General features: G+C 39.1%; 2 protein-coding genes across 10 annotated transcripts; both read right to left on the bottom strand.

Moving 5' to 3' along the window:
- Window positions 1–203: 203 nt before the first annotated feature.
- Window positions 204–15,089, bottom strand: timm21 (translocase of inner mitochondrial membrane 21). Its single transcript, XM_044176522.1, has 10 exons — window positions 14,480–15,089; window positions 13,919–13,981; window positions 13,700–13,797; window positions 13,355–13,428; window positions 12,980–13,085; window positions 10,858–12,733; window positions 10,546–10,626; window positions 10,248–10,407; window positions 5,470–5,602; window positions 204–2,609 (listed from the first exon to the last, which is right to left on the bottom strand). The coding sequence occupies exons 1-6, from the start codon at window positions 14,808–14,810 to the stop codon at window positions 12,641–12,643; spliced, it is 765 nt and encodes a 254-aa protein (XP_044032457.1). The 5' UTR covers window positions 14,811–15,089; the 3' UTR covers window positions 204–2,609; window positions 5,470–5,602; window positions 10,248–10,407; window positions 10,546–10,626; window positions 10,858–12,640.
- Window positions 15,090–17,438: 2,349 nt separating this feature from the next.
- neto1l (neuropilin (NRP) and tolloid (TLL)-like 1, like) lies at window positions 17,439–87,653 on the bottom strand. Of its 9 annotated transcripts, none has more exons than XM_044177259.1 (13): window positions 87,090–87,626; window positions 86,831–86,917; window positions 85,918–85,974; window positions 85,681–85,815; window positions 85,024–85,272; window positions 42,660–42,701; window positions 42,259–42,386; window positions 35,884–35,966; window positions 34,542–34,687; window positions 26,354–26,467; window positions 22,572–23,199; window positions 21,581–21,655; window positions 17,439–20,303 (listed from the first exon to the last, which is right to left on the bottom strand). In XM_044177259.1, exons 2-12 carry the CDS (start codon window positions 86,856–86,858, stop codon window positions 21,595–21,597), a joined length of 1,671 nt encoding a protein of 556 aa, XP_044033194.1. In that variant the 5' UTR covers window positions 86,859–86,917; window positions 87,090–87,626; the 3' UTR covers window positions 17,439–20,303; window positions 21,581–21,594. The 9 variants fall into 9 exon arrangements, 6 of the variants coding, with proteins under 6 accessions (XP_044033194.1, XP_044033193.1, XP_044033192.1 ...); XM_044177258.1 differs by having other exon boundaries at window positions 87,011–87,626; XM_044177257.1 differs by having other exon boundaries at window positions 17,439–18,219; window positions 86,831–87,626.
- Between the last annotated feature and the right edge of the window lie 56,526 nt (window positions 87,654–144,179).

Consider the following 144,179-nt stretch of genomic DNA (forward strand, 5'->3'; position numbering starts at 1 on the left):
TTGGCTTCTGGTGCAATACTAAATTGACCTTAAACCTTTTAAAGGCATCATTAGGAATGACTGTCTATTAGTGAAAAAATAAGTAAATAAGGTCTATTTTGGAACCCGAGCGTAGCTATTGCTCCTTTACAGTGCAGGGAAATTGTTTAGAAGTGACTTCATACACAAGGTAAAGCAAAAAAAAAAAAAAATAACACTAGCAAGACTATAAACAACAGTTTAATACAGAAGACGTATTCCCCCCAAAATAGGAAAAACATTTTTTTTTTTTTTTTTATAAAATTCCCCTCAACTCACAAAGCTACTGACTGGAGAGATCTGATATGTCAATCACCATGGGAATGAACATGAAGTTAACAAACAGGACGTACATTACAGCAGAAGCCTGTAACACTCTGGTTTAGCTAGTCAATCATCATCATGCTGCTGCTGTTAGTGAGTTCAAAGTTCAGATCTGTACCTTGCAGCTTCTCTGTTGCATCCTTCAGAATGTAAAACCACAGGAAAGATTCTTTTAAAAAAGGCATCAGTGACAGATGCTCCACGATTTGTCATCACAATACGAGGGATTATCATTAAAACATCAACATTACATTTTAAATTCCGATCCTCTATGAAGATCCCCTTTTATACACTTTACCCAAAAGCCCAAAATACATTTATACAGCGTTCATTTCGATTTATTTTCTCTTTTTTTATAATGTTGAGAAACTGTACACAGATTACATTGTTGCTGAAACAAACACAAGAGGTGGATCATTTGGGAGCATCTTCTAACAGTGTTATTACCGGATTATCTGAAATGCAGTGATTCAAAAAGCAAAAAGCACAGCAAAGACCTTTCCCAAAGCAATACTGCACCAGAAAATAAGAAGAAAGAGAAGAAATACACATACAGTTTGCTGACCTCTACCAGCCCGTGGTAGATTAACATGAAGATTACAGGAAACAAAAGCTGTTGTTAAAAACATTTTTTGGTTAGTCTTGATTGCAACAATAATAATAATAATAATAATGATAACAACTGAGTTTTGTTGGTGAATTTTTAGCAACTGCGTAAAATGCAGCATTTAGCTCCAAAAATGTTTTGAGCCTTAGCTCTAAGCCTTGTGTGTATTTTTTTTCCCCCAGGATTGTTACACATTTTTCTTTTGATGACATTATTTTCCTCAATTCAAGCCTTCAGCTCAACATTACAATTCATAACATCAAACCTGATTATTTTACAGATGGATCTACAACTACAGAAAAATATGTTTTTCATGCGTGTTAAGGGACTAAGCAACAATTTACCCCTCACACTTCTGAAGATTTTTTCTCCACAATTCCACAACTCACAGAAATAAGAAAATTCATGTTCATACTGTTCGGACCGAACATTGCTTTCTGGCATATAGGTGCAAATGTAAAGCAGCAACAGAAAGAATCCAGCGGCAGAGATGATAATCAACAGAGAACAACCTCTTGTCTACTGTCAAAAAGTGTTAATTTATTTTATCAGCACGTCCGTGCTCACTTCCATTCACAGATCTAATAGGCACTTGAATTGCCTGATGTGCCAGTATAATCACCATGATATATTAACCAGAACCAGTTATGTTAATGAGGTCATTACTTAACAATTAGTGTGTGCATTCATTATCAAATAGTTCTCAGTCAACATACTTTGTCTTCAAATAACACATGCAGTATTAATGAAGCATTGAGTTATAACAGTTTGAAGACGTTGAAACAATTTATTCAATATGCACATATATGCAGCAAATAGCCAGAAATCTAATTAGACTGTCTACACCATGAATTTTCTATCACACACTGTTATTGAGCTACTGTTTTCAGAACAATATCTATAGACAGACACACACACAGTAATGTGACAAGTAATGTCCCACATATTGTGTATCACAGTAGCAGGAACTAAAACCAAGCATCTACTCATTTCCCCAATCATGCTTTTGGAATGAGTCAATTGTATTAGATCTGTGAAAGGAAATGGCCTCGGACATACAGCAGGAAACAACTTTATAAGCACACTTGAAAGTATGTGTCTCTCTGCTTATCTGTATCTCACTGATTCCCTTTGAGCTTAGAGGTCAAGGGTATTATCCTCATCCTAGCTGGGAGGCAGGTTCTGTGGTCCTGACTGAGGCACACAGGCTTGCTGATGTCATCTGTTATTGCCAAACTCATCAGATGACCACTTAAAAAAAATAAAAATACAAAGTAGAAAAACAACTTCTAAAAACCACCAAACACACACGCATACACACAAACTAGCATCCAAATAAACATCTGTTCTCATGTGACGAGAGTTAGGCTGGCAGCGATCACTGAGGTTGAATGTAGGAAGGCAGTGCATGGAAAAGGCAAATTTGCATCAGGGATTGATTAGGTGGACCTGCTCTCTGACTGGGACTCACTGTGACTTACAGGGCCATCTAGTTGACTGACTTGTGTAGGGGCAGACGGTGTGTAGGGTGGTGGGGCTTCATTTATGCTAATGGTGTCTCCTCCCTCAGAAATGAGGGGAGCGTGATGGAAGGGACGAAGAACATCGGCCTCAGCGGCATGAGCACACTGGCTGTAGGGAGGGGGCTTCAGATCATCCTCTGAAAGGAAAGGAGAAAACAGGTCAACCAGTCGATCTGCTGTCTAAAAAAAAAAAAAAAAAAAAATGTAAGTATTAGGTCAAATAAGCTTCAACATTAGCTGCAAAATTAATCAAAATAAGATCTCGATTCATGCCTGAGATCTCATTTTTATGTGACAATGATTCTGCCATGTTTGCAGTTGCATCAAAAACGCTCCCAATTTCTCCCTAAGCTGCATCAACAAATGACAAGTGTGTGTTACTCCACGTGACAAACTGTGCACAGGAAGAGAGGGGCAGTGTGAGAGACACAGATGATGCAAAATGTGGTGAAAGAAAAAGTTTTTTTTAGGAACAACAAAAATGTGTCAGAATCTCAGAAACCCAGTGATGTTGAGGAATAACAGAAAAAACCTTTTGCAGAGAAAACCCCGGAGCACTTCTTGTGAAGTTGTTACTTTAGTCTCCTTACTCTTGGTTCAACCATTTTCCTTGTTTGCCGTATTCTTATTACAAAATTCACTCTCTTTTCACTTGCCTATTACCACCTTCGCAACTCCGGTACACTCGCCTCTCCCTCACTCTCTTGTCTGATTTGATGAGCTGAAAATATGGCTACTCACAATCAATCTATAAATGAGATCTACACTGAAGCCACTGGCTTATATAGTGACCTGGCCTATCCAAATGACTTATAACTACATTAATGTAATATTTAGAAGTTATGCACGAGCATTTGACCGGGATATATTTTTTTTACTATTTGTCAAATGGTCAGAGAATTACAATTTGGAGTCCCGGCTGAGTACTGGCTTTTATTTGAGGAAATACGGTAGTAGTAGTTCTGTCCAAACTAAATCTAAATTAAATTCATAATGAAATGAAACATTCTACTATTGACAGCCATTATCAAAGGCAAACTCAGAGGGACAGGGCTGGCAGTAGCAGCACTGCGACAGCAACACTGTCTGTGTGGACACATTTGTGCAAGTTGCAGCAGTTCAGTGAGGTAGCTGTCACGTGCAGGGAGAGGTAGGTGGTGTGGCCCGGGGTTATACCTTCATGCATTAGCACAATTAAAATATTTCTATTACAGCAAGCCTTAAGACACCTTCTGGTATTTTTGAAAAAAGATTACATGTGGGGGCGAAAATGAGGCTGCAACAGTAATTGACTTAGTGCTGAAATGTCACCACTTCCACCCTCTATAACCACATCCTGCTGTCAGACTGAATGAGCACTTCAGATCAAATGAGATGTTATTTGCAAAAGAGAAGACTCTGAAACTCGATACAAAGATGGCCTGGTTAGCTTGTGCCATATTCATGAACTCACACTGACATGTGGTTGTAGTTAGCCATGTGAAAGACAAAAGTTTGGTTATAATTAGAGTACTATTACTGGCTTTTTTCTCCTTTAAATATTACTGTGAAGAAAGGAAAACATCACTGGGGAAGCAAATAACATTTAAAAAATAAAAATGAATAGGACTGGCGTAGGGGGAACATAGAAGAAAGAAACTCAACAAGTGGTAAAGATCTGATTGCTCCCACAGCACCAGTAGTGTGCAGAATACATGAACCTTTTAGTGGAAAGAGTAAGACTACAGTTTTCCCCCCTCACTATCTTTGCTTCTGCCAGCACAGTTTCAAAGACAAGAAATTAGTTACATCTCGACTTAACTGACACATGAGCAGCACACATCAAGGCACTGGTATGGTCTGGTATACAAAAACCTTGAAGCTGTTGGTTTCATAATGATCAAGTTACACACACACTACACACAACAGTATACTGTTCTTTTTAAAGCAGGCAAAATATTCTGCATGTGCATACATGTGTGAGCTCATTTTAAATTAGAAGAGACTAGTTTACCAATATACTGTAAGTAATATTTCTTGGGTTTTGTCACGAGTAGTTCCAACCTGTGCACAACAAATGCAGGCAACTGGATTAATAAACTGTACTCTGATCAGTGATTGGGTTTTGTGTGGGTTAAGGTGAAGGAGGAGTAATTTTAGGCTTAAATTGGATTGATACTTCTGTGTTAAGGAGTCACGCTGTGCCCATGGTGGCAATGTGCGTAGGCTCCGTTATGTTGTAGGCTGACGTGTGCCTCCTAAAAAATTTAACTACATATGTCGGGGCTACAGAGATACCACATGGGGACCATAAGAACTGTGATTGGTCAGCTTGGGCTGCTCGTGTTTCTAATGCCACTAGAGAGTGAATACAGCATGAAGCATGTTAAAAAAAGGCTCAGTTATCTTCTCCTTTTCAGTGACACACACCTAGCAAAGCCATCTTCATTGCAAACCTTCTTCTCACAGTGACTTCTGCTCTCTATCCCAGTAAATCAAACTATGTAAATATGACGACCAAACGGAATATTCAGTAATGAAACAGGCAGGCAGACTCATAACACAAAGTGAATGAAACAATGTAAACACAGTTACTGTGGGTAATGTAATTAAAAAAACGATCTACCCTGATCATGTATGATATACCCGTTTTAGTGTTGCGGTGGTGCCATCAACTGGTGAAATCCGACGCTGAACAATTAATCAAAACCAGCATTGTAGGTTTCCACGACGGGATTCCTGTTAACCCCTTGCATCAAGCAAAAATCTGGCTTTACTTTACTGGGTGCAGTGAACCAGGAAGGAATTACTTTTTACAGTTTAAAGTTGCATCTAAGAGAAAACATGTGAGTGAATGACAGCCAAGAGCTGTCGCTTACAGGAAGTAATGAATGAAGAAGTATGAGGAAAAAAAAAAAAAGAACGAAGCAGTCTTCCTGGCTCAACTTTTGATCAGCTGGTGAATGAGGAAGTAGCAGATGCATGGTATAGTACTGTGTTAAAGAGTGTGTGTGCTACCTCCAGAGACTGCCTCATAGGGTGGTGGCATGTCCAAGTGGGAAAAGGACGCAGCTGGTGGCAGGGCTGTGGAGGGCTCCTCTATCGACAGGTCATCCTGAACACCATACAGACTAGGCCAGACAGAGGTTTGCTACAGAGGGAAGGAAACAGAGAGTTAATGATACACACAGAAAAGCAGAAACACAAACACTTGTACACACATAAACAGCAAAAAGATGCAGCTTAGACCGTTACAAACCTATAAGCTAAAGCCAACAACACAAATGCCAACACTGCTAACACTATCAGGTAGCTTTCGAGTTCGACCTTCAATCTGCAATTCTCTCAGAATTTTTTTCTCTCTCCAACCCCACCTATTTGCGCACTTCCGCAGAAAAAAATACAAATAAAAATAAAATAAAAAAAGAACACTTCAAAGATGACATAGCGTAGCTTTCCGGTAGCCTGCAGCTGCACTATGAGACACCATGGCCACTGCCAGAGTCGGAGATGATGGAGAAACAACAGAACTGGAAAATCCTCCTGCTTCCCTGAAGTCACCGTTGTGGCAACATTTTGCCTTCCCCGAGAGTTATGTCAACAACAAACGCGGAGTCGGAGATGATGGAGAAACAACAGAACTGGAAAATCCTCCTGCTTCCCTGAAGTCACCGTTGTGGCAACATTTTGCCTTCCCCGAGAGTTATGTCAACAACGAACATGTCATTGACAGAAAAACTACAGTGGTGAGAAAGAAATTCTAATCCTGGTGGCATTTTGCAGGTGAAATGAATGGTGAAATAAGTTATTGTTATTGCATTTTAAATAAATTATTTAAAATTTGACCAAATGTAGTGTGGTACATTCCCACCCAAAAACCAATGATCTGTTGATCTTTACGAATCAAGACTCGGTAAACTAACAATGGCAGAAAAAAAAAAAAAAAAAAGAAGTTTCAATCGAAAGTGGATTTGGAGAATCATGACACCCCTACTATCTTTATACTTACACGGCTGGTTTTACTGTACACATCTCTAGAGAGGACAATGCTGCTGGTTATGTTAATATTGATTTATGTATTTGCTCCTCCAATGAGCCTTCCTTTAAACGCTTTGCCTCAGGCCGATTGACAAGCATGTCTATACACACTAAAGTACAAATATCACTAAACAGACAGCGAGACAATATTCTTGGAGAGGAATGAGACACTGTAGGTGTGATGGGCTACCTCTTTTCTGTGTTTAAACATGTGTTTTCCAACATTGGGCTGACCAGCATGGAAAGTTCTTACACCAAACCTGATGAACCACATTAACTCCCCATATAGCTGTTTACACAAAACGCAGGAGCAAGACATCTGCCAGTGAAAGTCTGAAATTATAGCTTACTGAATTAAAATCACACACAAATTGAAACAGGGGTGATTATTTTGATGACAAAAGATGTCAAGGAGGCGCAAGTAGCTACAGTAATAGTCAATTTTATCAGCTGACCAGTTAAGAGTGGTTAGGCTCTAAAAAGGTCTATGGTGTGAGTATTATAACACACGTTAGCTCGTATATCACTACTACTCCCTCTGAAGAAGCAAGCTCCCAATGCTTTTTACTCATGTTAGCTAGCTGACTGCAACAATAACAGGAACATGCAGCTCGAGCAGATAAGTCAGTGATGATGGACTGATGCCCTTGCAGACTGATGTCTTAATTAGCCCAAATTGCCATCCTGTTGTTGTGGGCGTGATAGAGAGTGATGATGAGGAAAGATGCAGCACAGACAGACCACGCCAAGTTCAAGGTATTTACCGCACTAATAACCTATAATAGTCTATAAAGCTACATAATTATTGTGATCAAATCAAATTGGATCCTCAAATGTTCCGTGGCCAGGTACCGGTCACATCTCTGCACCACTATTTCTGTAGACCTAAAGAACTGGACCAAAACCAATTAAGATGAAGCCTAATAATCTATAAACTCTTCCATCTCTCTCCAGGGCCTACATGTATCAAAAGTTTTCCTCATAGCTCTTCTGGATTCACTTTTCAGGTAGCTGTGAATAAGATTGTCCAGGAGGCTTAGTGAATGATACTACATCAAGACTTTCCCCCCCACTATGTTTGATTCATTTAAGGCCAAGACTCGAGACGTATTGGCGTCTCTCCAGAAAACTTTCAGGGTGCCGGGTTATGGATGACCGTGGGGCCTCCCTGCTGCACACAGGGGGAGAGGAAGAAAGAAAGAGGAGCAGAAAAAAAGGAGGAGAAAAGAAAAGGATGTAGGAGAGGAAGCAGAGCAAACACAAGAGTTATGGCACAAGGACAGATTAGGGACTGGAGTAAGAAGTAGAAGAAGCAAAAAGAATAAGATGAGTGCGAGGAGGAGGTAGGAGGGCTTCTGGGGTGGTTACTAGACATGTAATTAGCCAGTATACACATGTCTGATAAGACATGAAAAATGGCAATCTAGACTGGATTGGACTCTCTCTAAAAATCAGACAAACATTTCAGATAGCACACAGGATAACTGGTCTGGGAAAACTCAAGGCCAAAAGTCCAGGCATATCTCAGTTTCAACTGCATCATTTATTTATTTATTTGGAACAGGGGCATTTCCTGTTCCAAACAATGCTAAAAATATCAGAGTCTGTGCCTCTTAGATGGAACTACCACAATGAAAAATAACTCATAAGAGGGGGCAGTGTCGAGATTAACAGGAAATGACTAAATTGACTTTTTTTGCCGACTTCCATTTAAATGAATCATTTCTTAGAAAAATGTGTTGACACCTTTGTCATTCATGCAGCATCTTTTGCAGTACCTACTAAAAAGAGGACAAACTGGGCAAGAGTTGGAAATGAGTTAGAAAAACGTCAGAGAAACCTGTTTTATATGATTCACAGAGCATATTTTTGGAAGGTTCTGAATCACGGAGATTGCTTCCAGGTGTTTTAGAGAGGCAGTAAAGCAGAAAGGCCTTGGGGGAAACACAATCATGATGACTGTCTAAACCTATGGCATAGCCCACAGAAAAGACTCCAGACTCCTGATATTGAGGAAAGGGATTACTATTCTAAACACATCACTGAAAACATCAACACAAATAAAACTACATTCAACTTGCACTTTAAGGGAACAATAAAAGGGAAGCTTACATTTTGTAGCCAATTTCAAAATATTTATAAAAAGCATGCATTGATGCAATGTAAGAAGTTACAAAACAAACAGAAAGACAACTATGAAGGTTATCCCAGTGATGAAACAACTCTTAAAGGGAAGCCTAAACAAACCACAGTAACAGTAAGATTTCAAGGAGAAAAAAAAAAAAGACAAAAAACAGAAGTGACTGAAAATTGGACTTTTTCAAATGCAGGGGAATACCAAGACCTTCGAAGGGACATACATTGCTGTCTGTAAGTCAGTCTACTCCTGTCTTGCTGTGTGTCTCTTTACTGTTGATATTTGCACAAAAAAATCTCACATGCATGGTTTGAAATTTGACAAACTTGTAAAAAAAAAAGAAAAAAAAGAAAAAAGAAAACAAAAGGGCCCAGTCACACCCTCACTAGCATTACTTTCTAACTGAAGAAATGTCAAAGCTGTGACCTGCCCTTCCAGACCTCTGACGTCAACAAGGTCAAACAAACATAACAGAAAAATGTAAGCATACAAGTACAAGCAAAGCAGAAGTTTGTATCTACTAATGCACATCCACAAACTCACTCAGTGGCATGTCAATGAAAGTGAAATGTAGCCTGTCTTGTCATTCTATTCAAAGTGAAAGTGACTGACTGAAAACCACATGCCCTCTTGAGAGAACAAACTTTAACACCTTATTTGACTTTCTCTTACTGCAGGCCTGCAAATTCCAGTGGGATGAAAAAGTTGACAGTTCCGAGAATAGGGCCGAACTTTGCTTCTTGTTGGCATTTGATGTTAATACAGGTGATTTTAGCAACAAAATTCATATTGTGTGTAAAACAAATGCTTTTTCTGCTTAAAATTAGCTTGGATTTGAAAGTTTGAAAGACATTTAGGGCCTACCAACACTAATGTTAACTGCAATAGTGTTACACACATGGGAGAGCCTCTCCTAGTAGAGCCACTGCTACAACACAGGTACCCACAGAGTAACTCTCTCAAAAGGGCCTTAAATGTGCTTCTATTGACTGTCAAAGCTCAACCAGACTCCCTGTCTTTCCAGCGGAGAAATGGAGAGTCTGACAGTAGCTTCTCAAGGCTGGCTAGCTCTGACTACCAGCTCTACATCACTATCCATGCTACACTGAGCAGTGGTCAGTCAGTGTCCCCCGTGTCTCCTGACCCTCCACATCACATACTACGTAGTTACAGTCGTTGCTCCCTCACTCCTCTGTTGCATTTTTTTAAATATGCTGGGAGAGAGAATTCTAGCAGAATTTGAGGATGTGGTTACCCTCAAGCTCACTTGACAAGGTGACATTACAGAAGCTCAGCTCAACAGCAACATTTCAAGTTACAGCAAGCAAAGACAGTTTCATCACAAACACGAGGTCAAGCAGGGTCTGGCCTTTAGTGCAATGTGTCTGCACATACTGAGCCACTCACTCTTTTTACTCTGTGTACCATACTAAAGCCTCTCAGCCTACATAAAGAGATTCTCTATATTGCCAAAACCCTTGAACCTGTGTCATACTTAGCCTCAGCCATAATAAAGGTCTCCTGGAGGCACAAAACCACTCTAGTAGTTGACAGCTAGATTATGAGTTTCAAATGTAGGACGAGTTAGCGTTTGAGTGTATATGGGGGGGTCTGCACTTACACTCTGTCTCTCACACATCTGATGAAGGTAGGCCCTTCCTCCAACAATGACGATCTGAGCATTTCGTGGGTTGCTCAGGTATGCCGCCAGCTGCCTCTGTCTTGATCGGTACCAGCACACATAGAAGAATATTTTGATGATGATGAATATGATAACAACTCTGTAAAGGAGAGAGGAAAGGGAAGGGAGAGGGGGCATTGGGACAGGGATGGGCTGCTTTAAGCATACGTTTTAAACTCCACTTTTATTTAAAAAAATAAAATAAAATTACAAACAGAAGTACATAAGTTATACTCACATATACCAGTACAGCTCCATTTTTGTGAGATGTCAATCACTGAGTACAGGCTCTCATAGCTGGGGAACAACTTGCTGATCCCTGGCCAAAACCACAAATTATAAAAACATAGATTATAATTACCACTAACTCACTTTTATAAACCCAGAAGCTCAGAGCATCTGCCCACTTAAGCTAACGTTAGGTTGAGTTAAATGTTCAAGCACTTTCTGTAACTTAAAACAGATGGTAAGTTTAGCACGACAGCTCCTCCTTTAACTTAGCTGCCTAACTTAGCAAAACGCAAACACAAGAACAAGATTTTTAACTTACTTTATAGCGACAACTACTCGGCCTTCTGAGTTAGCTGGGAAGGTGTGCCATTTCCCTTGTCGTTTCGGGATGTGATGCGAGTAGAGCTCCAGGAACCAGCTGAGGCTACAGCTAGTTCAGCTAGGCTATCGTGTAGCAGGCCACAACAACAACAGCCGCTACACTATTTACCCACGCCGCGAACAAAACAATAACTAAAGCTGTCCTGCTTTATGAACATACCTTCTTAGTATTATATACAAGGTTACTAGCTAGTTACTCGGCAAGCTACTCGTTAACTTAATATTAAGGAAACAACTAAACTAGTGCTTTAGAGTTTTAGCTAGCGTTAAGGGACTTATCACATCCTTGTGCGTTCATTGCTGCCTTTGGTTTCACAGTGGGCGGGGTTAATACAACTGTTGCCTTCAGTGCTTCCCGTAAACTGCTCCCCTGGCCTGAACACAGACGTAATAATTGCAATTAATCGGTTAGTTTTTACGTTCAAGTGCTGTTGTTCCTGTCAGAAATTGCATCTCCAAATGCCGTTGTATTAGTCAAGCAGTATGGAGCTACTTTGGTTTTCCACAGAATAATGGAAATAAGAACGCCCATCTCAGGTGGGTTCATAGTTTGTTTTAATGGTAAAAGGAAAAAAAACCCGCTAACAGTACAGTTATCAAAGAATTCAAATTAGTAATAACACATTCTCTGTCTCCCCGGAGATCGCATCTCGGCAGCAGATGTTACAAAAAAGTGATTTAAAAAAGTGATATTTCCCGGGTTATTGCTTGGGAATTTAATTGTGTTCCACTATAAATGTCAACATTTCCGACGGTCATGGAAGGTAGCATAGGATTGTCTGACATAAGGGTAAAATGGGACCAAATCCATAATATTTTCAATAACCAATGTCATTATATTACACATGTATATCAACGTATCAGAATATACATTTCTTAAGAGGCGAAATTATTCCAAGAGTAACCTGGCTGTTCATTGTTTAAAATCAGATGTTCAGTTAATGTCGAGTCTTCAAAGTCTGTTTCCCCGTGATACCTCCCAAAATATGTTAAACTATTAAAAATACCCATTCAAATACATAGAAAGTCGTAAATGAATGAGAAATTATATTAAAAAAAAGGTCATATCAGGGTGTTCCTATCTGATTGATTGATTCTTTGCCTCCATCTAGTGGTCACTGTTTTATAATGCAACATACCATTTCGAAAAGACAATCAAATACAGAATTATACATTAAACTAAACTCTAAAATACATATGTAAATTGAAAAGAAAAGCAGACCTATCAGAATATATGGTGTATATGACTGAGCTAATTTCAGAACACAAGGAATTTGCAACATTTTCAAGATCTCTAAAATGACAGACCACTTATTTTTTTGTTGTCTGATCCTGTTTGTCCTCACACATTTCTTATTACAATTTAAGAGCATCTTTGATTTTGAAGTTATTTCAAAAAGTCATCCTGTTGTCTTTCAGTAAAAAACAACAAAAAACTACTTGTAGCACATGTGTATGATTTATAGAACAATAACAAATAAGAGTCAATGATAATTTTCTGTGAATGAGACTGCTTTACAAAGCTCTCCACCAAATCCTGACCAGTACATTGTTGTAGCAAAGTTTCAATCAGCCAAAACAGTTGATGTTCAACATAACAGCTTTTAATAGTAAAGTTAAATTTTCAGTGCACCTTTAGCTATTTGTCCAATAACACAAACCTGCCTTTTCACATTTTCACAATGCTTTCACAGCGAAGTGACACTTCTGAGTTTATTATCTTATCGGTTATCTTCCACAATGATGGTCCTTCTTGGGTAGGTGTCTATGTCCACAAATATGTAGCGAAACTCATATTTTCCGGTTTCAGGATTCTGTAAAATAACAACATGTTAAAGCAGTATCTCAACTTGGCGGAAATCTGTAAAATCATTTCAAAATAACTGTCTAATTATCACCTCTGTACATTTAGTCTCTGGTGTCACATGTGAAATTACTTTTTTGGCGTATACTTCAAATGTAGAATTCTTAAATATTGGGATAGCTAAACATGAACAGTACTGCTTTGGCATGTCACATCCATTTCATAAACTGCATTTTAACAAAAGGAAAATACCAACCTCTTTTGACTCTGAATGTACAGTTCCTTTGAGGCCAGGTTCAGAGCCTTCGATGTAAAACGTAAGTCTCATATGCTTCAGTCCATCCTTCAGATACTCCAGGTGACTACGGTGGAAACACACACACACACACACACACACACACACACACACACACACACACACACACAGGATAAAATACTGTAATACCTCAGCACTACCATCACACAGATGCTTACTTATGTACTGTTTTATATTATCATCTCACCGACAGATTGATCCAAGAAATAAAAGCATATGACAAAGTGTCAAAACTGGACAGAAATGTGCAACTTATTCATTACCTCATGTGCTAATCATCAACAGATTATTTTGACAGAGTAACAAAATTCCCACCTGACTTGCTGCCTCCTTCCTCGACGGGTAGTCTCCCCATAACACTTGATTGGCTCGCCAAATGCACCAATCACCTAGATTTTCAATAAACCAAAGTGTTTTATTGCACTTTACTTTTCAACAGGATACTACTTCAAGAATTGCATGATATAACTTCACAGTCAGAATATGTATCTAGATAATATACAATACAATAAGTGTCACAATGCAGTCATGCATTCAGAGTAACACTGCATAATATACAGTATAGGTGTGTACTGTTGGAGGGGATGTTGTCTTTAGGTTGTTCAGCTGTTAACAAGAGAGATACTGTTTGGCTTCAGCAACCTGTGATTTCATTCTTACCTCTGGGTGTAACCTGACTTTGTTGAAGGCTTTCCCATAGATTTTATTTGGACTTGAGGAAGAAAACAGCTCCTGGAACACCACATATAACAGCGCACCTGAAACACACACACACACACAACCACATATCAGTGCTCATATCCGTTATTTGACTTGAAATCAGATGACAAATCTGCTTGTTTGTGATGGCAACTCTTGAAATCTGGAGGTTGTAGTCACCCGTCACTCCAAGCCCGATGAGGACAACTATCAGGTAGGTGAAGTCTCTGCCAGCTTCTTTCACTGGAAGATATTGAGGGTGGGAGTTGTTGGACAATCAGTAAACTGACAGTTTGGTACTTTATCATGTAAAATTACCAAACATTTGCTGTTTACAGTCTCACAAATGCAAACAGGTGACCCAGATGGACAATAGCATTGGACTCTGGTCACTTGTGATGATGATTTGTCAAGATACAGATGGTATTTATAGACTCAATCATTATAGCTATTGAGTCCATAAATAAAAAAAATAGATTATAATCTATTAGTCCATAAAATATTGGAATCATCAATAATGAAAACTGCTTGCTACCTCAAATATTTTACCCTACTGTGCATTTGAAAAAAGTCCACCTGGTTTATAATTTTAATGTAAACCTGTTGTCTACATTATTTTTTTGTATATATACTGTAATTGCTTTGACAGTGTGGAAAATATCTTATCATGCAAGTTGACGTACTGAAATGAGAGTACACCAGAGAGGACACAACTCATATATATGTCAGAGCCTTGCTTACCTTTTTGTGCAGCTGAAGGCTTTGGGCTCCCACTCTGATACCTGTACACTGACTTGTCTCTCTCTTCTGGGCTGCTTTTATTTCTGGCTGTAGAGTCGAGGGAAATAGCCCGCCGTCTCTCTAACGTTACATGAATGAAGCAGCTCAGTGCTGGCTGAACAGAAGGAGCCCCGACTCTTCTGTGAAAGGTCAGTCTTGATACTGTCGACACAGTCCTGTGTGTTTGGATGAGCGAGCTGACCTGTGTGAGTTTGCATTTCTGCACGGAGTACTGTCTCGATGTCTGTTGTAGATTCCGGTGCAGGGCTTTCAATATCTGCGTATAAGCCATGGTTGTGTCCTCTGTGAGTTAGCTTAAACTCTAGTTACCTGCACAGCCAGCTAGCAAGCCGAGTTAGTATGTTCTCTAGCACGGTCAACAGCTAGCTAGCTAAAGCTGTGAAAACTACATTAACCTACTGCAGGCTATAATAATATAAAAGTGTCTTATTAACGTTATACGACATGAATGCACAACTTACAACGCTAACTAACCTACTCGAACATACTGCAGGGGTAGTCTCTGTCAAAGCAATCGTGGTATTTGTATTCCCGAGGCGCATAATTTTGTCGTCACGCACCGTTCATAGGATTCATGGGAGACTGATTTTTAATGTATAGACATATTTGCAAAAAACAGTCTACATCATACAGTCTATGGTCTAACTTCAGAGACTAGTAAGAATACATTCGTGTTATTATTAATAGTTGTTAGTAACATTAAAATGGTGACAGGTATATAAACACAGTTTTTTTTAATAAACAAACATAAACATTTAGTTCAGATTTGAAAACTAATTTTTCTTAAAGGGACAGTTCACCCCAAAATCAAAAAAACATATTATATACAGACCTTGTCGTTATCGGTAAAAAGAAAATAGTTCCTACATGAAACTGCCCACAACAAATCTGTGGATTATCTTGAGTAACCGGGTCATGATTTCTGGAAAGAGACACTGCTGTTGAGTTTTTCAAATGTATTTTTTTTTTCTTTAAGCACCACAAGCCATATAGTTCCATTATATAAAAAAAAATGCAGACATCTCTATGGCCGATATCTCCAAAACTCTGCAACTCCCACCAAAACAATCAAGATGGAAAATGGCACTACAGGTAAGAGGAAAAATATATAGTTTTGATTTTGAGGTGAACTGTCCCTTTAAGGCTGTTGTTCTTTCACTGTGTTTTTTCTGATTATGATAGTATTAGAATCAGGGCCGTAGCCAGGATTTTAGATGAGTCCAAATCCACCTGACACACCCGCCAACAACCCTCCCAGAGAATACTGCCACTTGGGGGCAATGGGAAGACAACACCTAAATATTATCACATTTTAAGTTGATATGAAACTCTGTTAGCATATAATTGCCTATTTTCACAACCACCAGAAACAGAGCAACATTAGCATTCATTTGAAGCCATGTACTGTATGTTCACCTGATGAATGTAAATTCAACATCCACTGTCCTCTTAACTCTGTTTTTGGTCTCCACCAGCTCTTTAGGGAAATATCTGGCTCTTTAGCAGCTAAATGCTCCACTGTGTTCACAAGCTAGTTGCTAACTTTGTCTGTTAGGTTGGGTTGGGTACAGAACTCTGTACTTTTAACGGTATCGACCGAATTACGTCGGTACTACAAGTACCGATTCACGTTAAATCAGTGCTAAATTTCAGTACCTGAGAGCGCATCTGGGTGAGAGAGCAAGACTACGTCACCCCTGCAGCTTGTTCAAGTCCCAGTGAATCAGTGCAATGACGAGCCAAAAGTGGTCGTAAGTGTGGTTTACTATACACTTTTCAAAACTCGACACAGACAACACTTGCTGTAATGCGGCATGCAATCCAGCCAGGGCAACACGTCTAACCTGAGAAAACACCTGGTCAAACACAAAATATATCTAAAAGCTGAACAGTGTACCATGTTTGATAGCCTGAAAGCCAAGTCACCCGTAGCAGCCGTGTTAGCACACCTGCAGCCAGCGTCGAAGAAGTCGAACCCTCCATGGAATATGAAACTTAAAGTGAGGCATTGACAACTTCATCGACATCTTCGGATAATTAATTAGCTAGTTGCATAAGTTGTTGTTGGAGATAACTGGGCTTTTTTCGCTATCTTGGTTGAGTTAGTTTAGCATTTTTACTAGCATTAGCCACAGGACTGTCAACTATCACACACTGACAGTGAGACTCACTCAGTTGACACTTTTCACAGGCTCTCAAACTATACTTCCATTTTCTCACACAGTGAAAAACAAATGTATAACTGATAACGGCACGAAAAGAGTACACTGACAGTGCACAGGCAGACAAGAGTCAGTGGCTCTTCTGGCACAGTGTCTCTCCCTCTCCTCTGGCACCGTGCGCAGGCTGGCAGGAGTGACAGTGAGTTACTATGGTTACAGGCACGCTCTGTCTGAAAGTTTTTACAGGGAAATATTACAGTATGCAAGCACTGCGGTATCAAGAGAAGTTTGGTCTTATTTTTTACAAATGAAATAATATTTTTGTTATTAGAGAGAGAGAGTAAAGCACCGAAAAAAGGTACCGTACCCAACCCTACTGCCGGCAAGTAGGTATAGAGCTTATCAGAGCTTTTTTGCTGAAAACAGCTGTCTGCTGTGGCCGAAAATGACACTATGAGAGCAATGAGAATGAACCAAAACAGTTACATATTTTACATTTGATGTATTCTGTTAAATGTTCACTTATATTTTCTATAAGTTTTATTTCCCAACATAAATGTCTACATTTTGAATTGTTAAAATTGTTTAAATATAAACTCTCCCAGGTTGTTAAAACCCACAAATTCCCAGAAAAAACATTGAAGACATGACCTCAGTATCCACAATGGTGGGTATGGCCCTGAACAGAACAGAATAGAAAATGAGATGTTACTGACAAATTAATTCATCACAATAAAATCAGTAAACATTAGTTTATTGAAAACATCCTGTCCAGCATTTTCTTAATGTTATCAAATAAATATGCAAATGGTTTAAAAAAATCACCACAATGCAATGAAGTTTGACAAAGAAAGACAGAAAAAACAAAAAAAAAAGTTCAGACATCAGTGAAAGTGGGAATAAATAAAGGTTAGTTGATGGGTCAGGATAATCATGTATATGCACCTATTTATGAAATTTAACGTCACTTTATTTCAAACATTCAGTTTTTTTGTCTTCTCAACAAGGCTTTCTGTAATTGTTTAGATATAAAATCAACCTGATACTCTACTGTAAAGACATGACATCAAAATAAGAAATATAATGTGAAATCAGCAGCTGAAATATGCAATTTCATATTTTGATGGTTACATGAAAAGGATTTTAAAAAACCTGATTGTTTTTTTTTCCTCTCCATGAACAACTTTACATTAAAGGTACTCTATTTTTCAAAAAAACAAAAACAAAGTTTCAGTCCTGTATCTGAAATTATCAGTGTTCCATGGCTCGTCAATCCTAGCCAGTTGTGGAGCACCGGTAGGGAAAATGCACCTCTGCGGTCCAAAGCAAGGAAGAAAAACTTGATGCATACACCACAAACCTTTTTTTTCTCTTTTCTTTTTTTCTCATCACAACACTCTACATTGGTAAAGTTGCTCAGGGCAACAGTTCACTCAAGATGCAAGGGAAAGAAACCTTAGTTCCGAATGCTGTCAGACTTGGCAAGATGCAGAGGAATGATGCATCTGTCTGATGTATCTGCAGAGAAATGAAAACACTATTACTTAAAGTCTGTTCTGGGCCCTCCACTTTTCTCATCTGCTGCCTGGGCTGCTTGTGATCGAATTGGTTCAGACTTCGTTAATTACTAAGGTGTCTGCCTCTATCTATATCCTGACAGATGAGTTTGTGACTTTGTGGGTTTGTGTGTGAGTGTGTGTGTTCAAGAGAGAGAGAGTAAAGAAGAGAGAGACACAGAGAGAGAGATAGGTGTGACCTGTATGTGTGAACACTTTTTTGATATCTTTAACATAAGTTTTGGCACAGTTGTAAAACAGAGAAACAACAGACAGACATCAGCACAATGTATGTATAGAAAAGAGAAATATTTTATTCAGTTTCTGCAGAAATATGGGTCTGTGTATGATTGCGTATATATGGAGGAAAACGAGTGGAGGGCATGGATGTAAATAATACATACATGACATTGAATACAGAAAATAATGTACACATAGATGGCAAATACCATAAAAATTGACACAGTAAGAAGAAAATAGGTACTCGGACAATGACACAGCGTAAGAAACAAGATGTCAAATGCAAGTGTGTGTGAATTGTATGTGTTTATCTCATTGTGCTGACAGCTGATCTACTCTTACTACATGATGCAGGTTATTTTTCAGTGTTTCCTACAAAACCAGCCTGCCAACAGTGAGTCTTATTAGAGTGTAAGGCTGATCCGTCCCTTCTGCAGTATATATGGGGTTAATCTCATCAGAACAAACACAAAAAGTCAATTAACTTGTCTGTCAGATACCTGTGATTACCTGTGATTATTTGAACCGTTATAAGACCCGTTTTATTGTCCTGTTTGGTGAAACAAATCCTTTGGTTTGGGTCTGGTCTTCCTCTAAAGCAAATCAGCCACAACAAATAAACCAACATCTAAAAACACATGATTGCAAGACATGGATAACATGCGCTGACAGTTTGAGGACACACTAAAGGGACAGAGGAATTACTGATCAAAAGCCAATAAAACAAAGAAAAAAGGTCAAGCTTTATTGTTATTTATTTTACAAAGCATCAGTAAAATCAGCCCTGAAAGATAATTTGAATAACTGTAAAAACTGTCATCCTTTCAATTTGCCCTAGTATAAAAGTCTGTTTCAATACAAAGATATTAAGCTCCTACAGTAGAAGAGAGTTAGAAGACAAACAGACTTGAAGTAAATATGTTTGCCAAAAAACAAAACAAGTACTCTTTGTCAAAATAAAAATGCCTGTCAAAAAGTTAGTCAACATATTTAAAAGGTAGTTAGTGTTAAAATGAAAATGGTGAAATTTGTTTTACGCAATTCTCTTTACCTAATGATTTAGCTAAGCAACAACATGCAATGCAATTAATTAATTTCTGAAGATGCTTTTTCTTATGTCCATATGACTTATGTATTAGTAGACTGGGGCATTTATTTTAATGTTTGTATGATAATGCTTTAATGGCTAAAAAAGAAGCATGCACAAGCCACACTACTCAGCCTTGAATCGTTACCCAAATGAAACTGCTTCTGGTTATTCCAACAGTATTAGATTTAATTAGGTTAGTAATCAATTGAGTTTAATTCTAATTTTCACTAATAAATTAAATCTTCCTAGATTTGACATACTTCAAGCATCTATAATTTGCTATTAAAATCATAATATGTGTGCTACTAATTTGAAAAATACATGCTTAAAAATCAACTTGAAGATGTCTGATCACATTCATTTTGTTATCAATGAGGACTCTATGACAATGGCAGATATGTGTCTGACTAACATCCCCAATTTAAAGTTCAACAATGAATAATCAGTAACGTTCATTCTAAAGGTCCATTTCTTTCCAGTGAGACAAAAAATCTGGAGTGACTACAGTACGCACAGAGCTGCAGCTGGAGTGTTTTCATCTAGTCCTTTGAGTTCATCTTTGCACATGAATTCACATTACACATGTTCAATATCCTTTCGTCAAAGTGTCCCTTCATCATCATCAGCATCATGCTGGTGTAAATCCCCGCTCCGCTTTTTCATATGTCAGTGACGCCCGTTCGTACTGATCCAGGATTGCACTATTCTCAAGAAGTCTACATGACGGAGACAATGCAACATAATGTAGAACATAAGCAGACACACACACACACACACACACACACACACACACACACACACACACACACACACACACACACACACACACACATAACAGGACAGCACATTTTTCACACTAAAAGACAAAACAATGGGTAGCACTTTATGTGACTGCTCCATTATATGCAAGCATAAAGCTGTAAGCATGAACTTCTATAGCTCTCTGTTGAATTTCTACTACATTTAACTTTTTAATGAATAAGTTCCTCTCATCAGTTATTTACATCTCAAATGTATTCATCCAACTTATATCACTGTATCATATTGTGGTTATTGCAACCTCATGAAAGCACAGTCGTGGAGCATACACATGAACTGTTACACACAGGCATAAATATTATGCTTCACAGTTAACCAAACACAAAATCAAATACTACAAGTGACATAATCATGCAAAACAGAGGAATTCTGTATAAGTGTGTGTGATCAGTAAAGATTTAAATTACGTAAATTACAAAGAGATTAATAAGATATTTAAATTATCTCAATGTGCTTTCTTTAGTGTGTGCAAAAATATCCCACTTATGTAATTTAATGAAAACATGTGGATTGTGTCTACTTTCAAATTTGTGCTTTTATGAGGACTTAACAAGTGTCTTTACACAACTATCGTAGAAAAGCTTTCAGTCGTAGTCATCTGGACACTGTTTTCAGAATCAAGGCGTTTGGCTCCCATCCGGAAGTCATTCTCAATTGTGAATGACTTCCGGATGGGAGCCGAAACGTCTTGATTCTGAAAACAGTGTCCAGATGACTACGACTGAAACCTTTTCTATGATAGAACACTCCTGGACGATTGAGGGACTACACCGTCTCTTTACACAACTGATATAAATTATTTGCTGTAGGTCTACTGGGAGAAAAGTGCAGAGGTTAGACATATTTGATAACAGCTTCAACTAAAGATGAATGAAAAAGTCCATGCTAATGAATATCCACTTAGCGACATAATGTATGTCCTCGGGAGGACATACAGTAAACTTGAGCATCACAAAGACTTCAAACAAACTCACTAGGAGGGCAAGATGGCTGCAAGCAAGAAAACCATCTTGGTGAAAATGAACAATTAAAAAACATAAAGAAAGTAAAATATAAACCCGCGCAAAAATCACAGAAAAGGAAAAATAACTTACATAAAAGTATATACTGACTGGGCAAATGATGACTACAGAACAACATATAAAGATGTTGATTGTTGGATAAGGGTGCTTACCTTGATATTGTCTCTTAGACCCTAGTTGTGTTGTACTCTGATTCATGTTTGCTCAAAGAGCCAATGAGGCAGAACCTGAAATGTCATGGCTCTTTCATTTAATATCAAACTCCTTTTGCATAGAGAGGTCAGAATGCATAATGTGCTACATAACAAGAATAAACTTCATTAGTGCTTTGCTAGTCTGTGGGAGCCTTGCATGCAGACTTGTATGTATAAAATGTATAAACAGTCAAGAACACTCTGGAAAGAGCACATAGAAAGTGCATGCAGGAGAAGGTTGCACGTTCAAGTATTTTCTCCAAAAATGTACACTGATACCTTAACATAGTGTTTTTGTAAACATATACAGTTACTTTTCAAGCAGTCAAGGTGCAAGTACACAGTAAAATACTTCATTTTTTATATAAAATCTTGTTCATGCCAAAATGTTGAGCTATATAGAATATAAGTCATATATTTTCAGTATCACAGTTAGGAATAGAAATGCATATTTTATAATTTGCATTCATGTCAATGAAGTTAGTCATCTCTATGGGGCATAGATTCAAGCCCTTGTGTTAAAAGTCAAAATTGGACTGATTACAGAATTAATATCTTCTAAAATAAGGCCTGTATTTGCTTAAAGAGCTCTGACAAACCTCAAAAAGTACAGTGGAGTTTTTAGATGTAAGCTATAAATCACCATTTGAGGAAAACTACATGTTCAAGGATGGGCATGCAAGAGGGGGCAAATGTTTCTATCATAATTTAGCCCTTTGGGAAAAATTTTAAAAAGTTTTTAATGATAGAAAGGGGGAGAAAGAACAAGGATCAATGCAACAAAAAAAAGAAGCTTATCGTAACCTTAATAAATAATGAGAGGAAGAACAAAGCTAAAATAAGAGGGAAAACAAAAATAAATGGAAGTATCCCACACACATTTCAAACATCCCCATAGTTAACTCTAGGGTTGTTGTTCTTTCCTCATCAGAAATCTATGGATACTGACCGCTGTACTGCCTTTTCGTGGCGTGAAAGCCGGTGGCTGGTGGTGGGAACTTCTTCCAGGTCGTCGTCCAGGTCACATCCATTGTCTGCTGCCTCTTGCGAGTAGCTGTGCTTCATGACCAAGATGCTCCTGCGGTTTCCAGTGGCTGGCAGCAAGGGCCGCACTGCCATTGGCGGCTGTGGAAGGTCTGTGAGCAGAGTGGCGGCCGCTGCGTCTCGAGCACTCAAGTTTCCGCGACTTCCTCGTCCACTGAGTGACAGCTGGGATATGTGGGCGGAGCCGGGGTTGGAGGAGGAACCACAGTGGTGATCGTGGACGCAGCGTGAGGAGGCACGACGAAGGGTGTGGTAGTTCTCAAAGTCTTCCGCCAGGTCGACTAAGTCTGCCGAGGCCGCTGTGGCTGTGGTGGCACTCCGTAAAGTACACAGCTCATAGTGAGGCGGCTCAAAGACCTCTTGGAACATGGTGGGGTCAAAGTCCTCACGCCGCAGGATGTACTTTTTACGTGGCTGCTTGATCTGGACGATGACGGAGACGATTAGGAGGATGAGGACGATGCAACAGGTGACACCTATTATGGTCCCGTTTGTGTTGTTCAGGTTGTCCAGGATGTTGGCTTTCCTCTTCTCTGTACAGTGGCAGAGAGACAGCACAACAGAAAGGGAATGTTTATGAGAATATAAACTATATAGCCCTGTAAGATGTCTTGCAAAACGTGTGACGATAACTATCATAATGAGAAATCTATGATTACCAACTCTATTCCTAGTTAGTTGACCTGTTTGCTAAACCCCTTGTGCAAACGTTGACTGAATCACAGCTTAGCAACTAGGCACGGCAGGCCTGTCAAGTTTACACTAAGTCCAGCCAAACTTGTTATCCAAGATAGCATTGCATTCAACAAATGTTAGTCCTCATCCTGAAAGCCTTTTCTTTTGTAATGTTAAAAGTGAAACATACTGAAAATATTGACAACTAAGCATCGAACCTCTGTCTTACTTGTCCGAGTATGTAAGCTAAGCAGCCAAACAGGGTTATGTTAATATGAAATAACATCATTCTTAAAATATGAGAACTAGTTCTACACTGCAATACAAGAACAATGCAGGTGGATTATCAGCTTGTGAGGATGCTGACTTTTTGCCAGGGACCCGTTAGCTTTAGTCTCAGTTTTAGCACAATATCATGTAAGGAGCCTTTCAGTGCATATTTAAGAACTCTTTTCAGGTTTCTTGTTTTAAAATGAGTCAGCATGAAACATTAAAAAGTCAGCTGGAGACCGCGTTTTTAGCCAACTTATGAAGCTAATGTGAGCTTAATTAGCTTGCTAGCTACAGCTGATAAAATCTGCTAGTGACAGTTGTCATTTCTGCTGACAAAATTAACGGTAGAAATGAAAAGCCTGCTTTTGTCTACTTCTGTCTGAAATCAAGGTCCCATTATTTAAAATATTACTAAAAATTTCGACAGGTAATCTGCCACTGTTTTCATTGTAAACTGCATAATGTGCTATGTGAGAATGGAAAGCTTGCCAAGCATAGCAACAGTAACTAATGGGGATGGCTTAGCAAATGCACATGTAAAGACATCTTCTAACAAATAGACCTTATCATGTACAAGAGTAACGCCATGACTTTCATGAGATATCAAAAAGGTCATATTGGGTCATCATAGCCATAGTCTATTTATCACAAGGGAAACCACAAAGAGTAGCACAGACTAACAGTGTGTAGCGAGGCAATCTGTGGGGAGATCTGTGACATTTAAATGCTGGATGAACATGTAGCACAGCACACTGCACTTCAATGACAGCAAATGGTTACATTCAGAAGCGTAAAGGAATAAAATTTGACATTTTACCACTAATGAGAACAAATGTGGGCACTGCGGTGGCCATGTGCATTACTAGAGCGGAGAGAAGGTGGAAGACTGGCTGAGAAACATGGCCTCTTCTTGCTGAGTTCTGCACAATTTCAAACTCAGACTGTAGGGTTGAAAGGTATCTTAGTCTGAGTGACAAATAGGCCATGCAGGATTTACTTAACTGATGCAGTTTGTCATTGGCTCTGCTTAAAGTGTCAGAGAGTTACAGTACTGTACATACAGAATACACAGACATCTCTGTGTGCAGCTTTTCTATCAGATCTAGAGGAAGGAGGGTAACTGTGGGGCTGGAAGTTCACGGCAAAAAAAAAAGAGGAATTTAAGAGAAATTGTACCAGGTGAGAGAGAGCTTGTGTGTATGTGTACATATATGTTTGAAGAAAAAAGGTTGTGTGTTTATTTTGATTTGCAATTTTACTGTTATTTCTTATTTTCGTATTAGTTTTATTACATTATATTTTAATTTCATTAATTTAAATGCTTTTTATTTAAACGTATGTTCTTTTTAACTCTTTTTATGTCCAGCACTTGGAGTTGCATTTGATGTATGACTTATAAATATAGTTGAATTGACTGATTGGAAACAAACTAGAATCAAAAACACATTGTATTTATCGACCTGGGAGTTTCAATGGTAGATGGCTCATATTATGTACTTAAATACAGTGTTGTGTCATGAAAGGTCAAGGAACAGAAGAGTAATTAATTGGAAATACAATGCAGAGAAAAACTAGCTTTTCCCTTCACAGTCTTCACACATCTCAGCTAATTATTGGAATGGCATCATATATGAAGACGCTGCAATAAGGGAATCTCAGTTAGAAGTGTAGGTCAAGTACGGACCTGCCAGTAGCGAGACATTGGAGATCAATGTATAGATCCAGTGGCTACAGAGGAAATTAGGAAATTGACAGTATCACAACGTCAGAGAATACACAGGACCTTGCTTGCTTTGAGGCATGGAAACAGGGTAAAATAAGGGCACCTTCAAAGAACGAAACCAAATACAGTGGAGCAAGACATTTCCAGTTCTTGTGTCCAGTTCTTGTGCATTGATTGACCTGGACCCAGGCTTTAAATCTTAGGTATTTCTCTAACACTGTATGACTAAATCATCAACAGTCAAAGTACAAAAAGGTATTATATATTCAAAGTATACCACTCAAAAACTCAACTCAAAAACAGTAACCAAACCTGCTAACTGTCATCAGATTCTGATTGTATCTAAATCCTGATTGGTGCACAGACATACGTGACATTCCTTTTTTTCCAACTAAGCCCCACCTCCTTCAAACCAGTGAGAAGCGCTAGAGGAAAAAATAAGTAAAGAAATCTTGAGATGAAATAACCAAAACTGTTCTAACCTTGGCAGAAAATAGTGCGATCATATAGGATCCCATCACTCCTAGTAAGAAGCTGAGTGAAAAAAAATAATAATTTCCGTGCCTTAAATAAAAAAGTTTTGCTAAAAATGGTACAAAAACAATAAAAGGAACTAGGAATAACATGTTATGTAAAAAATAGACTCATGATTAATGCCTGATCAAAATTCAAGTGGACCATATTTAACTATGGTGTTTGGTTGCTAGGGTGCAATATGTGTTTGTAGTGATACAGATGAGACCAGTAGTGACACTGGAAATACTAAAAGTACCTCTGTGTCATAGCACTAGATAGCTACTGCTACTGCTCTCCAGTACTATTAGTAGCAGTAGCAGTAGCAGTAGTGACTAGTAGTAGTAGGAGTGTATCAGGCCCATACTAAAGTACAGCCATTCAGTTCAAATCCACTCTGTTTTCCTGTCGCTCTCCATGGAGCTAAAACATTCAGCCGTAGTCTCTCCTCGTGTCTGTCTTCTTGGTGCTAAAAACATTTCAGCTCAAATGTAACATCTCACCTTTACATTGGTTCTCATCCCAGGGGTAGACACAGTTCTGCATGCCATTGCACACCAGCGTGTTGTTTATGCACATGTTACTGTGACAGAAGAAGGCATCTGCATCACATGGAGCTGGAACAGGATAGAGCAAATTAACACAATAGTTATTGCATTGAGAGCTTTTCAGACTAAAAGTAAAGAGATTGCAAAAATCTACTGTAGTACTATCTTCACTTAACTGAAACTTGATCCTGTACTTACAATAGAAACAGTTGAGTAAAAAGTTAAACTACATTTTGGTGAGTTTACCATCATTAACAACAGCAAATGTGTAAGACACTTAGATATGCTGCAGCACAAATCAGTATTTGAAGTACAGCTGAAGAGAATTTCCAGTGTGCCAGATTTTGAGGAAATAAATCTGGACGGGCATTACTCAAATCAGACCTCTTCCCCCTCGAACCCATCTGTTCTTCATGAATTTTCATCCTCCTCTTCAAACATTTGCAAAGACAACTTGTGGATATGAATGAATTTCTTGAAAGGTGTGTGTATGTGTGGTGTCTGGAGAGATAGCCATGACATTTCACAATCATCTGCACCCATAACAAACAAATTCTGTCTATTTATGCAAGAAGTTGTTTATTTGTCCTCGGTGCACAGCCCTTGTCAACACAAATCTAAACAAGAGCATCCTCAAATACATGATCATCATCATGACACCTGCCCTCCCAGTGTGGCATTTCTGAGACACAACACTGCCGTCACGTCTCCACCTTTCTATGACGACAGCATAAGGGGTAGAGCCACCAAACATGGTTGTAAAACCAGCGTGATAATGTGACAGGCTCCATCGTCATATATAGCTACATAATTTAAAGCCAAGGTGCCCTTGCTCTCAACAACCAATCATACTAATGCATAAGCGAGCTGATTGGCCAATTCACTGCTTCCCATTATCAATCTCAGACAGTGCCATGTCAAGCTAACCACAGGATGAAATAGTTTGTCCTATTTACTCTACAGTGTATAATGTCATTTCACTGCCACCTGGTAGAGATTTTATTATAGGATTTATACAGCTGTAGTTATCTCTTTAATATCCCTGGTTGTATGCCATTGCAGGCAACAGAAACATATGGCAAAATTGGATTTAGAGGATTTATGCATCAATGTTATGTGATGTGTTTTACTGGGTTTGCCAAAAACACAATTTCCCATCTGTTTGTATTTATCTATAAAGTTTCTAAAATGATTTTCCAGAAAATCTACTGTATCAAGATACACTCACTGGCCACTTTATTAGGTACACCTGTTCAACTGCTTGTTGATGCAAATATATAACCAGCCAATCACGTGGCAGCAACTCAATGCATTTAGGCATGTAGACATGGTCAAGATGATCTGCTGAATTTCAAAACAAGCATCAGAAAGCATCAGAATGGGGAAGAAAGGTGATTTAAGTAATTTGAATGTGGCATTGTTGTTGGTGCCAGACGAGCTGGTTTGAGTATTTGAGAAAGTGCGGATCTACTGGGATTTTCATGCACAACCATCTCTGTGCAAAAATGCAAAAAAAGGCCAGACTGGTTTGAGCTGATAGAAGCTGACCACTCGTGACAACCGAGGTATGCAGAAGAACATCTCTGAATGCACAACACGCTGAACCTTGAAGCAGATGGGCTACAGCAGCAAAAGACCACACCGGGTGCCACTCCTGTCAGCTAACGACAGGAAACTGAGGCTGCAATTGGGACGGGCTCACCACAAGTGGACAACAGAAGATTGGAAAAACGTTGCCTAGTGTGATGAGACTCAATTTCTGCTGCGGCATTCAGAAGGTAGGGTCAGAATTTGGTGTAAACAACATGAAAGCATGGATCCATCCTGCCTTGTATCAACGGTTCAGGCTAGTGGTGGTGGTGTAATGGTGTAGTGGATATTTTCTTGGCACACTTTGGGCCCCTTAGTACCAATTGAGCATCATTTAAATGCCACAGCCTACCTGAATATTGTTGCTGACCATGTCCATCTCTTTATGACCACAGTGTACCCATCTTCTAATGGCTTCTTCCACATTGCGCCATGTCACAAAGCTCAAATCATCTCTAACTGCTTTCTTAAACATGACAATGAGTTCACTATACTCAAATGGCCTCCACAGTCACCAGATCTCAATCCAATAGAGCACCTTTGGGATGTGGTGGTACGGGAGATTTGCATCATGGATGTGCAGCCAACAAATCTGCAGCAACTGCGTGATGCTATCATGTCAATATGGAGCAAAATCTCTGAGGAATGTTTCCAGCACCTTGTTGAATCTATGCCACGAAGAGTTAAGGCAGTTCTGAAGGCAAGAGGGGTTCCAACGTGGTACTAGCATATATTAGCCATATTGTCCACCCTAGGGCAAAAATATACATACACAATGTCAGATCCTTTACTTAAGAAAAAGTAGCGATACAAATGGTAAAAATACTCCATTACAAGTAAAAGTCCTAGATTCAAAATGTTACTAAAGTAAAAGTACCCAAGTATTATCAGCAAAATGCAGTTAAAATACTAAAAATATATTTAAAAGTATGATGTTGTATTATTATAACTGATGCATTAAAGTACAAGCAACATTTTAAAGTTATAGCTGGTTGAGGTGGCGGTAATTGTAGCTATTTTACATACTGTTGGGTTGTTAATTCTATAAAAAGGTCACATCATTTTACAAGCTCATTATAGTTTTTTTTTTATGTAAAATCTTAATCTGCAAAGAAATGCCAGATAAATGTAGTGGAGTAAAATGCACAATATTTACCTCTGAAATTTAGTGGGGTAGAACAACAAAGTAGCATAAAATAGAAATACTCAAGTAAAGAACAAGTACTTAAATAACTGTACTTAAGTGCTATACTTGAGTAAATGTACTTAGTTGTGTTCCACCATTGCAGAATAGTATTGAAGAATCGCCCATGACAAGTATTATCCATTAGTACTATCCATTATGCACGTGGTCTTGTGAGAAAGTATGTGAAGGATAAAAGTATTTTAGGACCACTTTCAATTTCCGAATGTTCCAAAAGTTACTTATTTGCCACTGACATGTGAATATAATGGATGGCTCTGTTTAGGTGCTGGCTGTTTGGCAGTGGAGGAGGAGTCCAGCCCTCTCTCTCTTTGTATGTCTCTCATTCTTTCTCTTTATCTCTCACTCTCTCACACACAACACTGGCACTGGGTACTAAAGCAGCTTGCCAGTGGTATGGCAGAGCTGGGGACTATTTGACAGTGTTACCGCTGTGATGTATGGCTGTTTTCATCCCAGCACTCATCCCAAGTGAATAATAACACACCAAATTAGAGTGACTTATCTCTATCTCTCTCTGTATCCCATCCTGTCTGGGTCTTTGCCAGAACTTCCTGAGTCTTATTGGCTCTCTGTGTGTGTTCTGACACTCCTCTTCTCATTTTCTCCCCCTACCTCTGTTTCTCTTTCAGTATAGGCCAAAAGCTGCAAGTGTGTTATTAACCAGCAGAGGGAGCCCACTCCTTCTCCTTTTGCCACTGAGCCCTCGTGTCTCCTCCGCACACCACAGGCAGAGACCAGACGTTATAAGGAGTGAGATTCACACTAATCTCCTGCGAAATTAATTTCAAGACATTCTGTAATAAAAGTGCACTTTTGCCCACACAGAAACGTTCCCAGTCACTGCTGGAAGCATAAATTAACTCCTAAATAAGTGGCTGATGAAAATAGTCTGGGTCTCTGCACAGGGGGGCTCCAAGAGCAAAGAGACTTCTGCAGTGAAGCGCTAGAAGCAACACATGGTTATTATGAATGTTTTAAATCAAATAACCATTGTAGAGCTGTGTTTTTGTGTGTTTATGTTCTATAGGAGTGTAGTTAGGCTATTTCTAGGACATGAGGATGATGTGTCTTTACCTGTATTTTGTCTGATGTTGTCAATGTTGTTTTTGTTTTGCAATAATTGTCTTTTTTCAGTGCTCTTACCTACAGTGATATAATCTCTCACTTGCTCTAATTCAGTTACTGGTTATGCACTACTGATTCATGTTTTTAACCCCTAATGCTACTTTTTGACACTACAGAGACTCTTTAATGCTATATTTCTATTTTCCTGCCGTCACTGTCTAAATTAATTAACAATTAACATGGTTAATACTAAAAACTGTAACTCTCTCTATGTGGGAGTCAGTCAATTATCCCTATCTTACCTGCAGCTAGCTCCTCATTGGTACCAAAAAGAGACCACATCTACCCAGTACTGGCCTCCCTTCACTGGTTACCACTGGTAGAATAGATTTTTTAAATTTTTTTTTTTAAAGCACAGCATGGGCTGGCACCAGCTTACATCTCTGATCTTCTAAGTCCCTATTCTTCCTGCCGACCCCTGAGATCCTCAAAGTCCAAAGGTGACCGAGCCTTTTGCATTGCTGCTCCCAGACTGTTCCCCATTTATTACCGTTTTTAAATCCTGGCTAAAGAACAATCTTTTTACAATTGCCCATTAAATGCCCTTCATTATTAATATTACTATAAAATTGCTTTACTTATTTATTTTCATCTTAATTATTTTATTGTATTTATGAATGTTCTTTAAAGTACTTTGGTCAACACTTGTTTTTTTAAATGTGGCCTTTAAATATATTGACTGACTTGACTTGACTAATATGACAAGCATAAAATTCTGTTTGTATTCTTAATCAAAATCCTGTTGGGCCTCAGACATGAGTATGAGAAATGTAATATTATATTTACATTCCAGTCCATTTAATTTCTCCAAATCCTGGATATTGCAAAAGTCAATCATCCATCCATCCATTCATCTATCCATTTAATACTGCTTCTTATCTTATTGTCCCTTGCTGTACAATGCTACAATCTAATATCCCCAGAGTATTCTTTCTAATCCCAAAGCAACAAGATAACAAGCGCGCAGAGATGATATAATCTGACCTAGCAAAGATCCATATGTTAACAGTCTTTACTGTATGCATGAAAGCATTTGAGAACAACATAGTATGCTAAAGAAGCTTTGCAAGAAACAAGAAGTAATGTGTGTAGTGAAGCCGGAGCACTTTTCCATCTGTAACCCCAGAGACAGGTGTCTGTTGATGAGGCAAAACTATTCTGACAGCTGAGATGTCACACAAGCACATTTATCACCTAAGACATAATTGCTTCTTGGGTAAAGATAGGCTTCACTTTCTTATACTTCAAATTGGTAATCTTACACTTTTGTTCTACATTGCAGGAGTGTGTGTGTGTGTGTGTGTGTGTGTGTGTGTGTCTAAGTCTGGAAACAGAGCACAATCAGTAGTATCTGCAGGTGTGAACACAGCGCACATGATAAAGGTGGATGTTTGTGTTTAGGAGCATTGCTCTCCCCATTGGAGCATCTCGCTGGGAGTCAGCAGCTGTGAATGGTCCTCTAAAAACTGCTGGTCCCACTGGGAACCAGCAGCTGTCAGCAAACATATAAAGGCTTAGGATCTACTGTAGCAAGGGAGCACTTATTGTAAAAACTGCCCTATAAGTTACAAATCCAGCTAGTGCACCTGTAACCGAGTACACACACTCACTTGTAGTTACACAATGTCTTCCTTTCACCTGAGGAGGGAAATTAAATAACTTCTTACTGTATTTCTGTAGCACATAGTACCTCACCTTACATTGTTCCGTCTGTCAACTGTACTTGCCTGCTCCCTTGATGATTTTTAAAATGTATTTATTTATTTTTTCTGTACAACTTATGGTCAAACCACTGTCCAACTGCACTGGTCATCACATTGAACACTATTAGCTATTATGTGCTCTTTGGATTATCATAAAATGGTGTCTTTTTCAAGTTTTCCAAATTTGTTCTGGTACAAGTGAACAGAAGGTATCTCTATTAAGACTAACAGTACAGCTCCAGTGCTTGGAGTTAAAAGTGGGCCTATTCTTCTCATTAGAATACTATTTAGTATAAAAACACATAGAAGTTATTTTATTTGGGTTAAGTCAAGAGAAACTTTGATGTGCGCATTTTATGAACAGACTTCAATTCAACAAAAACCTGTCTACTACTCACTACAGATGGCTATAATTGGTGCACTGAACAGATATTGGTAATTGCAGGGTAGCACAGGGTTGTTTGGGGTAGAATTTTCCTTTAAAAGCTTAACTATATAAATGTTAGGTGGCCTGTCGCTCACTTAGTTGAGTCATTAAAATACTTTACTTGCCTTTCAGTTTTCTCAGGGAGCAGTAATGTTTAAATTTTGTCTAATTATGTGTGCCTCGACAAATCAAAAATGCACTTGTTTTACATTATGAAATCAAAAATGAAAATTTCAGTGTTTTGTGCATAGTAAAATGAGCAAGTAAAGCAACTAAGAGTGCACACAAGAAGAAAACAGTTATCATAATATCAATATATAAATGAGATTTACATGTCAAAAAGGTGGAAATGTAATTACACTTACTACAGTACATATACACTGCAGTTTTACACTGTTTTTCTTTAAACAAATGATGATGCATATTGAAATAACATGCCTTTCTCCACTATTACCAATTAACTATTATGTGTTTAACTTTTTGAAAAATCTTAAAACAAGTTGATCTGCACTGGAGGCAAGTTTGGACCGCACACTTGACTGAATTACTTGTCCTGACTGTTTGTGCTTCCTAGTTCTCTGCTACACCTGTATACGTTCACTGTCGACAGGGTTGGTGCAATGCTGCTGAGCTGTGGTGGATGCTGCTCTAAAGGCTGAGGTCTGGCTGGGGATCGCCTGAGTGACTTAGGCAGAAGCGTTGCCCTGGCAACAGCACATCCTGGCTCTGATTGGTGAAAAGGCCTTACAAAAGGGACACTGACATCACAACATAAACAACTCCGCTGCCACTGCTGTTGCTTATTCTTTAGAAGCTAGCCGCTTATCTCTTCGTATCACTACAATATATACATACGAGCGATACAGACATGTTGTAGATATGTAAGGAGTGACGACTGATTGTCCTTCAGGGTCTGCTGGTTCCTTTTATGTGTGGGTATATTTTATGACTTTCAATAACTCAACCATGTAGAGTGAAGGAAAAGTGAATTCAACTCACTTACCACCCATTACCTTTACCCACCATTCTAGGTGCATGTCTTTATCCAAAATGCATTCCTTCTTTTTCTTAATAACCATAACTCCAATATGATACACTGTGGCAGAGCATTCTGAAAGGAAGCATCTGGCATGGTGTTTCATTTCGCCATCATAAAAATAAAGAGCAAAGCACCTCTTTGAAATTTCAGGGGAACTGTAAATGATTGTTCAGAAATAAATGTAACATAATTGTATTTGTATCGTGTTATGATACTTTTTTTGGGTGGCATTGTTTTAATTTTTTTTCTCACCCTGTTTGTTTTGAAATTTTCCTCTTCCAAAAATGCAGATACAACAGTCAGTAGTGCAGTGTGTGTGCAACTGTGTGCTTTTATCAGTGGCATTAAAAGGCACTGAATGACAGTGACATACTGTATACTCAAAAGCCTCAGACCCTCTTCATTCACCTCACTAGTACAAAGAATGCCCTCTGCAACCCCTGTCAAACTACAAGCTCCATCAATGAGAAGCTGGTGAATGAGAAAGAGGAAGACTGTGTGTTTGTGTACAGTGTGTGTGTGTGTGTGTGTATGTGTGTGTGTGAATTTGAATCTCTCCCTGGTGTTTGGCTGAAAGAAACGGGTAGATGTCAACATGCTGTAGCTCATCCTGATATTCCTTTGTCTCAGGCTCTCTCTCTCTCTATCCAAGTATCTATCCATTAAGAACATTGCTGTAGTGCTGCAGTGCTGAGCTAAAATCCACCAATACTGTCATATTCACAATCACCCACAGGCAATATCCCCTATAATAGAATTCATATTCCTTGGTTTCCTGCCTGCTGCTATTTAAATGGTCATAAAACTTAATGGAAACCTCTGACAGCACCTTTCCTATGACCAGCGTACGATATAACTTGCCATAAACGAGGTCACTGTGCTTCTATTTTCCTTTAATGGCTACCACTAAAGACCAGACCTGTTTTATTTGGGTGTCAATGTCGTTGTTATTGAGTAGTGGTCTGATTAATAAAGCTAATCAGTTTCCCCCAGTAAGTGGGTAATGTTGCAGTAAACATTACATATGTGTGAGGATATCTGTTGTGTCTTACGTTCTTGGTAGGTTGTGAAAAGGATGCGGAAGCGGCTTTTGCGACTGGCTTCATCCGCCCACATACGGATGACGCCCAGCGTGGAAACCAGCATGATGTCGTTGGCCACCGTGGAGCAGAACTTGCTCTTCAGGTCTTCCACCGAACTGAGACAAGACAGGATGAGATAAGAATCCATAGTTTATTATCAAGTAGCATGGTTATTTGCATTATGTGCATTTAAATAACTCACATTATTGAACAGAAGCCCAGAGAAGCCATGGTTGCTCATATTTTTATAGGCCCATTATCGTGTGATCACAACTTTATATTCTGGTAATCTCAAGATAACAAATTGTTGGGGAGCTCATTTTTGTTTTTAAGCCTATTATAGTTAATGATTTAATTATATCCTTATCTCAAGATATCAAATATTTTTTTCTTTGATCATGATTTTAATATCTCATTAATTTGAGATAAAAAGAAGTTACGGATTTGCAGGTGAAGTTTCCTATAAAACTGTCATCTGGCTGTTCTATTAAAGGAATAGTTTGAGATTTTGGAAAATACAAAATGCTTTCTTGCCGAGAGCTAGATGAAAAGATCGACACCTCTCTCATGTCTGTCTGTTCATTATGAAGCTACTGCCAGCAGACAGTTAGCTTAGCTTAGCACAAATACTGGAAACAGGAGAAAAAAGAAGGGTAACAAAATCCACCTACCAGCACCTTTAAAGCTCACTAATTAACACATTATATCTCCATTGTTAAAAACGACAGGTTGTACTTTTATGGGGGGTTGTGTGCTTGGCTATTTCTTGGCCGGGTGCAGTGACTTCCTGGAATCTGCACTGGTTGCCTAGCAACCTCATGGTGACGATAAGTCTCCCCCTGTTTCCAGTCTTTGTGCTAAGCTAAACTGCTGGCTGTGGCTACACATTTACCGTACAGACATGAGAGTGGTATATTTTCATGTAACTCTCCGAAAGAGAACAAATAAGCGTATTTCAGAATTTCGTATTTTGGTCTATCCCTTACAGAAAGTTACAATGATATTTCTCCTTGTGTCAGGAATTGATTCCTGTAAAGTAAAATCTGATCTGTTAATCAGTCTTTAGCTCTCAGGCTTTTATCTTGTAGGTTATGTGAGGCTAACCGGACATGGACAGACTAGGGCAAAGGAGCTATATCTTGTGAAAACCAGAAAAAGCACAATTGTAAGTTGTTACCTCGAGATAAGGAGATGATTAAGTCATGATCACACAACAAAGGGCCTAAAATTAATGAGTAAATATGGACACTTTGAGCCTCTGTATAATTCATCAAAATGAAAGAGAAAGATTAAAAATTTTACAAAGTCACACCTGCCACCATCATACACTGCCACAAAGTTGCGCTTGCATTCATTGGAATTGGCCATCTCATAGTCGAGAAAACGCAGGTAGATCTGTCCAATGCAAGGAGGCAGAGAGGAGGGAAAATACAAAGAGAAAAAGCAGAGATCAAATGAGGAAATTTAAAGATGTGGACATGGCAGAGGAGAGAAAGGTGACAGAAAAGATCCATATTATGGCTTGTGCATCTTACTCATTATCCCATTGCCTGATATAGCAGCTCTGTAATGAAATAAGACTGACAGACTGCAGCTTGTACAGAGTCATTACATACGCATATCAAATGAGGACTCAGAGACACACAGAGTCTATTAGCTTTAGACTCACTATCCATATCTGTTGAGATAAAACATTACACAAAACCTACAACCTTGTTGAACTTTAAGGTAACCTTGGACATTTTGCCACAAGCTTTGGATTTTCAAAAAACAAAATGTCATCCACTTACACTTTATGTTACACAGAGACCCTTTCTTTGAAATTCAGTCTAAACTTTTAGGTCAATAGACTCCATTCATATTATATCCACTATATAACAAAGACTTCAAACCATGACAGATATATACAGAATATGGACTATTTTATTATCCTAACAACCCCTTGTTGAGTGAAATATCCACCTTGCTATCCACCTTGACTCTTCACAACAGCTATTCTAGGTGAAACTAACACTTCCTGATTGCCACTGCATCATTGTCTGTCACTCATTCATCAGGCTGAGATCGCCCAATCACAGCTATGGTTCTGGTCGGCTGCACACAGCGCTCGCCATCACTACGGTTAATGAGTGGATCGCTCACAAACTGTGACCGGGAAATGTGACGCTTTAAATGCCCAAAAACGAAAGCTGCAGATGGAGCAGGATAATGGACCTCGCAATGTCAACTCGGCTTCAACAACATGACAAGTGAAATGGATCGGGGAGGGGGAAAACAAGCTAGCCAAAATTCCCCTGAGGTCTCATATTGGTTACAATAATCTTCCATCTAATAAGAAATTGTCATATTCAGCCACTCTTTTGGCTTTATTGGCTTGTCACGAGAATCAGGGCATTTTTTGTCTTCCATGCTGTGATACTGGAATGAAATACTGCTCAATGTCACTGCTAGCTTCACGAAGCAAAGATGAATGTATGTATATACATATATAGTGCGCATGGGGAGTATGTGCCCTTCATAAAATGAATTTGTTGCACAGAGTGCATGGACTTGTATTGATATGAATGTCTTAATCTCTGCAGGGAGGGCTGGAAGATGGAAGATGCTCTGAAAACAATTTCTTAGCAGACGTCACTGTTGAGTGCTGGTGTGGTCTCTTCAATATTGCACAGATTTCCAGTACAATGCCTTTAAATGTCATCAAGATTGAGATGGTGTATATAAAATTTGGCTTCTCAACCGAGTGGATGAACTCAGAGAGACACAGTGATTAGGTCAGTGATCTGAGAGGAATGTCACATGACACTGTAGGAAGTTACATTTTTCAGAAACATGAAGAATTTAGGATGTGAAGAAAATTGTCAGCAATCACTTACACTAAGAACAAATAAAGAACAAAGTTATGAGTGAATGATGTGTAAAAATGGCTCCATTCCACATGGCATGTCGCCAAAGAAGTCTGATTTAAGGTGTTAATGTTAAAGTTATAGTCAAAGTTAAGGTTATGGTTAGGTGCTCTTGGCCAACTTTGTCTCCATTTGTTTTGGAGTTTGAGAGGCCAATAATGGGAAAAAGTACCTATAAGCATGTTAATTAGGTCACTTGGCCCAGTCATTCTACCGTCAGCTACAAGCAGCCAAGTTAGACATGAAGCTTTCCAGCACAAAGAACGCAGTTAATGCAGGAGTCTGAAACCAATAAAAGTTAATTCAATCAGGGGAGACTAATTACAAATACAAAACATTGTTGATAAAGTGTTTTTGAATAGACTTAATCTGGTGGTAATGGCTGATTAAAGCCTGCTATGTGATTTCAGGCCATATATGGTCTGTCTGACTAAACTTAAGGTCTTTTCACAACTTATAAGAGCTCTGCATTAACATCAATGATGAGTTGCAGTTGTTGCTAACTCCTGGTTTAAGTAGAATAAGGGTTACATAGCAATAGGAGCAATAGGACAGAGAGACATCTTCATTAATGCAAAGTAAACTTGTACTAGGCTATATCTTGAAAAACAGCACAGCTCACTGAATCTATTTATTGGGCCCTTTACCTAGAAGCACCACAGATGTAACTACTGTCATGCCGCTGAAAGTGTGAACTGAAAGTGTGAACCTGAAACCCAAGTGCAACACAGACGGAAATGTAGCTTCTGGACATGGCTACCATTGTAAGTCCTGATAGTTGCAGGCTAAACTTGAAAGCGTTTTCAATTATTGTTATTTGGTGGAGGGATAAAAGAAAAAAGCCTTTACACTATGATGCCACATACACCCTTTTATGCTGTAAAATATGACAGCCTTATGGTCTTGGATCAAAAATGTATAATTTTTACTACATGAAATGTGTAAATGGTATCACAGACTGCAATCGTTTCCATTTCGCTCATGTGCATCCTGCTGAGTTTAAGCATGGAAAAAATAGTATTTGCAATTCTTCATGTCTATGATATTTTTGTTCAACCTTTGCATTCACAAAAGCGATGTCTGGTTGATGCCGGTGACTAGATTTGACTGGAAACGCAATCAAATACGCCTCATTATGCGAGAGAGACATGCACAAACCCAACACATACATAAATAAAAGCTTTTCATGTTGTTGTTTTTTTTACAGCTCTTGTTGCTGAACTCTTCTAACTGACCATTGATGAAGAAAAATAAGAGTAAAGATAGCATCACGAAGCCAAATGATGGCAATGGATCAGAGAGATACAATCACCAATTTGTAAGAGGAGAGATTGGCTCCAGCAGGAAAACAGCTGCCTCTTCATTGATTCTGCAGCGCCCATTGATGACGCAGAATCCATCACTGACTGGGGAAGAATATGTTGCCACTGTTGCTAAAAGGTGCCTGTAACAGTGTCTGTGCTGTTCATTACAGTCAGAATAAATGTCCATATTTTGGCCATTATCTTCATGAAAAGATACAGAAGGTGTCAAAACAGTGCAGGCAGGTGTGGTGGAAAACAGGCAAGACACAAATGATGTCTGAGGAAAATGCAGTTAACTGCTATGAATCAACATGAGGCAATGGAAAATATTCATCTACAACTAACAGCTGTCAGCTGAATTTGGACAGCTGTCCAAACAGAAAAACCAAGAAGAGGAAATGTTACAAGAAAAACACAGACTGTAGTTAACAAGAGTTGTTATTTTGTACAAGTTAATGTCCAATTCTTTTCATTGAAGCATAAATTATCTCTTTATCCTTCCTAATTTACTCACTATTTAAGTTTGTATTGCATGCACATGTATGTAAAAGGTGATATTGTGTTGCACAGGCTTTTTTTTTACGTTACTTTGGATACCAACAAAAGCTAATTAACCTTTTTTTTTTGAGGTTGTTTCGCAGAAATCTATTTATAGGAAAAGCTGCAATTTAAATGACACATGGTGATGTAAAGCAATCACATTACGGAATTAAACTTGGTGCAGTGCTGTCACTTCTGGCAACAACACATGGTCATTATTGCTTACTTGCAGGTATATCTTTCAGTCAGTCTCCCCTTTACTTACCTTTCACGCCATCCCCCTCGCTCTACCATCTGCCACCTCACCCCTAAACGTCATCCCTATACATTTAGATCTCCTAAAAAAATGCATTATTAAGTATGTCTTTCCCTTATCCGCTCCTTTCCCATTTTTCCTCCTCCTCTGCCCCCCTCTTCTCTCTGGAGTGCGCCAGTGCAGTCTAATTAGAGCCTCCGGTATAGGATGTCATTATCTTTCTGCTGTTTCTGGCACACTGGGTACAGTGCAGCACTGTATCAGCATAGGGAAATGAAAGCTGCAGCACAACTTCACGCACGCACATACAATACACAGTGATGGGGAGATGGCATCTTCTGCATCTCCTTCACTACAGTAACATGTGAGCATGCATGTGCGTGTTTTTAGAAGGAGAGAAGAAGTGAGAAACACAGTAAGTTTTATATATTTTATGTGTAACTGAGTGTGAACAATGCTGATGGGGGTGAGAGCTTCAGGACTGTGTGTGACTTAAGATAGATTTGTGCTAAAAATTTTATTTGCTGCCTTGTCCATCAGCGCCAATGACTGTCAGCCTTTGGCCCATGACTTGCCTTGTGAGACACATCTGCAGGGCGAAATATGACACTGATTCAGACCAAGTCAAATACATCATACTGCCAGGCTCGCTCACTCTGTCGCTCTTTCATGCACATACACAGCCTTCACCTCTCACACACACACTGAGGCATGCATGCGACACACGCAAAATTGACTTATGGTCCTCTTTGGTGCTGTTGCCACGATGTACTAGCTGACTTATGCACTCCCCTTAGAGGGACTGAGGAATCAATGCTGCTTTTTTGAATCGACTATAGCGGCCAGGGTCCCTCTTAATACCTGTTTCAATGAGTGCTGATGATGAAGACAATGGCTGTAGGTGGATGACACAGTCTTATAGTTCCTGTGGCCTTGGGGCTTAAAGTAGCTGAATCTGAAGGACACTTCTGAAGGGAAACAAGGGCATTAGCAAGAAATATGTGACCCCAAAGAATATGTCAGATAAGAGCCAAGCAACTGCTGTGGCCATGAATCACAGTCGCACCAATATTATCAGCCAGTCATATCATAAATCACTTTGTGTGTACAGTACAAGAGCCTGCAGCACTGTGTGAAAAACATGCTTAAAAAAATACTATGAAGCAAATCACAGTTTTCATCAGGAATGGAACAAAGCTTCCCTGATGTGGACTGTGTGACTCTGGTGGCCACAAAAAGGGAAGGTATAACATCTTGTAACATTAACAGGTGCTAGATTAGTGAAACAAATAGTGACACGGTTAAGCTGACATTGCAGCTGCCTTATCTCACACCTGGGGGTAACAGAAGAATGCACACACTCTGAGAACTGAACCTCACTAATAAAAATCTATTCTAAGTCACTATTTCATTATTGACTTCAAATTTTGCAATAACCTATAAGTATTATGGTTAAATGAGGCTTTTCTAATCTAAATTTTATATATCAAAATTTTTACATTCTCACATATGCTAAAAATGTGTAAAATAAAACAGTAAATAAGCTTTTTGAACATCCTTAAGCCATTTTAACATAAATTGTAGGTCTATTTTAGCTCACCATTTAAAATTACAGTATTATAAATGTGAGCGGACCTTTTAAATCCTCACAATGCAGGCCTCATAATACGTTCTGTCCTTGAATGAATTGTTCTAACCATAAAAGTCAAAGTAGAAATGTGGCCTTATTCTATTAAATCAAATGCACCCAGAAGAGGGCCAACACTATTTCAGCAGTAGATTTACTGCAGTCATGGACTGGACTGTGTATGTCCGTATATGATTAAGCCATATGGACTCATATAAGGAGTTATAGCATTTGTAAAATGTGGCCTTTTCCTGCACTGCTGCTCTACCCTCAGGAAACCTTTAATCCTGTAGCATTAATGCAGCACGGGTACCTCTGGTAGATAAGGAAGCATGTCTAGTGTGTGTTAGGGGATGTAGCAAAGGTGTGCATGTGTATGTGTGTGTGGATGTATGTCAGTTTTTGTATATGCATGCAAGGCAGCGTGGAGAACACTGGCAGAGAAAACAAATACAGGGTGTAGCAGGCCTCAGGGTCAAACTGCATGGCAACACTATTTCATCAGCACTAACACGCCTTCCCTCTCTCTGTCTGTCTGCCCCCCCCCATCCCTCTATTCCTCTTGGCAACAGCTTGCTGATTAAAAAAAATGGGCCTGACCCCAAGTAAACCCTTCTCCCTATCTGTCTGACCCTAGCAGGGGAACAAGTCCCCCCGCAGCCATGAACACTCACATTGGGATACTGCTGACAGCTGCAGACAAACCCACATGCAATATCAAAGCTTCCTGATGCAACCTCTGATCTTACTGCGTGTGTGAAGAAATGCTGAATGGAAACAGCAAATTAATAAGAAAACATACTCAATATCTCAATAGAGTCTTGAAGCTGAAGCTGAAAATTTCACAAGGAATGAGGACATACAGCAAATCAAATGAACAACAGTCTTGCAGCATCTATTTTTCTTGAATTGTTGTCTGATGTAACTGCGTTCAGCTGTCATCATCCCAGCTGATGGGAACACAATTTCATTTCCTTTTTTTTCATGTGACATTTCAAAATTTGGCAGTAAATCAAATTCGCAGTTGGATGGAAGCGTCGCTTATGTCACTAACCTTGGAGCGCGGCGGAGCACGGATGTACCATTTACAGTCGACGGCCTCGGTGGCACCAGCCTTCCCGTCTCTGGTGATCTGATGGGACTCAATGATACCTTCTGGACCAACCATGTCATACTGACAGGCTGAAACACACGCATATGCATAAACACACACATGCACACATAAATACACGCACGGTTCAAGCAAACAAATACCACACAAGTACACACATACATACTTTAGACAACTAGGCCACAAGTAATATATATAACTGGAGGAACCACAGTATAAAAAGGCTTTATTGAGATAAAAAAAGAGCACTGAGAGACAGAGTGAATGTGAAAACAAGTGAGACAAAGACAGAAAGAGAGAGAGGAAGAAACAGAGGCAGAAAGCGAGTGAAGGAGTATACCTACAGGGCAGAGGTGGGGGTACTCCCAAGTCTGCAAAGTCCGGATCTGAGGAGAGAGCAGAAGAGGGATGGGGGCATTCATTTTTAATACATGATTATAAAATCAGGATCCTCACAGAGGCAAAAACAAACAGGTGTAACAATGTAGAGGAACTTCCTGCAGAGAAAACTACAAATTGCTGCCCTCGCTCCTAAATTATTTTGTCATCCTTAAATGCTTTGCTACTCTCTCTTCTTTGCAGTCGCTTAGGAGAAAGCTGTTAGCATGTTAGCTGCCGCCTATGTCATCTTCTGTTATGCCCAGAAACTGTCCAAAACCTGTGGTCAAAGGTCATGAGCTTCTTCGTTGGAACCTCACTTGTGCATGATTGTTGCACCATTTGAAGATGTCTTTGCACTACACATTGACAAAAATCCTCCTATCCTATTAAAATCCTATTAATATCACAAACCATAGCCAAGAAGACGATTTTTAAACAGTAAAGACGGAACAACTGCTGGTTAAACCACCTACAAGACCATTCACATTAGGAGAGAGACAATATTTAAGCCTTTGATAAAACCTGGTTCCTTTCCACACAGTACCTTCTGTACTGATTTCTCTTCACAACCCAAAACTAGCATATCCACACAATAAAAATTACCAAATGTAATCCTTCTGATAGTTGTTGAGATAATTCAGTCTGGACCAAAGTGGTGGTGCTAGCATGGCTAAAATGTTACCACAATGTGACATGTTGCACATGTACGCTATGCGTTTAATGGAGCAATTAAACCCTATATTCATTACAGTAATTTAAGTATATGTGTGCAAAAGTCTACTCTAGCCATATGTAAGGTCTGTTGTACATGTACAGTGCATTAAATGAAAACCTAATTTTTGACGAAAAAACATAGAATCAGAACTCTAAATTGCTCTTATGCAAAACAAATGAAGAGAATGAGCTTACCACAGTCTCCCCACTCTTCTAAAATTATGTAAAATGCCCTCATTAGAGCTGTATTAGTCAAAATCTGGAATCAACCAAATTTACTGGCAATTAAGGCTTTGCAAGCAAATTTAGAAGATCAAGGTCAAACTCTTGTGCAGTAGATGTTCTCTTGGGGTTTTATTCCACATGCTAATCAGTTGAACATGCAGTTGTATTTTACAGCAACTTTGACAGCAATTTGGTTTAATTAGGTTTAGTATAATAACGCCAGATACATTTTCTTAGACAAAGTAGCTGTGAAAACCATTGGTATGGTTTGAAACCAAGACAGCTGTTGTTTTCTGGGGGAGTAACAGCTGGTCCAATTAAAGGCGTACGACAATAAGGTCACTGTCACGTCACTGTTGACTTACAGGACCGACTACACTGCAAGTCTCAATAAGAATACAACAGGGATAATGTTTTTTGGACTGACATACTAAATATGAGTTAAAACTCCTTGGAGCTCACCAAATAAGTTTAAGTCTTATCTTTGGTCCCTTTTGCAGTGTCAGAACAAAACAGAACTGAAGCTTAACAGAGATAAATGGAGGAGCAAAAACATAAAAAATGGCCTTAAGAAAGGTTTCAGAATTTTTTTTAGCAGACGTTGGGGACTGTGAATCTAATCCTTAACCAAACTTTTACACACTGAGAACAAAAACTTTAACAAAGCCAAGCTGAGGCCATACGTTTTGTCAGCTAAATAAGATAAGGGAAGTGTCTGGTAAAGTTTTGAAAGTCAGCTTGAAGCGAAAAGGTTTTAAACAGTTGTTTTCTGTATAATGTTGCAATAAATTACATCAACAAGCCCGGCCTCGCTGAGGTGTGTTACCTCGACTTGCTATTGAAACATCACAGTCTTGTCTCTTATCCCCAAAGATTCAATATCACTCCTCAGATGACTTCACACCAGACAGAAATTGACTCTTGAACAATCTCTGCTGTTCTTTGACATTTGTGTGTTTTACCCACCATGCAGAATTTCAGATATACCAGCTTCTAAAGGGTAAACTACTTAATGAAATGAAGATTAATTAAAATCAGAACTCACTTAAAAAAAACTAAATAAATTATTCTATTGTTATGAGCCTCCCTGTCACTTATTTAAAACATATTCCAAATAGTTCTGTCTAAGTTTTAAATGCTGAAATAATACTTTCAGTATACTTTAAATAATGAAAACTATTAAAGTAATCACAGGATAATTGTTCTTAGCCTAATTTCTGAGATAGAATTCCACTATAATGGTACGGCATGCCATCATGCTATGACAAATGGCATTGTGTTTGAAATAAAAAACTCCACAGTATTCAGTACATTCCTGCTGATTCCATTTTATTCCAGCCTAGTGACAGAGCAGTTGTGCTTTCAAAGATACGCCGTTAGCTATGAGCTCTGGGCTGCATTCATTTGAGGACAGAGCCTGCGGAAATAGGAAACACAAAAAAGGCTTCACATTAAATCTGATTGTTCCTTGCCAAATCGAGACATGGCTACCACTGACTGAGCTCAGTGTGGAAAATGAGGTCTGATTGCACAGCGTGAACACCTTGCCTAAATGTCACAGTTTTTTTTGTCTGTATGTATGCCCTAATTTTTCTGTCTAGACATGAGTCAGAGTTTCAGTGTGTGTGAATGCCGGACCTGAGGCGCAAGTCCCATACACCTGGCAACGTTGCATGCCTGGTGACAGAGCACCAGATGACAAAAAACAAGCGAATGAAATGGTGGGTGAGGGGGGATGAGCGTTCAGTGTGTTTGATGATGACATTCGCTGCATAAAACCTATAATCAAAGGAAAGAGATTCTTGGCCCGATTTCAGTGCCGTTCTAGTGGGGATTCAGAAGAGGTGAACCTCCCCTTATGGTGAAAAGAAGAAGAGCCTGCGGAATACCTGTAACAAATCTAGCAGGGCTGCAGAAAACCCTCTCTCCTTGGTGCTTTCAATACCAACTGGGATATAGTAAAACATTCATGTGAACACAAAAGCAGTCAGGAGCGGTGCTTAGAGGCTACTCAAGAGCTTCTCCTGAGGCTTTCACTACAATTCCCTCTCAATTAATTGCTTTCAGCTAAGGCTCAAATGATCCTATCTATAAAAAGCTGAATGGGGAATACCGTGCAATTTAGAAATACAAGTGGCTCCTTTGGCCTTGGACAGCTAAGCGGTAGTAAATAACTTTTTTTTTGTCTTTTGGGGAAAGCAATGCTTTTCTTGTTATAGTTCAAACAAATCCACCCACATGGCCTCTCTCCATCTGGAGCCGTGGTGAGTTGTATACTTCAACACAGACAAGTGACTTTTTTACTTCAAGAGCCATACACAGACATTTACTGTAATTCCTCCTCTGTGAGTTCCCACAGAAGTGAATCAAAGCTGTCCAGCCTATTTCTTTATTCAGACAAATGCACAGACAATACTGATTTCATTCACTAATAAATGTGACTCATGAGTTCTATTGTATGAACACATGTGACTGATTATTTGAATGAGACAGCACATGATCCACTGTTACTTGACTCGATTAATCAATTAACATTTTGGTCTATAAAATGTGACAAAATAGGGAAAAATGCTTATCACAGTTTCCTAAAGCCCATGTTGACATATTCAGTTCAAGTTGGTTAAAAAAATGACTTGACTGACAACTAACTGATTATCAAAAGATTTGCAGATTCGTTTTCTGTTGATTGACTAATCGATTAATTGACTAATCATTTCAGCTGTAAACATTTTAAAGTAATAGTTTGACCTTTCGGGAAATCAGAATCTTTTCATTCTTTTCAATCATTGAGAAGATTGATACCGCTCTCATATCTGTACGGTAAATATGAAGCTAGAGCTAGGAGACACTTAGCTTAGCTTAGCATTAAGAGTAGAAACGAAGGAAAAAGCTACCCTGGCTCTGTCCAAGAGTAAAGTAGGCAGGCAAGGAAGGAGACAGGAACGAGGGATGAGAAAATCAAAGTAGAAGACAGTTAATGAAACAGTGACCTTCAGGTCATCTGTGCTGGTTGCGCCAGAGATTTATTATTGGGCTTTGGCATCACTTAACCCACCATGATCACAAGGCCAAGCAACCTCAGAGGAATAGATGCATGATGTACGCAGACACACACATACACACACACAAACATGCACATACACTTTTGAAAAAGGCTATTCTTAAGATAGCAACAAAGGTCTGCTATGCCTATAAATGCCTCTCGTGCGACCCTTGACCTTTTTAGACTCTGGCTCCTGAATTTCAATCAGGTGGGTTACATCCTCGCCGCCATCAATCACCTCTCCTTTCGCTGCCCTCCTAGATTAACTGATTCAATCAGTTATATGGATTGATAAAATGATTGATGAACTATATAAAGTATGTGTACTCTTTCCACAGCCTGTGATTTAACCTCGTTATTTATAAGCTGGATGCCTCAGCTCAGTCACACTATGTAATATTTGATTACAGGGTAAATATGAAACTTCAAAAGCACCACTGTTGCTGCACTGAATAATAAATACCTAACATACCACAGTGAGAACAAATAGAATTTTCACCACAGCATACCATGCCCAATATGTGCTGCCATTGTATCACACACTGCAGCTTCTCTATAGTGCTCGCTTTCTCCACTGGACTGTACAAATGCCTTTGCCTGAGTGAGCTGAATTCAGAGCACATCCACACATGGCCACACCCTCCCCTCTCTTCATAAAGCTCGACTAAGTGTGTAATCTTCTGGGGCTTACTGTGTTTACCCTTTGCAACACAGAAAATGCTTACTTACTTACACACTTTAAAGCCCCGGAAGTTGCCCTGCAGCACTGTTCATGCACATATTGAGCTCCTCAAAGAGCAAAACACTGTCATCATCCTAGAACATGTAATCCTGACAAAAAAAACTATACACACGCCAATGTACAGTCAGTATACACCTGTATATGATTGCATTGCTAGCAAAACCAGAGAGATTCACAGAGGCAGAGCAGAATTTACAGAAGTTATGTGCAAATGCCCCCAGAAGCAAACACAAGCAGCTTGCAAATGCCAGCTCCAATTTGCTCATCACATTGCTTCAAAAACATGTTTATAATGCTAGCAGTGCGGCAATGGAAATTCAGTTTGGCAGCCCGACACAAAAATAATCATTAGGAATTTGTTCTAGTAAGAAATTCTGAAACAAATGATGAGTAGGCCCTGATTAGCCCTGTTTGGCTGTGTAGTGGGAAATGTCCTTATTGAGAAAGGATAGGCACACACACACACAAATGAAAGAGAGCACTGCAGAACTTTCAACAGATGTAAAATTCTAGTAACTGTACAATCCCACAAGTATTGTATTGTTCTTCATAATACAGGCACAGCACTATGTTTTATTAATGAGACACAATATGTGTCATTTGGAATTGAACATTAGGCTTCATTGCTACATATCTCTTCAGGATCAGCTGCTGAGCTCAATGTATGTAAAACAGCATATAAATGAGGCTCATGGTTATCAGTGTGGGGCAATATTCCAGGAACCAAAGGACACAAACATGGAGAGTACACACATAAGCAGCCCACACACAAAAACTCAATTTCCCAGTGGCCTCATTTCCTCTCAGCTGCTCAGCGGTGACATTTAAATAAGCATCTGATTAATAATCTCTGCTAAAGTGGTTGATCAAGCTAATGAATGGCTGCCATTAATCACACCAGGCACAGCTGTGGATGGAGTTCAAGAGACAGACAGAGGAAGATGGTAGAGAGATGGGGCAGGAAAATGGAAGATTTTCCACAGTTTGATTACTTCCAGCTCTTTCAATCACAACTAAAGAACAATTTTGGCAGAGGTGATTGTCTCTGTCATACTTTCACAGTTTCCTGTATAGGGTGCGTGTCAGCAGTTTTCAATCTAGCAACACACCCAGCTTTCAACTGCCAAAACAAACATACATTTTACATACAGGACTATTGCCTGAGCCCCCTTTTCGATCAAGTGGTGCTGTAAAGATTAGCTATATTGCTAATACCCGCTCGACAGGGCTTTGTTGACCCAGCGGATGACAGCCCAACTATACAGAACAGTAGCTGTGAAAAGAGGAGGCCACATGATCTGCCAGAGACTGATAGGATTCACCACACCCTGGGTGTCATGGCCAGTGAGCTGGGTCTGTGCCCCGAACAGCGATTAGCAGCGATGTGTACCCCAATGCCACGCCACTAGCAAAACCAGCTACACACCAACAATCCCGCTAAGAACTGTAGCCTACTGAACTAGTCCGCAGAGGAAAAGAAAGAAAGAAAAGGAGTGTGTCTTGTGCTTATGGTGCCCAAAGTGACATGAATTACAATTTTTCTGTTATTTATCCAGGGAAGCTTAACTCACCCTGCTTCACACTCATACAGACATTAATGCAGCCTGCCCTTGACCTGTATTTATCACCACCATAACTATAATACACTAAATGCAAAATATCGTGTGTGACACAGTGATGGGGAGCTTGTAGCTGGGAAACCTCAGTGGAAAAAAGCTACTGCGTAATGCCCACCCCTATCTCAACCATCAAGTTCTGTGGAGCAAGGCACTTGCTCAAGGGCAATTGGAGCTTAGAGGACAGACTGTCACTGCATATACAGGCATATAGATTACAAGAACTGAGCAATCTCTGCCCTTGTGTGTGAACTTATGATTCATCTGATACATTATTGATCTCCATAAGGGAAGCAGCTGTAGAACTGCTGTCGATGCGGACAGGGATACAGTGTAATGCTCAAGGACAATTCAGCAGGGCAAGCACGCGACTCTCAGGGTCATCTTGGTCATCTCCAACTTCATCAAACTTTTAAACTGGATGGTATTTAACTGTGTTTAAAATATAAACGTGGATATAGTTACACCAACTGTCAGTGTTTAGATCAGTTCAGTCAAGTTTGCATTCGTACTTCTGTTACTTAGAGTGACATAAGATGGACATCATTTCAACCATTTATCCATTACTTTTATCTATCTATTTCAACTGTTTAGCCATTACTTTTAGCTATTTATTTCGACTGTTTGGCCATTCATTTTAGCTAACTTTTTCAACTGTTTAGTCATTACATTTAGCTATTTATTTAAACTGTTTATCCATTACTTTTAGCTATCTATTTTATCCCCTATATGTCCTGCATCACCCTGTCGGGGTTAATTTCGCAATAATGACAGGCTCGCTGTACATTATCCCTTACTTAGTGGTGTATTTTAGGTGTAGATGGCAGAGTCTGAGGAAGAACAGAGTTGTTGCCTTAAATATAGTTTTGTCTGAAAATACTGTAATTCGTCATGTACCAGCCTAGATTTGCACTCCTTAAATTAGTTAATGAGATCAGTTATTTCTTCTGATTTTCTGACCTGTTTGATTCAAAATAAAAATTTATAGATAAACCAGTTTAATCACAACGTAATCACAGGCAAACTTGACAGATAACACTGGAATCGACCATAGGTGGCTTTTCTCCTGGTCAGTGCTCTCTTTTCTCTCCCTCTCTGTGTGTGCGTCTGTCTGTCTGCCTGCCTGTCTGTCTGCCATGGTTGTTGCTATGGTTACGGAGTCACAAGCGGGAGACAGAGCTGAGCCTTTTTACAAGCATTTCTTTGGCCAAAACTGAGTTCTGTTCTTCACAAAAGTTAATGTATTTTTACAAGTGTTCAAGTAGGTTTGCACAGCTTTTACACAAAATACATTCAGTGTCCACAATATTAAAGTTCATGACTTCTCACTTAAAAATATGCATAGTTTGTTGAACTGTTAAGTCAATTCTTTTTGGGGACTCTATTAAAGTCCCGATAACCTAACATACGTATATTTGACAAGGATTGGATAATGAAAAATACCATGTGATAAATTAAAATTCATTAAAAAATCCTTTCAGATGTGATACACACTTATAGGGTATCCCTTCACATGCCTGAACAGATGTTTTCCAGGGATCAAGCATAAAAAAAATCCTTACCTCACTGTAGTGTAATGTAATGTTGATAAGAAATAAAAATCATTATGATTTCTTTTAAATCTCAGAAGCAGTCAGGAGTTTTGATTTGATTTTGGCAATATACTGTGCATGTTTTGTTTTGTGAGTAATTATTATTTACGAACCCCGAAAGCGACCAAGCAATGCATGCTTTGATTGATTAAAATGGAAATGCATCTTTTCTAGATGGCCGAGGCGTTGTGGATTGCCAATAAAAAAACCTGTTTGTTGTTCAAATTGTTAAAAATATGTAAGGAAATTGAGATATATTTAACTGAGGTTTTGGTTTGTGTTAAATCATGTGGCGCTTGTTTTATTTTCAACCCCTTTTATTGTTTTAATTCAGGGTTTTTAAATTACATTTGTTCTCATATATCAAATACATATTTAATATAAAACAAACTGGATAGTGATATCTAACAAACATGATGCATAGTATTTAGAAAGACAACATATGGTTTTTATATGGTATATTTATACATGATGAATATACATACATGTCAGTGTTTCAAATATATTGTACATATAAGTGACATGGGAACTATACATACATACATACTTTTTAATAAATGTACTTTAGTATTACTGTCATATATGGTTAGTATATATTGGTATATACTATATATGTCCATATATGAAAAAGTTCCAATTTTGAATGGTCACATACAGTATATGATATTGACATATATGCGGCATAAAAGAGCAATATCTATTTCACATATATGTGCAACTAGTGTATGTCACATCTTTGGAGAATGCATGTATGAAAGCGTAGTTCATTAAAATATATGCCAAATACATAAAACTGACACATATGAATTTATACTTTTATACTGATGCCATGACGCCACGGCAGCAATGGCCGCCCACCATTGAGTCTGGTTCTGTCCAAGGTTTCTGCCTCTTAAAGGAAGTTTTTTCTTGCCACTGTTGCCAAGTGCTTGTTCATGGTGGGATTTGTTGGGTTTCTGTAAATAATATTATAAAGAGTATGGTCTAGACCTGCTCTATAGGAAAAGTGCAATGAGATAACTTCTGTTATGAATTGGCACTATATAAATAAAAGTGAATTGAATTGAATGATAGACATATTGGTACAACATATATGTCCATATATGAAATTGTTCCAATTTTGAATATGGACATATAGCATTCCAATATACTGCATGTCATATATGTGATTCCAGCATATGTACATACATTATACAGTATATATGACATTTTTATAAATGCACATATATTTGATTTCTGTATGGGTACAATATATTGCATTAGAAAAATCCGCGGATGTGGAGTAAGGTCTTAAATTGCACTGCGTATTTTGTTCATTTACTTTCTTAATTAGTTTTGATTTCATTGACTAAAATGTCACTCTTGTCTCCAGCCCATAGAGCATACTGGTGTTATTTGTTAATGAATCTGCTCATTCGTCCATACATCCATCTCTCGGTGCACACATCCCTCTATATTTTTCTCCTGTAACATTTCTGCTGTTATGAGTTTGGTACACACTGCAGTTACCTACACTCACAGTGTATCTGCCACATCAGATAAAAGTGTCTGTCAAGATTTTTGCTTTGAGAGGACAGCGGGGAATTTGGTCGCTGGAATGGAGTTTCACTTAATTCTGCACCTTTATTCACAGTGATGGATTTGAGAAATCTGTTTATGGCTGTGTGTGTGTCCATAGTTGTGATGTGTGTGTTCTTCCATCTCTTTTCCATCTCTTCCAATGGTCATGCTGTTAACTGCTTAACTTCCTCCCAGAATGCCCCTGGGAAACAATGACAAGGACACAAAGCTGATCCTAAAACAGGTGCTACTCCAGCACCTAGCGAACAATGTCCACCATCCTATGTGAATGTGTGGTTGAGCATTGGTATACTGCAGTGGTGCAGTGGTGTCTTGGTTGGTAGATATGCTGCGGAGCTTTTAACTATTTAACTATTGGGTAGTTTAATTTGTAACAGTGCATCAATAAGACGATCATATGTTTTGTATGTAAAATAGTTAATGTAATGTAAAAGTCAAGTACAGTGGTCAAGTTGCATTGTGGGTAATGGAAGTACCAGGTTTTGACAGGGAAGAAGAAATAAAACGATGGTTGGTTGCGTCAATTTTGAAACTTTTTTTTTAACTGTCCATTGTGAGTCTGACAACGTTATAGGACTGCAATGCTAAATCAGTGGAGTACTGATTTAACACCATAGATTATATACCTGCATATACATGCCGCTACACCTCTGGTATACTGTATATGCAGCTACATCTGATTGCATGCAAACTTGTATGAATGACTGCGCAGCTTGTCAATGCAGATTGCACGTTTTGTTTTGAGTGCTCGTGCAATCTTGTGTGTGTGTGTGTGTGCGTGTATGTGTGTGTGTGCAAGATGCACTGATGGCTCAGGCGGGAAACCATTCCTGATGGAGGAGTTTGTTGTCCCTAGGCATCACAGGTGTTTCTCTCTAAGTGACGCCCCAATGACAGATACATTCCATCCAGGTTCCATTTGGGCAACCATGCAATAAATCAACACAACATCGCCACTCTGCCACTCATTATTGCACACAGAGTGTCTGAGAGGCAGAGAGAGAGAAAGAGAGATACAATGACATAAAGGGACAGAGCGAGGACAGTTCTGCTGATCTGCAAACAATGCCCCCCCCAAGAAAGGTAATTTGAGAGTCTGATTGCTTTCTTGAGATAGTGTTTCATTTCACTGTCATGGAATTATGAGAGGTAGCAGACTCCTGTTTCAATTTTCACTGCCGCTCTGCATCTGTTCCACAGGGCCCAGGGGGGAATCAATGGCTCACAGACTTTCCTATGCCAACAACCGGCTACAATTTGACCCAGTGGGGTGATAAACTGCAGCCAAACACACTTTAGCTAGTGGCCAATGCAAACACAAGTGGATTTAAAGGAGGAATGCAGAAGAAATTGCTTGCCACGTTAGCGCATTTAGCGCATAACACTTATGGTAATATGGTTTAAGATTAGAAATAATGTGATAATGTGAAATTGTGTGTAATATTAGTTTTTAAATAAACTCTGAATCAATGAGCAGAGAAAAAAATAAGGAGGGTGTGGGGGAAAAGCATTTCAATCTGTGGTTGTGGAGAGAGATGGAGAGACTGACAGAGGCAGAGAGAGATTATGAGAGAGAGAGATTAAGAAACAGGGATGCAGATTGAGATTTCGTCCTCCAATCTCCACGGTTTCTTACACTTTTCCATCACTAAAGTGATTGACAAATTGTTGAAAAGAACCGTAATAGGATTTATAGCTGCATTAAGAGTATTACACCACCAGTGCAGCTGTGTAGCACAAGAGCTCTAAGGGGAACTGGTCATTAGACCAGAGGCAGTGCAAGCTATAAAACCTACAATTCTGGTAACAATCACAACTGTCAGCTGTGCTGGATACATTTCCAACATTCATGTTCCCTTTGAGAATATAATCCCTACAACACATACTACAACAGCTACTTCTAATATCTGTTTCTAGAAACAATGCTGACAGTATGGAGTGCAGTTTACTAGTATACAAGTGGGGCATTTATAGAGTGACACATTTTCTTTGCGGAGAATTCCAGGAGAAATTTTGAACACAGAGCACTTGAGAAAACAGCAAATATACACAAAACTGAGATATACAGTATTTTGCACCAGTGGTGTATAAGTAAATGAGTTTTCTAAATGAATCATTAAAACCAGCAGCAGCAGCAGAATTAATTTTAATACACATACTACTGATTTTTACAATCACTTGTAACATTTAAAAGGCTACTTCACTGATTCAGAGTCAGTCTACTAGTCATAGGGAGTACGCCTCAGCTGACAGTTAGATAATGGCTTCTGTGGCTCTGGAAGAAGCTTTATCAAGTCTGAGTAAATGACCCTTGTTATGTCTCCAGGGTAATCTTGACTTGGACTACATACATACTTGGGTGTTAGGGTTAAAGATGTGGAAAAGATGCTATCAAGTTGCATTTTGGGAAGTGTAGGATCCAGTGCTTATGGAGCTTTACCCATTATCAGGACTAAAATGAAGAATATATTCCTCTACTGCACTGACTTTGCCCATTCTTTATTTTTTCTAAATCTGTCTGTCGTGAGACCCCCAACCTTTGCAATGCCAAATCAGTCATTTAGTACTCCTTTAAACCTGCTGCAGAAGTTCGAAATCGGTTCAAAAGTCCTACATGCTATAATATCAGTCCCACCTTCACCTAAAGCTTCTTCCCACCTGATTAGATGTTAAGGTGACTTTTTTCCATCAGCAACCCCTCTAATGGCTAACAACTAATAAAGATCACAATTTCTTCTTCACTTTTTGTTGTCCCCCCCCAACACACACACACACACAAACACCACTGGAAACCAGGCCAAGCGAGCATGTCATGGGAAAAGATGAAATGAAGCTGCTAAACCCTGACATGCACAAACCCACAAGCTTCGATCTCCTGTCTTCTTTACTTTGACCCATGTCTGTTGGGATACACCAGGTGTTAAATTGGCTGAATCAGAATGGAAATATTCAGTGTGGTGGGCTACCTGTGTTAGGTCTGACTGAGTCTCTCTCCACTGAGCCCAGAGGATAATCCATGCAGGGCTGGTGTCTCTTCAACCAGTATTGGAAACAGCAGCTGTATGGGGACACATTTTTTACCCTCTTGTTAATTCATTCCACATTTGATCAAACTGAACTGGATTAATTTCCTCTTTTACGTACAGTATTTTTACATGATCATTTGTTCATGCCAATAAAAGTAGGTTTGATCAGTTTGAATTGGATTTGTTGGATTAATTTCCCCTCTACAGAATCAAAAGCTCATAATAAAAGTAATATACTGCACTCATTGCTGTAGGACTAAACTATGCACCATTGTTATTATCTATTATCTTATTCCGTCTTGCTCTTACCCTCCCTGACTCTCTCTATGCAGTCTATTTCCAAAACACTTAAGCCCGCTAAATTAAGCCAACCAATCCCGATGTGCATTAAGGCCATAAGAGGCAGAAAATATTTACGCCAGTCAGCAAATTATTCTTGGAGAGACTACTCAACAGAGTGACTGGCAGTGGACTGCCAAAATCTGGCTTCATACCCACTGGAACGCTCATTTCATTGGATGTTATTTGGAGAATAAGAAAATTCACTTTGTGTACATCAAAGATTGTGTCAGTTCTCCCAAAATGTCACATTAAGTATGAAATCGCATGAAATTGCCAGGTAAGTAATCACCCAGAGTGGTTAAACCATAATGATGGCAAATACCCAGGCTGAGTGCTTTCCTTGCAGCATAGCATATTTTCAAGCCATGGCCATTAAATCCAAATAAGTAAATGCAATCAACAGAGAAAGAGAGAGGGAGGGATGCTGTAGGAGCGCAGGGTGGTACTGTAGTGACATACTAATAGAAATTAAATTTCTATCTGCGCATTGAAAACTGCATTTACACTTGCAACCTCAGGTTGTAGTGTTCCAAACAACTCCCAGCAGAGCAGACTAGAAGGTAATGGAGGGTGACTGCAGTGTTGGACTTCATTTCACCAGCAATTTGGGAACAATGAAACAGCGGAAATGCCTGAACACTGAAATTAAATGGGGGTTGCTATAGAAATCCACACCCTTAAGTATTTCAATCATTTGAACCCATCTATTATTTGCATTTTATTCCTTTTAATGGGTACTACTGGTATTGACAGCTTGACAAAAGAATTGGTCATCAAAATTTTTGTGCAAGAAAAGGTAAGGAACCTTTCTTGTTTCACATTGCTTTATGCCCCTGTAGGTAAGTTCAGAGCAGCAGCAAGCACTCAAGCATGCATTCATCATATCATAAATTCACTGTCTGAGATAAATACTGTATGTGCTAAATATACACTGAGAGCCAAGTCACGTACCACAGGAACTATAAAATAAAGAGGTAACTACAGAAGTCCCACATTTTACAGGCTTTCTTAACTGTTGCTTCATCCTAAAGAGGACCTGTTTGGAAAATCCTTCAGGTGTTTCTCAAGGGGAAAAAAATGCAGAGGGAAGTGTCTTCTACAACAGCTACTACTGTGTGTAAAAAGAAAGCTGACTAAAGCATTTCCTACCTGGACTCAGTGAAACAGAGCAGGTCAGAATGTTTGAGTATCTGTCAGTTCCTCTATCATACTGCTCCAGGTCTAAAAGCTCATCACTTCTGTACTTCTACAGTCATGGTCACTCTGCTTTCATCTATCTAGACCGCAATCTCACTTATTGATGGCACTGGGAGCCATTAATCAATAACACAATATCGAGATATCAGCACTTCAAATCCAGTACGTGCACACATGCATTTACACATAATGTGTTATGACAAATACAAATGTCTGGGATTTTAAGTAAGGTGTGAATGTGTATTTTATTTGTTTTATAGGTTTGTAAACTACAGAATGCATAAATGTGAATACATTTTTACTACAAGTTAGAAGGGTAGGTAGCAGATCTAGCTTACATTAAAGGGGCAATATGTAAGAATTGAGGCTACTCTCCACCTGATGAATTCATACTCCAAATAAATAGGGGGCAGCATATCACATCAGGTCACAACTGCTGCTAACTGCTGTTAGCTAGTTAGCTCAGTTAGCCATGCAACTAACTGAGCGGTCCTATTAGCTGACTGAGCACCAGAACCAGAGTTGGGCGAGCGGGCAACGGAACTAGGATCAGCAGCCTCCCAGTGAACACGGCCAGACTGGGACCGAACACAGTCAGTTTGACAACAGGGAATATAGTATGCAGGTGATTTACAGCAGCTCCGACCACAACTCTCCGGAAGAGGAAGACACGGTGCGTTCAGGTGGGGACAGGAAAGTCTCCAAGCGGGAGAGGAGCAAGAGGGAGGTCGGACAGAGAGGCAGTGATAATGTGTAAAGCCAGAATATTGTTCACATCTAATGCGGTGGATTAAGGATTTATTCCGACCAAAGCAGAGTTAGTGATTGTTGAAACAGTGGAAAGACTTAACCAAGATGGTTTTGGTGAGGTATATTTTGTTTCTGTCAAGTTTGAATGAAGTGTGTTTTACAATGAGTTAACAAGGCAATTTAGCTCATAATAGTTTGGTAAAAGAGAGAAACGTGAATTCAGAAGGTGTACAGTTGTATTTTGCTGTTTGATAAGGAAAAGGTATTTATTAAAATTTATTAGACTAAAAATGCTAAGAGAGCTTGTGTAACATAGCGAACTCGCCACTTACACTCATCTCCCAGCTGGAACTACCTGAGCTATACTATCAGACTATCGCCTCTCGAGGCACAAGTGGGTATTACAACACAGGACGGGCCGGGGCTAGCAGATTAGCATGCTAATTTCAGTGTGCCCAGAGGATAATCCATTGGAGTATCCCTTGGTCTTTGTAATTTCAGTAGATATAGCTGCAACACAATACATAGATGTCTTTGACATGATGTCACAACTGTTACTTCTTCACATTCTGTTGACATGGTTAGTTAATTTTTTTGAATGTTTTTAACCGAAAATTCGGGCCAAATTTTATATTGCCCCTTTAACACAAACATTTAGTCTCTAAAAGGAATACTTTGACATTTTGGGAAAAATTCTTTTTAATTATCTTGCCGAGAGTTAGATGAGAAGATTTATACCACACTCGTATATGTATGTTAAATATGAAGTTACAGCCAGCAGCCTGTTAGCTTAGCATAGCATAAAGATAGCATGAAAACAGGGGGAGACAGCTAGCCTGGCTCTGTCCAAAGGTAACAAAATCCACCAATCAGATCCTCCAAAACTCACTTAAGGTTAATGCTTAATTATGCCTTACATCTTGTTTGTTTAATCCATCCAAAACGTGTAAAAACAGCACACTGCAATGTTACAGGGATTTATGAGAGACTATTTCGATTTTACACTTTGGTCTTTGTAAGGATTAAAGATATAATGTGTTATCTAATGAGTTTTAGAGGTGCTGGTTTATTTTTTAACCTTTAGACAGAGCCAGTCTAGCTGTTTTCCTCAGTTTCCAGACTTTATAAAATAACCAGCTGCTGGCTGTAGCTTCATATTTACTGTACAGACAAGAAAGCGAATTAGCGTATTTCCCAAAATGTCAAACTGGTCTTTAAATCAACACCCTAACACACAACAGAAACACACAACAAAACATGCTGTTAAATCCCCTCACTTTCTCACACAGACACAAATAGCTTTGCACACATAAATATACATCCACTCCAGTCCCTATTGGCACAGCAACAAATACCTGCATGCACAATGAGCTACTGAGGAGCTATCAACTGAAATCCACCCGCACTGCTGTGTCCATGTCCTCCAGTCTCACCGTCATTGTGCTGTAAGGGAGAGCTGCTTGAGTGTCACACAATAAATTTCAACACACCCTCATCCCAGCACAGCACTGATCACTGTCAGCACCGACGGATTTCATTGAATGAAGGGTGAGATATGACGTTGTTCTGGTGTTGTGGTCGATCAAACTGTGGCAAGAGCTCCTAGAGGGAGAGTTCATTCAGGACCCTGTATGTATCTGTATGTGCCCATATATGTGCACGTGTGAATGTGATTGATAAAATGATTGTGTGTGCATGCATTAATACCCACATCCAATTATGTGGCTGCACGTGAACGTTTAAGATTTGCATGTATGCTTGGCTTTGAGTGTCCAGATGTTCCATTTTGTCGTACTGCGTGTTGTCATTGCTTTTATGACTGCTCTGACAGGCTCCCATATGGACTCATGTTTGGTGACAGGCTTATCATTTCAGTCAGCCAACTGACCGCTGAAATGCCTTCTAATAAGACTGGACTGCTGTCTGCATCTGCGCTGTAACCACTGATGGACAGTCCTATCCAACTCTGTTCAGTGTCGTCAGTCTGACAATCTGATAAGCTCATACAAAGAAAAAAAACCTTCACTAGATTATGAAACAGTTTCTCCTTTATTTTCTGAAGTAGTTAGCATATTGCTGGTGTTATGCAGAACATTTATACTGTATAATTAATAGGTATTAGCTACAATGCAGGGGTTTAAGGACGTGTGTCTGGAAGAATACTGGTAAAGGCTATGATTCAAGCTTCTTAAGATGCACTGTTCTGTTGCTGACCCTACACTCTGACCTGAAAAAGGAAAAGAACAAAAGAATAAAACCTTATTGGAATAAGTAAGTGAGCAGTACATTTGAATAGATACTACAGTCCTCAATGAAATGCAGAAAAAACTACTTTACCATAAGCCACGGATTTCTCTTGCTACATAATACAGTTTTTTTTAGCCATGCTAGTGCCATAATAATAACTTTTTTGATCCCTTAACATCTAGTGCCATCATCAGGTCAACATTTTAATGTCTCTAATATTTTGGTTTATGAAAAAATACCTGCAAAATGACTTAACCATCAGCCTAAGCTTTTGCTAGCATGCAAATGTTGACATGCTAGACTAAGATGGTGAACATGGTAAACATTATACCTGCTAAACATCAGCATGTTAGCATTGTCACTGTGAGCATGTTAGCATGCTAACATTAGCATTTATTTTAAAGCACCACAATGCCTAAGCACAGCCTCACTGAGCCGCTAGCATGGTTGTAGACTCTTTCCACATGGGAAGCAATGTCAAGACACATAATTAATGCGTTGGTGCACAGGTCCAAAGGTTAGAGAAGCAGGCTTGAGGGCTGCTTGTTCAAATCTAAGAGAAGAAAGTGAATAGCTAACCTCACCACTCCAACTACTTTACACCTAAAGTGGAGCTTCACAGTGCAAACAGAAGACTGCTTGTAGTGAGCATTCTAATGTGGAAAAGTTTATAACTGCATATAAATGTAAAACAGGGTATTACTGAAAGAGAAAAAAACTTGACAAAATGGGTAAATAGTGAATTAAAGTTTCTGTAGGACACCGATGATAGGATTTGATAAAATATTTACTATAGTCTTGATTGTGACTTTAGGAATCCAAGTATCCAGCATTGTCCCTATATACTGATATCCTTAGTCAAAGCAGCAGCAGAACAGTCAAGCTGAATCTATAATTACTCAGTACCAAAGGGCTCAGTGTGAGACTTCCCTTGAAGGCTAATCTTTATGTGTCCTTAGTGCTTAGGATGTCCATAAAATGTAGCGACTCCGAGCACGGACACTCAGAGGACTCAGAGGCTTGAGAGCAAAGGGGAAAGGCCTAATGACTGAATTGTTGCTCTGACTTTTTTGGACCTTATTCATACCCTGCTTCTTTTTTCCATCAACCCCTTCTTCAATATCTGTCTATCTATCTATTTTCAATTATATTGTAAGTCACTGCACTCAACCCCCTGGAACTCCACTGAAATATCTTCTTATTTTATGGATAAAAGGAGAGAAACTGTTACTGTGGCTATCGATACAGTAATCTTTTTGTGCAGATATATTAAGATTGCAGCTTTTTTACTATAGCCTATACCTATACGTTTTATAAGACAAAACCTTATAAAATGGATGAAAATAAATTCCTGACCTTAAACTGTATTTTTTTATTTTTTTATTTTTTATTTTACACGTTTTGGATTTCTTTTAAACCACTATCAGCCACAAATAACACAAACTACTTATTTATCATCCATACTTTGCAGTAAAGGATTGATTTTAATCTGGAAAACAATGGGAAAAAAAGATAATAATCCTTGCCAGATCCTCTCTATGGGCTCTGCGTACTTTTAGTTTTGATGGCTTCGCCCTCTATCAGCTCCTGCAGTACACTTTTGTTATTATCCTGCTAAAATATTTTAACAGTGCTCTACAGGGAGATCCTGGCACACTTTGCATTTTAAACCTAACTTTAATGTTCACTTGTCAAGGTGATAGTGTTGACAGGGCACCTATTTTTTTTTTTAACAAAGTATGATGAAAAGAGCCGTACGACTGACCTCTGACAGGAGTTAAACAGTGCAGATTTTTGTATTAATATCTGCCATTCTTCTGTTTATGTGTACATATGCATGCTTGTGTGAGGAAGAGAGAGAGAGAAAGAGGGAGAGAGAGAGACAGAGAGAGAGACAGAGAGAGAGAGAGATTGCAGCTGTCAACATGCCAACCTTTCTCTCTCCTGTCCTGTCAACCTCCCCGCTTGTGCTCTCTATCCCATGGTGCAGAACAGAGAGGGGCTAGGAAAGCCTCTCTTTCCCGCCCTCTCCTCCTTCATCTTCCAGCCTTTGCCCATCATTCTTGAGTTGGAAATGTCACACAGGCCATCATTGAGCCATTGTATGACATACTGTCAACAGTTTCACCCATCAAATCGCGTGTTCAACGCGAGCATTGGTTACTGTTTAACATCCAAGCTCCATATTCTGGAGTTTATGTGTTTGACATAAACAGTTTCAACATTGGTTTCTGGATCTGTGGTATCAATGCGCTGCTGTCATTTTGAGGTTCTAAGATCACTAGCCTTGGACTCATGAGAGCGATGACAGCCCAGAAACAAGACACCAGACTCAGACCCTGAGGTCTGCATCATTTTGACATGTCACACATGTCACTAGCATCACTTTGCATCAGGGATGTTGAGTGCTGCCTTGTTAGTAATGACATCTGTGTCAAGACACCAATGTCAGTGTGATACACAAGGTTTTTTAGTTTAGTTCTCATCATCATTCATACATTCACACTTTCACTCATACATCAGATGTTCTATGCACTTGAGCCTATGTACATACTGTACATACATACACAAAATTTGGTCCATAGAAAACATATGATGTAAGTGTTTTAAAAGGTATTATTCTCTTTTTTAATTGTAGTATTTATGTAGTATTTATTGTCATTATCTCGGTAGCTTGTTCCCAAACTGAAACTACAGTACTTCTCTTAGAGGGATGGTTTTCTATCACTACACCACACCAAAAGTATGGAATTGTAGTAGTATTAAATGTGCCCTGTAGCGCTTTCTTGTTAACAAACAAAAGTTATGTTTACGTTCAGTGTTACTCACCAAGTAAGGTGAGGTCTAACAAATGTGTTGAATGCATTTCCTTCCACATAAAACATTTGCAAAGCTGAATTTGTTTTGTGCATTGTTTATAATCATGTTTGCTTACTAGCACTCTTCTTGTTTATTACCTTCGTTGGCGCATTGCCTTGTTTGTTGACACGTTACCACCACCAACTGTCGGTCAGCGAAACAGTGTGAAAACAATGGGATGATGTGAATCCCCCGCCTGCGCACACGTGCGTCCTCGTGTGTGTGCATGATACAAACAAAGCAGGGACCCACTTATAAAAACATTGCTCCACAGTGCTGCTAGTGGTCAAAAACTCCACAGTGTACCTTTAATTTAATATTGGCAACCAGCTAAAATAATTAAATATGAACTGATATTACCGTTAGAACTGTTAACGGCTTGATCTAAAAGATGAGCAGAGTTTATCATAGCAGGAAACTTGAGGCACTTCAGGCAAGTGAGCACACACTGTTTTTATATTTCACTTTTAGAAGTTAGCTTCTATTCTCTTTGAAACCTTCTACAAAACAAGCAGATGTTAGGCATCATAATGTAGTATTTGCAGATAATATTAATCTACCGGTCTGGTTTTGACAAGAGCGTGTGATAGTGCTACACTGTAGTTTGCAATAAAAAAACGTGATGTGATAAAGATCATGCACTCTCACCGTGATATGAGGATGTATAGACCTGAAGGCAGTGTAGAAGAGTCTAAGTGGTTTTAATGGTCATTTGAAAACCTTGTTGTTGACGTCATCTACTCACCAGCTTTGATTCAGCTTTACTGATCATCATCTTAATCATACTTCAGACAGCGTGAAGTATGCGACTTAAATAAAAAGACTTAAATCATTGCCAATATTTCAAAAATGAAACTGACTTTCTATCTGTTAGGCACTGGATGAGAATTACAGACTAAAAGATGTAAGATATTTGAGCTGTGAGATATTCTTGAACAATGTGAGGAGCACATTTACTATGTCATGCCAAATGTGAACAAGATAAACCACATGTCTTAGTGTAAACAACTTAATTATCGTGGCCTGCAATTCAGCCATTTACCGGTAGATTAATATTATCTGCAAATACTACATTATGATGCCTAACATCTGCTTGTTTTGTAGAAGGTTTCAAAGAGAATAGAAGCTAACTTCTAAAAGTGAAATATAAAAACAGTGTGTGCTCACTTGCCTTAAGTGCCTCAAGTTTCCTGCTATGATAAACTCTGCCCATCTTTTAGATCAAGCCATTAACAGTTCTAAGATGCACATTATTGTTCCACATGTGTCTCACAGACCAACAAAGTCCACCAAGACATAAAGATATGACAAAGATATGAGTACTCTTTGACTTCATAAAATTGTCATCACAGAGTATGGTGCAGAGTGTAAATGAACAACTTTATATTAGTGTTTGTTTATGAGTTTGCATCATGAGCTTTATGAAGGCGCATTTGAAAGCTCTGTCGCATGACATTAGTGTGAGAGTAACTGTGTGTATTTTACAGTACATATGGTATGCATACACACTGTGGCTATATAGATAAAGATGTTTAGTTTAGTACATAAATTTGCCATACTAGTATTAGCGTATGTGTGTGAGTGTCCATTAACCCCAGCAGTAGGCGATTTGAGGGGGGATAAGGGGGGTTGCCATCCCCGTTGTTAGCAAAATGACCAAAATGCATCCCCCTTCTTAACCTGCCATCCCCCCTCTCCATCCCGTAGTAGCAGAGAAAGTTGGGTTGTTTAGTTGAATATGTTAGTCAAGACTACTTGACTCATTGATCTTTTATCTGTGCAAGTTAGAATCTATGCCCCGACCATGGCTCTGAAATATCAGTAACCTAACTGGGGCTGGGGTGGGTGGGTCACGAGTCGGTTCGCTAGTTGCGGAGGAACGAAATGAACCAGGAAACCCTCCGCCCCCCCTGTTAAAAATATTAACAAATCGCCTGCCAGTTCCCACTGCCTCCAGAGGGGAGATCAACAGTAGCTTGAAGTTTAAGGTTTCCTCTCTGAGCTTGCTAAAAAACACACAGGAACACCTTCAGCACAACACTGGACCTCCACTGGAGAGACCCCGGGGAGAAACTATTTGAAGTTAAAAACATTTATAACCTCCTCCACTGAGAGAAACACACATTTCATCCTCACTAACACACTCTGCAAATATCTGCCCTGTCAGTGCAGATATTCTGATGCAGTTTCTGTGACAGGCTCTCCTCCCTGTGCGTGTTTTACTGCAGGTGTGTGTGTGCATTAGTGCATGCTTGTTTATGAGGCAAGTAGTAGGATGTACAACAGAAAAACGAGCAGCTATTTGTCAGTTGAGAAAAGCTAATAATTTAGGCTTTCATGAACAAGATTCATAAATTCAAATTAGGCTTATTTTCCTCTTACTGTCATTGGAAATTCAGATTTGTTAGCAGTCACTATTTGAAGTGTGAGGTGTTGATTTCTTGGATGGCACCTTTTTTTAATCAGAGTTCATCAGACCTTGGAGTAAAATTTTACTTGTGGTCTTAACAAGCCTACAATTTGTAAAGAAGATTTGATTTTATACATTTTAAAGAAGGAAGTCTGACTTTTCAAATGTTACAGTTTAGCTACAATTTGAGTTTGAAGGAGTTAAAATTTTATCCAACCTCATTTATCAGCAGTGATGGTGCTCCCCCCCCAATAATACTTGCAGCTTTAAGGAAGGATAAGGCCTACTTGGCAGTGGGACTCTCGGCTGCCACCAGCACAATAAGAAGGCAACAGGAAGCTAGCCAAGCACTAGCTCTCAGCACTAGCTGTAGGGGTCTAAGCAGCAGGGAAGCTGTACTGCAACATAGCTTTTGCTACATGTCTGCCAGATTCGAGCATGAATAAATAAACACAGCAAGATCTGTCCAATTTTCCCTCAGCCCCTAGGCTTTAAACCAGAATACTTCTGACACCTGCTATGATCATTCATTATCCTTTCCTCACATGCATTATTTCACAGGTGCCAAGTTAAAAATAGTTCTATCTATTTTTGATGGGTGCCAACGAATAAGTGAAATAAAGCCCACTTGAGCTTGACACAGCAGATAGTGCCAGATGAGGAGATTACTGCTGGTTAAGCTGCTCCAATTGTGGGTCCCACAACCAAATTACTCAACAGGTCACAGTTCACTTGTTAGAAAACAAGGGAGCCTTCTGGGGACAACATGCCTAAAACATCATTTACTGCTCCATCAATGGTTAAGTTTAACAGAGAGTTGCAAAATGGTTCAGGAGTAACATAATTTTGCCATGTGCATTGTGTTTGACTTAATTAAAATCTCCTCAACACTTCCCCTGCATGAGGGTTTTCTGTGACAACGACAGTGTTCAATATTCATTTGAATTCATCACAAAGCTCCATTTCCTCCACTGCTTATTTCTCCAACAACAGTCTAATGTAAAAAACAAACAAACCTGGTGGTGTTTTCACTCAACTAGTCGTGCAGCCCAACCAGCTCTTGAGCTAGAAACATGCCTGTGTGCTGCCTGTTTAATAACCCAACAACAATATACACATTCTGTATATTTGTCATAAATCATGGTGCTGCTTTAGTTGAACGTAACACGAAAATGTCAAAAACACAGTAGTGCTCAGTAACACCTTGCATCTGTATGTGCTTGTCAAAAGCATGGCAAGCAATCAGCGATTCACATCCTGGTGGGATATCTTTCAGCTACTGAGACATGTGTAGGACTACTCAGTACAACTTTGGATTTAAAGATGTTTTTCCATGAACTCTACAATATGTACAAACTATTTACAGTCACACTAAATGTACAAATGAAATAAGAGCTTGAGATTTAAAATAATGTGAGGAGATGCCATTAACATTGATATTAAAATTCTTCCTTCCTGAAGAATTATAAATGAATGTGTTCTGGCCAACAAAAGAAAAGAAAATTCAGAAACTATGGTGGCCGTACTTAGTTATCAGTTTGCTCTCAATTTAAATTGTTCATAGTGAGGTCTTTGTTATTCTAGAAAATCACTTTTTCCACTTTCTTCCTTCCACCATGGAACATCCCTATGTTTCTGTCTATTAATCATATTAATATGTTGTATTTTCCTAAATATAAAAAGGAGGATATGGTATGACTATTTGCAAATGTGTAAAATGTTTTCACATCTTCATTTAGATACTGTTTTCAGATTAGAGTTGAAACGATTACGCGATTAATCAATTAGTCAATCACTAGAACATGAAACGGCAACAATTTTGATAATCGATTTATCGTTTAAGTCATTTATTAAGGAAAAATGCCAAACATTCTCTAGTTCAGATCTCAAAAGTGAAGATTTGCTACTTGTCTTTTGTTTTATATCATTGTAAACTGAATATCTTGTATTTTACCTGTATTTTAGACTGTTGGGTGGACAAAACACGTTCATTAAAAACGTCGCTTTTCGGGCATTTTTCAACATTGTCTGCCATTTATTAGACTAAACAATTAATTGCTTTGTCAAAAAAATAATCAACAGATTAATCAATGATGAAAATAATCATTAGTTGCGGCCCTAATTTAGGAAATAATCAGCATAGAACAAAGTGATCTAAACTATAATGAAGTTTGGCAATGAAGCAGCAAAAAGGAAGACAAAGTGCAACAGCTTTGTAAATCATCTAGTATGACACAGACAGTATCAACCAAGGGTGAGTGGTAAGTCAGCGAGATGCCCAGCGTGGTGTAAAGAGATGGAGGCAGGGTACAACCTGTCCACTGCAAAATGGCAGGAATAACAAGCTGACACACAAAGACTGACACAGAAAAATTGGCTGGCAGTAAAGTGAGAGAAGGAAAGAGACAGAGACACAGAGGGGTTTTGGAGTAAAAAGAGAATAAGGAAACAGCAGATGGTGGGGAAATAGAAGGAGCTGGAGAGAAGGAAGGAAGTGAAAGAATACATGCTATTAAACAGTATCAGGAAATGGAAAAAGCAAGTGATGGGGAATGGGAAAAACAGAGCCTGACAGAAGCAGAGAGAAATAGGAAAATAGACAAATGTGAAAGACTGCAAGCTGTCTAAATTCAAGAGAGAAGCAGGTGATTAGTAGTGATGTGATGACTTGAGGTGAGCGCCTGTGTGTGTGTGTGTGTGCGTGTGTGTGTGTGTGTGTGTGTGTGTGCATGTGGCTGCTGATGAAAGGTAGCTATCTAGCAAGAAAGGGAGAGAGGCAAAAGGGAGAGAGAAAGGCCACCAGCCAAGTGGTCTAGTACCATCCAGGGAGAAACAGCATCTGTCTCAGCAAAACAGAGAGGAGCAATCAATAACTATACAGTTAAGGTGTGTGCGCATGCTTGTGTGCATGTGTATGTGTGTTCTGGGTGCATTGGTCTTTGCAGTTTGCTTACACTGCATCTATATTTCTGCGTTTTGATAGAAATATATGGTATGCGAATGATATGTGAATGCGTGCATGAGCATGTTTGTCTGGTGGACAAACTATGGTGACTAAATGACATTTCTGTACTGCAATTTCTTGTTATTTATCGGTTATCAGCCAAGCTCTAGACTGAAATATATCAACAACTACTGGATGAATTGCCATGTGATTTTGTACAGACATTCGTGGTTCCCAGCAGATGAATCCTATTGATTTTGGTGATCCTCTGACATTTCATCTAGGGCCACCAGCAAGTCAAGGTTTTCACTTATCCTGTGAAATATCTCAACACCTGCCAGATGGATTGGCACAAAATTTTGCACAGATTATTCATGATTCCCAAGAGATGTATCCTAATGACTTTGGTGATTCCCTGTGGTTGACGTTTGTGGTTTTGAGTGTAATGTCTCATGAACTAGTGGATTTATTGTCATGAAATTTCGCACATCGTACATTCATGTTCCCTTCAGGAGAAATTGTAACTTTGTTGATCCCTCAACTTTTCATTTAGCCTCACCATCAGGTCAGAATTTTTATATGTCCAAGTCCTTTTGTTTATGACCAAATAGCTGCAAAACTAATTACATTCCCATCATCCTCAGTGTTTAGGGCTAATTAGCAAATGTTAGCATGTTAACATGCGAAACTAAGATGGTGAAAATGGTAAACATTATACTTTCTTAACATAAGCATATAAGCATTGTCATTGTGAGCATATTAGCAACTAGAAAGCTCCCTTTAAGAGTGGCAAAATATGGCTGCTAAGAAGATGTCACTATATAATTCAAAGTGAAGCATGATCAGCTTTATGCAAATATCTGTTTCTGGAGAATGCAAAGTGCAATTCACATAATGGATTTGCATCCCTTACATGGGTTTACTGTGCAGTGTCAATGTTTTTTTAAATTATAAAAATAGAGTTTTATTTATCACTGCCAGGAAAGTGTGCAAACATCACTCTACATCCAAATGGACACAGTCGCACACACACAGATTCATGATGGATTAAAGTCTGTCAACAGCTATCTATATATATATATATAAGTGTAGTGTATATAGACTGCATTTCTTTCTGTATGCAACCTTTGAAGTCTAATAAAAATGTGGAGAAACGCTCTGATCTCCCAGAGAGAATAACCCTGTTGGTCAGATTTGCTGCAATCAAAAGGACCGTCTGTTTTTCAATGCATGTCTGGGGGAATTAAGACCCCGAATGAGAAATCAAATCACACAGCATTTCCTTTCATCTTCTCTTGAATCGATAGCATGTCATGAAGTATGTTGGAACAGACCTTGCAGGATTCTGGCATAATCAATGAGGATGACTGCTCCTTCGTTCTTTCACATAGTTTCAAATAGAAAGGAGCTTCTTGCGACACCTTTGAGTTAACTCCCCAAAATGTCAGGTTTTATCGCAGTCACAGTGACATGCTACGATTAGCCCTTCATCACAGCATTTGTCCTAACAATACAAACATTTCCGTCATCCAATTTAGTCAATTTAGGCTTTCCCCTGCCTGGGTGTTTGATGGATGTCCAGAATATTTGGCAGTGGAGTGGAGACTAGGCTTTGATGCTCAGGCCCAGACTGTTAGAGTATTCAGGTTGACTTTGATAAACCCCATTAGAGTGTCACTATCTCTCCCTCTCTCACCCTCACTCTCTCACACACACTTACAGGCTATGAGCCTCAGAGGAATGGGTGTGAGGGCAAAAATACAAGGTTACTCCGACACTGCATAAATTCTGAGTGAGTGAGTGAGTGAAGAAGTGGATGACGGAGAAGATAAATAGCTGGCCTCCGCTTACAGAAAGGGAAGGCAAATTGATTGAGATGACGGAGAATGAGTGAGAAAAAATCAGATAGTGGCACAGGGTTGCGTTACAAAAGATTTACATATACAATTTCAGGCTTTAGTCACCATAAAAGACTGAGAGCTGTATATCTTCACGTCACTGGAGACAGCTGGTTCTTTGAATGTGCAGACAGAGCTGCAGTAAGTGAACATGAGCTTAATCATAAAAGAATGAATGATTCGTCAGGAAGTCTGCTGGAGGTCGGTACTCTACATGCACGCCAACGCAACGCCCCATTCACCACTCGCCACTATCTAAATTGAAAAGAGTATTTATACCAACTTAAGGATCAGAAGTTAATGGAAACAGTCATGCATCAATTGAGTTACATAAAAATGTTGCTGGAAAAAGGGTGAGATAACTACATCCTTTTAAAAGATTTTTAATTTTCTCAAATTGGCTTTTTGTGTCTGATAGAGGGTGTGTGTGTGATTGTGTGTGTGTGTGTGTGGGCGGGGGTTGTAGGCACATTACTGTGAGAGTTTTAATCAGACATCAGAAGGGGTATTAACGGGGAAATGTGCTAAAAGAGTAGGATCGAATGAAGATCTCACTCCGATGTAATGAAATGCTGGTCTTTGGTGCACTGGCTAATCATGCTGGCCAAGTTGCAGCACAGATTGCTCGAAGCAACAAAAAAAAAGGTGGGAAAGTGATTAAGATGCAATGGTAACTCACTGTTCCTGTTATAAAACATGTAAAAAACCTTTGACACAAAAGAAGGACTCCTGCCCTGCCCTCATGTAAACTCTTTTGTCTCTCTGAGTCTTATGCCGCTCATATAATTCCATCTGTTAGTTTATAGGAGAAAAATACTATAATTTCTGTTGCTTCATACATCTGAACCCCAGGCAAACCGTTGCCTCTAGCTGATGAAATCCCCTTCACATTTAATGAAATGAAAAACCCAATCCCAATCAGGATTGCACTGAGAACACCCAAAAGAGATATTGAGTCGTGTTGACAAAACACAAGCTGTGCCAAACACATTAACACTACACTCACTGATAAAACTTTTATTTAATTTTATCACAGTTTTGCATAGTTGTGACATGTTGAACAACAATACCTTTAAGGCTGGTATCTCAAATGTTCATTAATATATCCCTCTGTATGGTGAAGAAGCAAAACACAAACAGTGGGGCCACAAATTCAATACTCATAAGAAATGCTGAAGTATGTTCATAACTGACCCTGCACACTGACAGCAATGTCTTTCACAACATGTTTAATGTGTCATTTTTAGCAGCCAACTCAACAACTGCCATCCATGCTGTAGATTATATCATAACAACATTATTGTGACTGCTGAAGAGGGCGACAATATGTGGAAAGTTATGGATTTAACCTTCAAATAAAGCTTTATAAGGGGCGCATGGAAGGCACAGGGGACGATTCTAGCCATCACCACAGAGAAAGCAGTTCCTGGCAGCGGTATCTCAGGCTTGGCTGTGCATTTAAACAAACACAGCTGATTGTGTTCACATGTTGGGAAGCCAGTGAGGGATCATGTACTTGGCACTGCACTAGCGACTCCTACTGGTTAGTGTAGGTGGCAAGACAGGCTGTCATTCATTGTGAATGGAACCTCGAAATAACATCCTAGGCTCAAAAGTCGCCCACCGCAACGTGGAGAGGTTGAGAAAGGTTAAAATTTCCTCTGGGAGTCGCAACCAATCGCGCTTGTTTTGATATTCTCGGGAGACAGAAGCACAGCTGTTTTTTTACTCCAACTCAACTCTGTAAAAGCACAAAAGTGGAAAAAGACTGTTGTTGTGGTTAGCAGCTTTCCCATTCAATATGATAGAACTTTACCAAGCTACAATGCCTGGAAAACATAGTTTGGGAAATTAATATAACTGTATATAACTAGAATAGAACTGTCCAATCAGAAATGAGTATAACATCATGCTCAACTACGCCCACAAGCTTCAGGCTCGTGAGAGGCAAGAGGGAGCCTGCTACTCTGAGTCTGTATGTGTGAACAGGTGAAAGAAAGTGGCTTGCAATGCGCGTCACACGTGTAGCACATGTCTGGTTACTCCTTTACCAGATAAACAGTGGAGGCAATATTTGACTGTTCATTACCACGTAGCAGCAAGGCTGTAATTCAAACATTTGAAACTATTCTTGATGGCTACTACACTGGCTCGATGCAAGCATCTTTATTAACAAGGCAAGGTTTAAGTCAAAAAGGCCTTCCTCATTCTTAACAGGAAAACAAGAAATGCTTTGCAACTCAGCACTAAAATGTCAGATTTTTGGAAGTTAACCTTTGTTTCAGCCAGAAGGGTGAAACCACATATGTTTGACAAGTAGTGTGTCAAGAGATCCACCGCTAGGAGCTAAAACCTCACTCCAGAGCTAGTGCCACCAGCAAATGAATATTTAAGCCACACCAAAGCCCTCCTCTCCACACACTCAATTTAAGCATTTTCACTGAGCTTTTTCTACCACAATCTAAGTTTCCACAAAGCCTCGTCTCTTCAGAGGCAGAGCACGATAAAATCAATGACTCAGACTTCCCTCCTGATCACAGTCAATCTCTCCTATAAACTACAAACACACAATTTTTTTAGGGGGGTTTAAACCTAATCCAACCACCATCTCCTACTTTTCTTTATTTCTCTGTCTGATGTATGACCCTGTGATTCTGTTTCAGGCCCTCTTGCTTTGTGCTGTGGTGGCAGTGGAGATTAGTTCACGGATGTGTGATTACAAACACAATAGATTATGCTCCGTGTGTGCGGTGGAAATGGCCTTTTGCATGTGTTTTTTTTTGGTGGTATTAATAGTACAGTATTTCGGTCTGTCAAACATCAGAGCCGAGCAAGTCAAAGGTCTTTGAAATTATAAGTGAAGTTAATTTCGCACAAAGACAAATTATTTTCCTCTGTTATGAGACACCAGTACAGCCAGCACCCCACACACATTATTTCCCCCTCCTATAACAAAGAGACAGAGTGTTAGAGAGAGACTGTGAAATATCAACTAAATCAGAAGGCAAAGTTGGCAGACTTTTGAAATACAAGGAAATAAAGTGTTGCCCAGAGGGCAACAAAATTCTCAGCCGAGCCTCACAGATTCAACCTAATCTTTTCTAATTTAAGAAAAAGAAAATGATGTCCTTGTGGCACACGGCTATCTAGGGAAGGGATGGTGATTTCAATCTCACTTGAATTCTACATCTTACCAGAAGAGCCCAGAAAGGATTATGCCTGAATATTTAAGATTGCTGTACACGGTGAGGGTGGTTATGAATAAGTATTTTGAGGGAAAAGGACAAAATGTGTGCAATACTGTACTGCATGTATATTCCACATGAAGATAAACCTCACTTTATTCTACTCTTCACTATTCTCTCTTGCTTACAAACATGCCCGTTTTTACAACCAGCATACAAACCAAGAACCAACGTCACCTCTACAAAATGAAAAGGATTTTTTGATCTGATGGTTCAGATGTAGCTGCTCAGTGGAGGTCTAGTGTGTATGTCTGTGTTTGTGCGCAGGGATTAGGAGTAGCATACAGATTTGAGTAGTTTCCCCCAGCTAAAATCCATCTAGGTTCAAGCCTTGGATGAGAAATGTCCTCTCCGCACATAAGGACACAAAAATCAGAGCAACCTTGTATTTTTGCACGTGCATGCGAAATGTGCACAGTGAGCGTGTATCAAAAAACTACTTTTTCCACCAATTAGCTCAACTGTTAGTTCTCTCGTTTACACAGACAGACTCAGCATGTGTGATCATTGCAGGACGTTGTATCTGCAGTGTGCTGATTTTACAGAAAACAGATTCAGGCTCAGTATTGTCAGCAAAGAATGCTTCTGTCCTGTGTAATATTACAATATATAAAAGTTGCTTTACTTTGAAGCTCACTATCCAGGGTCATAACTGAATAAAAATTATATAAATGTGCTGAATCGATGAATAATCTACTTTTTTGTACAAACTGAAGGATTTCCCAAAACAATTGTATCCCCCTGCAGCAGGTCAGATATTTCATTATACAGAATGAATAAACAATCATAGAGCATGCATGAAAGAAGATAAAGTCAGCAAGTCTCAATTTCAATCCTGGAGTTATAAAGCCAAACAACTGTCACAGAAAAACTGTTATCTAGTAATGCGTTTTTCACGCACAGCAATTTAAACATAACAGGGAGCAAACTGTTTATGCTGTTTCAAGGCTGTTTATGAGAAAGTGCAGAAATCACTATGTGTTGTTTGTATGCATGTTAGGCACAGAGGCTTATTAGAGACCACAAGGTAAAAGCCAATTGGCATCCTTTTATAGACGGTGGCGAGAAAAGCCGGTGTCAGCTCAATGAATATTTAGATAGAAGCAGAGCCTTGAGGGGACATGGAGCAGCCCCAGTCTTTTATCAGTCTTCCTCACAGCGTGGCCATAACCTATTAACAGCAATCCAAATCTTTCTCTGTATCACCAAATTCTTCTTTCCTTTCTTCTTTCTTTGCATCGCTCATACATACATTATATGCAGAAATACAGCTATGGCTTTGTTCTTCTCTGCCTCAGTTTCCTCTAGCTGTACATTTTCCTGCGTAGGGGAATAATGAGAGCCAGCAGCGGTGGGTGGCCACGTGCATCGCATTGTATAGGAGTGCTGTGATTAATCGAGCTTTCCAAATGGAAAATGAAATGCCAGCAAGGCCATGCTGTTCAGCAGGCTGTTAGTGTGTGTTTGAGAGAGAAGCAGAGATGAACACACATGATCGACTTCCTGACTTTTCCAGGTCCTTGCTCTCAGCAATCTGCCAGAAAGACTTCAGTCATCCAATGGAAGAAGATGGTCTGAATTGACTTGCTGGACTCCATTGCTGTACAGTCAGTGGTTTGAGGAGGAAATAAAAATGTTCTTTTGCAACCCCTTGCACCTCAATAATCATAGATGGATGAGCTTTGACAAGGATGAAAGAAGACGAAATGTGTGAGAAAAGCTGATGGAAACCAACACCTCGCTAAGAACGTGTTTATGTTTGTTAAGCTGTCATCCTGACAGTTCTTTCAGCTTTTGTGACTCAAGGTTTCAGAGCCAAGCAAATGCTGGACACCCTCAGCAAAATGGCTGAAAGTGAAATGAAACAACCGCATAGAACTGTTACATGCCTCCGGGAAACCAAATGTCACACGCACTTTTAGGACGTCAAACGGCAAACATTCAAATTTAACCTGGTCGTTCCTGTAGGAACTGTTTAGCAGCTCACAAGCTCACATAATGGATCCTCTGGGTGCAATAGCAATCCTTCACACAGACAGGAGTAACAGGGGAAGCAGGAGAACCAAGCAGGTCTTTTTGTGGAAAATCTAGCCTTAACCTGCCTGGAAATGCTGCCATTATGGTTATGAATGAGCTGCAAAATCTTCAAATCACTTCAACCACCTCTTCAAACCCAGCATAGATACAGAGCGATATAGACTATACTGTTCTGTTTTGTATACAAAATGTTGTTCCATTATTATTACATTGCATATTTCTTCCTTGGTTGAACCCAGGGAACCCTAAAATAAATAAATCTTGATGGAGTGAGAGGAGCACGAGAATTACAGTCAGTTGTAAACCATAAACCACTTGTCATGACTTTTCTATAAGCCTGTCAAATGGTAATGATATGCATTAACCCTCCAACACAGTCCCAACAGTATATAGAGCAGGACAGCCAATATGACCCAAGCTGCACTTTCATTTCATGAAATGTACCATCAACTCATTTTATTGTAATTTCCCATCAGGGAGTATTATATATTGTTGTGAGCGTCCGCTTGAATCCACAACTGTTTTATCATTCTGAAATGTTGTGAGGATTACTCAAATTCCACATTTTATAAACCCATCATGGTCTTGCCCTCCTTCATTGTTGACATCATTCTCCCAGTAGCAAAACAAAAGCTTGCCATTACCTATTAGATTACCCTGATGCCAAATGTGATTTAGGTTCCTTTGGAATCAGACATTTGCTCTCAGATGATAAGCAGGGAATGCAGAGTCCAATACACTGCCAAAAAAGGATGTAAGAAAATGGGGTGCAACGTGTAGATAATGAAAACAGAACACTCACCATTCATACTCATTTTGAGGCAGTTATTAGGCTTTTATCCTGTATGTTAATACAGGAACTCCCTAAGGAAGTATCCCACTGATGAGAGGATGAAAACAAAAGCAAAAATTGTCAAGCATGGAAAGCAATCTGCTCTGTGATGTCCTTCAAAACTTAGAGGTACAAATCAGAAGCGATGAGCAAACAAAACTCATTCACCTTCCAAAAATGAAAAGACCTTTTCAATCAAAAAAATGTTTTTCTTCTTGTTCCTACAGTTGGATGTTTGAGCTTCACGGTGAAGACTGATGTATTTGCAGAGTTTTCACATTCATCTGCACAAAGTGGAAAGTTTCTCTGTGCTCATTGAAAATCTGATTTTAATGGCTGGGCCTACGAGCATGATTTGTGACATCACAAATGGTTTAGAAGCCGATCCTGGTCCAATTTGCAACTTATATAAGTGTGATGTAGAAACTTGAAGCCACCAGTGCACATACACTGAGAATGGACTATACAGTGAAGTAGGAGACAGCTTGTGTCCAGCAGGAAAACTTTAGAAATAAACTAAATCTGCATATTCATGGATTCTATGAATTTTTAATGAGCTAGAAGGAGTAGATGCCTTTTTAAGGATTTTGATATGGAAATTTTACTTTTTTTGTTAACATATCAGACACACATTATTGTTCCAAGCAGACTATTTGTTTTATTCAATTGGGCTTTATTGGCAGTGGAAACAGATAACATTGCCAAAGCATGTGTGAAATAAAAACATACAGAAAAAATGTGCTATTAGACTATATACAGATAAGTAAATAATACTATATAGATAATATATATACTATATAGATAATATATCTATACATGTCTGGAGGGGATCTTTCAGAGAATAATTCTCCAAGATGTTTTCAATGGGTTGAGGCTTTAATGCGTGCAGAGATAAAACACACAGCTCAATCTCATTTCTGCCTAATACAGCATAATGGAGACAGTCAGGCTCTCAGCATGACAGCCAAGGATCCACCACCGTGATAGGCTAATGAAACAAAGAGCCCTAGGCGAGCTGTTATACCCACAGAGGAAGGGAGCAGAGAAAAAAAAACACATTTACGACAACCCAGCTAATTTCCAATGCAGTTCTGGGAGCAAAGACCATATGCATATGCATCATGTGTACAATGTAGCAAACACGGCGTGAATACACAATAGGCCGCTCTATTGTGGATGTAGCACAGGAAGGACACAGGGGTTTGAATAGGAAAGCAGCCAAGATTCTGTTACAGACTGGAAAGATGCAAACACAAATATACATGTTCCAGCATACTGTATGAACACATGGGTATTGATACATATGGTGTGTGTGTATACAGTAGATACACACAACCCCTTTTCCAAACCAGACCACAAATAAACCCCCACACCCAGCATGGTTTACATTACTGCAGACTTCCAGCTACAACAGAGCGGTGCCCTGACCCCCACAGCATCTGTAGCTGAACAGCAGGCCTGGCTAACAAACTGCCACAGAGGATGGAAGCAGGAGGCAGGCTGAGCCACTGATTGATCTGCAGGGTAATTGGCTGGGAGCAGCTGAAACAGCCAAAGGACGTAAATATCAGCCATCCTGTTGAATAGTGAGTTAAGTTCCACAGGGCGATAAACTCTGACTGGTTGTCCCCTGAGTGAAGGTTCGTTGTCTGATAAGCTGGTGAACATTTTGTGCCGGGACTTCTCTGCTGTGCAGGAAGGAGCACGGTGTGATGTCTGAGGAGGGACAGGAGAGGAATCCAGTGGAGTAGAAGTGGAGCAGGAAGAGTAAGAGAATAAAGACGCAGACACACCAGAAAGTGTCACAGCGAAATTCATCCACACATCTTCGCGAAGTGTAAACCACTGTAAACCACTGTAGCTGGCTAGCTAATTGCTAACATGCTAGCCAGCTGGGAACATGCTAGTGCTAGTCAGTCACAATAGCTCTCTGAGCTAGCTAGCTTGTTAAGTTATGTCGTCAGTTGTTACACTAAGTTGTCAGTTAGCAATCTAGTTATCTCGTCGCTAAATACATTGATAGTTTCAATAGATGTAGCTTATTTGTACCACTGTCTCCTGCACACTTATTAAAAGTTATTAAAAGTGGATGATGCAACATATACGCTATGACAGCTTCCTCAAGGTGAGTGAATGGGACATCTCCCTTTACATGCATCTGGTGCATAACACAGAGAGCATGAGCCAGGCATGTCAGGGAGAGAGGCAAGGAGAGAAGAAAAGAGGTAGTGTTGGCTGAAAAAAGAGCGACAGAGAGATGAGTGAGGAGAGCGAGGGTGCGACCGACCTCTTCCACAGCTGCAAGAGGTGTGCCTGCAATGCTAACTCACTCCATCCATCTCATTTTGCTAAAACAGAGGCAGTGTGGAGGGAAAGGTGTCTTCAGCTGAGCTCAAACACAGCAACGTCATTCTTCCTCACCACATACGAGCGAAGGAGATTCTTTTTGAAAGGAAATTGATGTGGGCAGCCAGAACTCACACAAAAAGACAAGATGCTTTTACAAAAAGCTAGATGAGATGAGGGACTCCAAACATGAAAACCAAAAGAGACAGCCTGTTCTCCAAACACAGAGAATGTGACTTGCATTGGAGGGAGCACTGATGACAATAAGCATTAGAGCAAAACATTGGGAGGAAGATCTTTTTTTGTGATATATGAGAAGTGATTATATGCAAGCAGCTCATTCAGGCAAACACACATCTTGGGAGAACACCAGAAAATGCACCACAGGAGATTTCTCTCTCCATTTCTGCTCATGAATTTCATCTACCTTTCCTCTGTGCTCCTTTGTGAATCTGAACCCCTACCAGCGTTGGGCCATGGAAAGTAAAATTTTACTCACAGTGCCTTAGATGCTGTACAGGTGTGGGACACAGTTTTGACAATGTTGGATATTGGATTTAGGTTGAGAGGTAACACAATAGAAAAAGCCAGACCACATCTCACAAGCTCAGTTTCCACTTTGAGACATCTATTTGGACTACTGTACGTGCCATGATTCTGCAACTGCATGGTCTGTTTCTCACCTAAAATTATTTTTAAGCAGTTTAGGAGAAATTTGACATTTCCATGTTCTTCCTTTCTAAAAATCGACAGCAAAGACCAATGGCAGCCCAGCAATTGGCGTGGTTTTCCAATCAGCAGCAGGAAAAATGTAGGTTACGAGGACAGAACTGTTGTACGTCCTGATTGATGTCTGTCTGAAGCAAATACCTGTCCTGAGCTTCCTGACCACAATGACAGGAGCACAACTGTGAGCTGATGTTCAAAGCTACAGTGACTATTCTTTCCCATCTGTATTTATCATCTTTATCGTTTTCATAAAGTAAATGCCATGTTGTGCAATAAAGTGAAATACCAAGAATTACCAACAACACTCGAGTGGAATAAAAAGTATAAAAAGTATGTCAAAAATGCTAACAAATATTAGTGTTTATTTGTTCGACTGTTAATAAAACATCCGCGTCTTCAGAATAAGAGCTAGAATAAGATCTAACTCTCAACTCTTTGCTATTTACACACTGCAATCTATGTTTTGGCCAAATTCCCTATAGGTACTTCTGTCTCATCATATTACTTAGGTTGGAGTTCAATTCTGTCCTAAAATACAGTAAATGCTAACCATCATGAATTATAACACGCCTCCTGCCAATCTGTGAATGTCAGTGTCTTTGGAAACTGTGAGAGTTCAGTGGATGCAATTGAACAAAAAATGACTCAAACATTTAAATGTCGGGTGTTGCCACTGGCAAATGACTTTAGAGACAGATGTGAAACTGGGAAGTCGCTGAACTATCTGTCCAGCCCCAGCAATGGTGCTGCCGAAGTCAGTTCCTTCCAAGAGCGAAGAGTCGATCTCTACGGTTCAATTTTCAATTTTCCAGTTTGAGCCCATCTAGCTTCAATCTCATGGCCCTGCCTCCTTTATGATAGGCCCATATATCCTATTTCAGCTATAATCTTAAATGCCATTTGACTCATTTCATTCTAAAAAGAGTCCAGTTAGAGCTTGGTTGGGTTTTAAGGCACTAAGATCATTCAGTGTCATCTTGATTATAAACTCATTAGTCATGGCCTGAATTCTTAATAGTAGAAAACATACAGTAGCAGTGCTACTGATGGGGCCATATGAGGCTGAATGGCACGCAGACCAGTTTCTATTTCACTCTTTCTTTCCATGAGAGAAAAAAGGGGCATCCATTTTTTTTTCACTATAGTGAATATTAGTTTGTGTTTGGCACAAATTTGCATACTTTTTTGAATTAAATTACAAATGTTAGAGTAAAGGTCCAAGGAATTATATCAAGCATTTTCTACAGTCCAGAACTGACAACCACTAATATGTTAACAAAATACATAAAAAATGTATCCACAACATGTTCAGTAAAGGAACAGTATATCACTAGTCCCTGGATCAAGGAAATGCACAACTACCGCCCGAGTCATACAGCAGCATCTGCCTCACCACAAGGTCTTGGCTCTGCAAACAGCCAATGATAGGCGCACAGGGAGCAAGAGGGAGAGAACTTGCAGGTTTTATTTGCTCTGGCTTTGGCTTAAGGTGCTGAAACACCACTTAATCTGCCAGTCCACAGGGCTCTAAGGTCATGGTGCCCTAGAATGCAGAATGCTGTTCAAATCCCAGCTTTGCACACACACATACACACAGAAATATACACACAATGGTTCCTCCACTCAGTTTCCCTCCTGCTGTATAAAACTAGTCTACTCGCAATTGTATATTATGTTTCAATACTATAATGCTGCTTGTTGAAATTGTAACACATTGGCTTTGTCGCTGACCTCCTGAAATGATGAGAATCTAGGGGAGGCACATTTGCTATGAACAATAAGAAGCCTGTTACTGTATGGACTTTAATGACAGCTGAATTTTACTCATTATGTGTTGGTTCCATTTGTATCACCACACTACTGAAATTAGCACATAGACAGTGGCACAATATCACACTCTCACAAGTTGCCACTATTTCAAACCTAAATTATTGTTTCATCATGAATATATTTTGAATGAATAATAAGAAAGACATAAAGGATGAAACAACAAAAATAAATATCATCATTTTGCAAATTCAAACAAAGCCTTGCCTTACTGGAGGCTTCCAGCCCTTTCCTAAACCACTCTTCTTGTGGGTGGTTTGCTACTTACCCCTGTGTCCCAGGCTTCCCTCGCTTAATTGACTGAACTGCCTTTTATATGTGGACTTGATTGTGGAGCTGTGGAACGTGATGACTTCTGCGATACACTTACAGTAGGTAAGTGGCATTAGGATAATATGTTAAGGTTAAGTGTTCTGCATGTTGGCATTTTTGAGAGACTCACTAATGGTGCATCAATATGCACTTAAAGGAATAGCGTGGCATTTTTGAAATAGGCTTTTCTTGCCAAGAGCCAGATGAGAAGATTGATACCACTCTTATACATGCACGGTAAATATAAAGTTACCGCCAACAGCCAGTTAGCTTAGCTTATCTTATCACAAGGAAACAGAAAACAGGAAAACAGCAAGACTTGCTCTGTCTATTCACACCTGGCATTTACATGTGCTCTGTATCTGGATACATTATCTAGATATTGACATCCAATCCACAGGCCTTTGCATTTACACCAGGTGCTCTTGTTATCTCAATTCTGCTCTTATTGTGATCAGATCTCAATATGCAAATGAGCCAGGCAGGGCTTGCAGACACATCAAAGTGTCAAGGGAAGCAATGCAATGGACGAGTGTCTTTTTTTTTTGCTACTACTTGTTTTACCAGGCTTGCTCAAGCTAGAAGGAAGAGGCAGAGTTAACCTTTCAACTGGGCAGATTTTCTGTTCAAGAAGATGGTCACATTTACACCTGGCTGAGAGCTGATCACAATGTCAAGATGTGGTCTGTCTGATCGATTGCATTCCGATCCCAATGCGTGCACTTACATCTTGCATTACCATGCGTTTTTCCTTAGCCGAGATATAGGCACGGCCTGGTAAGCTTTTGTGTACTGATCCTTACACAGGTGCTAGACAGTCGTTGAAAGTGTGTCTTTGTAGCTGAATGAATTCAATAGGAAATAGTTGTATGTATGATTTTATATATAATATATACTGTATATAGAATATATATTTTGTCAAACTCCCCCCACAGCTTTCAAACCCTTGCAAAAAATTAGCTACAATGTGTTTTGCAGAGGTAAAAAAGACAGCTGTAAAACTTCTGTGACGCAAGAAAAGACCAAGTATGAGGCATCTGGGTGTAATTAGTTTGACAAAAAAATTGCGCATCACATCACTTGAGCAGCCAAGTTCATTTAGTCACTGGCCTGAGTCAGTCTCTAGTGTCTGTTACACCAGCATCTCTCACTTCCTCTGATGCTACATATAAACTGAATACATAGCATCTGCAGTCTTTAGGTACTTCACTGAAGTACCTCAACATATAAAATGACACCGGATATTGTGAGATTCCTGTCACTGCTCCTTCATTCACTGGCTGCTGTACTAACCGCATTAGTCTTCAAGAGCACGAGGCTCTGAAAGGACACTGGCAGAATGTGAAGGAGAGGCATCAGAGTTTTTATCTCTCTGCTCCTAAAATGACTGAGGAAAGAGAGCAAGAGGAGCTGATTCATTTCACCTTTGTTGCCTCTTTTTTTCTCTCCCATTCATCAGAGGAGGGATGTGTGAATTAGCATGGTTAGCAGAGCAGCTGCAGATGTGACACACTATTCACATTGCCAGATTTCAGAGTATCAAGTCGAGTGAATTCAGGACTTTTATCTTCTTTAATTATGTAAATCATATGCCACAGATATTTCCTATCAAGTCGAGAGGCAGAGCTTTTTTCTTTCCTCTCAGCAAATTTTCAATGAGACTTCCAAGAGAAGCAGGCAGAGGAAACAATACTTAAACTGCGCATAACATAAGGAAACCTGTGCAAGCATATAATGTAGAAGTCAACATAAATACAGTTCTATTAAATGCTCACATTTATTAAAGAAATTGTTCGATGTTTTGGAAAATAGGCTTATTAGCTTTCTTGCCAAGAGCAAGATGAAAAGATTAGTACCATTCTTTGTACAGTGAATATGAAGCTATACCACCTGCAGCTGGTTAGCTTAGCCGGTTCGTCGCATGAAAACTGAAATTTGGTTTATGTACTGACTAAACAAACTGGATATGTTAATTAGTGAGCTTTACAGTGTGTTCAGACATAACGTGAGGTGAACTCTAGAGGCGGCACAATTGCACACAAAGTTAATGAAATGACATAATGGGCACAATTAGCCCTGTGAGGTGAAGATGCTAGTTAGAATTGTTTCAGCTTGAGCTTGCTTATCCTGAGGCTTTATAACTGTACTTCATAAACATACAGAGACGAAAGGAAAAAGAAGAAACTGGAGGGAAATAACAGAAGTCAGAGGCTGAGCTGAACACATAAACACACGCACTATCGTACACACGTCTGTGCGTACATTTCTAGCTAACATCTGTTAACGTCTCTTTAGGGGAAATCAACATGGCATGCACAAAAGGTCCTTTGGTCAAATTTGTGAGAATGACGCAAAGTGAAAATTCTGATTGCTCTATGTAAGAACATCATTTTTTGTTACCATTTGTTAAGCCCGGCTAGCTAATTGCCTCTTATTTCCTGTCTGTGCTAAGAAAAGCTAACTGGCTGCTGTCAGTAGCTTCATTTTTACTGTATAGACATGAGAGTGTTATAGATCTCCCCATAAACTCTTGGTAAAAGAGTGAGTAAGAGTATTTCCCAAAATGTCAAACTATTCCTTTAATGGTAGCATAGTTAACATGAGCTAGAATGCCATCCATCCAATTATATTATTGTCTGGCAAAATATTTAGCTACTCAACTAGCCTTGCTGCTAAAGAGTACTAAGTAACATATTTGCAATATCACAAGTGCATTTCTAAATAGTAAAACTTGAAATTGAAGTTGCCAGAGCAACTGATGTGTGCAACGCAGCTTGCAGGATAAGAGACTCCTGCCTCAGCAGACAGCAATCTCTATAACACAGAGCATATCCACGCCTGACACTCTTGAAATTTGTGTCGATTCATGTTTTACTTGTCTTGCACTTTGTTTTGTTCTTTCCAACTCCTTTCTGAATTGCATGGAAAATATATTTGACAGCATAACAATATGTAACTTTTACACTGAATACATTGAGCTACAGCAGTTTTACCTTAGTGTAGTTTTACATGAGCAATTCAACTTCTACTGACAAATCTAAGCAGTACTTCTGCTTAACAATCCATGGTCTTTTCAATAGCCTGTAGCTAGTAGCATGTTTTTCGGATGTAAGGTCAATGTACTGCATAAGTGTTCATCATATAAACAATGACACACTCAAATCTCCAATGATAAAATCCCCCTGAAGGTGCAGTGGATGTGGAAACAAATTGGTATACCGTTCGTGTTTCCTGGCACTGTGCCTTTCAAACCTCAAACACACAAAAAAGTTGACAGTGTTATTAAACCCAGTCAACTGTAGGTGAAGGAATATTAAATCATGGTTATGCCCTGATTCCTTGTCATTAATCCTCACACTGCTTCAGTAATGGGATCTCAACCAAAGATGAGGCAAATTAAGAAAGTCAAGGTTTTACACACAAGCATAATTGCCACGATTGTGTTCGACAATACCAATTAGTTTGCTACGCTCTCTCGGCATCTTGCAGCCCTGTAAACTGAGGAGTGGTGCTGCTGAACTGAATTCAGATCTAACACTGCTGCCCATCAATTCAGATATAGAGAGAAAATATATAGCAGCCTAGCCAGTCAAAAGAGTGTGCCAATGACAGAATATTGCCAATGGAAATACTGAGTGTGTGCAGACAGACAATCAATAAAACTGCAAGAGGCTCCCACAAGGGCGAGTTCCCTGGATGATGTTTGTTATTCATTTGGAGCCTTGCTGTTAGATCTATAAAGCATGGATGTGCTTTCAAAGACAGAAATTAACTGACAAGAACAGTGAGGCAAAACAATAAGAAAAAATGTACCTGCAGTGAAGTTGTAACTTGCTGAAAATCCCACCGCTTCCAGTTCACCATCTGTAACAAATTTTATCCACAGATATCGGCCGCTACTCCTGATATCGGGCGGGCTGTGCTGACCGCAGTACCGTCCGAGAATTGGGGAGAAGCCAAAGGGTCCATCCCGAACCTCGATGTTGTCAAATTTACATTCCCAAGAGGACTCGATTGAATAATTCTCCTCAAAGTGTAGATCAATACACTGCCTTGGGGGGGCTGGAAGAAACAGTGAAAATAATTACCACCTACCACAAAGCAGGTAGTAAAATATTAGTCATGCTTTCATTGATGAACGTTCAACCTGTTTCATTACCAGCTCGCCCACACCTTCAATACATATCTCCAATCCTGGCTGTCATTTCATCTCTAAAACACCTGAGCTTTAGCTTCTACATTCACCTTGGTGATTTTATAACCTGATTATTTGCTCTGCTCAATCAACTATCACCTCCCAATGTGACAAATACCAGCCTGAAGTGGCCACTCACTGTCTAATAAACCAATACATCTCATTCTCTAAGGAGTTTCTGTGATTTCCGACCCCAGGAATGCATTAGCTTTAGAGAATAAATAGCTTGATCACCTTGCTTTTTCACTGCTGCTGTGCTTTAAGAGAAGATTTACCTTCAAGGATGTAAACACACTCTGTGTCTGGGGGGTATTTGTTTGGGTAATTGGGAGAAGAGAAGAGCCCTCCTTCTGATTCTTTCACCCATGTTCCACATTGCCCTGCAGGTTTCACTCCAGAATTGTTTTTTACTAAAATACACACAGCAAAAAGAAAAGAGAAGTGAGAGATTAAAGCTTTGAAAAGAGGATGTTTGCGGAGTAAAGATGTGCGGTTGTGGCGATGGAGATTACCTGCTGAATCCTTCCTTGTTGCCCCAGACAACCCAAGTATGAGAAGACTTGCAACAACTGTAAGAACAGAAAGACAAATACATTTTTGATCGAAGACTGTGAGATGCACATATTGTTTTTCTGTTATTTTCTCTGCTTTGTGCAAAGCTTGGTTTCAGCTGAGGGAGGATTGAGTCAGCAAGGAACACATTTCAGGTTTTGGATTTCATGTACTGTACACCAGCGTTATGCTAATGCTAAACCTGTGCTGACTGTAACCTTAAAGAATCCCAAACAGCCCACAATACCTGCCCAAAATAATCATAATAACAGACAATTATTGGTATATTATCAATTATGATGATTTATATATTCTGTAATGTACAAAACATGGACGCCTTTATAATGCTAATAGACTCAAAATAGCTCAGAACATAACCTCTAGGCCTGTATTGTAACTTTGTGAAGACACATAATCTGAATGACTCCTTTTTACAGCCTTTGACAGCCATAAGCTTCAACCAAACTCTGTAAAATAAAACAAGTTTTTAAAAAGAACTAAAACATGACCATAAATGACTGAAATTTTATAAATGGACAACCAAAACATCTTTATCATGAGTTATTACAGATCACAGTTTTCTTAATATGTGTTTTCTCCCAAAAAGAAAAGATTTTTTTTTATATAAACAACCTACAAGAACTTACAGTGTGACCTTCAACAGTGAGTTTACAGGTTGTAGGATGCGGTATGCCTGTTTTATCCCAAGAAAAACACAATTTTTTTCTATGTTTAGTTTTTATCTGTTGCTCCGATATTTAGTGTCCTCCTAAACTGATTAAAGGATTACTTTACTTCTTTTTCGTTGGGGTATAAGCAAGCAATGGGAGCGTTGAGCAAGTGTGCTTCAGATGATGAATACGGGTGTCTTACCGTGATGGAAGCTGTGCCCATGTACCATGTCTGTTCCTTTCACAAACGGCTTCAGACTCAACTAATTCCATTTAGATTTAGGAATACCTGAAGAGGAAAAAAAGATTGAGATGAGAGTTTTCACACCGGGAAACCGCTCATACCGTACAACCTTTCGGTGGGAAAAAATAGCTAATTTACTCCTTTAAATCCTTGCAGATGTGTCACAGCAACTAATCACCAGTTTCATATAAAACCAAATACAGTTCCAAACACTCGCCCGATTTCCATCCAAGCGTTTCTAATACCCTTTGGTGCTTTTGATGCACTGAAAGGATTAATAGTCCCGTCATCAGCCCTTCTCTAATCGCTCCACCTTTGCAATCTTCTTTTGGAAAATATCATGGACAGCCTTGTTTTGTCCTCTTTGGTCCCTTTATCAGGAGAGGGGATCCTTCAGGAGCATGTAAAACCACGCAGCACACATCTCTGCAGCGTTTTCTTTACTCTTTTGCGGTGCGTAAAATCCCCTGCAAAACACTGGGTGGCCAAAAAATTAAGTGGATTTTCGTTTGGGTTTCATTGGTCGCTTCTGTGTTTCTCAAAAAGCTGTCAGTGTTGTTCTAAGTGCATCCCTCTGTCGTTGCTTCTATCATCTGGAGAGTCCCCGCAACCAGCAGGAGTTAATGTATGATCTCCCTCCTCCTTCCGTTCATTCAACACTACAGCCGTCCAATGCGCCACAATCCTCACGTACTTTTGACGCACGCACTGAAAACTTCTCCAGGACACGACTTCATCCACACGCACACTAACACACACACACACACACACACACACACACGAACGCACCAGAAAGAAGTAGAGAATGAAGCGCTAATGTGTGCGCGCGAGTGTGTACGTGTTTGGACAAGAATCACGCGCCGCAGAATTCATTTCAACTCGCGAATCTGCCGCGCAACGAAAATGGAAAGGTAAGCAGAAAAAGGCAATGAGATAGGAAATGGAATAAACAAGCAGGAACGCGTACATGTCAAAGAGTGAGTTCTATCAGCATGATCAAACATGGAAAACCTAGAGAAAGAAATAGACTGGAGAAATACAGCATTGTTCAGTATAAACAACTAGAAGCATCAAACCATGTCTTTCTTTTATAGCTTTGTTTTTGGTTAAAACCATCTAAAACTCTTGCTTTACCATCATTAAAATGTCTGTTGTATTTTGGATGCACCCTAAAATACAGCAAAAGCCCTACAGTGTGGTACAGCTGCCACACACTTCAAGGTTATCATGGGTGACATCTTCAGATTTTCTCTTTACCTCTCCATGTTTCCAGTTTCAAGAAATGGAGAGGTACAGTGAAGTAGGCAGAGACGCTGCAATTTGTTTTCTTTCTTTTCTCAGAAAAGTGACAAAGACCCATTACTTTTCTGAGGTGTGAGTGCCAGGATGTATGTGGTGTGTATCGTCGCTCTCACACCTGATGACAAAGCTTATCAGAGGGTGCCCAGGGACAAGTCAGGGGCTCAGGCTCCCAAAATAGTCTTGGCACCCAGCAGACAATATCCATCTTCAGATACTCCTGCTGCAGAGGCAGCCTTGGACTCAGTCCCTCTGTGTGTTTGGTAATGTTACTGGTTAGCATTCACTGGACAATTTGGATCAGCTTAAAATATACTGTTAATGAACCACCCTGATAGTGGATGCTTGTGTATACTCATTTGTAGTGCTGCCTATGACAGACTTCAGTACAGTGACTTTGCCTGCTCTGCCTTTTCTGTCTCTCTCTTCCCTTGTGTGTTTTTTTCCAGTGCATAAACCCTCTTGAGATTTCCAAGATAAAGACTTTCTTTTGTCCCTAATGTCCTCCTCTTAATTACATCCTGTCCCAGAGACTGGCCTGTTACTCACTACTCTAAGTGTTTTGTTTTATAGCAGGTAATGCAGACTTTGCAGTTGTCACGCTGACTTTGAGAATACGTGTGGGAGTGGGAAATCTCAGAACTCTTTTCAACTAATAGGCTCCTGCTAATCTGTTACACAGAGCAATTTAATGGACTTGGGATGTGGACCCCCCCATCACAAGAACTGGAGCTTAGCCAGTCACTTTCTTACTACTGTACAATCAACTCCCATGAAGCTTGAAGCCCACAGTGTAGCATAGCTTGCTGTGCTTTCTCCAAAATTTCACAAACACAACAAAGACATTTAAAATGTCAATTTCTCTGCAAAGGCAAAGCCTATTATAGATCTTACAGTCTGAGGGGATGTCAATAATATCTGCGCAAAAATACAATGCAGTGCCCAAAGCTAGTTATTGATTAACAGTGGTGCTGTAGTGTCTGACAACTTTATAAGCACAACACCACACGTTTCTGATTAGTAAACTCTGAGATAAAGCAGCAGAGCTATATGAGAATTATTCAAATGAGGCTTATCTGGCCCACTGTATGCAACAGTAGCCCTGGTGAATTTAACAGCAGCCTCCAGTTTAGCTCTCCGGCATGTATAAACTGTCTGTTTGACTGAATGGCACTGAGGCAGTGGGAGCATCTCAGAGAAATAATTCATTCAACAGCACTCTCAAAGTCTGCCATTTTTAATTATAGAAAGTCTATCATTTGGCTGGAGATAACTGTTGTGCTGTGTGGGCCTAACCTAAATTTGTAATTGTAATCAGTTTGGGGAAAATGGGACATCCAGACCGGGAACCATACATTCTACACACAGCAAACAGACATAACATACACACAGGTAAACATATCAACACGTTGCACATGCTCTGTTTGCTTTTTTATCTTCAATTAAACCTCACGATTGCTTTGTCCAGCTTCAATTTAATTACTACAGTATCTCTGGCGTGTTTTCCCAAACATCAAGGCTCATAAGCTTCACTGATAACATGCAAAAGAACAGTCACAACAAGTTTATTATCCTGTTGCAAATACAAAACAGCAAGTAATTCGTGATTGCTTCCTGTTCATTTAGCTCAGACCTGATGAGTAAATTGGGCGTTCACCTTCTACTCAGTGTCATTCTAATGACACTGCCAGCACTGTTTCTTTTTGTCAGTCTAACAGGGGACAGCGCTAAAGCGGATAAACACTTAGGCTAATGCCTCCTGCCCAGTGGGACTCAAATTAACCTTATTAGTGATGCATTGAGCAGTTTGTTGGCCTAAAAAAACCACCATTTATTTGTCATTCAAGGCGCCTTGTAGTTCATTAAGCAAGACCCAGTTACAAGAAAGGGTCGCTTCGACCATTGGCAAATTTTGAGCTGCTCTTTATGCTACATTAGCTGTCTGGGTCTCTGGTGATAGACTGCCTTTATCCCGGCCCTGCACCTGGAGCCAGAAAAATATTTCAACAGATGATAGCCCATAAACTACCTGTGGCTTCATTTTTGTTGAGGTGCCTTTGTTAGTTTGCAATACAGCTTGTCATTTGAAGTCCTGTGCTCTGTCTCGCTCTCTCCATAAAAAGTGCTAGACCATCTTATGCAAAATGAGGGAAAGTGTGAAAAATCAGATAGACACATGGTTAAAGGAAACTATATTTGACCCAAAAACTTCTCAGAGTAGAAAAATATAAATCATTTGCCAGTTGTGCAACTATCATGTAAAAGAAACAATCACAATATAGTGGAATGACATTATAGTAGGGTTGCAACTAATGATTATTTTCATCGGTTCATCTGCCAATTATTTTCTCAATTAATCATTTGGTCAAAAAGTTCATAAAATAGGGAATAATGCCTATCACAATTTCCGAAAGCGCAATTTAATTTGAGCTTTGGGAAATTGTGATGGGCTTGCTTGTTTTTTCCAATCAACAGTTGAAAACCTAAATATATTCAATTTACTATCATAGAGGAGTAAGGAAACCAGCAAATAGTCACATTTTAAACGTTGCATCCAATGAATTTTTGGCACTTCTGTTTAAATTAATGACTTAATTAATGAATCAATAATCAAAATATTTTTTCTGCCAATCGACTATTCAGTTAATCGACTAATTGTTTCAGCTCTACATTGTAAACATATGACATATATGCTAATAATTACACCAAATTAAACATTTATGACACAATGAATATACTTGTGGCTAACCAACAACGGTTAGAGATGAAATGTTGATGTGAGAGTAGGAAGAAGCTGTAACTACTGTACAATGAATGTAACCTTGTGATGAAGGGTTGTGGAAATTAAGTGCAATTGGTACTTTATTTCACTCTTCTCTTCAAAACACATAGTCTTCATTATGTGTTCAAACAGTCCTTATATGTTTTAGAACATCCAGAAGATCAAATGTGCTTTGTTGACCTGCGCACACTATCACATTTACAGATGGAGGCAACATGAGCCTAAAGAGTTTCCCCTCGGGGATCAATAAAGTATTTTTGATTCTGATGACCTTCAGGTGAAACATTTTAAATGCAAGAACACTGTGTACATATGTAAGTTAGATCACTGTCAATAGTGGATGCATAACAGAACATCCTGAATTTCTATGTAATATTTTTTTGCTTTGGGTTGTTAGACATTTTTCTTACTGGTTTTAAAAAATGTCTGCAAATGAATGCACAGTCAGAACAAAACCCTGGACACCCGTGACATCTACAAATCGCCCAGTATTGCAAATGTTGATGAGTTCTAATGAGCTAAAATCATATTTTGCAAGAAACTCCAAATGTTTGGTGCTAGCATACTTTCTTTTGAGGAATTCAAAGTACTCAATGCTAATTTCACTTTGAACTGCTCCACATTCATCTCTCTCATGTATCCTCAATGCTGCAACTCATCTGTCAATCACTGTGGCTTTATCCATCCAGCAATTAATCTCAGCCCAAGAGGAGCAGCTGCACTGGCTATGAACCTAAATGTCTGAAATGCTATGCCTGGTCTGCAGATGTCTGCTCTAGTTATAGTATTGAGAGTAGATATATGAGAGGGTTATTTTTTAGCACTTTTCAGCAGATCTTTTGTCTTCACGTTTCCTCTGCATGCCTTTCACTCCGCCCTTCTGTCCGTATGATCAGGCATGAAGGAAACAGTGACTTGCTTCTTCATAGGTGTCCTGGATTTGGGCTAAGATACTCTCTGCAATCTGTTCTGTGTATGAAGTCCCAAGCCCCTGGGTTAAACTGACTGTGTAATTCGTCATTTGACCTCATTAACCACTTGGTAGGGGAGGTGCCATAGACACGTGGAGTGACACTCTGTGGGCCATTACACCCCCAATGGGAGAGTTGATGTCATACAGCCACGAAAAACACAGATTTTTTTGGATTGAGGTTGAGGGAGTGAAGCCAGAATCACAGCCCTCTGTTTATTTACAGCATCCAATAACTATGGTTCAAATCAGATGCACTTCAAAACAATAGAGTGGCTGATATGTAGCATGCAATGAATTCCATTTATATTTATTAGAAAAGCCATTGCAACTGACTGCTCGCTAAACCCTGCCCCCGAACAGCAATATTCCAGTAAGAGCGATACTCAGCATTTAAAGAGTTTGGAGGGTGTTTGTTTTTTTCATCCTTTACAAAACCCAAAAAACAAGAGCAAAAGTGTAAGGAATGGCTTAAACTGTGTTTATCATCTTAATAAGCTACACTTAACTTGACAGTTCATGTACTATTACTTATTACTTATATTATTACATCGTATTATTATACGGTACATACTTATCATCAACCGGTAAATCCACTTTGTACTTCATACTTATTTTAGTTTTATACTTATATCCACTTGGTACTTAATTTATCTTGCCTGTATTATAGTGTATTATATTCTGATTTGCTTAGGACTTCTATCCCTGTGTGCACTGACGGGATAGTGAGCAGCTGCAACAAAAAGTATTTCTGATTCTGATCTGGTCTAGCATAAGCTGCAAATGTTAGCATGCCCAGCTGACTAGCTTACAGTAACCTAGCGATATTCCTAAAAGCAAGGGGCATGTCATTAGCTAACATTTGGTGGGGTTAAATTTTACATTACAAAAATACCCATTCAGGACTGGAACATTCACCCGGTGGGAACAAAAATGCAAGTAAACTTGTGCAGATAGCGTTACATTTACCTAACTCATCGTTTATTCCTCATTCTCAACATCTTTTCTCTTGTAAAAGTAAAGAATACTGTTACAGACAAATATAGCATAAATCTATAAGCACTGTTGCTTATCCAAGTATGTTTTTCTATAGCATTCAAATAATCCAACGGTTATGTTAGAGTGAATTCAATTTTATTAAAATGTTTTTAATAATACTGTACTCTTACACTAGGGCTAACTAGCTCTACCCTGCAATACACAACATTTTTATTTTATTTCCATGAGCTTTAGCCTCAGTCTTTAACCATTATAGCCTATCATTTTAGCTGGTGATGGAGTTTTCAACTCCAACTCATGGAGTTTTAGTGTTAGCATTAGCTTACACTAGCTAGCCACAGCTGATAACTGATAAAATCTGCTAGAGATAGTAGTCATTTCAGCTGACAAAATCCACAGTCACTGGCTGGATTACTTCTGTGTGAAATCGACGATCCAATGTTTCAAAAACTATGGCAAATTTTGAGCTGTAAATTTGGCAACTTTATAATTGTAAACCTCACATGTGCTGTGAGAAGGGAAACCTTGACAGGCATAGAAATATTAACTAGCATGCTAGGCTAACAGTCTGTCAGCTGTGACTTTATATGCACTAGAAATGCTGCAGCTACACCTTATTTTTATACAGTCTATATGGACTACACACAGCAACCATAGTAACATTGTCATGAGCCTCCATGCTGCATTTTTACTGTTTACTAACCCCGTTTTCCAAAAACATCAGAAAAAAACAAAAAAGGCAAACTCGTCTACTGGCAATGTGAAAGGAGTCAATCAGCTATTTTTAGCAGGTATATCCGCGTTTAAAAAACCTGCATTCGCGCTAATTTTGGTGTAAAAAGGGTATAAAGGGGACGAGGCTTAGTGAATGGTCCATTGCAAGAATAACCTCAACAATAAGGTTGAGGTCATTCTGTTATTAAACTGACAAATATGTATTTGGGGTATAATTTAATTTTCACACCCTCACTCCCCTCTGTGGAAGTGTAAAAATGTTATTCGTTCTCGTGCTGTGTTCAAGGAGCCCCACTGTACACTGGCAGGGAGAGGGATCATTTCCGCTGAAATGCCAGGTGGGCTCTGTGTAGTGCTGAGAGATGACCTTTTATATTGGCCCCAATGTTTGAAGACACAGCCTGGCTGCTGAGATCCTCTCACCCTTAAACATCCCCACTCCGTTTCCACATTGTCAGTTGCCTCAGTGTTTGTGCATGGTACATTTCACTGAGATGAACTGCAGTTGATGTTGCTTCTGAAAATGTCAGTGTTGTAAAGAATAAAAGTCAGATAAAACCAGAAATCAAAAATACAATCTTGCCAGCCATTATCAAGTAGGTTCATTTCTTTCAGCACTATAACATACAAACTATATTGTGAAATTTTTTAGTTAAGTAACACTGACTTTCCAATAAGAGCTTTCTCATCTTCCTCACAGACACTGCTGGGATGGAAGGAGTGTGATGTGAAAATGCCCTAACCTTCTCATTGATATGTGCAGTCAAGTCATTGATGTGTGACAAATTCAGTTTCTGGGGCACAGGGCAGCAGTTAATGTCCATAAAGGAGGAAATGATTTTGTCTAAGTGAAAAAGGAAAGTTTTATACAAACTTTGAAGTTTAATCTCACAAGTTTTATTTTGTAGAGAAGAGTATCTGAACCCATACAGTAGAAGGCGCTGAGTTAAAAAACATTTAGCTATCATTATTGTGGATGTTATGTTAATCTTTTATGTTACCTGCATTTATAAAAGAAACTTTCTTTCAAAACTATCCAATATTGGTGTATACATGTTCATGCAAGACCCAGTATGTAAATACCACATATTTACAGTTACAGTAGCCTGTACATCAACTGATCAGTGGCTACTTTTGTGCAGTTGGGAAGTGTCAGTCAAAACAATCAACATTGTGATAGCTCAACTGACTATTGATAGCAGCTAACACATTGTGCTGGCAAAAGTGTGTGTGCAAGGGAGTTGGACCTGAAGCACCTGGCCTTTATGGCCAGCTGCAATTAACTACTGGAAGCAATTAAGTAACAGTTAGCCTAACAGTATATTAACATTTACTTAGAATGTTGCATTAGCAACACGTTAGCCTAATCAGCTAGCTAGTTTTCTGGCTAGTTTGGTTAGCAGTAACAAAAGACCTAAATTAACAAATCACAAAGCAACAAAACAGCTGTAATTAAAAAAAAGATGCATAAGTTAGTTAAACTGCTATGGAATGTTTGCTAGTAGAGATTGCTACTAGCAACAGAATGTTCTGTAATCAACTGCTGTTGCTAAATTAAAAACGTTTCCTGTCTGAACATAATTCAGGTGGCATTACGTTTCTCTCAAAACATATTTGCTGTTACAAATTAGTATCATATTAACATATTTTTTAGGAGACAGGTTTGCACAAACAGCTGCATTCCCTGGTAGCATGTGATGTAATAATAGTAGCTGCATAGTGTAAACAGTTGACAGTTTGGCAAATTTCACAACAAATGTTTCCACTGAGCTGAAAACTGGATGCGTTTATTATTAAAAAAACAAAAGAACATGGCAGCATATGGATTCATGAGTGAATCATAGGCCTGCCCAAATGTTGCAATATGGCAGTTGAATAATTCATCTCAGAGGGGGCTCTTGCCATATTGCCCTAACCTCATACCATGTACACATCATGAGATGCTGGTAAGAATTATGTTTCTGTGATCTCTCATCTGAATTAAATGATTCTTTTTCCATTTTCTGTACTGTGGAACATCTGTTCGTTCAGTATGAATAATAGCTGTATATGCTATATATATAAAAAGATTAATCTCAAAAGATGTCATAATGGGTGATGGTAAATTGTTCGTAATGTCTAGTTTAAGGTCTCTGTCCTACTGTCACTTTATATCAGTCTGCTTCATGCAAGAGTTGACCTCTACAACTCAAGAACACAATATAAGAAAAAACATTATGTCACTGTATACTGTCATTAATTATAATGAGTAAGAAAGAGGTTAGAAGCTTGGATATGTGTACTGGTCAACATTTTAGACTGCACCCTTATTTTTAAGACTTGCAACATAAAAATGTAATTTAAAAAAATATGTTATGTTCTTGGTGTAGATGGTTTATAGCACTTTCTGGTTAACAGTGTTCCACAACAGTGTAGCAGCACATTATCTGTATAGTTTGTATGGAATAGGTTCTTTGTCAACTTTATTGCATTCTTGCCATTAGGCCTGTTGGTGTTCTCCCATCACTGCAACTCTTAAACAAATGCTGGAGCACTAGACAGCAGAAGAGAGGAGAAAAGATACTGTAGAGGAGGAAAATACAGAAGAGGATGTCGGGGAAGGGTGGAGAGTAGAGGAAAGGGAAGGAGAGGAGAGAGATGATTAATGACGACTGTAGAAAAGATGGCCAAGGTGGTTAGTGAAATTAACAGAGGCATAGCCAGCAGCAGACCACAGGGAGTAGATGACGCTTCACAGGCCCACACCAACTCAGATCCAACTTTTGTGTGTGTGTGAGTGCGTGTTCAGACCTGTGTTGTATAAACACCCATGCAGTTAGATGCAAATACAGACATAAGTGCTGCAGCAATCTGAAAAAAAGGCTTTACATGATGTATAAAATTGGCAGCGGTTACTAGCTAGCTGTCACTAGCACATTTTATTGTAGCTAACTAGCTAATTATTGTTAGCTCCACGAGATGGTTGTAAACTCTGTGTCCGGCTGATTTGTTTTGAAACTACAACAAACAGCTTCCTACATATCATGCTAAAAAAGGCTAAAGCTAAAGGTTAAGTACAAGGCAAAAGGTTAGCATCCTCACCAGCTGAAACAATTACTTTAGAACAGTAGCTGGTGAATTTTATGGACATGGACGAAACCAGGTTACGATGACGTAAGTACCTGCAATGCCACGCTGGGACATTTTTGTAGTTTGTTTCTGTGCTCATGGTTGTTCAACTTTGTTAAAATCATGAATGTTTCGATTTCTAATAGTAAACCCCAGGAACACGCTTAATTTTTTTCAGAACGGCCCATGAAAGAAATTCTTAATGAGAGATTGCATTGAGTTACAGAAGACAGTGGAACAGAGGCTAGCCCGGAAATGACTTCATGACTAGCCGTACATGCCAACATTTGCAGATTACATTAGAACAGACAAACACACTGTTTAATTAATTCCTTACACTTTAGCTCTTGTATTTTTGGTTTTGGAAGGGCTAAATAATAAGATAGCACCACCCTCTTACTAAAGCCCTATGTGCACCGTTTTGACATGGAGAAATCTTAAGGTAGATAGTTTTTGCTTTTTTATGCGAAGATGAGTCTAATGTAAAAACTGCACCTACCTTAGTGAGGTGTCACCGCACCAAAGCTTCAAATCAATTTAAATAATCAACAAATTGGAATGGACAAACAATCAATGAGAATAGAAATCCATTTAGCCTCCCTCTAGAAAATCAATGAATTTAATTGTGCTTCGAGACACATAATTCTGCTGTTTTAATCAGTCTTTTCAGCCTTCAACAAAATCTCATCATTAAAGCAGCTGAACCCCCTTAGACTGGAGGAGGGTGCTGTGTTGGTAACAGATAAGATTTTTGCTCGCTAATAGAAGACATTAATTGCTCAGGAGCTACTCTGATGTTAGAACAAAACGTCTATGTTGTAAAAACCCACACATCTGACAACTAATGAACATCTAAGCAGTTAAGTGGAAAACATTTATAATTATGTTTTAATATAAGAAGGAAATCCTATTACCCTCTCTGAAAATGGCAGCACACCTCTCAGATAAACAATAAAACAATCAATATGCTTTCCCCCCTAAATATAAACTATAAAAAATAGATTTTTATTTCAAATTAAAATTTAAGTGACTGAAACTGGCTGAACACCTCCTACATGCAGAGCGGTGTCTAGTCTGTATCACTCCAGTCAAGCGATACAAATCATACCAGAGTGACATTGGATAAAGCTCTTCACAGTGGCAGCATTACTTCACTGAAAGTGCATCTACACAGTAAGCCTTTAGCATTATAAATGTGAGTAAATCAAAATTATGACTTTATACAAATATCCTCTCTTCCTCACTAATAATGATATTACTCTAGAATTTCTTCTGCTTTGGATTTTCAAAGTAGAATCTATTAACCCAATGCCCCAGTGCTGCAAGTACTTGAAATTCTATACCCGTGAGAGCAATGCAGTGTAAGGTATTTACTATTCCAGTTTGATTGAAGAGTTGGCCCTAAATTAATGTAAAAGGTTCTTTGTTAATTGCTGATTTGCTGTTCCTTTCTCCTTCATACTGACAGCGAAGAACCCAGGAGACGGCAGCAGTGGTCTTAGTGGTCCCTAGTGCTGCCTGTCTGTAATGAATTGGTGTCACTTCAGACTGAATGTTTTCAGTAGTTGAACTCTGATAGAGAGGTCAGGCCACAGGCCTGCGCAGGCCGTTGGGGACTCTTATTTGGAGGCATGCAGTCAGAAGTTTCTAATTAAATGTTTAGGCATAGACAAACAACCTGTTTACTGCTTAATTCATTGCCTTCAGTGGTGCAGTGCGGGCACAGAGAGGGAACAAGCACATAACATTGTCAGCTGCCACTCTTGGCCTGGCTGTTCACAGTCAGTGACTCCAGCATTGGCAGCAGGTACATCAGGACACAATAGAACATGTGGAAATATACACAGGCATAAACACACACACACAAAGACAAACAGGAATGCATGCACAATATCCCACCATGACCTCACAGAATGTTTGTGGCCCAGTTACGACTGATTTTACAATAGTGTTTCTGAAAAACAGTGGTACAATTTGCCATAACAAAAATGAGTCAAGGTTTAAAATGTCAAGGTCTCCAGGAAAACGAATCAGATAATCATAATATGCAATCCATTCCGAAAGTAAAAATAAACAATTAAGTGCAGAATGTTGCTGATAACATTAGAAACTTTTTTGGCTCTATATTGAATTAAGCCTACTGTATAAGGTAGTTCCTATTCCCAGTGTACCTTGTACACCTCCCAATAAGCTCCAAAAATGAAATGGGGAGTTTTAGATGTTTTATTAGAGATAGAAAGTGCAGGTATAGGCTTACATCTAGTTTTCTGAGATCTTAATTGGTGAAGCTTGCTGGAAGTTATACACAGTGAGTAACGCTGCCTGAGAAGCCTACTTCGGGGGAATATAGAGTCTGCTAAGTTAACATAATGCAGGAAAGTGGATTTGTTGAGGGCATAATTGATTTGATTTGACCTGTGCTCATAGTGGTTCTAAATTGGGTCAATTTAAGTAGAATTGAGCGATAATTGGTAAAACAGTTTAACAATTTCTTGCAGAAACATTGCAAGGATAGGACAAAACTGCCAACTTTTGCAAATAATGCTCAAATTCTGAGAACTGGAGATGACATGATGACACATTTTTGGAGATGCTGTAATATGACTACTAAAAGGGGAGAGAAGGAAACAGAATGAGAGGGAAAGCAAGTCTTGATGTGCAGCCACTTCTCTCGCACTTTATGCCTGTATATTAGAGTTGATTTTAAGATTTTATGCATTACTTTAAAAGCACAGCACACTCAAGTCTTGAGCAAAATCCATTTTTACTTCTTACATGTCAGACCTTACCCAGTCTCTTTCCACATGCAGGTTAAACTTCAGACCAAAGGAGACCAGACCTTATTTAGCTACAGAAGGAGCCTGGGTCCATTTCCGGCTTGAATATGTTTATTCAGTTCTGGAGACTCTTTGGCTGTAATCAGCTTGCATAAATCTCTTTGATGATAGCCACTAGAACATCTGCTGGAGCAATAAAAAAAATCCAAGGAGGCAATAAAATGTCTGGCGGAACATATGCTAATGGAAGTGTGAGTTGTTCTGAAAAGTTTGTCTCAAAGTAGTTGCCACAATGTGACTATGTTATTTATGAATAATGATCATATCGAATGTAGTAAAGCTGATGTTGTTATTCCTGCTTCTGTGGCGTGATGATCTCCCCAAAGCGTGATGAGGTTACCTAGTTGAGGTTGTTGGAGTTTCAGAGTGCTGAGCCAGCTTTGTCCTTCACCAAATCCTTTTCTTTCTCTGTCTTTCCCTCTACTCCAATACCTCTCATTCCTTTCACTTACCTTCACACAGTCACAAACACACACACACACACACAAGTTCACTGTGGGCTGCACGATGGATGACTGCACGCTCTTTACCTTTACCTGTAAAATCAGGGTTGAAATGTACAACGATTCATCAGAGGTGTGTGTGTGTGTCTGCGCATTAGTTTGTCTATATCCTCTTGTGTATTTCGTTGTAACTTAAGATTTAATTATCTACTCATTACATATTACTCCACGAAAAAGTAATTACATGGCTTTACTAACTACTCAGCAGCAAAAGTAATTAGTTACATAACTTTACTTTGGTTACTCAGCCCAGCTCCATCAAAGGTGTCTTTACTCCAGATCCGCCACACTCACACGTCACATATTCTGTATTTAACGCATGTAGAAATAGAAAACAAGACATTATGGTTTAATAAGCAGTGAGCCTACAGTTGAGCATTTACTGACCTTTAACGGCGATCTTAATATTAGCCCAGGTAGGGTTAACACACCCTCTAACTCTGAACAAAACCAGCTGATTCCTGAATGTAGGCTTACCTGTCGTGAACGTTAGCAAGAAAAAGAAGACACAACATATAAACACAACAACTTCGAAGTTCCTCGGAGTAGCATTTCTCCTCTTTTGGTTAAGGCTAGCTCCTGCACCAAGCTAACACGTATCAGATCAGTCTGTCCACTGAATACACAGAGAGACCAAACTAATGTCATCAAACTCTCGGTAAGACAGCAAACAAGCAAACCCCCAAAATGTCAAAGTAACGGAGCGTTACTGGGATTAACTGTAATGTAATTACTGAATTTGAAATCGTAACCTCCTACACTACTTGAAATCAGAGCTCCACTGAAATTCAACACATGAAAGAGTAAGGTTACTCCAAAACAAGACGTATTAGGCTTGACTTTAAACCTGCAATAATTGATTTTTCTTGTTTTAAGCGGAAACAAGTTGTATACATAACATTAACATATCATCACATTTCAAGTGGCGAACTTGTTAGCAAACAGTTGCTTATTTACACATCCAGCAGTTACAGAGCTACATTATCATGTTTGGCGACCTAGCAAATGTAAGTCCAATATTCCCTCTCTTTTAACTCTGTTTTTGGTCTCTACCAACTCCTGAGGGAAATATCTGACTTCTTAGCTGCTACATGCTACGTTCACCAGCTAGTCGCTTACTGTCTGTCTGCTGTTTGGTGCTGAATAGGTAGTGTACAGCGCTTTCTCTGCTGAAAACAACACCATGAGAGCGGAGAGAGTGAATCAAAACAGTAAAGTTGTGGGCTGGAACCGGCAGATGTGGGATTGAGGCGGCTAACCAAAAGAGATGAAATGCGACTAACTTCGAGGTTGTTGTTGTTAGCTGGCTTGTTAGCGTTCACCACTGGGAAGCCTACATTCAGGAATCATCAGTAAAGCTGAAAGCACAAGATTGGAACAATGCATCATGCATCAGTTTTTGTAACCTTACTCTTACACTGTTCATCACTGGAAAAAGTAATCACATTACTGTAATGCGTTAACCTTATATCAGTTTGTGTGGGTGTGTGCTTACGTTTTATACAATTGGGCCCACACTGAAGGCATGCTTGTCATTCTGAAACCTATGATAAGAAAGTTTGATGTAGAAATGATTCAGTTTGATGTAGAAAGTAAACCTAATGTGATTACACTTTAATTTAGGCCAACCAGAAAGTCAAACATTATGACACTGTCTAAGCGTTGGTCTATGAAATGTCTCCCTGCCTGCATGAGTGTGTCCGCTGCATCTCATCACAGAACAAAACAGCAGTTAAAGCAACATTGTGTTCGCTGTCAAGCACATGAGAAGAACCATGGGGGGCGTTCACATTCAGCACATATCGCTTTGTTAACAATATGGCTTTGCCATTTGGGTCAATGCTGGAAACTGTGCAAACAACTGTGCATCTCAGTCTTGGAGCTTTACTCACATCTAATTAAGTCCAAACAGTTTTGTAGTCACACTCCTACATATGCCAGAGCTAAGGGAGCTAACCACAGTGGGCTCTGTTGTGATTGAAGGAGAGCTGGAGTAAAACAGAAAAAAAGAAAGATTTGTTATTTTTGGAGAAGGTTGAGAGGGTATCCATTTAGATTGAGTTTACAACTCAGGAAGCTGTTCCCAAACCATCCAGTCCTCTTGTAATGCGTCAGGCCGAGTTAATTCTGTGAGAGTGGTGTGGATGGGTGTCTGTGACTGGATAATTGATCCATTTTGTGGGTGTGAAAACCACCCGCAGAGCAGGAGAAGATACAGCTTCAGAAAGCATGCACAATGCTGCAATCTCCCCCCTCTGCTTGCTACGGTGCGGCACGGCGCTGTGGAATTTCTGCCGTGTAGCAGCAGAAGCCCTGCTGAGGGCTGAGGAACAATTTGGATGCCTTGCTTTCAATTTCAGCCAGAGCTCTCTCAAGGGAATTGCCAGTGCGTCTTCGTACAAAAAAATAAAATAAAAAAGCTTGTTCCATCGTTAACTAATCCAGCACAATTCATGGTTATGCAAATTGTTGAATATGTTTCTGTCTTGTGTGAATTATTAATTTGCTTTGTATTTCACAAACACAATGCAGTCACCTCCCACAACACAGGGGCAGCTTCTGAATGTGCAGTATTTTTTGCTGGAATGTATTTTCTAAATTTCATCTGGGCGTTCATCAAAGAGCGTAGCTGCAGCGTTGTGTCAGTGTGCCCTGGCTCAAACAGGATATTTTGCCTCCATGTGTTTAATGTCTCCGCCACAGCAAGCTCCCACAGTGCCTTTGGAGAGTGCTAGAGAGAGGGAGTGCGTGTTTACTTTTGCGTGTGTGTGTGTGTGTGTGCATGTGCGAGAGACATCAACAGAAACAAAAGTACAGGGGGAGTTTGCAGCTTTTGTGCTTGTGCTTGTGTGTGAATGAAAACGTGTTGGAGAGAAAGATGTGGGCAGATAAATAATTGTGTGTGTAAAGAAAATGTGATGTACATGTGAGCTGTGGCAGTGTTTTCCTGGAGAGCTGTAGACAGCGGTGTAATAGATGGTTGATTAGGGAGGCAGGAGGGGAGACTTCAGATTACTCACTGACACTCGGAGACAGTGTGCTAGGCAGCCTCCCAGGTCGATGTCCTGGTGCCAGCTTTGGAGGAGTAACAGCATGAGAACCTCGTGTACTGAAAACCAAAATTGCCCATTTGATCTGCCAATTGACATTACAATTTTCTCTGGGCATGTTCATCTCTTGTGTATTTCAGTCATTTTATAATCTGCTTTATCTGTGTGGAAATCTTCTGTGTTGTCTCCACAGGAGCACACAAACTTGACTGTTTATTTCACTAAATGTTTCTTTTTTTATTTAGGGATTGGTGTTACATTTTATCTGTATTGGCATATGTGCTGTGCCAACCTACGCAACGCCATCTCAAATTTCCACTAACATGCTGATTTGCTTAAGCATTTCCTCAGATTGATTCAAACTTAGCCAGACTGGGTGTTGTATGTTTTAGTGACTTGTGTGTGCGGGTGTGCATGAAAGACACAGAACGTGTGTATATCTATGTGAGCGTGTGTGTGTGTGCATGCATGCATATTTGAGCCCATACGTCTGCATGCCTGTCTCAAGGCCACATCATTAGAGTAAGAGGGCTGTAATTAGTGAGTCCATGCATATTAAACAGCACCCCACATCTCCAAACCCGGCAGCCTTGAAAAACAGCACTCTGCTGTCACTTGCAGCCAATAAGCCACTGTTAATGGCCAGAAGGTTGCACATATTACCCATAGAGCACTGAGGGTGATTAGCTACCAAAATCAGTAGTCAGGGATTCTTCCTTTAGCCCTTCACCTTTTATTGTGTGATGTGGAAAATCTGATTGTACTGTAGCAAGAGTAAAAGAAAAAGAAGAAAGAGAAGGAAGTTCTCTAATAAAAGTAACAAAGTAATATAATGCTGCTAATGATTTTGGTAATATTACATTTACTATGTCAAGTAACGCATTACCACACGAAATTAAGTGTTTATTGTTTTGTTTTTAAAATTCATCCACAGTGCGCCATCAGAAAAAACATCCCCCGAAGAATCCTGTTGCTGAAATTCGATGGCTGAGACGGCTGCGGAGTCAGACTCTATGTTTTCCAAATGGGTGTACTTCCATTACTTTCAGTTTATAAAAGAAAAGGACAAGAACATAATAGTCAAGTGCAATCTATGTCTAGGGAAGCCAAGGGAACTCTCTACAGCGAGAAATAGCACAAATAACCTGAAAAATATTGATCCCTATCTCATTATTTATCAGACTTTGATCATTGTCTGCCTGCCCATCCTATAATAAGACTATTCATTTATTTAAAAAGGTCCAGGCTATTAAATTGTTCTTTGTATTGTAGCTTGGTGGTAGAGCAGGTCGGGTCGGCGGTTCGATCCCTTCTTCCCCATGCCCACATGTCGAAGTGTCCTTGGGCAAGACACTGAACCCCAAATGGCTCCTAAGGACTGTGCCTTTGGTGTGAGTGTGTGTGACTGAGTTAGTTTCTTTGTCAGTCCATTTACCATTTACACTATTGTTAATATAAGCAGGCAATTTTAATACAAAGTGGTAAGCACTGCATGTGAATGCATGAATGATCAGATCTGCGCTCCAGAGGAGAGCCTTCATTAGGCTATAGCCTACAATATCGCCCACCACTGGATTTGTAATGGACTGCAATAAACTTGAGCTTCTGTGCTTTGATTACCTGCTATGAAACAACATTACCCGCTTTCGTTTTTTAATGCCTAGTCGTACTTCTGCAGTATTTTGGTGAAAGGTGAAGGTGAAAGGAACGCAAAATTAGTGTAATCGGTAACGCACTACTCTACACAGACAGTAATGTTGCAAAGTAACTAACTAGTAATATGTAATATATTACATTTTGAAAAAATCTTGCCCAACACTGCTGAGCAGCATAGAGGACTAAATGAAAAAGCAGAGATATAACAGCTAAAACAGCAATCAGAAGGTGCTGTCAGTGTGTCAAGTGACGACAGAGGTGCGTCCGTCTGTGCTGTGATTTCTGTCTCCAGCTGCACTCAACAGAATGGAAAGGAAATGAAGAGGCTCCACTTTTGACTTGATGCGTTGCAAATAACAAGGTGACATACTGGCGTCAATTTGAAGGTGCTTGGAGACAACAGAAGGATAAAAAAAAAATTATTGTGCGCTATAGTTATGGCCATGTGGGAAAAATATATTAAAGCCGAAATTGAGCTGTTGAGTGCTTGCTCTTTCAAACATTCATGTTTGAGTGTCCCCATCCACATTTCCTTTCCATATTTATTACCTCTGCAGACCTTCGTGTTGAGTGAAACAGCCACACAAACAAACTCAAATGATTGGGGCCAAGGGATCTTGAGTGGGGGCACTTGTAATTTACAAGCATATAACATGTGCATGCACACACACACACACACACACACACACATACATAATAGCGACTTGGGCTTATTTGATATATATACACTGACACATACACACCACCAAACACGTAGTAGCGATCAGTACAGCGGCTGTAAGAGAGCAACATGAACTTCACAGCATTAATTCCTTCAGTGGCATCTCGCTGGGTGCAAGATACTACCATTTATCCTATGCTTCATTGTCCCTTCAGCACGTGAAATTTACTGCATGAGTAATCAAGAGAAATAACTATATTAGGGTTTTTCACAGATGTGACATTTACAATTACATCTGTATTTGTTGAGACAGAATAAATATTTGTTGTCACTGACTAATATTGTTGTGATATTGATGTATTGAAGCCATCATACAAGAACATAGTAGAATATATGGAGTTTAACGACAGTTGGCTACTGAATAGATCAATTTCATTGGAAAGCGCTATTAAATACACTTCTTGTAGGTTTTATTTTACCTTCAACATGAATGCAATGTGTCATTTCAGATCAGATTTGCTTGTCAGTAGACTTTGCAAATGAGACCAGACTTTCAACAGCATTACACAGAATAAGATAACTTTGACTAAAATGAAATAATAAATATTCACTGTAATATGTTACTGTAGCTCAGCTAAGTGTCAGCAAGTTAATTTTCATATTGTACTAAAATGAATGGAAACCAGTGGCTGCCTTGTTGCCACAACAAGTGCTTTTGTTATATAAAGAATACATGATTTGTGGGTTTAAACGTGTAAACTATGTTTGGTATTTTGAGAAAAGGTAGACAAAGTTATTTTTAGTGAACTATTGCATCATTTGGAAAGAACAATGCCTACTTCCTGTCACAATTAATAAAGAGTAAATTTGCACAATAATAACTGCATAAAGGACATTATTTGTGCTTTTGTGTTTGCACAGTATGTGTGCTTAACAAGTTGCTTTGGCATTTGTATAACTTGCCTATTAAGGCATTGTATTGACTATTGCTGCAGTACTTAATGGCACGGATGATAGTCATCTGAGCAGTCACGTCAAGTTAATGGGTGAACTACATTAAGGTAATGTTTACATTTCACTTTGTTTTTAATATGATTTTGTCACTTTTTCAAAAAAAATTAAGTTTGTACACATTCAAACTAACATGTAATTTGTTCAAACTAATTCAAATGCAACCCACATAGCCTAATGCTAAACTTCTTTGTAGAATTAATGTGCTTCTGTTCTTTTGCAGTGCCTCAACTGCCTCATTGACAAGTGACAAGCTAACATTGCTGTAAGGCAGTTGCATTTTACAAGTCAGCAAACAACCTTACCTTAATACATTATTTTTTAAATCTAAATAAAAAATGCCACTTCAAATTACTTCTCAGAAGGTTTGGTGTTGTGATTATCTGATCATTTCCTGCTTGTTTTCTCCATTTTGCATTAGCAAAGACAGGCTAATTTACTGATATGCTAACAGGGCATGCAGTGTGTCAGATGGACAGTGCTTTTTTAGGAAATTCCCTGATTACAAGGCGCAGATCAAATATTAAATTGTTTCCCCACGTTCAAATGGTGGTTAGAATTTTGAACATAAACTGACGGCCCTAACATGATGTGTTTTTGTTAGCTTAGGTTGTTTTTTTAAATAAGCCATTTGGACTGGCAGTCTTGGACAAATGACAGACACTGTGGCCCCGTTAGTAACTAGGTTACAAACAAACACCTCTGTGTCGTGGAGGTTTGAAGGTCGGAAGTCATTATGATGGCTGACTCATAGCTGTTGCTGGAGCTGCCTGCTAAACACATGAAATGTCCCTGTGGCAAATAGTATATATTTGAGCTTACCTCTCCATCTCCTTCCTGTCATCCCTCTTTCAGTTACTTTCCCCCTTAATGCACACACACACACACACACACACACACACACATACTCAAAAACAAAAAGGGTCAGCAGTGGAACTGAATCAGAGTGCAGATGTAAAGCTTTTCAGTCACCATCTTACCTTGAAGTAAGAACTCATTATAAACCAAAATCTCCAGAGAATATCAAACTGCAAACAGAGAAAAGAAGGGGAAAAAAACAATGTGGAAGCACTGTCATTTAATATCTAATGAGAAATCAATAGGATACATAGATTTCACAGAAACTGAAGAGATGGATGATGCTGATAATTAATAAAGAATCACACTCCTATATTGTATGACATCACATTATAATAATAGTATTTACCAACTCAATCAATCATGTGACCACAATCCTTGTTGAAACCACAATTAAATTAGAGATAGCAGAGCAGTGACACCAGGCTGTAATGGGCTGGACACACATTACCATTCCTCCGTGAGTTTTAAGATGAATGGGTATTTCCATTATTACCTACAGAGTTGTTGTAGCTCTAAATGATGAATAGCTGTCTATATCGTTATGCTGTTCATTCAGATGTTCCTGTAATTGGCTAACTAATAGAACTCATCACTCAACACACTAACAGCATGTAGTTCTGCTCTTTCGACCACACTTTAAACTTCATAGTCCCCTTTTACTTTCCCATTAATCCTGTGTCCCGAGGCACATATAGTATTTTTGGGTTGCTAAAAATAATGAAAGCGTAAAAGTCTGACATAGGGTACACATTCTGATTATTCACTGGAATAATGATGATTGTTTTCTAATATTGCACCAGCAAAAAATTACCCTGGAATCATGAAGCAAATAAGTTTAAAAAAAATAAATAAATTGTCAGCTCTAAATGTAATTTGTAAGTCTGTAATGAGCTTGTTGTTGATATTGTTCACACTCAAACAATTTCTAATTAAATGTGCTTCACAGAAAATACAACAGCCATGAAATTGCCATACATGTTTTGCAATCTCCCGAAAATGTCTCCAGAGTTTATTGGGTTAAACCTAGTGTGAAAGTAAAGGGAATTAACTTTTTGGGTGACCTGCAGGAGCTGGTCAAATAAATATGCTAATATTATGAGGTACAGGTACTGTATGTATGAGGTTGGACAGCATGGTGCCCACAGATGCACACATACAAACGTGAAAGTGATGGACAGAAAAGCCTAAAAAACTACCTTGAATTCCAAAACGCAGTTAATTGCCACAATAGAGGAAAAAAAGTTTTCCTAGTTCAGTAAACAACTGTTTAAACTGGCTATAATCCATATTTTTATATTAACAACGGATCATGAGACTATATGTATGTGAAATGAGTTGCTCATAGTGATGAACCCACAGAGATGTAGCTCCCCTCAGATTTACGGAGCATTTTAGCATCTTTCAGCTCATTTTTCCCGCCCTTAACGTTGCTGTTTTGGTTCACTCTCATAGCGTTGTTTTCAGCCACAGCAGGCAGCTGTTGTCAGCAAAAAAGCAGCAAAAGCCCACTGTACTCAGCAACAAATGACAGACAACAAAGTAACAAAGTTAGCGACTAGCTTGTGAACATAGTGGAGCATTTAGCAGCTACAGAGCCAGATATTTTTCTCAGAAGTTGGTGGAGACCAAAACAGAGATAAAAGGAGAGTGAATATTGGACTTATATTCATCAGGTGGACACAAATATGAATCCAAATGAATGCTAATATGCACCATATCTGCTGCATATGTAAACATATGCATATGCAACTGTTTCATCAACATTTTCACACAAAATGTCAGTGTTGTGTTAGCTTGTTTCCACTGCCCCAAATGTCCAAAAAATGTCACCAGTAATGAATAAAGCAGAAGAGAGAATGATTGTGAGCAGGAGAGACAGACGAAAAACAATGCTTTAAGTGTGCAACCTCCCAGTCTGTCCTTTCCATCCCTAGTGATAAAGAGTTGTTGAATTCCTCTTAGTCTGCTGTGACCCTCATGATACTGTATCCGTGTCCCAAGGGCCACTGTCTTTGCTTTGCTGCAGCTCACAGTCAAGAACATACTGTACAGACACATAAAACACACACTTGCAACAAAGGTCAGGCAGAAGTAGGCCGAACTGAAGCTGTACCTGTCCTCAGCGAACACTGACCTTAACTTTCTTCTCCAATTCACCTTTCTTCTTAAGTCCTTATTGAATCCCATCTCATGCTGTCACACTGGTCTGAGTCAATGCAGGTAATGGGGGTCATGAGTGCTGAAACTGATTGGGTTCAGAATACCTGGAAAAGAATTACAAAAGAGAGGTTCAATTGATTAGTCTTGCAAGTTGTAAAATAAATTGGTTTTGATATAAGAAATTCAGCAAGTTCAGCTTTAGACATTAAAAATTAGATACAGAAAAATGTTCACTTTTAAACTGGACACTTGATCAGGGATGAAAGTGTGACGTTTTCAACTAAGGTCTTATCCCAGAGTATCAAATCTGATGCTGATATGAAGTCTGTACAGAGGATGCAACCCCAAATATCACATACATTTGGAAAAGCCAAGCTAGATTGGTTGATCCCACTTAATTGCACAGCATAAATTATGCATCGGGAACAACACTCCATGGTGGGTTACAACGGGTAACAATTGTCCTTCAGAGACGCCGTTAATAATACAAGACATCATTTATTGCCCACAGTGGGTGTGATAAATAGGTCAACTCCAACAGCAAGAAACACGCTGTCATGGGAACTTATACATAAATCATTAAAGATGATATATGCAGGCTGTGGCATGTGTGTTCTGACGATATGTACAAACTGCTGGACATTTGTCTGCTATTTTGGGATGATGGACCATATTTTCACACTCGACCTTGTTTTGAACCCAGTGCAATGACAAAACAGGCTGCCTGGCTCCCTTTGGCTTATTTATGGATCTAATTGCTTGCTCCTCTTCCTCACTGGGAGATGAAGTGTTTGAACTTCTGGGCCAAAGCACTGATGTTGTGCTGGCAAGCTCGGTTCAGCTGGAAAAGGGCAAAAGAAAAGAAAGATAGAAGAAAAGAGCAATAACTTGTGACATAATCATTACCCTGGGGCTTTTCTTTCTCAGATGGCTCACTTCTGAGTCGCAGACTCAGCTGTCTGTGGATGCTCTCTATTAAACAGTATCAAGCCGATGAACAAATGATCACTAATCAAATGGGCAATGAAAGATGTCTGAGTGGCAAGGTTTGGCAGTTAACTGAGATAGCTTCCTAAATAATTAATTTCTAATTGAAAAAGGTGAATAGAATTGCAACAGCCATCCCTTGTGTATCATTTCATAAGTCTGTAATAAAATAATAAAATGGAGAGTAAGATCAAGTAATATCATGAAAAAATCAGTCAGCAAAGGTTTCGTAATAGCACTCATTTTCCAAGAGTCCAAGCATCTAAGACTCATTTTTGTAACAGCTGCCTGCATCTCTTATTTAATTTACAAAGACTGACTCTGCAGCATTATTCTATTCATGAATCAGGCAAGAAGTCCTCTTAGCTAAACAACAAAATAGGTTGTCAGTGTCTTTGAAAATGACATCTGTGACTGTTCCAAGAATGACCCATATGAGCGTTTTAAATGGTTTAAAGAAACCTGGTGTTGGTAGGAGATGGGATGCAAACCATGGTTTCTGGCATCAAAGTCTACCGCTTTCCCAACCATCCACCCTGACCTTGCAGTGATAACATCCGTCATGCTATGTGCACCTTTGCACTTGAAAGAGTATTTTATTGATTTAACACGGTACTCGTGTAACATTTTCGGACTCACGATGGACAATTTCAAAAAAAGGATCCAAATCGATGCAGCAGAAACAAAGATATTGTCTTTTTTATTCCACACACTCTTCCTTGTGAAAACCTGGCGCCTACATTGCCTGACTCAAGTGACATGAGGCAATTTATCAGATTTCACAAAGCATCCTCTGGAGCCACAAAAGGCTTTATACAACTATTTTTCACATATGCAGTAGTACTCCACAAGACTTGTAAACTGACTTTGTTTCCCTTTTAAGGGACGAAAATGGTTCTGTTTTTACCAGGTGTCTGCAAACACAGGTGTGTTCAAACATGTTTGTGGCATGAATGAAAGTTGAAAATGTAAGGAGGGAGACAGCTGGTCTTAATATTACTGTGGTTGTACGGTCTGTACTGCAAGGGGAAAACCTTTTTTTACAGACCGATCTGATGTAAAGGATCTCCAAAACAATGAAAAAACAGCATTTCATGGTCATAAGCTAGTTTTATTTTCTTTGAGCATAGGAGATGATACCTACATGAGAAATTTATTGTATTATAGTGAGTTAATCAGGCGAACAATGTGTGTGTTTCGTTTCTTACAGTGTATTTAACCTTGCGCTGCTGCAGCTTTTATGTTAATCCGACGGCATGCCGTGTTGAAAGTGTCACAAAGTGATACTGGCCTTGTAAGATTGCTGTTGTGACTTTTATGTAAAAGTGACTCGGGTGCTTATTCAGACATAAGACCAACATGTATAATTATTGCCATCACATTTACAGAGAAGCATGTCTGAAAGGGGCTGTGCTGTAGTTCATTTGAAGTGTTTGAAGTGATGTGTTTTTTTTAATGCATGCAGTGTAATAAAAAATACTGTGTGGCCAGTTCATCTCCAGTCATTCCTACTAAACTCCTAATGCCATAGAAAACACTTTTTTATTTTTTATTTGAATAGAGGCAACTTTGAACAAGCAACTGCCAATTGTGTTTTGTATTGTTGAATTAGAATACAAGACAATATCAGGCCCCAAAACAAATTTTACAAATCCATTCATAAATTGTGAAATGTATTCAACGTTAAAAGACAGACTAATGAATATTTAATTGACTGATTAATTAATTAATGTTTTGTTGATTAACTGCTTTATTGATTGTTCCATATAAATATGCACTTAATCACATTGTAAATAGTTTTTATATACCTATTAATCTGTTGTAATTAACCACTGAGCAAGTAATTAATAATGTGGCTGGCACACTCTGCTCTGCAGGCCAGATATAAGCAATGATCTGCAGATGTAAAACAGCAACTGAATGCATGAAATGAGCAAAAGCTCCCATCATGTTGGAAATGTCAACACTTTCAAGGATATGGAGATGAGGACTAACTGACAGGCTCATCTCCGACTGGCAATCAATGTCTCTGTACTCTGAACACAATGCAGTTGATTTTTTTCAGACAACAGAAGATGTTCTTCCTCGTTTCTCTCCTCCCAGTGCGAGGCAAAAAACGCAACTTGTCATTTTAATGGCTAAGATGGTTGTTGGCTGATGCCAAAAGTAAAAGAGGACTCCTTTTGACCTGTTCCATCTGAACAACTTGCTTCTTTGACGTAAAAGCCATTTCTGTTGCATTAGTGTCAGCAGTACCACCTACAACTGGACAGTGACGTTCCCACAGCATTCACCCTTATCAACCAGCCCTCCATAGACACTAACCCTGCCCACCCTCCAGCGCAAAGATAGACACTCTTTGTTACACACACACGCACACACATCGAGCTTTGTATGTATACTCTTAGCCCACCTTTCTTTGTTAGCCAGAAAGTATATGCATCGTGTTCTGTGTAACTGTTTTGCAACATAAGAACTTTGTACTCAAGTAAATCTCATTACAGTTTTTTGGTTCTAGTTAAGCTTCAGGTACAGGTGTTTAGGACCTGTTCACTCTGTAAGGTATTTCGAACCCAGTTGCCCAAGAATCACATCCATATGGGCGGAGTCCTGCACGTTCCTGATTTTATGTCCAGTGCCAATGCGGGAAGTAGTGCGCCCTTTATGTAGCGAGGCAAAAAGTGAAGGTATGGCGGTTGGGGTGTAGCACTTCTGACTTTCATGTAGAAAACCAGCAGTTAACGTTTGCCTTTTTTAAAAACCACTATCTTTCCGTAACATTAACCATACTGTAGTTTCCATAAGCAGATGTGGCAGAAAGTGAGAATTTTAAAATAGTTGACATTGGACACACTAGTGGCTCAGTGAGGCTGTACTTAGGCACTGGAGCTAAATGCTGATGTCAGCGTGCAAACATGCTAACTGTGACTATGCTAACATGCTGAATTTTTTTTTTTACAAGGTTCACTCTCTTAGTTTAACATCTTAGCACTAAATTATATTAGTGCTAATTAGCAAACACAAAACACACTAAACACATTAGTTTTGCAGGTTTTTGGTCATAAACCAAAGTATCGGACAAATTAAAATTTTGACATCTTGGCACTAAAGGAAAATTCCTTAAAATTCATCCTCTGCAAACCATTAATGTTTGCATAAATTTTCATGGTAATCCATAGAAAAGTTGTTGAGATATTGACTGACTGACTAACTGACATTGCCCAAGAGCCATGCTGCTAATGTGGCTAAAAAATGTTGTCATTCAATGTATTCTGGGGTTTTGCAGAACTGTCCAATATCAAGGTTCTTGTCTGGCAAAATGATGTGAAGAAACAATGATATTGCATCAATTATGTGTAAACAGTCTGAGTTTTTGTTCTTTAGATGGCTTTCTTCAGTGGCTCATATTTTAATTCTCTTTCATGTTTATCAAAGTATATCTGAGTTTGTAGAAGAAAGAGTGTCTTGTAATCCACATATTTACATATCAATGAAAGGGGGGGATCATCCTGGAAAGTGCTTTATCTACTTAAAGGTCTTTGCATAGGCCTACCTAAGGCAGGGCTTATGTAGTTTGATGAAATCAGAAATGTTGCCTAAAGTAGTGTTTCTAGCGATTATCTGAGTGCAGCCATTAATCTCAACATTGAAACATCAGCATGTTTTTTTTCTTCTGTTGTTTTTTACACCAGAATTCAACAGCTATTCAATATTGAGATTAATAGATTAATTAGAGATTTAATAGGTCTTTTTGCTACCTGAACAGTCACATGAATCTCCTACATTAGCTATCTCATACTAGTTTTGGCTGCTAGTATATTTTTCCTCACAACTACTAAGATACCAAATTGAATATACTGTGTATCCTGCTGATCTGAGAATAGCCATATTTCTCTGTTAAAGACAAAGTGACAAAAAATACCCAGATTTCAAATTAAAGGTCCAGTGTGTAACATTTGGGAGGAGCTATTGGCAGAAAGTAAGTATGTTTTCATTAGTTTATAATTGCAGAGGAAGCAGGTCCCCTTCCACGGAGGCTGCCATGTTGCACCGCCATGTTTCTACAGTAGCCCAGAAGTGACAAACCAATCACTGGCTCTAGATAGGACCTTTCTTGCTTTTTGCGAGTTTTGCAGCCACCATAGTTTATGTTACATGCTTGGAAGGGCAAGCTGTATTCAAATGGTTGCAAACTGCAATTTAACCGCTAGATGCCACTAAATCATACACACTGGAAGTTTAAAAGAGTGATTTTCTGGTGTAATACAGGAAAATCCACCTATAATCCCCCTGTTGAGGGAGGAAAGCCTGCTGCAAATGAAAGAATCTTCTCTTGAAACCAGGCACCGAGCCAAGCACAATGTCTGTTGGCACTGCCAGCCCTAAGGATTCTAGCTATTTATTTTTCTTCTTTTTATGTTTGGCACACAGGAGACAAAGAAAGGATTCATTCAAGACCGGCAAAGAAGGTCGACTTTTCAAACGTGGCAATTAACCTACGGCGAAAGATTTTTGGTGCGGATTTTGGATTTGTCAAAAAGAGAAGCTAAACTCCTTAGTTGCTGGTTGGTTTGCTTTGACAGGGGGAAAAAAGCAGAAAACCTAATTATAGAGCAGATGCAAATGGCTTTAGCAACACAGGGGACTTAAATGAAGTTAAACAACACATTAGTACAAGAGGGAAAGTTTTGCAGTGTATTAACAGGAAATCAAACAGGGAGACCAATTAATTTGAGCAGTGTTAAAAGTATTTCAAGCACAGCTCTGAGGTCATATTCTGTCGCTACATACTTTAACAATCGCTTGATTACCATATTACCAGCAGCAAAGCATCTTTACACAAAACTATTGATGCTAACATAATAGGAAATAATAATTACAATCCTGGTGTACTCACCTGCTGTATGGTGTGGGTTTGTGTAGTAAATCACAGTTTAGGAAGATGTTCAATTTAAAACAACCTTAGGCACGTTCAAGTCAGCCTCCCTCCCCTCTGCTTCTTGGGTGCATTAGCCTTGACTGCTAGCTAATTTATTGTATAACAACCAGCCCGGCTGCTTGGTACACATTACTGTAATAAACAATGCATGTACACCATGGAAGTGAAACGTAAACTAAGACACCTTTACCTGTCCTGATTAATGATGTTGTTTCTGTTTACGTTGAGCATCTGGTCGCTGCCTGCTCTCACAGATCGTGCACCCACGGGACTCAGGACCCAGAGCACGAGACAAGCGACAGCATGTCAAAGGGCACATGTATATAGCAGGGACGTCATGCATGGTGAGGTCCCACCCTTGTGTTCCTTTTTTCCCACTGAACATCTCTGTCATTAACCTTCAGTCATGGCTATCTGATGGCAAAGCCCACTGGAGCAGCAACTCATTTGCTTAATAACTGCCCTATCTGAGAATGAGGGATGGAAATAGGAAGTCAATCAGCAAAGAACAGAGAGAGTGAGCGTATCCTTGCTTCATTAACACACGGGATGGTGTGCGTAGAGAGAGGCTGGCAGCACCTGCTCATTTATTGCGTTTAGGAGTACAGTTTTAGAAAAGCTTTTCTGAAATTGCTCTATATGACTGAAAAATGTTATTAGCACACAGAGTAGCCAAAACTCTAAGACTCTGATTTCTGGTACTTTTAAAGTGTCAGAAGGGTAAGGCACTTCAAACTATTTCTTTCCTTTTTATATCATTATTTGATGCCAGGTTCAAGAGTTGGACTGTCACCTCACTAATAAGCCAGATTTGCAAGTAGCAAACGCTGTCTGGCTGCAGCAGAAAAGCGTATAGCTGAGGTTTGTCACAGGCAGAGGCAGACATTAGTCATCAGCCCAATCTGCCTCTGATGCCTGATGAATTGGCAGGCCACAGTGGAGATGGCAGACAGGCAGCCACAGTACAGCAATTATCAATCACACACGCTGTTGGACCGTGCTCATATTTCATGCCACCATTGTCATTCTGGATGGATGTCGCGCAGTCTTATTCATCTTCAAAAGTAAATCTCTGTGGTTGCTATCTTTGCATTTAAAAGCCTCTCTTCTGTTTTTAAAAAAAAAAACAAATGTCATGTGAAACATTGACAGTGATCCATTAAGTATGACAGCATCAGTTATATTGACCACATCTCACCAAACAATTTATCAGCCAGCCACTATGCTAGACCCACACTTAAAAAAGTCTCCCCAAGGCACTCTATCTGACTCCAGGGAGGTACACAATGTCACTTGTCTTCCAGGACCAACTGTTAAGTCTGACAGTCAGTAGATAACTGTATTATAGTACTCTACAGGCAGCAAGAAGGGAGAATGCTTTGGGGTAAATTGCCAGCCTCAAACAGTGTTATTTCAGCCTATAATTTCAATTAGAGGAGTTACATTTGGGTGTGTATGAGAAGTTAATGATGTCTGGGAATCTATTTGTTCATTAAACCAGAATGAGCAATAAGAGGCAGCATGGCAAATGGCTTAAAGTATAACTGACATCAAACAAGAGAGACAGAAAGAGAGAGAGAGCAGGTACAGGAATGGGATAGGGCTTTAATTACCCTTGATAGTGATGGCACTGAAAGAACAATTTGAAGTATATTATGAACCTATAAATGGTTTTGACAACATGTCTGAGTGTCTTTATAGAGCCACATAAGCCACAAACTTTAACAAACCCTTCCACATAATGCTTACACTATGGATATCTCTTCCCGTCCTTACACGACATTGTATGAACTAAATATAGACAGTGCAAGCAACCTGATTATTGCTGGAGAGCGTAAGAAAACGTAAGTGATTGATGTGGGCATCAGGAAAGGTGTCAGAAGCCCTCATAAAAAAAGTAATAGGACGGCTGTGAACTGGGAATAACTGACAAATAGTCTTTATCATTTGTCTGCTAGTTTCTCCTTGTTATGCTGGCCTGGGAATAAAAAAAGAAAGGTATTCAAAGGTCATACAAAAAAACTGTACAGACAAAAAAAAAGAAGAAAAAAGAATCCACTTTGAGGTTTACTGGAGAAAGATACACCTTAGGCAGGTTGGAAATTAAGCTGAGAAAGTGGCAACAAAATAATTCAGCATGGGTATTTGTTACATGCATAAGCATTTTCAGTTATACTTCAGAATGAAATCAAACACACTTCAGGAGAATTGAACCATAGTAAATATTATTCAACAGCACAGAAACTTAATGCATACAAATAAAAAAGACATATTTGCATGAGATACTGTATTTTTCAGTTACCTTATAAGCTTATCAGAAACTCAAAATTATGAATTTGCAGGTTGAGGGCTTTGCCATGACCTCACAGAAGTATCATGACCAGCTCTTAAGTACTTCCCTGCAGCTCCCTTACATTAATTACCTTTTGTTCCTTATGCCAAAGAGAGATTATGAACATTATGGTTTCCTTTCATTCTGTCAAATATGGTACTATGCCGAACAATTACTCTGTGATTTTTGTTCCATTTCGGATTTGATGTGCTTTATTTCTAACTCAATACAGCTTGATTACATTGAGTTATAATTGTTTTGATATGATTGATGTATGAGCCTACTGCTATATGGGGATCAAACACTATACAGGACAGAAGCCCTGCAGTGTCGTTAGAGGTATTAAATTCTTATGACCTTTTAATAATTAGCAGATTAAATGCATTATACAAAACTGGTGAAGATTTCAATAGATTCTGGACATTTAACATTTCTCATCCATGCAGCGGAAACTTTAAACTCTTTGTCTTCACTTTAATATTTTAATATCTCATTTGAGCCACTGCCTGAGCTGCATCATGCCTTACACTCCCAGTGACATTTCAGATCTGCTCCACACACAATGGGATGAAAGAACCAGTGCTCTAATGGTTATACCATCAAAGAGAGCCAGCCAGCTAAAGACTACAGGTAGAGTACTTGTTTCATTATATTGTCCACATGAGTAAGAACTTTCAGCCAACTGGAAGCACTAACTTTAACGCTTAATTTTCATTTAATCCTCTGATTTAGATTTCAAAACGAATGTATGTCATTAAAGTTATAATTTATTATTTTTATGAAATCAGACACAATTTTTGACACAATTTATGGTCAGCATTTTTTTTTTTGCAATAGCTATTTGATGAATTTACATTCAGTACTTATTTCTCTATATAGTAGTTTTTATTGATAGTGGCCATTCCAGCATTGGATTCAAATTGCCTACCTAAGCACGAGGGATTCACAGGAAAAATGGCCATGTATGGCATGCGTTGCAGCCTCGTCATTTACTGTTCACTCCCTTTAAACTGTGTCAGAGCTGTATTAAAGGTCCAGTGTGTAACATTTGGGAGGAGCTATTGGCAGAAATGGAATATAATATTTATAAGTATGTTTTCATTAGTGTATAATCACCTGAAAATAAGAATTGTTGTGTTTTCATTACCTTAGAATAAGCCGTTTATATCTACAGAGCAGTTAATTTTGTTAACGAAAACTATGATGAAAAATGTTCCATTTTCACACTTTTTTCCATGACAAAGACATGATGTTGACAAGCTAAAAATAGATCTTTGATAATAAAAACTGTGACGAAGTGTATGTTTTGTTTTCACTGACGAGACGAGACAGGAGTAAAATGTTTGTGGTGGGCTCCTACATACATGGAAGGGGAGGGTGAGGCGAGCGGTATTCAAATGGTTGCAAACTGCATTTTCACCGCTAGATGCTACTAAATCCTACATACTGCTCCTTGAAGTCACTGCTAATGCAAACCAATCCTTTCCTACTGCTGCTGCTTCACATTAAAAGCATTCAACTGGCAAAACAACAATTACGATTGTTCATCAAAAATGCGTCTGCAAAATAAGACAACGTCATTTTGTAAATATTGCAAGGAGTAGTGGAACAACAAGGATTGTTTGTGGTTGCAATTATTATTCTCAGATTTTTTTTATTAAAACAATGTGGGTTTGTTTGGTTGTGCTGTAAATGATACTCCAGTTGCTCTTCTGTTGTATTATTGACAAAGAAGCTGCTCAAGGAGTGTTTGCTTTACTGTTAATCCTCAATTGCTGTTACTACGGTAACCACAGGTGTTGCTAAGTCAAGGAGCACAACTTGAAGGTCATTATCCTGTTTATGTAACTTATTTAAGCAATATTGTACATATATCAGTAATAGCTGAAAAGAAGGAACCAACTTTTGGAACATACAATATTTCACCATTAAGGGTTATGTCTTAAATAAGAATGATTTAAAAATGACTTGCAAAACAATGAATGAAACAGTGGTTATGATTAAGTATGTATGTATATATTTGCAGGATATTTTAGTTTTTTGTGTTGCTGAGTAGGCCCTAATTAAAGGTTTCAATCTGTCAAATCTGGCTCTTTAAAAGTTTCATGAAACTTCAAAATTACTGTCAAAAGCGTCAGTTCCACAACCCCCTTTTTTCTTCTATTTCCTGTATGATTTGTAGCAATGAAACACGGCGCACTATAAAACTTCTAGTGTGTGTGTAAGAATGTAGTGTGTTGAAGACTTGAGAGTTTCACTCTAGTGACTGTGGTAAAAGAGTTTGACCTGTGGTTGAACCAGAAATTTGCATATTTCTGTTGTCAGACAGTACTAGGAGCTAGCTTGCCAACAAAAGATAAACACGATTACGTTAAGGAAACATTGTTATAGAGTCTACCCTTATCTCAAGACTGAAAAACAGTGTCACACACTGTACCAAAATATAATGACAAAAAGGCATTTGCAGAAATTTCACTTGATACTGGAAGCAAGTCTACTTGTGCAAAGTGTTTCTGTGTGGTGACCCTAGCCGTTAAGAAGAGCCCCATAAAACTGCCTGAGAAAATGTGGTAAATACATATACACAATAAGAATGATGTAGTAACCCCAAAGAATGTTGACCTGATGGACATCTGGCATGATTGCAAAATGAGGATTAATCATATTTGAAATTATTGTCTAGGTTTTAGATTACCTTGGTGGTATTTGTCTCGTTGTTGTACTGCGGAGTAGGACGTTTTTGTTTCCCTCCCTGCATGCTTTTCATCCTATCAGCAGCGCTGCCTCAATGATAACAGAATTTGGAGTGGCAGTGGACCATCTTTCACATTACGGTTAAATCACCCATTTGATTGCAATTGACATAATTGGAAATAATTCTTATAATGTCTTTCCAAAATAGCAGTTAAGAGCAGTGAAGCCATAGGCGAGCAGAGAAGACCACACTGAGAAGAAAGGCAGAGAGAAAATGATGCGAAGTAGGAGAGAAAAAGAAAAGAGCGCTTTTTGCGGGGCCAGCCAAGCAGCAATTGCTCTGCACAGTTGAGCAGTGGAGATAAGCCACAAAGCAGATGCCTGCATATCAAGTGCTTGCCTTAGTTGCCACATTTCCAATAGCTGACTCACAGCTCTGATTCGCCGGAGGACAGGGGTGTGTGTTTGTGAATGTACTGTATTTTTTCTTCCTATGTGTGTGTGGCTGTCAGTGTGTTGGTGTCTGAATGTTTGTGGGATTAGGAGGTGTTCAAGACAAAGGGAAACGCCTTTGAGAGGGTCATGGTCTGGTTATTACCTTTGCTCAGCCTTTGAGACAGCAACAAAGCAAGAGGCATCGATCACGTGTGGCTCTGTGACCTGAAAACTGAAATACAATGGCTCCTTGTGCTGACATATGTAAAAGGCTTGATACTGATGGTATCAAGGCTAAATAGATAAGACGATAGAGATGTGTATGATGCTTTCTAACTGGGCTAAGCATACATGGACTTGATATTGTAGTAAATCTGTGCATAGATCAGCAAGCAAAAATGTGCATTTCTTGAGGTAGCATGCAAATGTGTCAGATCAAATCATTTTCTTTGTGTTCTTTCCATCCATGGGTGTGCAGACAGTTCTGCAGTATTATTCTAAATAATGTTTTTTGTTTTTCTGTCTGCAACATTGATGCTTCCAATCATGTTTCCATCCTTGTTCAATTTCGACTGTTGTCAACAAGTCCTGGTGAGACCGTTTTCTCTGACACTTCCCTTTCATCTGTAGCCACATTTCAGGTAAGACATGCACTGGAGGAAAATTAAGAACATGAGTATTTTTCCTGGATTTTATGTGTGCTTTGCAAAATGTCTTTTAAACATCTGTCTGATGTGAAATAAAAAAAACACCTTCATTTTTCATACACTATGCAAAGTAATTATCAAATACATGCCTTGTGCACCACAGCGTAAATTAATATAAAGATGTAAACTGCATGTGTGAATGTGCATAAAGGTAAAGTGACTGCACAAAGAAAGCTGATATCAAGATATCCATTGTATTCCCTGTGTCCATACCTTAAAGAAATATAACCTGAATTGATGATTGCCTAAAATGCTCATAACTGTGCTGTGTGAATATGCTAATTAAGGAGTGTGTTAGAGCATCTGCGAGAATGAAAGAAATAAAGAAGAGACGGAGGACCGAAGCTATAGCTTTAATAAGCAAACATCAGGGCAGCACGGCCAATTAACAGCCACTCTGCAGTAGAAAATGCCAGAGCACATAAGATAACAGATTAGCATTAGCACACAGCATTATTACTGAGTGGGGCCTGTGAGAGTTGAACAGTGTCAGTGATTTTTCTATTGCTGATTAGGCAAACGTTAACACCAAGATGAATGTTGTGTGAAAACTGGTTATTGATTTTGCCCATCAAGAGACACATTCTCAGGGGGACTATTGAACCACTTCGAGGCATCGGAGTTGCAGAAGGATTTGTCTTTAAAGGTCAGTGAAGATGATGCATGCTTAGTCGGGTCTACATTTAGACATTTAGAAGAGTTACTCCAAACTTTGAAGTGCCTGGGAGGAAGTTAGGACGTTATAGAGAAGTGTGGAGAGATAATGAGACAGGCAGTGGCTTGAAACGATGACCATATGTTACTTCACTTGTTTATTTACAGGAACGTTGACTGAGCATGCTTTTTTTTCTTCCAGCAGCATCCTGCTTCACCTTCATGTTCACAATCGGCAAGTTCTCATCACAGCCACTGTCATGTATATTTGATAAACTGGAAATTGAGTCTTTCCATTCTTAGTGATTTGATGAAAAAGACAAAATAGGATCATAAAATTTAATTAAAATACAAACAACTGTGTTTGGTTATATAAACACACATGGCTGACATGTGGTTTTAATACATTAAATATTGTGTGGGAAGATTAGAAAGCACATGTGTTTTTAGTTGCTTGCAATTTCTACTCAAATATGATTACTTTCATAAATATAGATTATTACACATAAAATATGTGTAATATCCCCATAGTGTTTAGTAATTTTAGGAGTGTTTAGTCTCTTCCTGTGAAACATCTGTATGAAAAGATGAAAATGAAAATGATTGACAATATCATATAACACAGTTGTAATTATATAAGATATGTCTTATATTTTATATATATATATATATATATATATATATATATATATTTAATGAAAATATATAAATATGAAGTATTTATTTATCATATTTATTAATGATGTATTTATCTATTTATAAATACTTCTTCACTCTATCTACTGATGAAGGCCATGAGGTGTGGCTGAAAGCTTTCAGAAGAATTTTAGTAAGTGGACCTTGAGTTAATTTTTTTTTTCAAACTACTATTTCCTAGATCACGAATGACCCTTCGAGCTTCATTATGCGTTTTGAACACATCCATAAACAGTTTTACACCCATCTGTGAACGAGGTGTACATGAAGAGTAAATACATGTTTTATGGCACACTGTGATGGGTTTGTTCATATGTGTGATTATATATCATTACATATGATTGCAGCTATGTTATACTGTGTTAACAATCATTTTTTAACTCTCAATACACAGTTAGGGATGCTTTGAAAGAGACGTTATAAATACAGGTAAAAAACAAGATTAAATTTGTTTGGGACTTCGGCTCTCATTCAGGCTGATACACCTCAGGGCTGAGACTGAAAGAGAGGTCACCTCAAGGAAATATCCAGCTTGCATAAGTGAGATAGAGCAGGGAGAGAGCAGTCCATCTCCTGAATAATGCATGCTGTTGCCTGTCCACAGTGCTGTACACGTCGTTTGCCTAATAAAGATTGGCCTTTCACCAAATCCGTATGGCAGTTAAGTAAGGTAATTACATTACAGATCTGACCTTAACAAAACAAATGCCAGGCGTAATTACCGAGCCTGCACTTTACTGCTTCTGGTTTTGGATGTCACCATCAATAACCAATCGTTTTCCATCAGAACTGTAGGAATACACCATCATCCTTGAATCTTTATTTTCACTGACAGATGTTGTTTGAGAAGTCTCTCTATTCTAATCTTTGACACCAAATTAAAGTCTTTTGAGATGGAGTCCACCTGAAGAGCAAGGCGGTTGTGATTTATCATGACAGTAGTTCTGATATAAAAAAACAGGGATGTGATATTTTATCTTCTAAAGGGAAGAGGAAAATTAGACCCAGAGCCAAACAGAGATGAAAACAGTAAGAAGAATTACATTTGGCAATATCTGGATTTAGAAAATGGCTTTTCAGCAATGTTTCCAAACAAGTGACAAAATGAATTCATGATTCTGCAGTACTTAAATAGATTCCATATAATCATATAGATAATCACTGGGTGGGGGTTACTGTACAGGATATTACAATAAGCAAAATACCAAAAACTACTCATAACAGGTCTATAATACTGTCTTAAAGGAATAGTTTGACATTTTGGGAAATACTCTTGTCTGAAAATGTACTTACATGAGAAGACTGATACCACTTGTGTGTCTATACAGTAATGAAGCAGCAGCCAATTAGCTCAGCTTAGCATAAAGACGGGAAACAGCTAGCTGAAATGTAGACATGTTCATTCGGGCCTGGGGGGGAAGAAAACATCTGACGCACACTAAGACGGCTAACTTTCCTACTGCCTGTGTCCTTTTCTAATCTAATGCTGAATAATCAAGTTTAAAAGATATATTGAGCAGCACACAGTGTAGATCACTTTGACGTTATCTCTCACTTTGATTTATTTGCACATACACAAGCAGACAACTTGTAATCAAGTGAAGGCTGCATGGGTTTAGCCTTTTGATCTGACAGATCATTAAATGTATGACTTTGAGAAGAATTTGTACACAGCAGTCAGACAAATTAATAAATGATAACAGTACTGTGTGGAGTCCTCAATCAAAGGTAAAATATGAACAAAACAAGACATTTAACAAAAATAGCAATGCACATCAGACATTGTCTACATTAGTGTATCTACTGCAAGAATTTTTATATTCCAGACATTTTTGCAACAGACAACAGATTTCACTGAGATTTAAGGGCGAGGATTAAGTAAAAACCCTAAAACTGTTTACATTTCAGGTTCAAGTACAGTTTTTACCACTTGTGTGGAAATTCTTTTTAAGTTAGAGAACATTGCACAGGCACACACACACACACACACACACACATAAAACACACTCTACAGGCAAAAAGAAGCATAAAAATGATGTTTCGTTAGTCAGCATGACATGTATAGTAAAATATCTTTATCCATACAGTAAATCAAATTCAGTTCACAATGAACAATGTTACAAGAAAGCAATTTTATGGCTATAACCATATTTCCATTTGTTTAATAGAGTTATGATTAGTGGCACAAAGCATTCTAATTGTATAGATTTAACTGCAACTGTGAAATTCATTGTACAGAGCATATATAAAAGTACACCATGTACAGTTCCTGTTTCAAGTCTACATACTTCATTCCAACACAGTTCCACAGTTACCAAAATCCCATTGGAGTATTTACATGTACACAGGCTTGTTATCTTTTTATTGGACGAGTTTATTTGGCAACGAAATGGAACATGATATGCTACTGAGCTGCAACAGACTGCTGCCAGCAAAATTAATTTGGAAGTTGCTCCTGACCAATTTGAAATGATTAATCACCAGATTAATGACGGACACAATAATCAAGTGGAACTTTGAAATGTGCACCTTGATCCGAGTTCAGCACGGTGCAGGAATGCAAACCTGTCCGTCTGAGATATGCTTCTACTTTTCTTCTTCTTCCTCTTTGTTTTGTTCTTCTTCTTTTTGACATTTGAACCTAAAAATGTGCCCTTGGAGTTATAAAGTGAAAAAATATCTGCTATTTGGACCTTGGCTGAAAATCTGAAATAGTAGGACCCCTACATTATCTCTAAATATCTGTTTTTTTTTTCTTTTAATCTCTCAGGTGATTACCACAACAACAACTGAAATCCTTTCAAATGATGTATTACTGTATTTTAGTCTAAAATTACATGCTGTATCAGAGGTGTGATGCTGTGTTGTTTGATTCGGGAACATTTTGTGGCTTTTAGTCAGACTGTGTGAGTGACAGCAGTAGGGAATCAGAGAGGATTAACTCAGTCTTTAATGTTTCCACCCTGCATGCAAAACAGTTGAGCTTGTCAGTTAAGATTGCATCCACAAGATGCTACAAGGGAGGTCATGAGAGGGAGATCAGTGGATTTTAAGCACAGGGAAGGATGCATGTGAAGCCTCTTTACAAGCATTGTAATGATAATGTTATGTAGTAAAAGAGTGTACAGAGACAACATTTATTCTTTGTTTTAGTGAGTGCTGAATAAACCTGTTTAGATAAAGAGAGGAAACGCCAGTGACTCATCAGAAATGTTTAGTCACTGACAAATAAAGTCTGACTTAAAATAAAGATGATGTATCTGAACAAATGCTGAATTCTTAGTTATGTGCGTGTACATTATTTTTAACACAGAAGTATCTCCGCAGCTGGAGCTTCAGCTCCTGTGAACCAGGAAAAGGCTTAGCTTTTTGGTGCTGCTTAGCCTATTTTCGTGTGAGTGAAAGGGTGCAACATGAATGAACAAAAGTATGTTGGCATTGTATAATTGTAGAAGCTTCGATCTAACATTTTGGCAACACTTTACAATAAGGATACAAAATTCATGCTTAATTAATGTGCAACTCATGCATGATCTAGTGAATGAATTAATGCAGGGTGTATCATGAATTCCTGTTGCTCACGAAATAATCAAGTCACGATGAGTTTATGTGATTAGTAAACCCTTAATGGATCATCAGTTAATGAATGTTAACTCACTGTTACTTCATTCATTAATTTATATGCCACCAAATTAGCTGGAATCCAGTCACATAGAAAAGGGCATTTCAGACCAATGCATTGGTTAAGCCTCTCTGAAAGTACAACGGCACATAATACGTACTTATATTTTTTGTGAATGTACATGAGATAATCATTTGCAAATTGGTATCACAACATATCTTAACTTTACAAGTCAACCAGGTTGAGATGCAAACATGTAGATGTTTGCATCTGGCTACCAGTTTGATAAAAGCAGCTTCATATTTTTTATAAGAATAGGTACTATGTAACTGGATTCCAGATAATTTGATGGCATATAAATTAATATATAAAGTAACTGGGAGTTAACATTTATTAACTGATGATTCATTAAGCATTAAATAGTCATATTAAATTGAACATTTATTAGTGGTAACAGTGATCCATACATTAGATATGTATTTCTTAAGCATGTGTTTTGTAAGCCTGCAGTAGTAAAAAGTGTAACCAACATTTTGGATCACCATCGGTGTTGTGGCAAGTTGTTCTCCCTTCATCTCTGACGTCTTACCTTCACAATAGTAGCACTAAAGCCCATAGAAGCAGCATTCACAGAGGTCATATCAATGCATAACAAATCTTATTTGATATTTTTTGGTAATTACACTATCTTTGAGAAAACTGCTGGCCTACATCAAAATCAAATTAAACAGAAGATAAGCAAAAGAATATCAAATCTATCTTATTATGAATTATATCTTATCAGGCATCAACTGTTGTAGCCACTGTACTATGCAAACAGGGCACAATCAATTCAAACCGAAAAAATCTAGTCTAATTCAAATTTTTCCTTTTCTTTTTACTTGCTTATCAATGTTGCAAGGGATGTGAACTGCACACTCTGTATTAACCATGTCCATACCAGCGAGGTAATAAATAATTAGATGATCAATATCAATCACATTTTATCATGGCAGAAGCAGCAGAGGAGAATGGACAAGGGGTTATCTTCGCTTTTTCTTTTTGAAGAAGAAAAAACATCTAATCCTGTTTATGTTTCAAACGGTTCAATTTCACTGTCAGCCATCTGAAATTCAAAGAAGGCCCCAGAGGTGCTGGGAAAATGTTTTGGCCTGCAGTAGGCAGCCATAGAGCTTACTCGGGCGTTAAAGGTAATCAGTCAGTCTAGCAGCAGCACGCCTCTTTTGATACAAATGAACTTGGGCAGATTTCATGCGGCCATAGCCGATTGTATGTTCAGTTCGCCAGAAGTCCTGGTGTCAGGACTTTGCTGAGCATGCCCTGCATTAAACTCCTGTTGAATTTAAAGTATCTCCTCCTCCGTCTCTGCCTTTTGAATATCTTGACTGTCTTGCACATCTGCAGACTGCATCCTCCCGAGGAAGCTGACAGATTCAGACTCTGTAGTGATTTGCTGACAGTAATTCTCACACTTTTACCAACCTGCTGCTGTCAGAGAGGTGTAGGCAAAACACTGAATTTTTGATTGTCTCACAAAAACAAACAGATACTAGAGTAAAAAGATATGCTGTTAACAGTGTGTTCACTCCCCATACCCACAGTAATGCAGCAGCACATGCTCCTAGAAACTGTGTATTATTATAAGCCACTTGTAGTCCTCAGGTATAATTAGCTGACTCATGCTTTAATCTATGTAGAAATACCACATAAAAGTGCTTATGACTCACTCATTTTGTGTCAGTTGGCAGCCACTTTGTTATTCTAAGTTGTTTTGCTTGATGGAATAACACCCTTTGATTATTTAATTGCCTATTATTTCCCATCAACGCTTATTAGCCTTTTCCAAAATCAGTGTAATACAGACTCTTGTTTTGTTACATTGACTGAGGAGCTAAAGAATTGGACTTTCCTTGACTTTGTTTATTTTAGCAATATGTCATATTTGAGGGAATAACAATAAACGTATGAAGCACTGTTTGAAGTGATTAAGTAAAGCCTGGCATTTAGTCATACTGTGAGATGTTTGATCCCGGCTCTCTGCGTAGTATGTACCCAGATGCCTCATGCCTCATGCCTACAGACTACAGCTCTTAATTTTCTTCTTTTACTTATCTAGTAAAGTTCATTGGTTCTCAGTGTGCAACACAATGTGACAGTGAAGTCACATTTATGCCAAGTCCTTCTTGTACCAACATGGGCAGATTACACCGCTTGGGGCCAAAAATTAGATTGGGCATCTGTGGATCCCACCCCACCCACTTCCTCTCTGATTATCATTTATCCATCATCGTCATCTTCAAGTTAAAAAATTAAACATCAGTATATTTAGTAATAAGCATAATTTAAAGTAGGTATTTAATTTAAGTGGTACATATTCTCAGACAAACTTTCAATTAGTTAAACCTGCAATTAACCACCTGGGGAAGCAGACACAAGTTGTAAACACAACACTGACATATTGTAAATGTTTAAGTTGATATGGCGAACGTGTTAGCAAACAGTTGCCTGTTTACACATCCAGGAGATACTGAGAAACATTAGCATTCATTTGACGTTGTGTTTCTTGCCATTTGATTAATGTAAGTCAAATATTCACCCTCCTTTTAGCTCTGTTTTGGTCTCCACCAACTCCTAAATGTGAACTATGTGGCTCTTTAGCGGCTAAATGCTCCACTCTGTTCTATGGCTAATGTTCTTTGTCTGCCTTTTGGTGCTAGGCTGGTAGCATAAAGTGGGTTTTTAAAGGTTTTTGCTGAAAACGGTAATATGCTGTGGGTTCGTCACTACTGGCGAAGCCTTTCACACCACAATTTTCATGCTTTGTTACTATAGAAATATTGATTAGAGCTGCTTTACATTGCCTACAGTGAAAGGACACTTAAGTTAGCTTACTGCTAAGCGTTCACACTAGACCTTTGGGTTTGCTGTTGCCTGAAGATAAGACAAATAATAGCAACGTATTTAGTAAATGAGATTGTGTTCTTACTCCAGTAGCTTGGTAAATAAAGCCAAAATAATTTAGCTGTCTTCTTTTCCCTGGTGGGGTTTAATGGGATTGTAATAATGTGAATACTTTAGTGCCTTTCATTTACCCATGGAGGGAAATTTTCACTTCCATTCCTCGAGGTAGATTAAGGACAGGTTCAACTATAGGACAGACTCCCTAAGGCTGGAGGGACACTTCAGCAGCTGAAGAATGCGCCACACACTGCCAAAAATTAACTGCTAGGAAAACTCATCTTTTATACAGCACATTTTCACGAAAAACCTGAAATGATTCTGCTTTCCTCATGTTGGTGTCACTGACATGCTGGCACTCAGATTGAAGACACTGCACAAATGTTTAACATATAGTTTCATTAGATGGACTTTTTCTATTTTTACATCATTAAAATTATGAAACCGGTGTCTTCTGCAGCTTAATATTTTCTGAAATATTTCCAGGTGTGTGGTAATATACTGTAGATCTTGTGTCTCTCTCAACGATTCCAGATTTTTCACCAGTTCTGTTCCAAACGTCTCCAAACTCATTGAGTGGTAACATGCAATACATGCAGTTAAAGTGGAATTTCACCTATTCTCAAGGCTTTTTCGTTTGTCTTTGTGCCATTTTCCTTTATCCCTGTCAGAATTAGAGTTATTATGAAATGCTTTCATCATTAGAGGCAAAACAAATGCACTGATGTTCTTTATGACTGAAGGTTAAAGCACTTTATCATATAATCCTGCAGGCTCTCGCAGGATGGAGGGAGAGTAATAGCCTCCCCTTCAGAACAGCTCACTCATAATACTCCCCAAACAGTAAAACAATAGACTTACACTAAATCTTGTGAATAATTTAACTTTGGGGCAAAGCTGAGGCACAGTGTGTTCTACATTTTAAAGTGAAATACTTTTATGGATTCAATTAGAGATTGATTAGGAGACAACACAAGAGCATTTTTAAGGTGTCATGTAAAATGACAAAGTGTGCTTTTGCAATATCAATGGCTGTTTGTCAAGTCTGTGTCATCATTTACTTTGTGCATTTACTGAGAGCTGAGAAGCCGATGGAAGAGAACACATGATGAAGCATCAAAGAGGAAAGTGGGATGATTTAAGCCCAAAATATATTGACTAAACAAGGTCTCACTGTTACAAGCTACATTTTTGCTACACATTGCAAAACCCATGAGGTCAACAAAATATACTGTATTTGAGTTATGGCCAGCAACAAAGCACAAGAATATAACTCTTGTGTTAATTCCCTAAGATCTCCTGAGCTCTACTGGCTGTTATTTAGAGACAAAACAGGTTGGAAAGTTGCCCATTTAGTTGTTCTGTGTGTATAACACATATACTATATACTCTAAACACTAAATTCATCCACTTGTCTCAAACTGGTCATTTGCTCTTGTGTCCCATGCTAAAGCTTTACTATGTATTCATGAACTCCAAAGACTCATGTGACTGCAATGTGACTTTAATGACTTTTATATGACTTTAAAGTTGTAATCCTTAAGATTTCTGTCCTGGTTGATTTGGCGACACCTGTGGTTACCAAGTGCAGATTAATACAACAGCAAACACTCCTTGAGCAACTGCTGTATCTGTTTACAGAGCAGACGAACAGACACAATCACAATCTGATTTCATGCTGCACACAGCGCAAGTAATTTCCCGCACAACAGTGCTAACCTCGTTGGCAAATAACCCTGTTTTCTGGGTTGGTAGCGTTCACCAGTCCTTCTGGCCTGTGGGTAATAAGCGGGCTACAATTTCTTCTTGAATAATCTTCTTTAATTTAACACCAACACAGCAAGACAGTACACACCCAACTTCACTCTCTCGGGGTTCAGCAGACTCCCCACTCTAATGTTGCACGTTACTCTACGACTGCTACTAGCTAGAGACAGCTACATTTTGATAGTATCCAACCGAAAAAATCCCACCCACTCCCTTCAGGCCTTTATTAATTGGTGTCGGGATGTAATTTCAACACATATAACAAAAATGCTTTTGAAATACATTACCTATTGCGTTTCCCGTGAATGCTTCACAATAAAAGCCACCCCATGTTCCACCAATTGAACACTTTTCATTGTGAAGCAGCAGCAGTCTGAAAGGTTAGCATTAGCAGTTGAATAGCAGCAACTCAATGCAGCTATGATATGATTTTAGGAGAGTAAACAGTGAGGCTGAAATCACAAACAGTAACACTGGATTACATGCACACATTGTTTCCTGTGAATCACCTGGACGTGTGAAGGCAATCTGAGTGCAGCGTGGGAATGGTGGGCTAACGATAATAGCTACTATGCAGACAGATAATTACTGAATGTAAATGCATCTAATGGCTACTGCTGAAAAAAATTGCATCAAAAAATGGTGTTTGATTTAATGGAAATCTTAAAGATTATAACTTTATCATGTGTCATAATGGGGTGACATTTTACATACCTGGGACTATACGGCTCACAACGAACAGCGTAATTATTCCCTATTTACAGCGTAATTTTTTGTACTAACGGTGTACCAGTACAGTGCGTACCGATAGCTACAAGGGAACAACATGGCAGGTTAAGGAATAAGGGGGTAACAATCTGGGAACTTAAAAAGAATTTATACTGTAGGTATTTTTTTAACAAACAGGTACCTATTCTAATACCATGGGTTACAGTATGACTTACTGAACAACAATCTGGCATTTGGAAGGATTGGTTGAGTTTGATTGTAGAGTTTGCATGTTCTCCCCGTGCCTGTGGCTTTTCTCTGGCTTCCTCCCAATGTCCAGAAACATGCAGGTTGGGTTAATTGCTCACTCTAAATCAATGTGAGTGTGAATGGTTGTCAGTCTCTATGTGTCAGCCCTGTGATTGACTAGCGACCTGTCCAAGGTGTACTTCCACCCAATGTCAGCTGGGATCGGCTCCTGCCCCCCGTGACCCTCCAGAGGATAAGTGGGCATGTGAATTGACACTGCTGTTACCCTGTAATAATAAAATAGGCACCTGTTATATGTTAAACTATACCTGAAGTATAAGTTCCCAGATTGTGCCCTTATTCCCTAACTTCACATCTTGCTCTCTTATACCGATATGTATGTATCTTTACGTACTCTACTGGTACACTGTTAGTACAAATAATTACGCTGTAATTTGGGAAGAATTATGCTGTATGTTGCAGGCCCTATTATAAAGGGTTACCGACAAAACAACAACAAAAAACTAATACAAAGGAAAAAACAGATAATATAACAATCGCATATTTTCAAATGTAAAATAGTAAGCGAATAAAGGAAATGAACTGTGTTTCTGTATTACCCTCCTTTCTTTGTAATCCCCAACCTCCTTCCCTGTATGTCTCAGGTTTTTCGGTCCAAGGTCAGTGTACTACACCAAGCCTGTCAGCTTCCTAAATTCCAATTATGGTTTCGACCTCTGCTCTAAGCATGTTGTGTGGAGTCCTTGACACGCCCAACACAATCAACCCTGGAGTCATTATCGTATATCAAACACATTGCAGCATTAGTGACAGTGTCGGTGCTCGAGGTAAACCTTCATTTTATGAATGGTCGCCCTGACAAGGGTCACATAATTGTAAACACAAATTTAGTCATATCTACTAAATGAATAGGTGTTTGCAAATGGGTTGTAATAGAATAACGGGAACGCAATATGGGAGACATAATTGTGTATCATGCAAACGATACACACGACATAAATGAATGATCCAATTTCTAAAAAACACTTATGAATGCCTTCGGCTATTAGTGGGCTATGGCTTCTTCATTGTTATATCGTTAGTAGCCTGTTGTAAAATGGGGTTGTAAGGGGGGCTGCATGGAGGGCTTAACCAGCTCTGAATGGAAATCCTGGATATTTTCCTTCTCATTATTACTTTTACTATTAGTTCTATCCTCTCCTTTCATGTTTCTATTCAGTCTTATGAGTGGTTGTGACTTACAGGCCTTGAATAGCTGTGCAAGTGAATAGCAGAAGAAATGTAGTATTTTTACAGAATTGGTTTTGTTGGTGTGCCCCATGTTATGTGATGCGTAAATGGTTCTGAGTAAAGGACTAGTATCGCCCTGATGTATTTGCAAACTGATATTTTAGTCTAAATGACACCATGCTTTCAGCAAGGTTAAGTGTACACAGGATGTAGCAAGGCATGTGATGAGCGGTTGGGATGCCAAGAGCCTCTGGTAGCGTGTGTGACGGGAGAACCTGGCCTGACAGGGACAGAGCCTGTAGCCAGACACTGGTAATTTCAAACCTGGGACACAAGCAGCTCAGGTCCTTAAGTAGGGCTACTGATTACACCTGAACATGCAAGGCATTCAATTAGAATGAGAAACAAAGTGAAACACCTGCCAAAAAAGATAAAAAATTAACTGTGGTAATATTTTTTCCATTCATGTTTTCACAGCAGGATGAAAAATATAATTTTATCACTCATCTGAACAAGAGACTATCAAGACTAACACTATCAAGAGACTATAGGAAAGAGTAGGTTAGTGTATATTGTATAAGTCATCAAGGTTGGCCATGAATTACGTCCTTTTTGGCAATATTAAATGTCTCAAAGTGTTGATGGATGGTCCATGGTCATAACTGGGAAAAGAGGCACAGATGAAAGATCTGAAAATGTTCTGAGTAGACGTGTGCATTTAAATTGGCATGGTTTAAATTATGTTATGACCCCATATTACCATTAATATGTCATCAGAGTTTGCTGTTTGTTGATGCTGAGATAGATCAGCATGCTGATCTCATGGCTTTCTTGAGTGTGAATACCCACGTAGCTGCTGATGGATTTGTGGATATTTATAAAATTTGTGGTTCAGATTTTTTGTCATCCTGATGCATTGTGCCGTGACACTGTATACTTCACTTTTTCTCAAGGACAGAATAGGTCGAAGAAAAACTGTACTATATGAACTTGGTGTGTATAAGTCACTCACACAAAGAAACAAGCACACCCTGACACACAGTACATAGACACTCACTCATTTAACCTGTGCAGATTATATTTTTGTTCTCTTGTGTTGCCTCCGTTTTTGGAGCTATTTCTTGAAATCAATATGCTTTTCATCAGCACAGGATCCCTTTAAAGTAACACACTTGAACAAATGGAATATTAGTGAATATATGACAAACTACAGTACAATAAACACGTTGCTGAACACTAAATACCCTTTGTCATCACAGATTACCTTCCATCGTTCAGCCCTTAAACTGCGTGGCACATGCAAGCCGCCAGCACAGGTTTGTAGGTCGCTATGTCGTGTGTCTGAATCCTACTAGACAAGAGATTTGTATGCATTTGCACACACACAACACGGGCTGACTAGGCACAGACTCATTTTTGCTTTCTCACACACAGAGTACATCGTGCATTTTCTCTCAAGGTCACACTTTGCTCCTGGCACGAAAAAAATTAAAGAACTATCAGGTGTATTTGGTTTGTTGCTGTGTCTTGTGTGCTCCTGAGAAACCACCAGGAAGGAACACAAGCAGTTTTTGCCAATTGGGCCTCAGGATGGATGACTAAGTAGACTCTCTGCTCTCAGTCATTATCTCCCACACCAAATCTCATAAAAAATGCTGTTGGTTTCATGGAGGGATGCATCCTGACACTTGTCTCCAGGGCTTCATAAAAAATCTGCAAACACTCCCAGTCTTACGCTTCCAATAACCGTGAGGCACAGGAAGTCCTTAGGGCAACAGGTTGGATTGATTTGTAGTGCGCTAAGCATTTTTACAAAATCTTATGCAAGCAAGCTGGACAGGTATGTATACTGTGATTATCTGAGGCTTTGGGAAGTGCCCTCGGCAGCGACAGTACTCCATTGATTTCTGTAATCACTTTGAGGTAATTATGCTGGAATATGCTGAATGAGCTCCTTGGGGAACAACGCAGAATGCTTTCTGTAGTGCGACTGTGTGATCACAGCTCTCCAGTGACACCCGTCATGCTCTGCAGCAACCCTCCGCCACAGAAAAGCTCCAACTCGACACATTAAATATGGGCATTGAGGGATGGATCTTAATGCAACAGAGCAGCATCAAATACAGCATACATTACTGCACACTTTAAAGTTTACTTTGTGCTTGTCTCGCTAACCCTTTTCTTTTAAGTCAGGGGAACGACTTCAGTACAGACAGTACACACTCAGCCTGGGGCTGGTGGTGGTGGTGGGGGGGTCACTAAACCCCGCCCCCAAACAGTACTGAATAAGATGATTCACTACTTTATTATAAGAGGTTAAATGACCTTCGCTAAACCCTGTCCCCAAACAGCAATTGTCTAATCATAGCTTAGCAACTGTAGCTAGGCACAGCAGGTCTGTCAAGTTTTTGATTTTTCCACATGGTGCATGGGGCTGTAGTAAAAGAGATACTCTGCATTTAAAGCAACATTTTATGCAACTATTTTACCTTAAAATAACAGCTTCAAAATTTTGATAGTACACTGACTTGTAAAAGGGAGAATGGCGCCTCTTTCATTCCCACTCCCTGCCCCGACTGCATGTTCTTGCACTATGTAACTTGGGTTGAGCGGGCACGATCTCCCAAGAGAAGAACGCTTACGGCACTACATCACACACCACCAACTATGGGTCTTCAGCTAGCTTAAAGAAGAAGCTAGCTCGTAGCAGGTATTCTCAGTATGGACATCATGGCAGAGACAAAGAGACCGAAGTGGACATGGATGGAGGAAGCTAAGAAGAAAAAGAGAGAGAGTGACCGAGCAAGAGGCCTGACAAGATTAAATCTCGGACTGGCTTTTAGTCATTGGCGAGAGCTTCACGAAATAAAAGGCTGCAAGACAGAAGATGGCCTTCTTGCTGTTGGACTAGTAAGTATTAGCTGGCTTGCTATGTCTTGTGTTGTTGTACTTACTTGATGTTTGGCTGTGTTAGCAAAGTTGGCGGACTCGCTTGTTTTTGAGCATAAGCCAAGTAAGCACATTTCAAAACGTTAAACCAAAAACACAAGAGTAATGTGTAAGGAATGGATGTAACAGCATGTTTATCTGCTCTAACGTAAGCTGCAATTAGCATGTTTGGCTAACTAGCTTATCATCATCCTCACCAGATGATGATCCATATAGAAGAATAATAAAAAACTAATATAAATAAACACTATTGAAAGATACAAATAGGACATTATACAATATATAACGGCAGGTAAGAGAGGCAGGGCTTAGTGGATGATAAATCAAGTTTTGTACAATAATAATAATTATGCAAATAATAATCATGATGTAATAATAACAATGATAGATGTGTGCTGACAGGGCTTGACAGAGCATTTCAGGCTTTTGTGACGAGCGGTTTCCGCTCAGTAAGCAGAGGTGATTTGGAGATGAAGACTGAGGCTGTTCCACCCAACCTGTCACAGGAAGCTGGCAGCATCAGTTCCACTGACACGTCTGAAATTGGCTTTTTTTGTCTACCTGTGTGTATACACCGAGATCTACGTCGACCTTTTGCTGCACTGATCAACTAGAAGAAAGGGCAAAGCAGTAAAGGATAGAAAGGGAGATGAGCTGTAGCGGAAAACAGCATGCTTTGTCACGGTGGTTAACAATAAAGAACCCTTAGTCATATGTCATGTTAATAAAGTGCAACATTAATGTTATAAATAAGACAAAAAGAGGTAATTAGAATCCACATGCAACCTATTTTAATAGCTGCTTTGTTCATTCTTATAATTTTCATATGGAAATGCAAGCATCCTTTTATATATATATTTTACAATCTCCTATTTGTATCTTTCATGTGCTTTCAAAAGAATCCCCATGTAACTCATTTGCATAGGCTGGGAGGCTTTCTTGAATATCTAAGTCACACTTAAGCTCCCTCTGTTTATCATGGTCCAAACACTTTCTTTCCTTTTTGTTCAAAACACTTAGATTCAAGATTTACACCTACAGTGTTCGAAATGCCAAGGACGAAGCTCACTAGTTAAATTTCAAGCAATAAATCAGATGCCATGATTTGTGCATGCATGCCATCCTCCTCGACAGGGCTTACATGTTTGTACTTCTTAAATCAAAAGGCTTTCTAGTGGCTAATGTGATTTTCCGTGCATTTCTGTGTTGGCTGTAGCTCTTACGTGACTCTCTCAGATAGCGAGAACACTGTAAATTCCAGAGAGTGTTTTTGGACCATTGTTGTTCTCAAGAGGCTCTAAATAACATACAGCCCCCAGAGTTGTGCTTATGCCATGCCTGCCTATGCATTGCTATTATAAGATATGCAATGCTCAAACTAAGTAGACTTGCCACTCAAAATTATGGTGATGTTACAGTACATCTGCTCATTAAAGTTTAATGTTTAACCTGCTTTTAGGCTGTGTTATGCATACATCTCTTGCAAGTCTAGAATGTGTATATTTAAAAAAATAAAAACAAAAAACCTTTGGGAAACACTGACACAAGGTGTGTTTGTTGCAGATTTTCCATCTGGCCTCTGAATGTTTCAAACATATTTGGCTGAGCTTTGGTGGACAGGGTGTTCTTAGGGAGTGATTCACTTAATAGATTTTAGGATCTGGGACTAATCACATGGGGTTTTGCATTTTAGTTATGGTTTTTGGATTGTGTTTACATGCTGATAGGGAGGTTCAACAGTCCATCAGCTGTACATGTGCATTGAGGTGCTTTTTGTGTTAGAAAACAGGCAACAAATAATAAACAAATTTTAAATGTTAAGGAAACCAAGAAAACAATTGGTGCCTTGGTGGAGGTTTGTGTAAGACAACCTAGTGCCCTCTAGTTCCGTATTTTCATTCCATTGGCCCATCAGCTCAATAAATGCTGGCAGCATACTGGTTGAGATGATTTAGTCTTAATTATTTTACATTGTTCTTTCATCATTACCGGGCATTGTACGTATGAAGGAAATGATTTCCTTAAGAGGAGATTGGTTTACGGAGACTTGCTTGCGATTAACTTCCACTAACAAGCATTAAAGACAAAACTATTTTAAATTATCAGTATTTTTAAGAGTATTTAATGTAAGAGCCAAAGCTACATTCTCACAATAGATGGCTAGTGAGAGAATATTAGCTAAGTAACACTGATGACACAGACGAATTTTGAGATATATATCAATTCATATCAGCAGAAACTTAAGACTCAAGAACCTTGAAAGAAATACAGTGTGTGTACTGCTGAGGTGGCACAGGTTGCACAAGGTACCCTGCAGTGCTGCTGGAACAACTGAAATGGACTTGGGGCACCCACAGAAAGAAATGCACTGTTGGCAAAAGCCCCGTGACGTTGATGAATGTTGTCCTCCGAGTGTTAGGTAATATTCTCTGATGAGATGCAGGGTGTGCTCCGGCCCACAAGGTTGCGAGTACAGCAAAAAAGTGATGACATGAGGGTGTGGGAGCCAGTACAGCAAGGCCACAGGAGGAGGATGGAGAAGTCACGAGAGCAGTGATAGAAACGATTTATGCCATCACACCTAATGTGGGTCTTTTTCCTTGTGCAGATCAATTCCAGGTGTTTCTCCTCCACTGAATTCATAAGCTACTGTAAGCTCCTTATAATCAGTGTGGTTGCATTCCCCTACAAACTTGTGCAGCAGTTTTGCTGTCTTAATTAATTCCTTGTTCTGCCTTCTTGAAGTTTGTGCAAGCAAAATTGAACAAATCCATTGTATAACGTGTTATGAACTGATTAAAACAACCAGCGACAATAAATGAACCAGTGTTATTCCCAAAATCTGTATTTTGACACACGCAATGTCGGAACAGCAGCCTGACTCTTCATTTTATCCGTGTTATAATTTCAGCATCTGCCAAATGTTCCTTTCCATTTTATGTAGCAGATTAAATTGCACTATATTTGCAAATAACAAAAATCACAGTAGAATCATTGTGAATCACTATTGTCTTGCTCTCGCCTAAAGTTGCCTGGCAAGCAAAGCAATTTTCCCAAAGGCAGGACTGCTGTTTGAACATTCATCTCAAGCACTGGGTCAATATCAGGGTGGTTTTATTGAGCGTGACCAGCGAATCCCTCAAAACAGGCTTTGAGGGGAAACAACTAAACAGATTATAAAGCAAACTTTCACGGACCAAAAAAATAGATTTTCTGCATATCTGCTAAAAGAGTTGGGTTATGACCTGTACAATCCTCAGAAATTACTTTAATAACTATCAGTTCTTGTAATAAGATGAATGATTAATTTCTGTTTAGTATTTTATTAAGAAAATATGCAGTGGATACACTATAAATAAATAACTAGACAGCCTTCTTGCCATGGCTGTTCTCTGTAAGACAGAAAAGGGTAAGAGAGTCACGAGGCGCTTCAGTGCCTTCTTGTGGCCACTCTCCATTTATTCCTCTTTCTCCAGGGTTCAGTACGCAAATATTGATAATTAAAAACTGTGAGAAATACTATGTAACATACTGTTTAAAGGTTATTTTTAGGCAAACAGGCAAAATCAGTGTTTTTTTGTAATGCCCATCATTTACTCTGTGATTAAAGATTAAGCCTCCCAACTCAATGCAAAGTCTCCACACAGCTTCGTGAGCTATAGGGGATGTTTACAGCATGATAAGTTATGCAAACATGAAAAATGACCCCTACCATTTCCAGCAATCACTGTTAAGCTGTGTTTCCTCTGGGTCATACCCCCCCCCCTTTTTTTCTACAATTGCTTTCATGTGAGCATAAGAGAAAATTACCTCTCCGGTTCCCGACAAGGGAAGACCATTCATCTTACTAATACCAGAGGTGAGTGATCATGAAGTGTGGAGACTCCAGTGAAAAAGTTGGGACCTAATAGTATCAATCATCATCATGCCTGCAAATGGAGATCTCTCACCACACGCCACACAAAGTAGGAGACAAACGAAAGCTCTCACTTCAACTGCTACTAACTGCACTCATTAGTCAGATATGTTGCTCATTATTTAACATGGCACCTCGAGGGTTGTTGCAGCGGGGAAAAAAACGCTCATCAATCCCGTGCAGGTCTGACACGTTCAATCATGGAGTGGGTAAGTAAAGGGAGTTGCATTTGATTAAGATGACAGCATAATGAAGTGAGGTGCACTTGACCTTTCACATTCATTCCACTTTGGGGGAGTGTGTGTTCGGACTGAATTAATCTGGGCAACGTGTAAGATACTAACTACACACTGCTGACTTTGCTCCCTCACATGTTGCACAACTGGCTTTATCCTTCTTTCACATAACAAGACTAGTCTACAGTCATGCCAGCTGCTCTGTGAGGCTGTACTTAGGCAGAGCAGTGCTTTGAGCTAAATGCTAACGTCAGCATGCTAACATGCTCACAATGACAATATTAACATGCTGATGTTGAGCAGATATTTTTACCATGTTCACCATCTTAGTTTAGCGTGTAGCATTTGCTAATTAGCACAAATCATAAAGTACAACTGAAGCTGATGTACATGTCATTAGTTTTGGTTCACATACACAACCTCATGGTTCACATTTGTTTGTGTTTTGTAGCTTTGTCGCCTGGGAACCATAAATATCTGTACAAAATGTTGTGCCAATCCATCCAATAGTCTATCTAGTGCTGGTGGAAATTCATGGAAATCCATCCAATTGTTGTTACGATATTTCAGTCTGGACCAAAGTGGTGGGCCGACCGACCAACATTGCAATCCCACTAGCTTAAAAACCAAGTGAGCATCTCTTTCTCTACACCTGGTGAGCATAATGCACAACCCTGGAATTGTTGTGTATGAGAACTACACATGTGCTTCACGTTTTCCCCTCCAAAGGTTAGTATTCTTGTGCAAAAACCAATGAAGGGTCATTACTATAGTAACAGCAGAGGTGAATCTCATCAATTTAATATGCTCCATAAAACCAAATCCTGGCAGCAACACAAAAGATGAAGACAGATGCAGGGGGAATCAGTAAAAGTACCAAAAGCAAATAAAGAATATTACGGTGCCATGAGAGACAATGAAAATTTCATACTGTACATAGACAATAGCAATGAAAGCTTGCAGCCATGTGGTAGTATGTTGGCAGTAGTTAAGCTGAATCAAAATGTTATGACTCAGCGACATTCGGATGATTTGGCAGGTTTCCGAGGACAGGCCCAAGTATCAATGTGGCAGACTGCCCACATGTCATGTCTTAATTTGCTTTTGCGACAGGTGTGTGACAGTATTTGGAAATGTTATCCCAGCCACAGTGACTGCCATCATCTTTAATGGGTGTCACACACAGGTGGCCCCACAACAGAGATGTGATTAAAAGGCAATCATACCCTACCAGAAAGCTGGCTTTGTTGAATGTGTGTGTGTAATAGTAGAAGTTGTAGCAGCAACTTTATTGTCCTCATGGGTTAATCTGGATTGTGGTATGCGGCATGAAATGTTAAAAGAGAAAAGAACACAAAAACTGAAAACAGTGTGTGTGTGTGTATGTGTGTTTATGTTTTAATGTGGTTTTCCAATGTAACCCTTCAGTTCCTGATACTGCATTTCTGGTTTCCCAAGCAACACCACTGCCACACAGATCTACAGCAGTGACCTCATGTGACCCCAAACAGTCTGTTTAATTTTTCATTTCAGTCAGACCTGTAAGCCGGCAATGAAGAACTCAATGTGGCACTTCACAGTAACAAGTCAGACACAAGCGATGAGTAATGGTCCCCTGGGTGTCTCCCAGTGTCAAAACTCTAAACAACAAACTACAATGACAAAGATACAACTAACCACTGGGTTTTCAATAATTCATAGCCTTGTATAGAGAGTTTACAGAGGAAATAAACAGTGCATGGTTGGGTGAAATTGACCAAAAATATCACTGACACTTAGATACACGACACACAGATACATACACAGATGAAGTGCCACAACACTAGATTTGCCATCAAAACACACAACTGGGTTTGTATTTGCAAGCATGATATCCATGAAAACCTCAGTGTGCCAGTTCACACATAATGAGAGATGCTTTCTTTGTGTGTCTCAAAATTCTGCCTCTCTGCGTTTCTCTCTCTCTTTGGTTCTCTCTCTCTCCCCGTCTATCCCTCTTAATAATGGTTCAGATCAATAGAGTTAGCCTCAGGCACAGACCTCTGCACTAAAACCAATTGTTCCAGGAACTCTATACAAGCAGAGCTCAGGCTGTTTTCTGTGAAGCCTGTCTGATTCTTGCAGCCCACAAAATGTGCTAGATTTGACATTTGCTTTAGTTAGAAAGAAAAACATGTTTATTTTGCTTAATGCCACAATCTTGGCATGGATACATGATATCTTCAATAACAGCAAGCTAGTTAGATATAGCAGGTAGATAAATATATATAGTTGGACTTTTGAGGAAATACTTATCCAACTCTCGGCAAGAGGCGAAGCTGAGAAGGTCGATACCATTATCAAAGTAAATACGACGCTATAGCCAGTCAGTCAGTTAGCTTATCAGGAAACGGTCACACAGACGCCACTAGATGTATTCCTGCTATTAAGCAGCGTGACAGGGGTGAATTGGTCCGCAACCCAATGCTCATGAATTAAATCTCCTTAGACTTCTGCAAATCTCTTTATCCCTCACAGGGTGAAAAGACACAGGATATGTATGGATTCTGGAGAACCATTCTGCTCCAGGAGAACCCTGGAGCAGGCCCTTATTATAATTTTACCAAAACCACGGAAGGACCCTAAGTTGTGCGAATCATACAGGTCAATCTCACTTTTGCCATCTGAATATAAAATATTAACTAAAATTATAGCCACTTCACTCATCAAAGCTGACCAGACTGGATTCATACAGAACTGTTCCTTATTAGAAAATGTAATGAGATTCCTTAACATAGTGCACTGTGCTAAGTCCATGGAAGATCCGGTCATAGCCATCTCACTAGATGAGGCGAAGGCTTTTGACCGCGTAGAGTGTCATTTTCTCTTTGCGATTCTATGCAGAATGAACTTTGGCCCAAATATACTAAGGGTGATCCACATACTGTATCTTAGCCCTGTTGCCAGAATACAGACAAATACAGATATTTCACCACCTCTCCTCCTATCACATGGTACCTGGCAGGGTTGCCTTCTCTCTCCTTTACTTTTTGCATTGGCAATTGAACTCCTAGCCACCCAGTTGCAGTAAGGTCACATAATTTTATCTCTGGGGTCAAAGTGGGGGGTAGGAACTTTGTATACGGTGATGACATAACTTAGTTTCTTACAAACTTAAGACTCATCCATGCCTGCCCTTACGGACCTCTTGTCAAAGTATAATGTGATTTTCGAGAATAAGGTAAGTGTACAAAAAATTGTGGCCATGCCCCTCAATTCTCTAACTGAAAACAGGACCAGGACCAAGGACCAATTTTCCATTTCAGTGGAATACTCTATTCATGACATATTTGGGTTTAAAGATTCCTAATCAACTAGACAAAATGTTCTCACTAAATCATGACTTACTGCTTAAAAAGGTGGAGAAGGACCTGGATAGATGGATGCAGTTGCCACTTTCGTTGATTTGAACTGTATTAAGATGAACGTCCTACCTAAATTTCTTTACTTGTTTCAAACCCTCACCATATCTATACATAACAATTTGCTTTTAGAATGGCCTTTGTCTGGTGTTGGGGGTGGACTGGTCTTGTGGG

Source organism: Siniperca chuatsi, linkage group LG19 (genome assembly GCF_020085105.1).
Source record: "Siniperca chuatsi isolate FFG_IHB_CAS linkage group LG19, ASM2008510v1, whole genome shotgun sequence".
NCBI classification, from domain to species: Eukaryota; Metazoa; Chordata; class Actinopteri; order Centrarchiformes; family Sinipercidae; genus Siniperca; species Siniperca chuatsi.

Excerpts from the sequence above, each read along its gene's own strand:
- timm21 (XM_044176522.1), bottom strand. The coding sequence starts at position 14,810 with ATGGCTTATACGCAGATATTGAAAGCCCTGCACCGGAATCTACAACAG. Across the intron at positions 13,982-14,479 it reads GCCTTCAGCTGCACAAAAAG|TGAAAGAAGCTGGCAGAGAC; the intron begins GTAAGCAAGGCT and ends AATATCTTCCAG. Across the intron at positions 13,798-13,918 it reads CATCGGGCTTGGAGTGACGG|GTGCGCTGTTATATGTGGTG; the intron begins GTGACTACAACC and ends TGTGTGTTTCAG.
- neto1l (XM_044177259.1), bottom strand. The coding sequence starts at position 86,858 with ATGGTACATGGGCACAGCTTCCATCACG. Across the intron at positions 85,816-85,917 it reads AACAAGGAAGGATTCAGCAG|TAAAAAACAATTCTGGAGTG; the intron begins GTAATCTCCATC and ends TGTGTATTTTAG. Across the intron at positions 23,200-26,353 it reads GGATGAGAACCAATGTAAAG|AGAAGAGGAAAGCCAACATC; the intron begins GTGAGATGTTAC and ends GCCACTGTACAG.